General features: G+C 43.2%; 1 protein-coding gene and 1 non-coding gene across 2 annotated transcripts; one reads left to right on the top strand and one right to left on the bottom strand.

Annotated features, from left to right (window-relative positions):
* The first annotated feature begins 36,899 nt into the window (after positions 1–36,899).
* LOC123637401 (PR domain zinc finger protein 5-like) lies at positions 36,900–111,268 on the top strand. Its single transcript, XM_045550587.1, is given in 20 exon segments — positions 36,900–37,127; positions 44,990–45,073; positions 52,634–52,756; positions 58,726–58,894; positions 62,154–62,328; positions 64,252–64,344; positions 64,603–64,724; positions 68,111–68,190; positions 72,723–72,807; positions 74,033–74,190; positions 86,892–86,985; positions 90,518–90,678; positions 94,234–94,265; positions 94,267–94,316; positions 99,527–100,612; positions 100,713–100,803; positions 105,520–105,595; positions 106,531–106,726; positions 107,660–107,888; positions 111,190–111,268. Coding segments are annotated over 15 exon segments (1,551 nt in total). The 5' UTR covers positions 36,900–37,034; the 3' UTR covers positions 99,559–100,612; positions 100,713–100,803; positions 105,520–105,595; positions 106,531–106,726; positions 107,660–107,888; positions 111,190–111,268.
* LOC123637575 lies at positions 69,599–69,708 on the bottom strand. Its single transcript, XR_006734943.1, has one exon. It is a non-coding gene; the product is annotated as a U6 spliceosomal RNA (small nuclear RNA).
* Positions 111,269–141,932: the final 30,664 nt, after the last annotated feature.

The following is a 141,932-nucleotide window of genomic DNA, read 5'->3' as shown; positions in this document are numbered from 1 at the left end:
TGTGTGTGTATGTGTGGTGTGTGTGTGTCTGTGTGTGCTTGTAGTGTGTGTGTGTCTCTGTGTGCGTGTGGTGTGTGTGTGTTGTGTGTGGTGTGTGTGGTGTGTGTGGGTGTGGGTGTCAGTGTCTGTGTGGTGTGTGTGTCTGTGTGTGAGGTGTGTGTGGTGTGTGTGTGTCTGTGTGTGTGTGGTGTGTTTATGTGTGTGTGCCGTGTGTGTGCTGTGTGTGTGGTGTGTGTGTCTGTGTGTGGTGTCTGTGTGGTGTGTGTTTGTGTCTGTGTGTGTGTGTGGTGTGTGTGTGTGGTTTGTGTGGTGTGTGTGTGGTGTGTGTGTAGTTTGTGTGTGTTGTGTGTGTGTGTCTGTGTGTGTCTGTGTGTGGTGTGTGTGTGTGGTTTGTGGTGTGTTTCATGTGTGTGTATGGGTTTGTGTGTTGTGTGTGCTTTGTGTGATATGTGTGTGTGTCTGTGTGTGTGTGGTCTGTGTGTGTGGTGTGTGTGTGTGTCTGTGTGTGTCTGGTGTGTCTGTCTGTGTGTGTGTGCGTGTGTGTGGTGTGTGTGGTGTGTGCGTGGTGTGTGTGGTGTGTGTGTGGTGTGTGTGTGTGTAGGGTGTGTGTGGGTCCGTGTGGTGTATGCGAGTGGTGTGTGTGTGTGGTGTGTGGTGTTTGTACGGTGAGTTGTGTGCGGTGTGTGTGTGGTGTTTGTGGTGTGTGTGTTTCTGTGTGTGTGTTTATGTGTGTGTGTGGTGTGTGTGCTGTGTGTGGTGTGTGTGTGGTGTGTGTGGAGTGTGTTTGTGTGGTGTGTGTGTGTGTGTGGTGTCTGTGGTGTCTGTGAGTGTGGTGTATGTGTGTCTGTGTGTGTTTGTAGTGTCTGTGTCTCTGTGTGCGTGTGGTGTGTGTGTGTGTTGTGTGTGGTGTGTGTGGTGTGTGTGGGTCTGTGTGTGTCTGTGTCTGTGTGGTGTGTGTGTCCGTGTGTGTGGTGTGTGTCTTGTGTGTGTGTCTCTGTGTGTCTGTGTGTTTGTGGTGTGTTTGTGTGTGTGGTGTGTGTGTGGTTTGCGTGTGGTGTGTGCGGTTTGTGTGTGGTGTGTGTGGTTTGTGTGTGTGGTGTGTGTGGTGTGTGTGTGGTGTGTGTGTCTGTGTGTGGTGTCTGTGTGGTGTGTGTGTCTCTGTGTGTGTGTGGTGTGTGTGTGTGGTTTGTGTGGTGTGTGTGTGATGTGTGTGTGTCTGTGTGTCTGTGTGTGGTGTGTGTGTGTGGTTTGTGGTGTGCTTGGTGTGTGTGTGTTTGTGTTTGGTGTGTGCTTTGTGTGATATGTGTGTGTATTTGTGTGTGTGGTTTGTGTGGTGTGTGTGGTGTGTTTGTGTGTGTGGTGTGTGTTTCTGAGTCTGTGTGTGTGGTGTGTGTGTGAGGTGTGTGTGGTGTGAGTGCTGTGTGCGTGGTGTGTGTGCGTGGTGTGTGTGTGTGTGATGTGTGCGGTTTGTGTGGTCTGTGCGTGGTGTGTGTGGTGTGTGTGTGGTGTGTGTGTGTGTGTGGTGTGTGTGGATCCGTGTGTTGTGTGTGCATGATGTGTGTGTGTGGTGTGTGGTGTGTTGTGTGTGGTGTGTGTGGTGTGTCTGTGTGTGTGTTGTGTTGTGTGTGTTGTGTGTCTGTGTGTGTCTGTGTGTGTGTGGTGTGTTTGTGGTGGGTGTGTTGTGTGTGTGTGGTGTGTGTGTGTGGTGTGTGTGTGGTGTGTGCTGTGTGTGGTGTGTGTGTATGGTGTGTGGTGTGTTTGGTGTGTGTGTGTCAGTGTGTTTGTGGTGCCTGTTGTGTGTGCTGTGTGTTTGTGTGCTGTGTGTGTGAGGTGTGTTTGAGTGGTGTGAGTGGTGTGTCTGTGGTGTGTGTGGTGTGTGTGTGTGGTGTTTGTGGTGTGTGTCGTGTGTGTGGTGTGTCTGTGTATGTGGTATGTGTGGTGTGTGTGTGCTGTGTGTGTGCTGTGTGTGTGGTGTTTGTGGTGTGTGTGTGTGGTGTGTGTGCAGAGTGTGTTTTGTGTGTGTGGTGTGTGTGTGTGTGGTGTCTGTGTCGTGTGTGTGGTGTGTGAGGTGTGTGTGGTGTGTTGGTGTCTGTATGTTGTGTGTGTGTCTCTGTGTCAGTGTGGTGTGTGTGTGGTATGTGTGTGTGGTGTGTGTCTGTCTGTCTGTGTGTGTGGTGTGTGTTGTGGGTGTGTTGTGTGTGGGGGGGGTGTCTGTGGTGTGTGTCTGTGTGTCTGTGTGTGTGGTGTGTGTTTGTGTCTGTGTGTGTGTGGTGTGTGTGTGTCTGTGTGTGTTTGTGGTGTCTGTGTGTGTGGTGTGTGTGGTGTGTGTGGTGTGTGTGTGGAGTGTGTGGTTTTGTGTGGTGTGTCTGGTGTGTGTGGTGTGTCTGTCTGTGTAGGTGTTGCTTGTGGTGTGTGTGTGGTGTGTGTGGTGTGTGTGTGGTGTGTTTGTGTGTGTGTGGTGTGTGTGGTGTGTTTGTGTGTGTGTGGTGTGTGTGTGGTTTGTGTGTGGTGTGTGTGGTTTGTGTGTGGTGTGTGTGGTTTCTGTGTGTGGCGTGTGTGGTGTGTGTGTGGTGTGTGTGTCTGTGTGTGGTGTCTGTGTGGTGTGTGTGTGTCTTTGTGTGTGTGTGGTGTGTGTGTTTGGTTTGTGTAGTGTGTGTGTGGTGTGTGTGTAGTTTGTGTGTGGTGTGTGCTTTGTGTGATAGGTGTGTGTGTCTGTGTGTGTGGTGTGTGTGTGTGGTGTGTTTGTGTGTCTGTGTGTGTGTGGTGTGTGTGTCTGTGTCAGTGTGTGTGTGTGGTGTGTGTGTGAGCTGTGTGTGTGGTGTGTGTGGTGTGTGCGTGGTGTGTGTGTGTGATGTGTGTGGTTTGTGTGGTGTGTGCGTGGTGTGTGTGGTGTGTGTGTGGTGTGTGTGTGTGTCTGTGGTGTGTGTGGGTCCGTGTGTTTTGTGTGCGTGATGTGTCTGTGGTGTGTGGTGTGTGTGTGGTGTGTTGTGTGTGGTGTGTGTGGTGTGTCTGTGTGTGTGTGGTGTGTTGTGTGTGGTGTGTGTGGTGTGTCTGTGTATGTCTGTGTAGTTGTGTGTGTGTGGTGTGTGCTTGTGGTGGGTGTGTTGTGTGTGTGTGTGGTGTGTGTGTGTGGTGTGTGTGGTGTGTGTGTGGTGTGTGTGGTGTGTGTGTGTGTGTGTGGTGTGTGGGGTGTGTGCCATGTGTGTGTGGTGTGTGTGGTGTGTGTGGGTGTGTGTGTGGTGTGTGTGGTGTGTGGTGTGTGTGGGTCTGTGTGTGTGTTTTTGGTGTGTGTGGTTGTGTGGTGTGTGTGGGTCTGTGTGGTGTGTGTGGTGTGGTGTGTGTGTTGTGGTGTGTGTGTGGTGTGTGTTTTGTGTGTGGGTCTGTGTGGTGTGGTGTGGTGTGTGTGTGGTGTGTGTGTCTGTGTGTGGTGTCTGTGTGGTGTGTGTGTGTGTCTGTGTGTGTGTGGTGTGTGTGTGGTTTGTGTGCTGTGTGTGTGCCTGTGTGTGTCTGTGTGTGGTGTGTGTGTCGTTTGTGGTGTGTTTGGTGTGTGTGTGTCTTTGTGTGTGGTGTGTGCTTTGTGTGATATGTGTGTGTGTCTGTGTGTGTGTGGTGTGTGTGTGTGTGGTGTGTTTCTGTGTCTGTGGTGTGTGTGCTGTGTGTGTGTGTGCTGTGCGTGTGGTATTTGTGGTGTGTTTGTGTGGTGTGTGTGTTTCTGTGTGTGTGTGGTGTGTGTGCTGTGTGTGGTGTGTGTGTGGTGTGTGTGTGTGTGTGGTGTGCGTGTGTCTGTGTGTGTTTCTAGAGTGTGTGTGTCTCTGTGTGCGTGTGGTGTGTGTGTATTGTGTGTGGTGTGTGTGGTGTGTGTGGGTCTGTGTGTGTCTGCGTTTGTGTGGTGTGTGTGTCTCTGTGTGTGGTGTGTGTGGTGTGTGTGTGTCTGTGTGCGTGTGGTGTGTTTGTGTGTGTGCTGTGTGTGTGGTGTGTGTGTGGTGTGTCTGTGTCTGTGTGGTGTGTCTGGTGTATGTGTGTGGTGTGTGTGTGTGTCTGTGTGTGTGTGTGGTGTGTGTTTGCTGTGAGTCTGTGTGTCTGTGTGTGTGTGGTGTGTGTGGAGTGTGTGGAGTGTGTGTGTGGTGTGTGTGTGGTGTGTGTCTGTGTGTCTGTGTGTGTGGTGTGTGTGTGTGGTGTGTGTGTGTCTGTGTGTGTGTGGTGTGTGGTGTGTGTGTGTGTGTGGTGTGTCGGTGTGTGTGGTGTATTTGTGTGTGTGTGTGGTGTATTTGTCTGTGTGTGTGTGTGTCGTGTGTGTGCTGTGTGTGTGGCGTTTGTGGTGTTTGTGTGTGGTGTGTGTGTTTCTGTGTGTGTGGTGTGTGTGCTATGTGTGGTGTGTGTGTGGTGTGTGTGTGGTGTGTGTGCTATGTGTGGTGTGTGTGTGGTGTGTGTGTGGTGTGTGGAGTGTGTGTTTGTGCGTGTAGTGTGTGTGTGTTGTGTGTGGTGTGTGTGGTGTGTGTGGGTCTGTGTGTGTGTTTTTGTGCGTGTGTGGTGTGTGTGTGTGGTGTGTGTCTGTGTATCTGTGTGTTTGTGGTGTGTGTGGGTCCGTGTGTTGTGTGTGCGTGGTGTGTGTGTGTGGTGTATGGTGTGTGTTTGGATTGTTCCGTGTGTTGTGTGTGTGTCTGTGTGTGTCTGTGCGTGGTGTGTGTGTGTGGTTTGTGGTGTGTTTGGTGTGTGTGTGTGGTGTCTGTGTGTGGTGTGTGTGGTGTGTGTGGGTCTTTGTGGTGTGTGTGGTGTGTTGTGTGTGCTGTGGTGTGGTGTGTGTGTGGTGTGTGTGTGTGTGTCTGTGTGTGTGTGGTGTGTGTGGTTTTGTGTGCGGTGTGTGTGGTGTTTGTGGGGTGTGTGTGGTGTGTGTGGTGTGTGTGTGTCTGTGTGGTGTGTCTGGTGTGTGTGTGTGATGTGTGTGTTTATGGTGTGTGTGGTGTGAGTGTGGTGTGTGTGTGGTGTGTGGGTGTGTCTGTGTGTGTGTGGTGTGTGTGTGTGGTGTGTGTGTCTGTGTCTGTGTGTGTGTGTGGTGTGTGTGAGGTGTGTGTGAGTGGTGTGTGGTGTGTGTGTGGTGTGTGTGTCTGTGTGTGTGGTGTCTGTGTGGTGTGTGTGGTGTGTGTGTGCGGTGTGTGTGGTGTTTGTGGTGTGTGTGTGTTGTGTGTGTCTGTGTCTGTTTGTGTGTGTGGTGTGTGTGTGTCTGTGTGTGTCTGGGTGTGTGGTGTGTGTGCGTGGTGTGTGTGGTGTGTGTGGTGTGTGTTGTGTGTGTGGATCTGTGTGAGTGTGTGTGGTGTGTGTGGTGTGTGTGGTGTGTGTGTGGTGTGTGTGGTGTGTGTGTGTCTGTGTGGTGTGTCTGGTGTGTGTGTGTGATGTGTGTGTTTATGGTGTGTGTGGTGTGTGTGTGCTGTGCGTGTGGTGTCTTTGTGTGTCTGTGTGTGCGTGGTGTGTGTGTGGTGTGTGTGTCTGTGTGTGTGTGTGGTGTGTTTGTTGTGTGTGTGTCGTGTTTGTGGTGTGTGTGTGGGGTGTGTGGCGTGTGTGTGTGTGTGGTGTGTGTGGTGTGTGTGTCTGTGTGTGTGGTTCGTGTGGTGTCTGTGGAGTCTTTGTGTGTGTGTGGAGTTTGTGTGTGTGGTGTGTGTGTGGTGTGTGTGTCTGTGTGGTGTGTCTGGTGTCTGTGTGTGGTGTGTTTGTGTGTGTCTGTGTGTGTGTGTGGTGTGTGTGTGGTGTGTATTTGTGTGGTGTGTGTAGTGTGTGTGTTTGCGGTGTGTGTGTGTGGTGCGTGTGGTGTGTGTGTGGTGTCTGTGTGTGGTGTGTGTGTTTGGTGTGTGTGGTGTGTGTGGTGTCTGTGTGTGGTGTGTGTGTGTGTGTTTCCGTGTATGTGAGTGTGTGTGGTGTGTGTGTGTGTGGTGTGTGTGTGTGTGGTGTTTTTGTGTGTGGTGTGCGTGGTGTGTCTGTGTGTGTAGGGTGTAGGTGTGTGTCTCTGTGTGTGTGTGGTGTGTGTGTGGTATGGTTGGTGTGTGTGGTGTCTGTGTGTTTGTGTGGTGTTTGTGTGTGTGGTGTGTGTGTGGTGTGTGTGTGTGTGCTGTGTGTGGTGTTTGTGGTGTGTGTGTGTGGGGTGTGTGTTTCTGTGTGTGTGTGCTGTGTGTGCTGTGTGTGGTGTGTGTGTGGTGTGTGTGGTGTGTGTGTGGTGTGTGTGTATGTGTGGTGTGTGTGTGTGTCTGTGTGTGTTTGTAGTGTGTGTGTGTCTCTGTGTGCGTGTGGTGTGTGTGTGTTGTGTGTGGTGTGTGTGGTGTGTGTGGGTGTGGGTGTGAGTGTCTGTGTGGTGTGTGTGTCTGTGTGTGAGGTGTGTGTGGTGTGTGTGTGTCTGTGTGTGTGTGGTGTGTTTATGTGTGTGTGCTGTGTGTGGTGTGTGTGTGGTGTGTGTGTCTGTGTGTGGTGTCTGTGTGGTGTGTGTGTGTCTGTGTGTGTGTGGTGTGTGTGTGTGGTTTGTGTGGTGTGTGTGTGGTGTGTGTGTAGTTTGTGTGTGTTGTGTGTGTGTGTCTGTGTGTGGTGTGTGTGTGTGGTTTGTGGTGTGTTTCGTGTGCGTGTATCGGTTTGTGTGTTGTGTGTGCTTTGTGTGATATGTGTGTGTGTCTGTGTGTGTGGTGTGTGTGTGTGGTGTGTGTGGTGTGTGTGGGTCTTTGTGTTGTGTGTGGTGTGTTGTGTGTGCTGTGGTGTGGTGTGTGTGTGGTGTGTGTGTGTGTGTCTGTGTTGTGTGTGTGGTGTGTGTGGTTTTGTGTGCGGTGTGTGTGGTGTTTGTGGGGTGTGTGTGGTGTGTGTGGTGTGTGTGTGTCTGTGTGGTGTGTCTGGTGTGTGTGTGTGATGTGTGTGTTTATGGTGTGTGTGGTGTGAGTGTGGTGTGTGTGTGGTGTGTGGGTGTGTCTGTGTGTGTGTGGTGTGTGTGTGTGGTGTGTGTCTGTGTCTGTGTGTGTGTGTGGTGTCTGTGTGAGGTGTGTGTGAGTGGTGTGTGTGGTGTGTGTGTGGTGTGTGTGTCTGTGTGTGTGGTGTGTGTGTGGTGTGTGTGGTGTGTGTGTGCGGTGTGTGTGGTGTTTGTGGTGTGTGTGTGTGTTGTGTGTGTCTGTGTCTGTTTGTGTGTGTGGTGTGTGTGTGTCTGTGTGTGTCTGGGTGTGTGGTGTGTGTGCGTGGTGTTTGTGGTGTGTGTGGTGTGTGTTGTGTGTGTGGATCTGTGTGAGTATGTGTGGTGTGTGTGGTGTGTGTGGTGTGTGTGGTGTGTGTGTGGTGTGTGTGTGTCTGTGTGGTGTGTCTGGTGTGTGTGTGTGATGTGTGTGTTTATGGTGTGTGTGGTGTGTGTGTGCTGTGCGTGTGGTGTCTTTGTGTGTCTGTGTGTGTGTGGTGTGTGTGTCTGTGTGTGTGTGTGGTGTGTGTGTTGTGTGTGTGTGTCGTGTTTGTGGTGTGTGTGTGGGGTGTGTGGGGTGTGTGTGTGTGTGGTGTGTGTGGTGTGTGTGTCTGTGTGTGTGGTTCCTGTGGTGTCTGTGGAATCTTTGTGTGTGTGTGGAGTTTGTGTGTGTGGTGTGTGTGTGGTGTGTGTGTCTGTGTGGTGTGTCTGGTGTCTGTGTGTGGTGTGTTTGTGTGTGTCTCTGTGTGTGTGTGGTGTGTGTGTGGTGTGTATTTGTGTGGTGGGTGTAGTGTGTGTGTGTGCGGTGTGTGTGTGGTGCGAGTGGTGTGTGTGTGGTGTCTGTGTGTGGTGTGTGTGTTTGGTGTGTGTGCTGTGTGTGGTGTCTGTGTGGTGTGTGTGTGTGTGTGTGTGTTTCCGTGTATGTGAGTGTGTGTGTGTGTGGTGTGTGTGTGTGGTGTTTTTGTGTGTGGTGTGCGTGATGTGTCTGTGTGTGTAGGGTGTAGGTGTGTGTCTCTGTGTGTGTGTGGTGTGTGTATGGTATGGTTGGTGTGTGTGGTGTCTGTGTGTTTGTGTGGTGTTTGTGTGTGTGGTGTGTGTCTGTGCTGTGTGTGTGGTGTTTGTGGTGTGTGTGTGGTATGGTTGGTGTGTGTGGTGTCTGTGTGTTTGTGTGGTGTTTGTGTGTGTGGTGTGTGTGTGTGCTGTGTGTGTGGTGTTTGTGGTGTGTGTGTGTGGTGTGTGTGTTTCTGTGTGTGTGTGCTGTGTGTGCTGTGTGTGTGGTGTGTGTGTATGTGTGGTGTGTGTGTGTCTGTGTGTGCTTGTAGTGTGTGTGTGTCTCTGTGTGCGTGTGGTGTGTGTGTGTTGTGTGTGGTGTGTGTGGTGTGTGTGGGTGTGGGTGTCAGTGTCTGTGTGGTGTGTGTGTCTGTGTGTGAGGTGTGTGTGGTGTGTGTGTGTCTGTGTGTGTGTGGTGTGTTTATGTGTGTGTGCCGTGTGTGTGCTGTGTGTGTGGTGTGTGTGTCTGTGTGTGGTGTCTGTGTGGTGTGTGTTTGTGTCTGTGTGTGTGTGTGGTGTGTGTGTGTGGTTTGTGTGGTGTGTGTGTGGTGTGTGTGTAGTTTGTGTGTGTTGTGTGTGTGTGTCTGTGTGTGTCTGTGTGTGGTGTGTGTGTGTGGTTTGTGGTGTGTTTCATGTGTGTGTATGGGTTTGTGTGTTGTGTGTGCTTTGTGTGATATGTGTGTGTGTCTGTGTGTGTGTGGTCTGTGTGTGTGGTGTGTGTGTGTGTCTGTGTGTGTCTGGTGTGTCTGTCTGTGTGTGTGTGCGTGTGTGTGGTGTGTGTGGTGTGTGCGTGGTGTGTGTGGTGTGTGTGTGGTGTGTGTGTGTGTAGGGTGTGTGTGGGTCCGTGTGGTGTATGCGAGTGGTGTGTGTGTGTGGTGTGTGGTGTTTGTACGGTGAGTTGTGTGCGGTGTGTGTGTGGTGTTTGTGGTGTGTGTGTTTCTGTGTGTGTGTTTATGTGTGTGTGTGGTGTGTGTGCTGTGTGTGGTGTGTGTGTGGTGTGTGTGGAGTGTGTTTGTGTGGTGTGTGTGTGTGTGTGGTGTCTGTGGTGTCTGTGAGTGTGGTGTATGTGTGTCTGTGTGTGTTTGTAGTGTCTGTGTCTCTGTGTGCGTGTGGTGTGTGTGTGTGTTGTGTGTGGTGTGTGTGGTGTGTGTGGGTCTGTGTGTGTCTGTGTCTGTGTGGTGTGTGTGTCCGTGTGTGTGGTGTGTGTCTTGTGTGTGTGTCTCTGTGTGTCTGTGTGTTTGTGGTGTGTTTGTGTGTGTGGTGTGTGTGTGGTTTGCGTGTGGTGTGTGCGGTTTGTGTGTGGTGTGTGTGGTTTGTGTGTGTGGTGTGTGTGGTGTGTGTGTGGTGTGTGTGTCTGTGTGTGGTGTCTGTGTGGTGTGTGTGTCTCTGTGTGTGTGTGGTGTGTGTGTGTGGTTTGTGTGGTGTGTGTGTGATGTGTGTGTGTCTGTGTGTCTGTGTGTGGTGTGTGTGTGTGGTTTGTGGTGTGCTTGGTGTGTGTGTGTTTGTGTTTGGTGTGTGCTTTGTGTGATATGTGTGTGTATTTGTGTGTGTGGTTTGTGTGGTGTGTGTGGTGTGTTTGTGTGTGTGGTGTGTGTTTCTGAGTCTGTGTGTGTGGTGTGTGTGTGAGGTGTGTGTGGTGTGAGTGCTGTGTGCGTGGTGTGTGTGCGTGGTGTGTGTGTGTGTGATGTGTGCGGTTTGTGTGGTCTGTGCGTGGTGTGTGTGGTGTGTGTGTGGTGTGTGTGTGTGTGTGGTGTGTGTGGATCCGTGTGTTGTGTGTGCATGATGTGTGTGTGTGGTGTGTGGTGTGTTGTGTGTGGTGTGTGTGGTGTGTCTGTGTGTGTGTTGTGTTGTGTGTGTTGTGTGTCTGTGTGTGTCTGTGTGTGTGTGGTGTGTTTGTGGTGGGTGTGTTGTGTGTGTGTGGTGTGTGTGTGTGGTGTGTGTGTGGTGTGTGCTGTGTGTGGTGTGTGTGTGTGGTGTGTGGTGTGTTTGGTGTGTGTGTGTCAGTGTGTTTGTGGTGCCTGTTGTGTGTGCTGTGTGTTTGTGTGCTGTGTGTGTGAGGTGTGTTTGAGTGGTGTGAGTGGTGTGTCTGTGGTGTGTGTGGTGTGTGTGTGTGGTGTTTGTGGTGTGTGTCGTGTGTGTGGTGTGTCTGTGTATGTGGTATGTGTGGTGTGTGTGTGCTGTGTGTGTGCTGTGTGTGTGGTGTTTGTGGTGTGTGTGTGTGGTGTGTGTGCAGAGTGTGTTTTGTGTGTGTGGTGTGTGTGTGTGTGGTGTCTGTGTCGTGTGTGTGGTGTGTGAGGTGTGTGTGGTGTGTTGGTGTCTGTATGTTGTGTGTGTGTCTCTGTGTCAGTGTGGTGTGTGTGTGGTATGTGTGTGTGGTGTGTGTCTGTCTGTCTGTGTGTGTGGTGTGTGTTGTGGGTGTGTTGTGTGTGGGGGGGGTGTCTGTGGTGTGTGTCTGTGTGTCTGTGTGTGTGGTGTGTGTTTGTGTCTGTGTGTGTGTGGTGTGTGTGTGTCTGTGTGTGTTTGTGGTGTCTGTGTGTGTGGTGTGTGTGGTGTGTGTGGTGTGTGTGTGGAGTGTGTGGTTTTGTGTGGTGTGTCTGGTGTGTGTGGTGTGTCTGTCTGTGTAGGTGTTGCTTGTGGTGTGTGTGTGGTGTGTGTGGTGTGTGTGTGGTGTGTTTGTGTGTGTGTGGTGTGTGTGGTGTGTTTGTGTGTGTGTGGTGTGTGTGTGGTTTGTGTGTGGTGTGTGTGGTTTGTGTGTGGTGTGTGTGGTTTCTGTGTGTGGCGTGTGTGGTGTGTGTGTGGTGTGTGTGTCTGTGTGTGGTGTCTGTGTGGTGTGTGTGTGTCTTTGTGTGTGTGTGGTGTGTGTGTTTGGTTTGTGTAGTGTGTGTGTGGTGTGTGTGTAGTTTGTGTGTGGTGTGTGCTTTGTGTGATAGGTGTGTGTGTCTGTGTGTGTGGTGTGTGTGTGTGGTGTGTTTGTGTGTCTGTGTGTGTGTGGTGTGTGTGTCTGTGTCAGTGTGTGTGTGTGGTGTGTGTGTGAGCTGTGTGTGTGGTGTGTGTGGTGTGTGCGTGGTGTGTGTGTGTGATGTGTGTGGTTTGTGTGGTGTGTGCGTGGTGTGTGTGGTGTGTGTGTGGTGTGTGTGTGTGTCTGTGGTGTGTGTGGGTCCGTGTGTTTTGTGTGCGTGATGTGTCTGTGGTGTGTGGTGTGTGTGTGGTGTGTTGTGTGTGGTGTGTGTGGTGTGTCTGTGTGTGTGTGGTGTGTTGTGTGTGGTGTGTGTGGTGTGTCTGTGTATGTCTGTGTAGTTGTGTGTGTGTGGTGTGTGCTTGTGGTGGGTGTGTTGTGTGTGTGTGTGGTGTGTGTGTGTGGTGTGTGTGGTGTGTGTGTGGTGTGTGTGGTGTGTGTGTGTGTGTGTGGTGTGTGGGGTGTGTGCCATGTGTGTGTGGTGTGTGTGGTGTGTGTGGGTGTGTGTGTGGTGTGTGTGGTGTGTGGTGTGTGTGGGTCTGTGTGTGTGTTTTTGGTGTGTGTGGTTGTGTGGTGTGTGTGGGTCTGTGTGGTGTGTGTGGTGTGGTGTGTGTGTTGTGGTGTGTGTGTGGTGTGTGTTTTGTGTGTGGGTCTGTGTGGTGTGGTGTGGTGTGTGTGTGGTGTGTGTGTCTGTGTGTGGTGTCTGTGTGGTGTGTGTGTGTGTCTGTGTGTGTGTGGTGTGTGTGTGGTTTGTGTGCTGTGTGTGTGCCTGTGTGTGTCTGTGTGTGGTGTGTGTGTCGTTTGTGGTGTGTTTGGTGTGTGTGTGTCTTTGTGTGTGGTGTGTGCTTTGTGTGATATGTGTGTGTGTCTGTGTGTGTGTGGTGTGTGTGTGTGTGGTGTGTTTCTGTGTCTGTGGTGTGTGTGCTGTGTGTGTGTGTGCTGTGCGTGTGGTATTTGTGGTGTGTTTGTGTGGTGTGTGTGTTTCTGTGTGTGTGTGGTGTGTGTGCTGTGTGTGGTGTGTGTGTGGTGTGTGTGTGTGTGTGGTGTGCGTGTGTCTGTGTGTGTTTCTAGAGTGTGTGTGTCTCTGTGTGCGTGTGGTGTGTGTGTATTGTGTGTGGTGTGTGTGGTGTGTGTGGGTCTGTGTGTGTCTGCGTTTGTGTGGTGTGTGTGTCTCTGTGTGTGGTGTGTGTGGTGTGTGTGTGTCTGTGTGCGTGTGGTGTGTTTGTGTGTGTGCTGTGTGTGTGGTGTGTGTGTGGTGTGTCTGTGTCTGTGTGGTGTGTCTGGTGTATGTGTGTGGTGTGTGTGTGTGTCTGTGTGTGTGTGTGGTGTGTGTTTGCTGTGAGTCTGTGTGTCTGTGTGTGTGTGGTGTGTGTGGAGTGTGTGGAGTGTGTGTGTGGTGTGTGTGTGGTGTGTGTCTGTGTGTCTGTGTGTGTGTGGTGTGTGTGTGTGGTGTGTGTGTGTCTGTGTGTGTGTGGTGTGTGGTGTGTGTGTGTGTGTGGTGTGTCGGTGTGTGTGGTGTATTTGTGTGTGTGTGGTGTATTTGTCTGTGTGTGTGTGTGTCGTGTGTGTGCTGTGTGTGTGGCGTTTGTGGTGTTTGTGTGTGGTGTGTGTGTTTCTGTGTGTGTGGTGTGTGTGCTATGTGTGGTGTGTGTGTGGTGTGTGTGTGGTGTGTGTGCTATGTGTGGTGTGTGTGTGGTGTGTGTGTGGTGTGTGGAGTGTGTGTTTGTGCGTGTAGTGTGTGTGTGTTGTGTGTGGTGTGTGTGGTGTGTGTGGGTCTGTGTGTGTCTGTGTCTGTGTGGTGTGTGTGTCTGTGTGTGTGGTGTATTTGTGGTGTGTGTCTCTGTGTGTGGTGTCTGTGTGTTGTGTGTTTGTGGTTTGTTTGGTGTGTGTGTGGTGTGTGTTTAGTTTGTGTGTGTTGTGTGTGTGTCTGTGTGTGTCTGTGTGTGGTGTGTGTGTGTGGTTTGTGGTTTGTTTGGTGTGTGTGTGTTTCTGTGTGGTGTGTGCTTTGTGAGATGTGTGTGTGTGTGGTGTGTTTGTGTGTCTGTGTGTGTGTGGTGTGTGTGTCTGTGTCTGTGTGTGTGCGTGGTGTGTGTGGTGTGTGGGTGTGTGTGGTGTGTGGGTGTGTGTGTGGTATGTGTGGAGTGTGTGGTGTGTGTGGGTCCGTGTGGTGTGTGTGGGTCCGTGTGGTGTGTGTGCATGGTTTGTGTGTGTGGTGTGTGGTGTTTGTGTGGTGTGTTGTGGGTGGTGTGTGTGGTTTGTCTGTATGTGTGTGTGGTGTGTTGTGTGTGGTTTGTGTGGTGTGTCTCTGTGTGTCTGTGTGTCTGTGTGTGTGTGGTGTGTGTTTGTGGTGTGTGTGGTGTGTGTGTGTGTTTGGTGTGTGTGTGAGGTGTGCATGTGTGGTGTGTGTGTGGTGTATGTGTCTGGTGTGTTTGTGTGTGGTGTGTGTGGTGTGTGCTATGTGTGTGTCGTGTGTGTGGTGTGTGGGTGTGTGGTGTGTGTGGGTCTGTGTGTGTGTGTGGTGTGTGTGGTGTGTGTGGTGTGTGTGTCGTGTGTGTGGTGTGTCTGTGCATGTGGTGTGTGTGGTGTGCGTGTGGTGTGTGTGTGGTGTGTGTGTGTGGTGTGTGTGGTGTCTGTGTGTGGTGTGTGTGCAGAGTGTGTGGTGTGTGTGTGGTGTGTGTGTGTGGTGTCTGTGTGGTGTGTGTGGTGTGTGTGGTGTCTGTATGTGGTGTGTGTGTCTCTGCGTGTGCGTGTTGTGTGTGTGTGTGCTGTGTGTGTGGTTTGTGCCTGTGTGTCTGTGTGTGTGTGGTGTGTCTGTGTGGTGTGTGTGTGTGTGTGTGGTGTGTGTGTGTCGTGTCTGTGTCTGTGTGTGTTTGAGGTGTCTGTGTCTGTGTGGTGTGTGTGGTGTGTGTGTTGTGTGTGTGGAGTGTGTGGTTTTTGTGTGGTGTGTCTGGTGTGTGCGTGGTGTGTGTTGTCTGTGTGTGTGGTGTGTGTGGTGTGTGCTATGTGTGAGTCGTGTGTGTGGTGTGTGTGCGTGGTGTGTGTGGGTCTGTGTGTCGTGTGTGGTGTATGTGGTGTGTGGTGTGTGTGGGTCTCTGTGTGTGTGATGTGTGTGGTGTGTGTGGTGTGTGTGTCTGTGTGTGGTGTCTGTGTGGTGTGTGTGTCTCTGTGTGTGTGTGGTGTGTGTGTGTGGTTTGTGTGGTGTGTGTGTGATGTGTGTGTGTCTGTGTGTCTGTGTGTGGTGTGTGTGTGTGGTTTGTGGTGTGCTTGGTGTGTGTGTGTTTGTGTTTGGTGTGTGCTTTGTGTGATATGTGTGTGTATTTGTGTGTGTGGTTTGTGTGGTGTGTGTGGTGTGTTTGTGTGTGTGGTGTGTGTTTCTGAGTCTGTGTGTGTGTGGTGTGTGTGTGAGGTGTGTGTGGTGTGAGTGCTGTGTGCGTGGTGTGTGTGCGTGGTGTGTGTGTGTGTGATGTGTGCGGTTTGTGTGGTCTGTGCGTGGTGTGTGTGGTGTGTGTGTGGTGTGTGTGTGTGTGTGGTGTGTGTGGATCCGTGTGTTGTGTGTGCATGATGTGTGTGTGTGGTGTGTGGTGTGTTGTGTGTGGTGTGTGTGGTGTGTCTGTGTGTGTGTTGTGTTGTGTGTGTTGTGTGTCTGTGTGTGTCTGTGTGTGTGTGGTGTGTTTGTGGTGGGTGTGTTGTGTGTGTGTGGTGTGTGTGTGTGGTGTGTGTGTGGTGTGTGCTGTGTGTGGTGTGTGTGTGTGGTGTGTGGTGTGTTTGGTGTGTGTGTGTCAGTGTGTTTGTGGTGCCTGTTGTGTGTGCTGTGTGTTTGTGTGGTGTGTGTGTGAGGTGTGTTTGAGTGGTGTGAGTGGTGTGTCTGTGGTGTGTGTGGTGTGTGTGTGTGGTGTTTGTGGTGTGTGTCGTGTGTGTGGTGTGTCTGTGTATGTGGTATGTGTGGTGTGTGTGTGCTGTGTGTGTGCTGTGTGTGTGGTGTTTGTGGTGTGTGTGTGTGGTGTGTGTGCAGAGTGTGTTTTGTGTGTGTGGTGTGTGTGTGTGTGGTGTCTGTGTCGTGTGTGTGGTGTGTGAGGTGTGTGTGGTGTGTTGGTGTCTGTATGTTGTGTGTGTGTCTCTGTGTCAGTGTGGTGTGTGTGTGGTATGTGTGTGTGGTGTGTGTCTGTCTGTCTGTGTGTGTGGTGTGTGTTGTGGGTGTGTTGTGTGTGGGGGGGGTGTCTGTGGTGTGTGTCTGTGTGTCTGTGTGTGTGGTGTGTGTTTGTGTCTGTGTGTGTGTGGTGTGTGTGTGTCTGTGTGTGTTTGTGGTGTCTGTGTGTGTGGTGTGTGTGGTGTGTGTGGTGTGTGTGTGGAGTGTGTGGTTTTGTGTGGTGTGTCTGGTGTGTGTGGTGTGTCTGTCTGTGTAGGTGTTGCTTGTGGTGTGTGTGTGGTGTGTGTGGTGTGTGTGTGGTGTGTTTGTGTGTGTGTGGTGTGTGTGGTGTGTTTGTGTGTGTGTGGTGTGTGTGTGGTTTGTGTGTGGTGTGTGTGGTTTGTGTGTGGTGTGTGTGGTTTCTGTGTGTGGCGTGTGTGGTGTGTGTGTGGTGTGTGTGTCTGTGTGTGGTGTCTGTGTGGTGTGTGTGTGTCTTTGTGTGTGTGTGGTGTGTGTGTTTGGTTTGTGTAGTGTGTGTGTGGTGTGTGTGTAGTTTGTGTGTGGTGTGTGCTTTGTGTGATAGGTGTGTGTGTCTGTGTGTGTGGTGTGTGTGTGTGGTGTGTTTGTGTGTCTGTGTGTGTGTGGTGTGTGTGTCTGTGTCAGTGTGTGTGTGTGGTGTGTGTGTGAGCTGTGTGTGTGGTGTGTGTGGTGTGTGCGTGGTGTGTGTGTGTGATGTGTGTGGTTTGTGTGGTGTGTGCGTGGTGTGTGTGGTGTGTGTGTGGTGTGTGTGTGTGTCTGTGGTGTGTGTGGGTCCGTGTGTTTTGTGTGCGTGATGTGTCTGTGGTGTGTGGTGTGTGTGTGGTGTGTTGTGTGTGGTGTGTGTGGTGTGTCTGTGTGTGTGTGGTGTGTTGTGTGTGGTGTGTGTGGTGTGTCTGTGTATGTCTGTGTAGTTGTGTGTGTGTGGTGTGTGCTTGTGGTGGGTGTGTTGTGTGTGTGTGTGGTGTGTGTGTGTGGTGTGTGTGGTGTGTGTGTGGTGTGTGTGGTGTGTGTGTGTGTGTGTGGTGTGTGGGGTGTGTGCCATGTGTGTGTGGTGTGTGTGGTGTGTGTGGGTGTGTGTGTGGTGTGTGTGGTGTGTGGTGTGTGTGGGTCTGTGTGTGTGTTTTTGGTGTGTGTGGTTGTGTGGTGTGTGTGGGTCTGTGTGGTGTGTGTGGTGTGGTGTGTGTGTTGTGGTGTGTGTGTGGTGTGTGTTTTGTGTGTGGGTCTGTGTGGTGTGGTGTGGTGTGTGTGTGGTGTGTGTGTCTGTGTGTGGTGTCTGTGTGGTGTGTGTGTGTGTCTGTGTGTGTGTGGTGTGTGTGTGGTTTGTGTGCTGTGTGTGTGCCTGTGTGTGTCTGTGTGTGGTGTGTGTGTCGTTTGTGGTGTGTTTGGTGTGTGTGTGTCTTTGTGTGTGGTGTGTGCTTTGTGTGATATGTGTGTGTGTCTGTGTGTGTGTGGTGTGTGTGTGTGTGGTGTGTTTCTGTGTCTGTGGTGTGTGTGCTGTGTGTGTGTGTGCTGTGCGTGTGGTATTTGTGGTGTGTTTGTGTGGTGTGTGTGTTTCTGTGTGTGTGTGGTGTGTGTGCTGTGTGTGGTGTGTGTGTGGTGTGTGTGTGTGTGTGGTGTGCGTGTGTCTGTGTGTGTTTCTAGAGTGTGTGTGTCTCTGTGTGCGTGTGGTGTGTGTGTATTGTGTGTGGTGTGTGTGGTGTGTGTGGGTCTGTGTGTGTCTGCGTTTGTGTGGTGTGTGTGTCTCTGTGTGTGGTGTGTGTGGTGTGTGTGTGTCTGTGTGCGTGTGGTGTGTTTGTGTGTGTGCTGTGTGTGTGGTGTGTGTGTGGTGTGTCTGTGTCTGTGTGGTGTGTCTGGTGTATGTGTGTGGTGTGTGTGTGTGTCTGTGTGTGTGTGTGGTGTGTGTTTGCTGTGAGTCTGTGTGTCTGTGTGTGTGTGGTGTGTGTGGAGTGTGTGGAGTGTGTGTGTGGTGTGTGTGTGGTGTGTGTCTGTGTGTCTGTGTGTGTGTGGTGTGTGTGTGTGGTGTGTGTGTGTCTGTGTGTGTGTGGTGTGTGGTGTGTGTGTGTGTGTGGTGTGTCGGTGTGTGTGGTGTATTTGTGTGTGTGTGTGGTGTATTTGTCTGTGTGTGTGTGTGTCGTGTGTGTGCTGTGTGTGTGGCGTTTGTGGTGTTTGTGTGTGGTGTGTGTGTTTCTGTGTGTGTGGTGTGTGTGCTATGTGTGGTGTGTGTGTGGTGTGTGTGTGGTGTGTGTGCTATGTGTGGTGTGTGTGTGGTGTGTGTGTGGTGTGTGGAGTGTGTGTTTGTGCGTGTAGTGTGTGTGTGTTGTGTGTGGTGTGTGTGGTGTGTGTGGGTCTGTGTGTGTCTGTGTCTGTGTGGTGTGTGTGTCTGTGTGTGTGGTGTATTTGTGGTGTGTGTCTCTGTGTGTGGTGTCTGTGTGTTGTGTGTTTGTGGTTTGTTTGGTGTGTGTGTGGTGTGTGTTTAGTTTGTGTGTGTTGTGTGTGTGTCTGTGTGTGTCTGTGTGTGGTGTGTGTGTGTGGTTTGTGGTTTGTTTGGTGTGTGTGTGTTTCTGTGTGGTGTGTGCTTTGTGAGATGTGTGTGTGTGTGGTGTGTTTGTGTGTCTGTGTGTGTGTGGTGTGTGTGTCTGTGTCTGTGTGTGTGCGTGGTGTGTGTGGTGTGTGGGTGTGTGTGGTGTGTGGGTGTGTGTGTGGTATGTGTGGAGTGTGTGGTGTGTGTGGGTCCGTGTGGTGTGTGTGGGTCCGTGTGGTGTGTGTGCATGGTTTGTGTGTGTGGTGTGTGGTGTTTGTGTGGTGTGTTGTGGGTGGTGTGTGTGGTTTGTCTGTATGTGTGTGTGGTGTGTTGTGTGTGGTTTGTGTGGTGTGTCTCTGTGTGTCTGTGTGTCTGTGTGTGTGTGGTGTGTGTTTGTGGTGTGTGTGGTGTGTGTGTGTGTTTGGTGTGTGTGTGAGGTGTGCATGTGTGGTGTGTGTGTGGTGTATGTGTCTGGTGTGTTTGTGTGTGGTGTGTGTGTGGTGTGTGTGGTGTGTGCTATGTGTGTGTCGTGTGTGTGGTGTGTGGGTGTGTGGTGTGTGTGGGTCTGTGTGTGTGTGTGGTGTGTGTGGTGTGTGTGGTGTGTGTGTCGTGTGTGTGGTGTGTCTGTGCATGTGGTGTGTGTGGTGTGCGTGTGGTGTGTGTGTGGTGTGTGTGTGTGGTGTGTGTGGTGTCTGTGTGTGGTGTGTGTGCAGAGTGTGTGGTGTGTGTGTGGTGTGTGTGTGTGGTGTCTGTGTGGTGTGTGTGGTGTGTGTGGTGTCTGTATGTGGTGTGTGTGTCTCTGCGTGTGCGTGTTGTGTGTGTGTGTGCTGTGTGTGTGGTTTGTGCCTGTGTGTCTGTGTGTGTGTGGTGTGTCTGTGTGGTGTGTGTGTGTGTGTGTGGTGTGTGTGTGTCGTGTCTGTGTCTGTGTGTGTTTGAGGTGTCTGTGTCTGTGTGGTGTGTGTGGTGTGTGTGTTGTGTGTGTGGAGTGTGTGGTTTTTGTGTGGTGTGTCTGGTGTGTGCGTGGTGTGTGTTGTCTGTGTGTGTGGTGTGTGTGGTGTGTGCTATGTGTGAGTCGTGTGTGTGGTGTGTGTGCGTGGTGTGTGTGGGTCTGTGTGTCGTGTGTGGTGTATGTGGTGTGTGGTGTGTGTGGGTCTCTGTGTGTGTGATGTGTGTGGTGTGTGTGGTGTGTGTGTCTGTGTGTGGTGTCTGTGTGGTGTGTGTGTCTCTGTGTGTGTGTGGTGTGTGTGTGTGGTTTGTGTGGTGTGTGTGTGATGTGTGTGTGTCTGTGTGTCTGTGTGTGGTGTGTGTGTGTGGTTTGTGGTGTGCTTGGTGTGTGTGTGTTTGTGTTTGGTGTGTGCTTTGTGTGATATGTGTGTGTATTTGTGTGTGTGGTTTGTGTGGTGTGTGTGGTGTGTTTGTGTGTGTGGTGTGTGTTTCTGAGTCTGTGTGTGTGTGGTGTGTGTGTGAGGTGTGTGTGGTGTGAGTGCTGTGTGCGTGGTGTGTGTGCGTGGTGTGTGTGTGTGTGATGTGTGCGGTTTGTGTGGTCTGTGCGTGGTGTGTGTGGTGTGTGTGTGGTGTGTGTGTGTGTGTGGTGTGTGTGGATCCGTGTGTTGTGTGTGCATGATGTGTGTGTGTGGTGTGTGGTGTGTTGTGTGTGGTGTGTGTGGTGTGTCTGTGTGTGTGTTGTGTTGTGTGTGTTGTGTGTCTGTGTGTGTCTGTGTGTGTGTGGTGTGTTTGTGGTGGGTGTGTTGTGTGTGTGTGGTGTGTGTGTGTGGTGTGTGTGTGGTGTGTGCTGTGTGTGGTGTGTGTGTGTGGTGTGTGGTGTGTTTGGTGTGTGTGTGTCAGTGTGTTTGTGGTGCCTGTTGTGTGTGCTGTGTGTTTGTGTGGTGTGTGTGTGAGGTGTGTTTGAGTGGTGTGAGTGGTGTGTCTGTGGTGTGTGTGGTGTGTGTGTGTGGTGTTTGTGGTGTGTGTCGTGTGTGTGGTGTGTCTGTGTATGTGGTATGTGTGGTGTGTGTGTGCTGTGTGTGTGCTGTGTGTGTGGTGTTTGTGGTGTGTGTGTGTGGTGTGTGTGCAGAGTGTGTTTTGTGTGTGTGGTGTGTGTGTGTGTGGTGTCTGTGTCGTGTGTGTGGTGTGTGAGGTGTGTGTGGTGTGTTGGTGTCTGTATGTTGTGTGTGTGTCTCTGTGTCAGTGTGGTGTGTGTGTGGTATGTGTGTGTGGTGTGTGTCTGTCTGTCTGTGTGTGTGGTGTGTGTTGTGGGTGTGTTGTGTGTGGGGGGGGTGTCTGTGGTGTGTGTCTGTGTGTCTGTGTGTGTGGTGTGTGTTTGTGTCTGTGTGTGTGTGGTGTGTGTGTGTCTGTGTGTGTTTGTGGTGTCTGTGTGTGTGGTGTGTGTGGTGTGTGTGGTGTGTGTGTGGAGTGTGTGGTTTTGTGTGGTGTGTCTGGTGTGTGTGGTGTGTCTGTCTGTGTAGGTGTTGCTTGTGGTGTGTGTGTGGTGTGTGTGGTGTGTGTGTGGTGTGTTTGTGTGTGTGTGGTGTGTGTGGTGTGTTTGTGTGTGTGTGGTGTGTGTGTGGTTTGTGTGTGGTGTGTGTGGTTTGTGTGTGGTGTGTGTGGTTTCTGTGTGTGGCGTGTGTGGTGTGTGTGTGGTGTGTGTGTCTGTGTGTGGTGTCTGTGTGGTGTGTGTGTGTCTTTGTGTGTGTGTGGTGTGTGTGTTTGGTTTGTGTAGTGTGTGTGTGGTGTGTGTGTAGTTTGTGTGTGGTGTGTGCTTTGTGTGATAGGTGTGTGTGTCTGTGTGTGTGGTGTGTGTGTGTGGTGTGTTTGTGTGTCTGTGTGTGTGTGGTGTGTGTGTCTGTGTCAGTGTGTGTGTGTGGTGTGTGTGTGAGCTGTGTGTGTGGTGTGTGTGGTGTGTGCGTGGTGTGTGTGTGTGATGTGTGTGGTTTGTGTGGTGTGTGCGTGGTGTGTGTGGTGTGTGTGTGGTGTGTGTGTGTGTCTGTGGTGTGTGTGGGTCCGTGTGTTTTGTGTGCGTGATGTGTCTGTGGTGTGTGGTGTGTGTGTGGTGTGTTGTGTGTGGTGTGTGTGGTGTGTCTGTGTGTGTGTGGTGTGTTGTGTGTGGTGTGTGTGGTGTGTCTGTGTATGTCTGTGTAGTTGTGTGTGTGTGGTGTGTGCTTGTGGTGGGTGTGTTGTGTGTGTGTGTGGTGTGTGTGTGTGGTGTGTGTGGTGTGTGTGTGGTGTGTGTGGTGTGTGTGTGTGTGTGTGGTGTGTGGGGTGTGTGCCATGTGTGTGTGGTGTGTGTGGTGTGTGTGGGTGTGTGTGTGGTGTGTGTGGTGTGTGGTGTGTGTGGGTCTGTGTGTGTGTTTGTGGTGTGTGTGGTTGTGTGGTGTGTGTGGGTCTGTGTGGTGTGTGTGGTGTGGTGTGTGTGTTGTGGTGTGTGTGTGGTGTGTGTTTTGTGTGTGGGTCTGTGTGGTGTGGTGTGGTGTGTGTGTGGTGTGTGTGTCTGTGTGTGGTGTCTGTGTGGTGTGTGTGTGTGTCTGTGTGTGTGTGGTGTGTGTGTGGTTTGTGTGCTGTGTGTGTGCCTGTGTGTGTCTGTGTGTGGTGTGTGTGTCGTTTGTGGTGTGTTTGGTGTGTGTGTGTCTTTGTGTGTGGTGTGTGCTTTGTGTGATATGTGTGTGTGTCTGTGTGTGTGTGGTGTGTGTGTGTGTGGTGTGTTTCTGTGTCTGTGGTGTGTGTGCTGTGTGTGTGTGTGCTGTGCGTGTGGTATTTGTGGTGTGTTTGTGTGGTGTGTGTGTTTCTGTGTGTGTGTGGTGTGTGTGCTGTGTGTGGTGTGTGTGTGGTGTGTGTGTGTGTGTGGTGTGCGTGTGTCTGTGTGTGTTTCTAGAGTGTGTGTGTCTCTGTGTGCGTGTGGTGTGTGTGTATTGTGTGTGGTGTGTGTGGTGTGTGTGGGTCTGTGTGTGTCTGCGTTTGTGTGGTGTGTGTGTCTCTGTGTGTGGTGTGTGTGGTGTGTGTGTGTCTGTGTGCGTGTGGTGTGTTTGTGTGTGTGCTGTGTGTGTGGTGTGTGTGTGGTGTGTCTGTGTCTGTGTGGTGTGTCTGGTGTATGTGTGTGGTGTGTGTGTGTGTCTGTGTGTGTGTGTGGTGTGTGTTTGCTGTGAGTCTGTGTGTCTGTGTGTGTGTGGTGTGTGTGGAGTGTGTGGAGTGTGTGTGTGGTGTGTGTGTGGTGTGTGTCTGTGTGTCTGTGTGTGTGTGGTGTGTGTGTGTGGTGTGTGTGTGTCTGTGTGTGTGGTGTGTGGTGTGTGTGTGTGTGGTGTGTCGGTGTGTGTGGTGTATTTGTCTGTGTGTGTGTGTGGTGTATTTGTCTGTGTGTGTGTGTGTCGTGTGTGTGCTGTGTGTGTGGCGTTTGTGGTGTTTGTGTGTGGTGTGTGTGTTTCTGTGTGTGTGGTGTGTGTGCTATGTGTGGTGTGTGTGTGGTGTGTGTGTGGTGTGTGTGCTATGTGTGGTGTGTGTGTGGTGTGTGTGTGGTGTGTGGAGTGTGTGTTTGTGCGTGTAGTGTGTGTGTGTTGTGTGTGGTGTGTGTGGTGTGTGTGGGTCTGTGTGTGTCTGTGTCTGTGTGGTGTGTGTGTCTGTGTGTGTGGTGTATTTGTGGTGTGTGTCTCTGTGTGTGGTGTCTGTGTGTTGTGTGTTTGTGGTTTGTTTGGTGTGTGTGTGGTGTGTGTTTAGTTTGTGTGTGTTGTGTGTGTGTCTGTGTGTGTCTGTGTGTGGTGTGTGTGTGTGGTTTGTGGTTTGTTTGGTGTGTGTGTGTTTCTGTGTGGTGTGTGCTTTGTGAGATGTGTGTGTGTGTGGTGTGTTTGTGTGTCTGTGTGTGTGTGGTGTGTGTGTCTGTGTCTGTGTGTGTGCGTGGTGTGTGTGGTGTGTGGGTGTGTGTGGTGTGTGGGTGTGTGTGTGGTATGTGTGGAGTGTGTGGTGTGTGTGGGTCCGTGTGGTGTGTGTGGGTCCGTGTGGTGTGTGTGCATGGTTTGTGTGTGTGGTGTGTGGTGTTTGTGTCGTGTGTTGTGGGTGGTGTGTGTGGTTTGTCTGTATGTGTGTGTGGTGTGTTGTGTGTGGTTTGTGTGGTGTGTCTCTGTGTGTCTGTGTGTCTGTGTGTGTGTGGTGTGTGTTTGTGGTGTGTGTGGTGTGTGTGTGTGTTTGGTGTGTGTGTGAGGTGTGCATGTGTGGTGTGTGTGTGGTGTATGTGTCTGGTGTGTTTGTGTGTGGTGTGTGTGTGGTGTGTGTGGTGTGTGCTATGTGTGTGTCGTGTGTGTGGTGTGTGGGTGTGTGGTGTGTGTGGGTCTGTGTGTGTGTGTGGTGTGTGTGGTGTGTGTGGTGTGTGTGTCGTGTGTGTGGTGTGTCTGTGCATGTGGTGTGTGTGGTGTGCGTGTGGTGTGTGTGTGGTGTGTGTGTGTGGTGTGTGTGGTGTCTGTGTGTGGTGTGTGTGCAGAGTGTGTGGTGTGTGTGTGGTGTGTGTGTGTGGTGTCTGTGTGGTGTGTGTGGTGTGTGTGGTGTCTGTATGTGGTGTGTGTGTCTCTGCGTGTGCGTGTTGTGTGTGTGTGTGCTGTGTGTGTGGTTTGTGCCTGTGTGTCTGTGTGTGTGTGGTGTGTCTGTGTGGTGTGTGTGTGTGTGTGTGGTGTGTGTGTGTCGTGTCTGTGTCTGTGTGTGTTTGAGGTGTCTGTGTCTGTGTGGTGTGTGTGGTGTGTGTGTTGTGTGTGTGGAGTGTGTGGTTTTTGTGTGGTGTGTCTGGTGTGTGCGTGGTGTGTGTTGTCTGTGTGTGTGGTGTGTGTGGTGTGTGCTATGTGTGAGTCGTGTGTGTGGTGTGTGTGCGTGGTGTGTGTGGGTCTGTGTGTCGTGTGTGGTGTATGTGGTGTGTGGTGTGTGTGGGTCTCTGTGTGTGTGATGTGTGTGGTGTGTGTGGTGTGTGTCGTGTGTGTGTCGTGTGTGTGGTGTGTCTGTGTATGTGGTGTGTGTGGTGTGTGTGTGGTGTGTGTGTGGTGTGTGTGTGTGTGGTGTGTGGTGTGTGAGGTGTGTGTCGTGTGTGTGGTGTCTGTATGTGGTGTGTGTTTCTCTGCGTGTGTGTGTGGTGTGTGTGTGGTGTGTGTCTGTGTGTCTGTGTGTGTGTGGTGTTGTGTTGTGTGTGTGTGGTTGTGCTGTGTGTGTGTGTGCTGTGTGTGTCTGTTTGTGTTTGTGGTGTGTGTGTGTGTGGTGTGTGTGCGTGGTGTGTGCTGTGTGTGGTGTGTGTGTGTGCTGTGTGGTGTGTTTGGTGTGTGTGTGTCTGTGTGTTTGTGTGTGGTGTGTGCTTTGTCTGATATGTGTGTGTCTGTGTGTGTGGTGCCTGTTTGTGCTCTGTGTGTGTGTGGTGTGTGTGTGAGGTGTGTGTGAGTGGTGTGCGTGGTGTGTGTGTGCTGTGTGTGGTGTGTGTGTGTGCTGTGTGTGGTGTGTGTCGTGTGTGTCGTGTGTGTGTGGTGTGTCTGTGTATGTGGTATGTGTGGTGTGTATGTGGTGTGTGTTTGGTGTGTGTGTGGTGTGTGTGCTGTGTATGGTGTCTGTGTGTGGTGTGTGTGGGTCTGTGTGGTGTGTGTGCTGTAGTGTATGTGTTTTGGTGTGGTGTGTGTGTGGTGTGTGTGTGGTGTGTGTGTGTCTGTGTGTCTGTGTGTGTTTGTGGTGTGTGTGTGTGGTGTGTGTGTGGTCTGTGTGTTGTGTGTGGGTCCGTGTGTTGTGGTGTGGTGTGTGTGGTGTGTGTGGTGTGTGTGTGTGGTGTGTGTGGTGTCTGTGTGTGGCTTTGTGCAGAGTGTGTGGTGTGTGTGGTGTGTGTGTGTGCGGTATCAGTGTGGTGTGTGTGGTGTGTGTGGTGTGTGGTGTGTGTGGGTCTGTGTGGTGTGTGTGTGGTGTGTGTGGTGTGTGAGGTGTGTGTGCTGTGGTGTGTGTGTGTGGTGTCTGTGGTGTGTGTGTGGTTTGCGGTCTGTGTGTGGTCTCTGTGTGTGTCTGTGTGTGTTGTGTGTGTGTCTGTGTGTGTGTGGTGTTTGTGTTTGTGGTGTGTGTGTGTGTCTGTGTGTGTGTGTTTTGTGTGTGTGGTGTGTGTCTTTGTTGTGTGTGTGGTGTGTTTGTGTGTGTGGTGTGTGTGTGGTTTGTGTGTGGTGTGTGTGTGTGGTGTGTGTGCTGTGTGTGCTGTGTGTGTCTGTGAGTGGTGTGTGTGTGGTGTGTGTGTGTGGTTAGTGTGGTGTGTGTGTGGTGTGTGTGTACTTTGTGTGTGGTGTGTGTGTGTCTGTGTGTGTCTCTGTGTGTGTATGGTGTGTGGTGTGTGTGGTGTGTGGTGTGTGTGGGTCTGTGTTTGTGGTGTGTGGTGTGTGTGGGTCTGTGTGTGTGTGGTGTGTGTGGTGTGTGTGGTGTGTGTGGTGTGTGTGGGTCTGTGTTGTGTGTTTGGTGTGGTGTGTGTGTGGTGTGTGTGTGTGTCTGTGTGTCTGTGTGTGTTTGTGGTGTGTGTGTGGTGTGTGTGTTGTGTGTGGGTCTGTGTGCTGTGTTGTGTTGTGTGTGGTGTGTGTGTGGAGTGTGTGGTTTTTGTGTGGTGTGTCTGGTGAGTGTGTGCTGTATGTGTGTCTGTGTATGTGTTGTTTGTCGTGTGTGTGTGGTTTGTGTGTGGTGTGTGTGTGTGGTGTGTGTGTTTCTGTGTGTGTGTGGTGTGTGTGCTGTGTGTGGTGTGTGTGGGGTGTGTGTGGTGTGTGTGGAGTGTGTGTGTGTGTTGTGTGTGTGTGTGGTGTGTGTGTGTCTGTGTGTGTTTGTAGTGTGTGTGTCTCTGTGTGCGTGTGGTGTGTGTGTGTTGTGTGTGGTGTGTGTGGTGTGTGTGGGTCTGTGTGAATCTGTGTCTCTGTGGTGTGTGTGTCTGTGTGTGTGGTGTGTGGTGTGTGTGAGTCTGTGTGTGTGTGGTGTGTTTGTGTGTGTGTGCTGTGTGTGTGGTGTGTTTGTGTGTGTGTGCTGTCTGTGTGGTGTGTGTGTGTGTCTGTGTGTGTGGTGTGTGTGTGTGGTTTGTGTGGCGTGTGTGTGTCTGTGTGTGTCTGTGTATGGTATGTGTGTGTGGTTTGTGCTCTGTTTGGTGTGTGTGCGTGTGTGTTTGTGTGTGGTGTGTGCTCTGTGTGATATGTGTGTGTGTCTGTGTGTGTGTGGTGTGTTTGTATGTCTGTGTTTGTGTGGTGTTGTGTCTGTGTCTGTGTGTGCGTGCTGTGTGTGTTTTTGCGGTCTGTGTGGTGTGTGTGGTGTGTGCGTGGTGTGTGTGCTTGTGGTGTGTGTGTGTGTGTGTGTGTGTGGTTTCTGTGGTGTGTGTGTGGTGTGTGTGTAGATTCTGTGTGTTGTTTGTGTGTGTCTGTGTGTGGTGTGTGTGTGTGGTTTCTGGTGTGTTTGGTGTGTGTGTATGGGTTTATGTGTGGTGTGTGCTTTGTGTGATATGTGTGTGTGTCTGTGTGTGTGTGGTGTGTGTGTGTGGTGTGTTTGTGTGTCTGTGTGTGTGGTGTGTGTGTCTTTGTGTGTGTGCGTGGTGTGTGTATGTGGTGTGTGTGGTGTGTGTGGTGTGTGTGTGGTGTCTGTGTGGTGTGTCTGGAGTGTGTGTGTGTGTGTGTGGTGTGTGTGTGTCTGTGTGTGTTTGTAGTGTCTGTGTGTCTCTGTGTGCGTGTGGTGTGTGTGTGGTGTGTGTGGTGTGTGTGGTGTGTGTGGGTCTGTGTGTGTCTGTGTCTGTGTGGTGTGTGTGTCTGAGTGTGTTGTGTGTGTGGTGTGTGTGTGTCTCTGTGTGTCTGTGTGTGTGTGGTGTGTTTGTGTGTGTGTAGTGTGTGTGTGGTTTGTGTGTGGTGTGTGTGGTTTCTGTGTGGTGTGTGTGGTTTCTGTGTGTGGCGTGTGTGGTGTGTGTGTGGTGTGTGTGTCTGTGTGTGGTGTCTGTGTGGTGTGTGTGTGTCTGTGTGTGTGTGTGGTGTGTGTGTTTGGTTTGTGTAGTGTGTGTGTGGTGTGTGTGTAGTTTGTGTGTGGTGTGTGTGTCTGTGTGTCTGTGTGTGGTGTGTGTGTGTGGTTTGTGGTGTGTTTGGTGTGTGTGTGTTTGTGTGTGGTGTGTGCTTTGTGTGATAGGTGTGTGTGTCTGTGTGTGTGGTGTGTATGTGTGGTGTGTTTGTGTGTCTGTGTGTGTGGTGTTTGTGTCTGTGTCTGTGTGTGTGTGTGGTGTGTGTGTGAGCTGTGTGTGTGGTGTGTGTGGTGTGTGCGTTGTGTATGTGTGTGTGGTGTGTGTGTCTCTGTGTGTGTGTGGGTCTGTGTGGTGTGTGTGGTGTCTGTGGCTCTGTGTGTGTGGTGTGTGTGTGGTGTGTGTGTGTGTGGTGTGTGTGGTGTGTGTGTGTGGTCTGTGTGGTGTAGGTGTGTGTCTCTGTGTGTGTGTTGTGTGTGTGGTATGTGTGGTGTGTGTGGTGTCTGTGTGTTTGTGTGGTGTTTGTGTGTGTCTTGTGTGCGTGTGGTGTGTGTGTCTCTGTGGTGTGTCTGGTGTCTGGGTGTGCTGTGTGTGGTGTGTGTGTGGTGTGTGTGGTGTGTGTGTGGTGTGTGTGTGTGGTGTGTGTGTCGTGTGTTGCTGTGTGTGTGTGGTCGGTGTGGTGTGTGTGTGTGTGTTGTCTGTGTGTGGTGTGTGTTTGGTGTGTCTGTTGTGTGTTTGTGGTGGGTGTTTGGTGTGTGTGGTGTCTGTGTGGTGTGTGTGGGTCTGTGTGGTGTGTGTCTGTGTGTTTGTGTGGTGTGTGTGTGTGTAGTTTGTGTGTGTGTCTGTGTGTGTGTGGTGTGTGTGGTGTGTGTGTGGTGTGTGTGATTCTGTGTGGTGTGTGTGTCACTGTGTGTGTGGTGTATGTGGTGTGTGTGTCTCTGTGTGTGTCTGTGTGTGCGTGGTGTGTGTGGTGTGTGTGTGGTGTGTGTCTGTGTGTGTATGGTGTGTGTGTGGTGTGTGTGGTGTGTGTGTGTTTGTGTCGAGTGTGTGTCTCTCTGTGTGTGTGGTGTGTGTGTGTGGTGTGTGTGTGGTGTGTGTGAGTGTGTGTGGTGTGTGTGTTTCTCTCTGTGTGTGTGTGGTGTGTGTGTGTGTTGTGTTTGTGTGGTGTGTGTGGTGTGTGGTATGTCTGGTGTGTGGTGTGTGTGTGTGGTGTGTGTGGTGTGTGGTGTGTGTGGTGTTTGGTGTGTGTGGTGTCTGTGTGTGTGTGTGTGGAGTTTGTGTGTGTGGTGTGTGTGTGGTGTGTGTGTGTCGTGTGTGTGGTGTGTGTGGTGTGTGGTGTTTGTGGTGTGTGGTGTGTGTGGTGCGTGTGGTGTGTGTGCTGTGTGTGTTGTGTGTGTGTGGTGTGTGGTGTGTTTGGTGTGTGTGTTTCTGTGTGTTTGTGTGTGGTGTGCACTTTCTGTTATATGTGTGTGTGTCTGTGTGTGTGGTATGTGTGCGTGGTGCCTGTTGGGCGTGCTCTGTGTGTGTGGTGTGTGTGTGTGTGGTGTGTGTGTATGTCTCTGTGTGTGTGTGGTGTGTGTGTGAGGTGTGTGTGAGTGGTGTGTGTCGTGTGTGTGTGGTGTGTGTGTCTGTGTGTGTGGTGTGTGTGGGGTCTGTGTGGTGTGTGTGTGTGGTGTGTGTTGTGTGTGTGGTGTTTGTGGTGTGTGTGTGTGGTGTGTGTGTCTCTGTGTGTGTGTGGTGTGTCTGTGAGGTGTGTGTGATTGGTGTGTGTGGTGTGTGTGTGGTGTGTGTGTCTGTGTGTGTGGTGTGTGTGTGGTGTGTGTGGTGTGTGTGGTGTGTGTGGTGTGTGTGTCGTGTGTGTGTGGTGTTTGTGTGTGTGTGTGCTGTGTGTGTGACGTGTGTGTGAGTGGTGTGTGTGGTGTGTGTGCTGTGTGTGTGGTGTTTGTGGTGTGTGTGTGTGGTGTGTGTGGTGTGTGCTTTGTCTGATATGTGTGTGTGTCTGTGTGTGTGTGGTGCCTGTTGTGTGTGCTGTGTGTCTGTGAGGTGTGTGTGATTGGTGTGTGTGGTGTGTGTGTGGCGTGTGTGTCTGTGTGTGTGGTGTGTGTGTGGTGTGTGTGGTGTGTGTGGTGTGTGTGGTGTGTGTGTCGTGTGTGTGTGGTGTTTGTGTGTGTGTGTGCTGTGTGTGTGACGTGTGTGTGAGTGGTGTGTGTGCTGTGTGTGCTGTGTGTGTGGTGTTTGTGGTGTGTGTGTGTGGTGTGTGTGGTGTGTGCTTTGTCTGATATATGTGTGTTTCTGTGTGTGTGTGGTGCCTGTTGTGTGTGCTGTGTGTGTGTGTGGTGTTTGTGTGTGTGTTCTGTGTGTGTGACGTGTGTGTGAGTGGTGTGTGTGGTGTGTGTGTGGTGTGTGTGTCTGTGTGTGTTGTGTGTGTGTTGTGTGTGTGGTGTGTGTGGTGTGTGTGTGGTGTGTGTGTCTGTGTCGGTGTGTGTGTGTGGTGTGTGTGTGAGTTGTGTGTCAGTGGTGTCAGTGGTGTGTGTTCTGTGTGTTGTGTGTGTGTGGTGTGTGTTGGTCCGTGTGTGTGTGTGGTGTGTGTGGTGTGTGGTGTGTGGGGGTCTGTGTGTGTGCGTGTGGTGTGTGTGGTGTGTGTGGTGTGTGTGGGTCTGTGTGGTGTGTGTGGTGTGGTGTGTGTGTTGTGGTGTGGTGTGTGTGTGCTGTGTGTGTGGTGTGTGTGTGTCTGTGTGTCTGTGTGTGTTTGTGGTGTGGGTGTGTGGTGTGTGTGGTGTGTGTGGTGTGTGCGTCCTGTGTGTGGTGTGTGTGTGTGTAGCGTGTGTGGGTCCGTGTGGTGTGTGTGCGTGGTGTGTCTGTGTGGTGTGTGGTGTGTGTGGTGTGTCTGTGTGTGTGTGTGGTGTGTTGTGTGTGGTGTGTGTGGTGTGTCTGTGTGTCTGTGTGTGTGCGGTGTTTGTGGTGCGTGTGTGTGTGGTGTGTGTGTTGTGTGTGTGTGTGTCTGTGTGTGTGTGTGGTGTGTGTGTGAGGTGTGTGTGTGGTGTGTGTGTGGTGTGTGTGTGTGTGGTGTGTGTGTGGTGTGTGTGCGTGTGGTGTGTGTGGTGTTTGCTGTCTGTTGTTCTGTGTGTGTGTTTGGTGTGTGTGGGTCCCTGTGTTTGTGTGTGGTGTGTGTGGTGTGTGGTGTGTGTGGGTCTGTGTGTGTGTGTGGTGTGGTGTGTTTGTGTGTGTGTGGTGTGTGTGTGGTGTGTGTGTGTGGTGTGTGTGTGGTGTGTGTGTTTGTGTGTGTGTGTGGTGTGTGTGTGGTGTGTGTGGTGTGTGGTGTGTGTGGGTGTGTGTGTGTGGTGTGTGTGGTGTGTGTGGGTATGTGTGGTGTGTGTGGTGTGGTTTGTTTGTGTGTGTGTGTGTGGTGTGTGTGTGTGTGGTGTGTGTGTGAGGTGTGTGTGTGGTGTGTGTGTGGTGTGTGTGTGTGTGGTGTGTGTGTGGTGTGTGTGCGTGTGGTGTGTGTGGTGTTTGCTGTCTGTTGTTCTGTGTGTGTGTTTGGTGTGTGTGGGTCCCTGTGTTTGTGTGTGGTGTGTGTGGTGTGTGGTGTGTGTGGGTCTGTGTGTGTGTGTGGTGTGGTGTGTTTGTGTGTGTGTGGTGTGTGTGTGGTGTGTGTGTGTGGTGTGTGTGTGGTGTGTGTGTTTGTGTGTGTGTGTGTGGTGTGTGTGTGGTGTGTGTGGTGTGTGGTGTGTGTGGGTGTGTGTGTGTGGTGTGTGTGGTGTGTGTGGGTATGTGTCGTGTGTGTGGTGTGGTTTGTTTGTGTGTGTGTGTGTGGTGTGTGTGTGTGTGGTGTGTGTGGTGTCTGTGTGTGTGTGGTGTGTGTGTGTGTGGTGTGTGCGTCTGTGTGTTTGTAGTGTGTGTGTGTCTGTGTGTGCGTGTGGTGTGTGCGTGTGGTGTATAGTGTGCGTGGTGTGTGTGGGTCTGTGTGGTGTGTATGTGTTTGTGTGTGTGTGGTGTTTGGTGTGTGTGGTGTGTGTGTCTCTATGTGTCTGTGTCTGTGGTGTGTTTCTGTGTGTGTGGTGTGTGTGGTGTGTGTGGTTTGTGTGTGGTGTGTGTGGTGTGTGTGTGTGGTGTGTGTGGTGTGTGTGTGGTGTGTGTCTGTGTGTGGTGTCTGTGTGGTCTCTGTGTATGTGTGTGGTGTATGTGGTGTGTGTGAGGTGTGTGTGTGCGGTGTGTGTGTGTTGTGTGTGGTGAGTGTGTGTGGTGTCTGTGTGTGTTTGGTGTGTGTGTGTTTCTGTATCTGTGTGTGGGGTGTGTGTGTTGTGTGTGTGTGCTGTGTGTGGTGTGTCTGTGTGTGTGTGGTGTGTTGTGTGTGGTGTGTGTGGTGTGTCTGTGTGTGTGTGGTGTGTTGTGTGTGGTGTGTGTGGTGTGTCTGTGTGTGTCTGTGTAGTTGTGTGTGTGTGGTGTTTGCTTGTGGTGGGTGTGTTGTGTGTGTGTGTGGTGTGTGTGGTGTGTGTGGTGTGTGTGCTGTGTGTGGTGTTTGTGGTGTGTGTGTGTGGTGTGTGTGGTGTCTGTGTGTGGTGTATGTGCAGAGTGTGTGGTGTGTGTGGTGTGTGTGTGTGGTGTCTGTGTGGTGTGGGTGGTGTGCGTGGTGTGTGGTGTGTGTGGGTCTGTGTGGTGTGTGTGCGGTGTTTTGGGTGTGTGAGGTGTGTGTGGTGTGGTTTGTGTGTGTGGTGTCTGTGGTGTGTTTGTGGAGTGTGGTGTGGTGTGGTGTGTGTGTTGTGTTTTTGTGGTCTGTGTGGTGTGTGTGTGTGTGGTGTGTGTGTGGTGTGTGTGTGGTTTGTGGTGTGTGTGTGGTCTGGGTGTGTTGTGTGTGTGTGTTGTGTGTGTGTCTGTGTGTGTGTGGTGTTTGTGTTTGTGGTGTGTGTGTGTCTGTGTGTGTGTGTGGTGTGTGTGTGGTGTGTGTGTTTGTGGTGTGTGTGGTGTGTGTGTGTGTATGCTGTGTGTGTCGTGTGTGGGTGGTGTGTCTTGTATGTGTTGTTTGTGATGTGTGTGGTGTGTGTTTGGTGTGTGTGTGTGGTGTGAGCGCTGTGTGTGCTGTGTGTGTGGTGTTTGTGGTGTGTGTGTACGTGTGGTGTGTGTGTGTCTGTGTGTGTTTGTAGTGAGTGTGTGTCTCTGTGTGCATGTGGTGTGTGTGTGTTGTGTGTGGTGTGTGTGGTGTGTGTGGGTCTGTGTGAATCTGTGTCTCTGTGGAGTGTGTGTCTGTGTGTGTGGTGTGTGGTGTGTGTGTCTGTGTGTGTGGTGTGTTTGTGTGTGTGTGGTGTGTGTGTCTGTGTGTGTTGTCTGCGTGGTGTGTGTGTGTGTCTGTGTGTGTGTGGTGTGTGTGTGTGCTTTGTGTGGCGTGTTTGTGGCGTGTGTGTGTCTGTGTGTGTGGTTTGTGCTGTGTTTGGTGTGTGTGTGTGTGTGTTTGTGTGTGGTGTGTGCTCTGTGTGATATGTGTGTGTATCTGTGTGTGTGTGGTGTGTTTGTGTGTCTGTGTTTGTGTGGTGTTGTGTCTGTGTCTGTGTGTGCGTGCTGTGTGTGTTTTTGCGGTCTGTGTGGTGTGTGTGGTGTGTGCGTGGTGTGTGTGCTTACGTGGTGTGTGTGTGTCTGTGTGTGTGTGTGGTTTCTGGTGTGTTTGGTGTGTGTGTATGGGTTTGTGTGTGGTGTGTGCTTTGTGTGATATGTGTGTGATAGTTGTGTGTGTCTGTGTGTGTGGTGTGCGTGTGTGGTGTGTTTGTGTGTCTGTGTGTGTGTGGTGTGTGTGTCTGTGTCTGTGTGTGTGTGTGGTGTGTGTGTGAGCTGTGTGTGTGGTGTGTGTGGTGTGTGCGTGGTGTGTGTGAGATGTGTGTGGTTTGTGTGGTGTGTGCGTGGTGTGTGTGGTGTGTGTGTGGTGTGTGTGTGTCTGTGGTGTATGTGGGTCCATGTGTTTTGTGTGCGTGATGTGTCTGTGGTGTGTGGAGTGTGTGTGGTGTGTTGTGTGTGGTGTGTGTGGTGTGTCTGTGTGTGTGTGGTGTGTTGTGTGTGGTGTGTGTGGTGTGTCTGTGTGTGTCTGTGTAGTTGTGTGTGTGTGGTGTGTGCTTGTGGTGGGTGTGTTGTGTGTGTGTGTGTGGTGTGTCTTTGTGTGTGTGGTGTGTTGTGTGTGGTGTGTGTGGTGTGTCTGTGTGTGTCTGTGTAGTTGTGTGTGTGTGGTGTGTGCTTGTGGTGGGTGTGTTGTGTGTGCTGTGTGTGGTGTGTGTGGGTTTGTGTGTGTGTGTGTGTGTGTGGTGTGTGGTGTGTGTGCTCTTGTGTGTGTGTGTGGTGTGTGTGGTGTGTGTGGTGTGTGTGGGTCTGTGTGTGTGTGTGGTGTGTGGTGTGTGTGGTGTGTCTGGTGTGTGTGTGGTGTGTGTGGTGTGTGTGTGTGGTGTGTTTGTGTGTGTGGGTCTGTGTGTGTGTGTGGGTTGTGTGGTGTGTGTGGTGTGCTGTGTGTGTTGTGGTGTGGTGTGTGTGTGGTGTGTGTGTGGGGTGTGTGTGTGTGTCTGTGTGTCTGTGTGTGTTTGTGGTGTGTGTTTCTGTGTGTGTGTGGTGTGTGTGCTGTGTGTGGTGTGTGTGTGGTGTGTGTGGAGGGTGTGTGTGTGTGTGTGGTGTGTGTGTGTGGTGTGTGTGGGTCTGTGTGTGTCTGTGTCTTTGTTGTGTGTGTGTCTGTGTGTGTGGTGTGTGTGGTGTGTGTGTGTCTCTCTGTGTCTGTGTATGAGTGATGTGTTTTTGGTGTGTGTGGTTTGTGTGTGGTGTGTGTGGTTTGTGTGTGTGGTATGTGTGGTGCGTGGTGTGTGTGGGTCTGTGTGTGGTGTGTGTGGTGTGTTGTCTGTGTGGGTCTGTGTGTGGTGTGTGTGGTGTGTTGTCTGTGTGGGTCTGTGTGGTGTGTGTGGTGTGGTGTGTGTGTGTCTGTGTGTGTTTGTGGTGTGTGTGTGGTGTGTGTGTGGTGTGTGTGTTGTGTGTGAGTCTGTGTGGTGTGGTGTGGTGTGTGTGGTGTGTGTGGGTCTGTGTGTGTTTGTGTGTGTGTGGTGTGTGTGTGTTTGTGGTGTGTGTCTGTGTGTCTGTGTTTGTGTGTGTGGTGTGTGTGTGGTGTGTGTGGTGTGTGTGGGTCTGTGTGGTGTGTGTGGTGTGTGTGGTGTGTGTGGTGTGTGTGTGTGTCTGTGTGTGTTTGTCTGTGTGTGTGTCTGTGTGTGGTGTGTGTGTGAGGTGTGTGTGTGGTGTTTGTGGTGTGTGTGGTGTGTGTGTCGTGTGTGTGTGCTGTGTGTGTCGTGTTTGTGGTGTGTGTGTGTGGCGTGTGTGCAGAGTGTGTTTTGTCTGTGTGGTGTGTGTGGTGTGTCAGGTGTGTGTGGTGTGTTGGTGTCTGTATGTTGTGTGTGTGTCTCTGTGTCTGTGTGGTGTGTGTGTGTGTGTCTCTGTGTGTGGTATGTGTTGTGTCTGTGTTGTGTGTGTGTGTTGTGTTTGTGGTGTGTGTCTGTGTGTGTGTGTGTGGTATGTGTTGTGTGTGTTGTGTGTGGGGGGGGTGTCTGTGGTGTGTGTCTGTGTGTCTGTGTGTGTGTGGTGTGTGTGTGCGGTGTGTGTGTGTCTGTGTGTGTTTGTGGTGTCTGTGTGTGTGTGGTGTGTGTGGTGTGTGTGTGTGGTGTGTGTGTTTCCATGTGTGTGGTGTGTGTGTTGTGTGTGGTGTGTGTGTGGTGTGTGTGTGGTGTGTGTGGTGTGTCTGTGAGTGTGTGGTGTGTGTTGTGTGTGGTGTGTGTGGGTTTGTGTGTGTGTGGTGTGTGTGGTGTGTCTGGTGTGTGTATGGTGTGTGTGGTGTGTGTGGGTCTGTGTGGTGTGTGTGGTGTGGTGTGTGTGGTGTGGTGTGTGTGTTGTGGTGTGTGTGGTGTGTGTGTGTGGTGTGTGTTGTGTGTGGGTCTGTGTGGTGTGGTGTGGTGTGTGTGTGTGTGGGGGTGTGTGGTGTGTGTGGTGTGTGTGGGTCTGTGTGTGTGTTTTTGTGTGTGTGTGGTGTGTGTGTGTTTGGTGTGTGTGGGTCCGTGTGGTGTGTGTGCGTGGTGTGTGTGTGTGGTGTGTGGTGTGTGTTTGGAGTGTTGTGTGTGTTTTGTGTGTGTGTCTGTGTGTGTCTTCGGTGTGTGTGTGGGTTTGTGTGTGGTGTGTGCTTTGTGTGATATGTGTGTATGTCTGTGTGTGTGTGTGTGGTGTGTGTGTGGTGTGTGTAGTGTGTGTGGTGTGTGTGGGTCTGTGTGTGTGTGGTGTGTGTGGTGTGTGTGTGTGTGTGGTGTGTGTGGTGTGTGTCTGTGTGTGTGTGTGTGTGGTGTGTGTGTTTCTGTGTGTGTGTGTTGTGTGTGTGTGGTGTGTCAGTGGATCTGTGTCGTGTGTGTGTGTGTCTGTGTGTGTGTGGTGTGTGTGGTGTGTGTGGTGTGTGTGTGTGGTGTGTGTGGTGTGTGTGTGTGTGGTGTGTGTGGTGTGTGGTGTCTGTGTGTGTGTGGTGTGTGGTGTGTGGTCTGTGTGTGTGTGTGTGTGGTGTGTGTGTGGTGTGTGTGTGTGTGTGTGGTGTCTGTGGTGTTTGTCTGTGTGTGGTGTGTGTGGGTCTGTGTGGTGTGTGTGTGGTGTGTGTGGTGTGTGGTGTGTGTGTTGTGTGTCTGTGTGTGGTGTGTGTGGGTCTGTGTGGTGTGTGTAGTGTGAGGTGTGTGTGTGGTGTGTGTGGTGTGTGTGGTGTGTGTGTGTGTTGTGTGTGGTGTGTGTGTGTGTTGTGTGTGTGGGTCTGTGTGGTGTGTGTGTGTGGTGTGTGTGGGTCTGTTTGGTGTGTGTGTGGTGTGTGTGGTGTGTGGTGTGTGTGTGTGGGTCTGTGTGGTGTGTGTGGGTCTGTGTGGTGTGTGTGGTGTGTGTAGGTCTGTGTGGTGTGTGTGGTGTGTGTAGTGTGAGGTGTGTGTGTGGTGTGTGTGGTGTGTGTGGTGTGTGTGTGTGTTGTGTGTGGTGTATGTGTGTGTTGTGTGTGTGGGTCTGTGTGGTGTGTGTGTGGTGTGTGTGGTGTGTGGTGTGTGTGTGTGGGTCTGTGTGGTGTGTGTGGTGTGTGTGTGGTGTGTGTGGGTCTGTGTGGTGTGTGTGGTGTGTGTGTGTCTGTGTGGTGTGTGTGGTGTGTGTGGGTCTGTGTGGTGTGTGTGTGGTGTGTGTGTGTCTGTGTGGTGTGTGTGGTGTGTGTGGGTCTGTGTGGTGTGTGGTGTGTGTGTGTCTGTGTGGTGTGTGTGGTGTGTGTGGGTCTGTGTGGTGTGTGTGGTGTGTGTGGTGTGTGTGGGTCTGTGTGGTGTGTGTGTGGTGTGTGTGGTGTGTGGTGTGTGTGTGTGGGTCTGTGTGGTGTGTGTGGGTCTGTGTGGTGTGTGTGGTGTGTGTGTTGTGTGTGTGTGTCTGTGTGGTGTGTGTGGTGTGTGTGTGGTGTGTGTGGGTCTGTGTGGTGTGTGTGGTGTGTGTGGTGTGTGTGGTGTGTGTGGTGTGTGTGTGTCTGTGTGGTGTGTGTGGTGTGTGTGGGTGTGTGTGGTGTGTGTGTGTCTGTGTGGTGTGTGTGTGGTGTGTGTGGTGTGTGGTGTGTGTGTGTGGGTCTGTGTGGTGTGTGTGGTGTGTGTGTGGTGTGTGTGTGTGGGTCTGTGTGGTGTGTGTGGTGTGTGTGGGTCTGTGTGGTGTGTGTGGTGTGTGTGTGTCTGTGTGGTGTGTGTGTGGTCCACTGTGGCAGAACCAGCTGTATGTTTCTGACGGTTTGGGAACCCGCATTGGGAGCGTTAATGGGGTTCCGGGAACGACCCGGCCCGAGGACCATCCCTGTCCCTCCGGGGGAAACGGGCAGACGACGGCGCGACCTCCCGACATCACTAAAACCGCGTCTGTGGCGACAAGTGTCGCTCGGGCGCTCGCTCCCGCCTGGAGGTCTGCGGTCAGCGGGGGGGACGCGGGGACGGCCTAGGTGGGGCCGCGGAAAACTCGGCAGGGGTCACGTTACCGAACCCGACTAGTTTCCGGCGATCGGAGCGTGCGGTTATTGGCCGCCAGCGCCCGCGTGCGTCTCCCGCGGGCTCCGAGCCCCGAGTGCGGCCGTCTGGGGGAGGCTCCGCCGCGGCCCGGCGGTCGCCCCGCGTCTGGGGGGCGACGGGCGGAACTGCCCGCCGGGCGTCAGTCCTGGGAGGCGAGGCCCGAAACCCGGAGCGGACGCGGGCGGGACGCGCGCCGCCCTGCTCCGGGCTCCGCGCCGGGCGCTCCGGGCCGCGAGTCAGGCCAATCAGCGCGGCGGCGGCGGCGGCGGAGGCCGCTCCGGGCCGAGCCCGAGCCGGGCCGAGGAGGGGCCGAGCCGCGGGGGATCCTGGACTCGCAGGGAGGGGGACTCGGGGAGGAAACGCGCGTCCCCGGCCCCGCCGGCGGCTCCCTCCGCCCCGCACCCGCCTACGATGCGCCGCCGCGGCCGGGAACATGCTGGGCATGTACGTGACGGACAGGTTCTCCCTCCGGTCCTCCCGCGTGCAGGACGGGATGGGGCTCTACACGGCCCACGGCGTGAGAAAGGTGGGTGACCCGCGGGGCCGCCCTCGCCCGCCGTCCCTCCGGGGGCCGCACCACATAGGTGTCGCCGGCGCGGGCGGACGGGCCTCGTTGCGAGCGCAGGAAGTGCGCGCCGGGGAGCCCCCCTTTTCCGCGGGGACGGCTGCGAGACGCCGGGAGGCGCCGTGGCGGGGCCCTCGCGCTGCCGTGTCCCGTGGGCCGAGTGGGCGCGGCGACAGCCCCGGCTCTCCATGCGGGGGGGAGGGCAGCCCGGGGGCGGCTCAATGCGGGCTTGGAATTCGCCCGGACGCCCGCTCAGCTCCCTTCTAGAACGCGTGTGCCTTCTGGGAGGTGCCAGCTGGATCGTCTTTGCATCCCTGCATCTTCTTTCTCTGCTTTTTTGGATTTTTTCTGGCATCGGATTGCTCTCTCCTCCCAGAAAGTTAGTTCAAGGCACGTTATCAGAGGGAGCACGTTGCTGCTTCCATCCAGGAATGGCCTGGATACGTTGCCTGTGGAGAGCAAAGGCCTAGAATATTCTAAAGCTTTGGAGTCGGAGCCAATGACCTCATAACTTGTGGTTGTTTCACGGGACAGGGGAACTCCGGAGCCGCGAAGGCAGCGGAGAAGCCGTTAAATGAGCAGATACTTTGTGCCAGGGCCCATCTTGGAAGTTTCCCTCTCTTGGTAGCTTCTCTGGCACAAGCCTCCCCTGACATCAGTTTTAATCCTCATTTAGGGATGAAAAAGCAGAAATTCTGTAAAGTTGTGTTTTCTGCTGAGTTAGACTCCAAACCTAAGTCTCACTAAAGTTCTAAGTCACATTCTTTGCAGAACATTTGTTGACTCTTAAGGAACAATGGGTCTTATAAACCTCCAGCCCTGCCGTTTTCCTAGTCTGTCCACCCCCCCCCCCTTTGTTAGCAGGTATTTTGCAAAATGGAGGTTGGGCAAGAGCAGGCTTGTCCAGGTAAGAGACGCTAACAGGTTCAGAGGATGCATGGGGAGACGCCAGGTGCCCTTCATCTGAGCATGACTCTTCCCGCTGCCTCTCACCTTCACAGCAGGTGAACGGGGTGCACGGTGCTCCCAAATCTCCATAAACAGCTCCACTGACACCACGGTCCACAACATACTTCAGGGCAAAACTGGAAAAAATACATCGCGTATTTACTTTTTCAGATGGAGTTTGGGAGAACGCTCAAATGTGAAAAAAAGGAATTAGAGGTGTATTGAATAGAGGTTGCCAAATGGCCACATGGTAAATTCCACATTCTTCCAAAGCCAAATATAGCTGTCATCAGATGACTTCTGTACAGAGTTGAAATTCTTCTTTTAATTCATTCTCACAAAGATGCGAAAAATTCCCAAATGGACTTTTCTTGAAGGTCTTTGGCTTCAATGTAATTAAAAAATTAAACACAGTTGTTAAAAATAATTTTGTTTAATGAATAGTAATATACCAAACAATCCTAACAAAGATTAGAATTATTACACAATCCTTTTTTTTTTTAACCTTATATTAGTATTTAGGTTTTTATAAACAACTAGCCAATGTACTTTCTTTGGATTCTTTTTTTTATTAATTTCAATTTTTTTACGTATTTGATTATTTGGAAGTATTTTATTTTGCTTCATGGACTAAATGGCTTCTAGAATCATCATATGTTATTGCATCATTGTACTATTACAATGATAAGTAGATACTTAATCTTGTGCTGGCCAGTGTAACTTACTGATAAACTAGTGTAATTGGCCAGGAAAACGTATATAAAACACAGATTTTCATCCAGATCACATCTAGAATTCTTGCCTATATCTCAAAGTGAATATGCAGATGTTTGCAATAAATCTAAACTGTTATTGATATTTAATTATCCCAAGGTATTTAATCACAAGGTCATAGGTTCACTGATGCCAGAAATGACCTTAAAGCAAACTTCAGCTCCTTTGCCTTCCAGAGGCTGAGCGCAAAGCTGAACCTGAATAGTAGATTTTAGCCGAGTTATAAGGCTGCAGGGGAACAATAATGCACCCCTTACCTGTCTGTGTAGAGTCAATCTCTTAATTCTCAAGTATTTTCCAAGTCACCCTGTACTAGGCCTAACTCTGGCCATCAATTATGGGATCTGAGAAGAGAGGGTTAGCAGCAGCTATATTAAAGACCTTCCTTAAAAGTTTTCATGTTCTTTATTCTCAACAAATTTTGGAATATACCACTTTAGAGACGTGTTGGAAATTACAGATGTTTTGTCACATTTTTATAACACATATGCTTGTATAGTACTCCTGTTTTAAAAAACTGTTACAATTCAAAACATCTGTCGATTTCAAACTCAAGAGACTCTAAGCCAGACCCAGTTTGGGGAATCTTGCTAGCAACTCCACCCCTATTACCTTCCCCACATTGAGTTGGGGTGTCCTTGGCAACAGGACCCCCCTAATCCCTCTCTAGACTCACCCCTTTTTGTGCACAGTTTCCTAGAGTGGGGTGTCTGCAGCAGGATCACTTAATTCCCCAGCTCAACCTTAGTCCTGCTAGATTTCTCTTGCAGGCCTAGTGCTTCTAATGTTTTTATTTTTCATTATAAAATGTACACAGTGACAACATTAAGAAAAGTCAAAAGGAGTCTTGTGGAAAGCCCTTGAGTAGAAAAAGGAGGCCTGAGCTCATTCACACTTTTACACATTGTGATTTGCTAATAATAAGAAAAAATAACAAAATTGTCACGTTTTGCATGCCGTTTGCCAGACTCTGTTGTAAGTGCTTGTTGTGTCATCTCATGAGCAGTTTTGTGCTTCACTAAAGACGTGGAATTTTAGGTTGCAAAAAGTACTCTGCAGATTAAAACTAGTAATAGTTACTCAAAGCTAATACATTAAGTATACATACAATAATAAGTTAAAGTTAAGCCAACACCTCACTACGTTGCATTTTTTTGTATCACAATCATTTTTTTCCCTAGTTTATGTGAATAACCAGTGGGTGGTGGTTTCAACGTTAGGTTTGAACCTGCTAAGTGGAAAAGTAAAGCTTAAGGTTGCTTCAGACTCTCAGATTCTGCGATTTTGAGGAAGAGATTAAGATTAAGATTAATAGACCACCACCTGCCTCCATTCCCTTCCCATTTATTTTCAGCTGTAGGCTTTCCTTCCCTGACTTGTAATCATTTAGTCATCCGTATGTGGCAGGCACGATATTAGGCCCCGAGGATCTGCAGATGAGCAAAACAGGCAAGTCTGTCCGTGAGGAGCTTGTTTTCTTGTGTGGGGAGATGGCCAGTAAACAAGCAGAAAAAGAAAGATTACCGAGATAGTTGAAGCCTGTGTTAGATTAAATGAAGGCAATAAAGAGGTTGAAACGTCAGAGAGTAAATGAGGGGTGGGGTCTATTTGAGGCGTGCCCATGGGGAAGACTTCTCAGAGATGACACCGGACGGGAGACTGAAGGAGCTGAGCCAGCCGGGAGAGATCGGGAAGAGGGGTTCAGGGGGCTTGGACGGAGGTGGTCTGTGTGAGGTCTAAGGCCGGAGTCCACGGGAGGGGGGGGCGCAGCTGAAAGTCAAAGCACCCTCCCGGGTTTCGGCCCCAAATGTAAGGTTTCTTGGATTGGCCGGCGCCAGAGAAAGAAAGACAAGGGGTAAGCAACGAGGCTTTATTGGGGTGCTCCCAGGCGAGGTTCACGGGCCTCAAGAGAGAGACCCAGGAAGTCACATCGCCCAGAAGTTTTGAGTGGGCTTATATATGTAGGGCTGGGGGTAGGGGCTTCTTTGGCATGACGATTTATGGGGGGGAGAGCAAGGAATTTCCCATTGCAGTTTTCGGGCGGGTATTGAGAAACAGGAGGGGCTGGTGGTATGTGTGACTCCAGGAACCGAGACCCTTATCGGGGTGACCATCCAGGTGTGGCTATTCTTATAAACCGTATAGTACCTTTTTACTATTTTTTGTTTAGACCATCTTTTAGGGCAATTAAAACTGAGACAAATTGTTACTTACTTTGGTTTTTACCATATCAGGAGCTCTTCATTTCTTTGTTTTGAACTAAGTTTTTATCTATCGAAGACCTTCAGTTCACATGTCTCCTGTCACAGGTGTGCTGGCCGCGGATTTCCTGGGCTTGTTTGTCCTTTCACGGTGCCGCAGATGTGTGCGTGCTGTGTTGGTGCTTGGTAGGCTGATGGGGAGGGACGCGGGGAGGGGTGAGCGGGAGGCTGGGGTCGGAGGGTTCTCGGCTGTGTTCCGGCCTCATTCTTACACAGGCTTCATCTGCCTGGGCCTGGGCGTTGGGCCTTCTTAGTGTTCCTTCTTCCCTTCCCCATGGGAGCCAGATTTTGCCCCCGTCAGCGGGTGGTCTTCTGTGGGAGCTTCCCCAGGGGTAGGTAGGAGCCCTTTGGTGGCTGCGGTCTGAATTCCTGGGCCTGTGCGGTTGGCTGCCCTCCTCCCGGCAGGGTGTTCGCTGGGTCCTGGGCATGACATGGTTTGCTCTTTCTTGCAGTGGTGAAAGGCTTTCTCCTGATGTGAGAAAAAGGCCAGGATAAAAGGCCTTTAGCAAGTTGTTAAAATGTTAGATTTTCCACCTGCTTGTGTGGTGGCTGGAAGCTCTTCCTTCTGTGACCTGGCACAGGTCAGCCAGCGCTCCTCTCCAGAAAAGTCACGATTTTGTAGTTTATTGGCCTTTCTCGTGGTTAGGATGGGGGCGATACTCTTTCCAGCTTCTTGGTGGAAACTGAACTTTTAGATATAAAGTCTTAAAATTAAATGGGTATTTACTTCATATTCTTATTTTTTTATTTAACAAATTTCATGATTTAACACCAGTTTTGAAAGAAGTGTTTTAAAATCTCCCACTGTAGTTCTTGAATTTCTGATATTGTGCTGCAGGTTTCTCAGGGCTATATCCTCTTCATAAATAGTTATTATCGTCACATAATGCTCTTTATCCTGTTTAGTGCCTTTGGCCATTAATTTAACCTTATCTGTTATTGATACTCTTGCCCTTTGTTTTTATTTGTTGTCCAGCCATTTTAGTTCATTTGTAATCATTTTGTTTTATCCTTTCACAATCGTGTGTAGCTAGATTATGTTTTATAACGTATTATTGTCTTTCTCATTTAGTGGGAGAATTTTACTCCTTCATATTTAATGACTGATATAATTGATTTTATTCCTGCTGTCATTTTTAATGCTCATTATTTTATATTTTTGCAACTTTTTCTTATTTTTGCTGTCTGTTCAAGTTACTGTTTGTAACTTTCTCCCCTCGTACTGCTTTCTTAGCTGTACTCTTTTTTCACTCTTTCATTATCAGCTGCACATGATTTTATCATTTGATAGCTAGAATTCAGGTGTTTCTCCCACAAAACACACTTTTTTACCCCACAAGTTCTTCCATTTTCCTGTTACTTCCCTCTTCTCCTTTCTTCCTGCCTTCTCCCCTTGACAAAACTTTTAGAATGCTTTTATCTTACTGCCTGCCTTCCCCAACAATTTCTCTCGGTTTTCATGAATGCTGTGTTATTTAATAGAGTTTCTTTTAAAAGTATATCCTTGTTTCAAGAGTTGCTATTTAGCTTACATGTTTCACATATCATATCCATGTTATTGTTACATATTAGCCGTGTGTGTGTATATACACCAGTTAGACATCTTTATTGTACCCCAGTGGTTTGAGTTTATGCTAAAGAGTGACCATTCACTATTAATGGTGAAGGTTTAAAGTCAGCATTTTGATTCTTAGTTTGTGTTTTCAAAGCTTGAAGTCCTTTCATAATATTACTAGGCCTGCATCCAAGCAGGCTTCTTCCCTGACCCCACTGCATTTATTTGGGTTTGCATTCCTTTCTCTTGAGTCCTTCGAATATTGCTGAATTGATTGATTCAGTTTTTCTTTCCTCCAGATTTTTACTTCAGAGAGTAACTGGCTTGGGTAGATCAGTTACATTGGAAAGTGTGTGCTCAGATTATTGTCACCTTCTGCAGTAGTTGATCAAGGCCACAACAGTGTAGACTGAAAGTTGAACCATTTCCATTAATAGCAACTCCTCCAATTTATGACAAAAAAAAACCACACCTTACATTTTTGGTCTGTTTTCTAGATTAGTTTTCACATCAGTTCACTGAGTTTCTTCCATTCAACAGTCAGTGTGCTGAGGGTGTGCACTGAGCAAGGCACAGCCCGGGGAATCGCTAAATCGTGGTCAGTGGGAAGGTGGCACGAGGCTGCGGACACTGAGCCATCGGTGCCAGCGTTAGGACTCGGAGTGGTGGCTTGGTACAATGGTGAGTGCCTGGGCCTCCACTTGGAGTAGATCCTGTCTTTGATCATCTGGGTGACCGACCTCAAGCAAGTCATTGAGACTCTCTGAGCTTTGGTTTTCTCAGGTGTTCAGTGGGGAGTGTGGCACATAGTGGTTAAGTAAATATTAATCCCCCTCCCACATTCTTTCATTTCTTATGCAGCTTTTCTTAACTACCATCAAAGACTGGTTAGGCCCCCTCTCAAGGAGAGGAATGATTGCTTTGCAAAGAAACCGTCTTTGGGGTGTCGTGCTGTCTGAGACGTGTCGCTGAGAGCCCACGTTAGCAGAGAGGATTGCCACGCAGAGCCGGCTCCCACCTTCTCCTGAGTTTGCTCTCTCTATTAATACCCCTAATGTTATTATGAATACTCAGCAATCCCCCTGCTTCTCTGCTATGCCTGTGTTTAAGTTACTTGCAATTATAGTCTGAATCTGAGGGATCCCTGCAGGTCTTTCCTGCCCTGAAGTTAAAGAAACGGTCTTCCCGGCCCTGCCAGCATTGATGACGTCTCAGGACCTCTTTTCTCCATCTCTAAAATGGAGGGCCTGGCTTAGCTGGTTATAATTTCTTTCAGCTTTAAAATTTTATTATTCCCGGGAGTTGGGTTTTCTGTTGTTCATTAAGTAATTTATATTCCTTGAAACATTGCATTGGTGGTTCTTTTTCCCCTAACAATGTTCATCAGAAGTTCCCCTGGAGATTTTGTTGGTTTTTTTTTTTTTTTCCCTACTGCCTCTGTGTGAAGGGGCGGATTCTACGGAAAAATAGTCCTAGGCAGGTGTGAAGGCACGAGTGGGTCTGTGTCCTCTCCACACACGTGACTGCAGAGTGCCTGGTTGGACACACAGCCCCCCCCCCCCCCCGTCTCTGCAGTCCCTGCTTTGGTGGCTGCAGAGAGAAAGCGTGTTCCTGCCCTCGTGCATGTCCTCGTGAGTCCCCAGCCACTCGTAGCTCACACTCGCAGGGGCTGTGCCAGTGGCTCCCCACGCCCTGCTCCCAGAGTCTGACTTTTACAAAGCCTGGGGCTCCGTGTTTGGAAGCAGCAGGTGGGCTACAGAGCACCCACTTGGTGAAACCCGGGTTTAACGTGTGCCCACTTGGCTGATGGAAAGATTGACGGGTGAATTTAAAGTTTATTTATGAACAGTCTCCCTCTGAGAATGGCAAGCCTGCTTCCCTCACATTCACAATAGGGACGAATTTATAAATTTTATGGAAACCAGGTGATTTTCTGCCTGGTGGGCTTGTCTCTCAAGTCAAGCAAAACTCGGTGCTTTTTCAAGACCACTTGACAGGCTGTGAGGAAGATTGAAACCTGAAGCTCACAGTGCAGTTCCTTGCCAGGATTTGAAGGTTAAGCGATTTAACCCTTTTGTGTTGGCTCCTATGTTGTTAGATGCAGGGTCTGAGATTCAAGACAGATTAAGTTGGATTTTAAATATGTAAATGTTTTGTTATGCAAATTGGTTAATATTGGGCATAAAGGTTTAGAGGAAAAACAAAAATCCAGAAGAAAACAATGGTTTATTTTAGCAACCTGATTGTTGTACTAATCCTCTTTCAATATAATTCTTGCTACGCAGGGTGAAAAGTTTGGACCCTTTGCTGGAGAGAAGAGAATGCCTGAAGATCTGGATGAAAATATGGATTACAGGCTGATGTGGGAGGTGAGCGTGACTTACTTTTAATGTTAAAAATGTTCCTTTATATTATTTAATGCATTTATAAGGCTACATGAATCCATATTGATTCCAGTTAAGTATTTAAGTATTAAAATGTTTTAATTTTAAACAACATGAGTAACTTGAAAGTTTAGCATTTTTTTTAGAAAAAATAGACTGTTGAAATGTCTTACTAGACAATTCTTTTCAAAGTGAAGTTTATAGTTCATCACTGAAAAATAAGTTTTTCATGCCTAAGAGTATTTGGATTTCAAAATAGGCATGCATTCGATTTCTATAAATGAAAGTATACTTTTCCTTTAATTTTTATTTCCCTATTTCCTTCTAATTGTATAGAAGTAATTCTGAGTTTCATGTTGGCACAAAAATCCCACCTTAAAACGTATCTTACCTTTAAAAACATAATTAAAGAACTGCGACACTGTAGACAGTCCTTTGCAATCTAAGGTTTCCCTTATGCATGCGGAAATCTGTGTATGCCAGCGTGTGTCTTTGTATTCTGAGAGTTTTCATCTTTGTCATGCCCGTTACATTTGTTGCTGTTCTTTTCTAGCTATTAGAAGAAGGGTCTGAGGGACAAATAGGAAAGCAGAGGTGTAGAAACTATTAAAACAAAAATTTGGAAAACTCGGCCCCAAGAATTATACAATCATGTATTGCTTAACGAAAAGGATATGTTCTGAGAAATGCATTGTTAGGCAATTTGTCATTGTGTGAACATGATAGTGTATTCACACACACCTGGATGGTCTAGCCTACTGCACATCTGGGCAGTTGGTGTGGCCTAGTGCTCCTAGGTGTCCCTGTACTGAACACTGTGGGCATTTATAACACAATGGTGCATGTCTGGGTATCGAAATATATCTAAATATAGACCAGGTACAGTAAAAATGTGGTATTATAATCTCATGGGGCCACTGTTGTGCGTGTGGTCTGCTGTTGACTGTGTCACTGCCATGTGGGACAAGACTGTTGGGAGGTTTCTGTGAGGGGGCGAAGGCCTGAGATACCTGTGGGTGGGGCGGAGAGGGGTGGGACTCAGGAAATCGGGAAAAGTTGGAAAACTGGAGGAGAGAACTACACACAGAGTCTCTGCCTGTGTGTGTATCAGTCAGGGTCTTTAGAGGAATAGAACCAAAAATATTTTATATGTATCTTTGTCACACATGTGTGTATATATGTGTGTGTGTATACATACTTAAATAGACCTATTTCAAGGTGGTATTTCACACTTTCGTGGAGGAGACAAGTATGAAATCTTCAGGGCAGGCCCACAGGCTGGAATCTCTGCAGTTGTGAGGCAGGATTTCTTCTCCAGAATGCCTCAGTTCTTCCTTTTAATTAGGGCTAGGGACAATTAGACGAGGGCCACACAACTATGGAGGAGGATCTCGTTTACCTAAAGTCAGCTGATTGTAGATGAGGATTATCTTGAACTCTCTCATACATGACTTCTGGGTTTTTAAATTGGTCCAATCCTTTTGAAAACCATCTAGCATTATTAGTTTGAGCTGAATATAATAAGCCCATGATAGGACTCAGCAATTCCATGAGGCAAATAGTGAATAGAAGTGTGTATGTTACTAAAAGACTTGCACAAGAATTTTTATAGCAGCACTATCACAAGTTATCCCAAGCTAAAAATAACTCAAATTTCTGTCTACTAGTAAATAGACAAATGTATTTGGGAATATTCATATTGTATAACTGTTATGATAATGAATATATCACTACTATGCTTAGCGGTATGAATGAATCTCAGCAACAACCTTGAGGGAAAGAAGCTGGGGACAAAGGAATACAATTATGTGATTCTGTTTACCTAAAGTTCAAATGCAGGGTAAAGTTAATCTATAGAATGGTAAATCAGGACTGTAGTTACCTCATCGGGAGGGTAGTGATTAGGAGTGGGGACCTGGGAAGGTTGTGGGGTGCTGTTTCTTGATCTGTGTGTATGGGTGCGTTTACTTTGTGAGAGATCGTTGAGCTGTGTGCTTGAAGATTCTGCACTTCTCAGTGATGGTGTTACACTTCAATGAAAATTTACTTGAAATAATCGAACACCGGGATGAAAACCCCAGGCCATGGGGTCTGGGAGGGATTTGGTGGCCCTGGAGTTGGGCTTTCACGATGGAGTTGTGCAAAGTGGTCGGCTCGCCTTGTGTGTTGGAAGTGACACGCACCCGTGGAGCTTGCGGTTGGAGTGTGTGTTGAAAGAGAAGAGTCGGGAATGACTTTAAGCAATTGGCTTGAGCCACATGGGTGGAGTGGGAGGTGCGGCACATCCCAGGCAGGGCGGTTAGAGGGTACGAGTGGGAGGGTTGGCAGTGTGGGGTGGACTCTGTTGTAAACTTCTGAAGAAAGGGCATAGTCTTATTACTGCTTTAGTATTATCTTTATTCCCCAGGTCTTGGCTCACTGTCTAGAACATAACTGTAATTGAATAAAAGTTCATTTTCCATCCAACATTCAATAAATCATTCATATTCAATAAATATATTGAATAATCGTAAATTATTTTTACCATTGGCATTCTTAGAAAATATGTAACTTGAAAATTAAGAAACCAGAAACAACTTGTTGACTCCTTTAGTGTTTTACTTAGGTTTTGCCTACTTTGTAGACATTTTTCTTTTGTTTTTCATGAAGATGGTGATTTCACTGAAATACAGTTTTTAAAGGAGCCGATTGGTCAGATATGAGACTAGACATTTTGTTTATATGTTTTTCTCTTTGTCATTATTTTGTGATTACAGCTGTTATGTTGCTGAGAACTTGATTCAGTACCAGGTTTCCAATGTGTTTCAGTTTTTGGAAAAAATGTTTTCAATTGTTTAAAAGCTTTTATTTTTCTTTATTGTTTATGGGAGACCTTTTAGGTGTTTGGAACAAAGAAATCTCTCCACCAAATGTTTTTCTTTTGCAGATGATAACATTTTGTTTCAGGTTCCAAATGGAATCAATTAGCGTAGACATTGGTGGAAAAATACCACCTATGAAGCCTTATGGATGCTGGGCCTCCTAAAACAAAAGCCACAGTACATTTCTGCTGACACTAGCCCTCTAGTTGGGGTAAATGCAAAGCGACTGGATGTTTCATGTTTTCTGAAAGTTCTGTGTTGGTTTTGTGGCTCCTACCTAAGTCAGTCGGCCAACTTGTGGCTGTTGAGCCAAACTGGAGGTCTGATTAGAAGAATGCTAGGAGTTTGTGGCTAAGTAGTGTTATTAAGAAGAAAGAAAAAAAACAACTTCCGTATTGTTAGAGTACTTGCACCATCTTTGTGGTTCTGATCACTATTTATAGCACCACAGGAATTTTATGAAACAGATGCATTTGGTTGCAAATAACAGCAACTCCAACTTGCTTAAATAATGAGGACGGACGTTACGTCAAGTGAGAGAAGTCCAGTAGTCAAGCAGGCTTCACCCAAGTTCTTCCCACTGCTCTACATTTCGACCTTGGCCGTGGCTGAGTCCTCAAGCTGTTGGCAAGTGTCAGGCAGGTTTCAGACAAGATAGTGTCTGGAAGGAAAAAGGATATCTTTTCAAAAATCCTTCTCCCCTAGTAGATCTCCCGTAAAATGTCAGAGGTGGGTAACACGTCCATTCTTGTACTGGCAAAGGGAATAGGATTGCTCTTACTCAGTCAGGGATGACCTGGGGCTGGGGTAGGTCGTCATTTTCTCAGAGCGCACAGAAGGGTGGACATAGGAACAGATCTAGTGTCCTTTGAGGAAGGAGGATGGTCAGGGAGGATCTCGGAAGCACTGTCCCTGGAGTGACCACATTTGTTACTTGTTCATTTAACAAGTGTGTCATGAATGCTTGCTCGGTGTCAGATAGGAGGTGTTAGGTGCTGGGTTTGTTTGCTTAGATCAAAAGATACCTGGCAGAGAAGGTAAAACATAATGGCTGATAAGGAGTCTAATATTTATATCTTTCGTTATTTCCATGATGTGCAAATGTTTTGATTGGGAACATAGTACACTTGATGAAAGTGTTTTTGGTTACAAGAGCTGTTCAAAGAACAGTGCTTTTATGTAATTTTAGAGGTCGGAGGAAGTATTTCAAGTAGATAGAGTGTAAATAAGGGTAGGAAAAGTGTAAATTAAGGGGGATGCTCATATCAACCAGGTTATGATGTTTTCAAAACATTTATTTTTCATCACATGTCACCCATGATGTAAAAAATTAGAGCAATGCATATGAAGATAAAGTCCCACTTTATGTTTTTTCTGTGTATCCACTCTTGCTGATATTTTTATGTATATTTCTAAGCATATATAGGACCAACAATTGTGAGTTTCTTAAAGTAAATCTTATTTCAGCATATGCAGTAGTAACATTGCTTATCTGATACGTGGTCACTGAGAGCCTTGTTTTCTTCGCTAATAGTTTAGGCATGAATTCAGCAGGCATTTGTGAATTATTTTTAATAGAAGCTTTATTGAGACACAATTTACATGCCATAAAGTTTACCCTTTTAAATGTATAATTCGGTAGTTTTCAGTATATTCATAGAGTGTGCAACCATCACCAATCTAATTTTAGAATATTTTCATCTTCCCAGAAAGAAACCCTGTACCGTTTAGCAGTTATTTTTGACTATTTTATGTACCCATTAATATTTTGTGCAAAATTTCATTTGAAGAGTCATGTTTCTCTAAGAAATCTTCTAAACACATTAAATGCTTATATTAAAAATTCAGCTAACTTCTTAGGATCAGTTTCAGAGAATGTATTTCAGATCCTTGGAAAGAATTCCAGGAGATGGATGTGTGCATTTTTGGAAGTAAAACTGTTAGCAATGCAGGAAATGTTAATGGGTACTGGTATCAGTTTTAGTATTTATTGAATAAATAGAGTGTCATTAAATTAGTGGTAATCAGGATTCCTATGTTTTTAGATTTCTAATTGTGTGCTAGAAAAAGAAGACATTTGGCAAAAGAAAAGAAAACCAGCTTTAAGAAAGTACAGTGCAGCTGTGATTAGATTGATTTTTGTTACACTTTCGAACTCTGTCATACTTCATGGTTTTACTTTCTTTACATTGAGAGCTACAAAGTGAGGGGCAAAGGAGGAAATTTAAGGTATTTGCAGTCAAACCTTTTTTTCTAGAATAACACTTTACAAAACCTCATTTAACCTTAAGTGTACCAATGGCCACTGCCCAAGATGGCGGCCACTGGCTCCAAATGGGCGTTGAGCACTTGAAATCCGGCCAGTGCAACTATGGACCGAATTTTCGATTTTATTTTAGTTTTAATTAGTTTAAAAAACTGAGGCAGTATACAATATCTTTTCAATTAACAGCTTTATTCTTGGGTGGGGCTACATTTTACTTTTCTGTCACATTTTGTGAAATACTATCTTGTAGGGTGCCAGGCATGTGCATTGTTTTTAATATTACACAGAAACATATCACTGACTTAATGGACGTCAGTGGAATAATTCCAGTAATTTTTGAAAATCAATAAAATCATTTTCCTTACATGTTGATGTAACATATTTAAGATGTGTATTTAAATATTTTATGCAGACAGCATGATTTACAATAATACTTTTGTAGATTCTAATTCGCAATTATATAGAACTCTTGTTATCCGTGTATTTATATATATGTACTGTGTTTTGTGTGTATGTATTAGAAAAGGGATATTTTAATTACTGTATCATTACATAGCTTTATAGTATAAAAACTTTATGGGAAAAATTATATAAAGAAAGTGATTAAGTGGAGAATTAAATGGAAATATAGAAGCTAGTACCAGAACAATAAAGGACAAAGTGAATATAGAAGGTTTGCCACAAATTGCACAATAATGCCGTTTGTATTTTCTATGGTAAAGTAAAAGAAAAAGATTTTTTTGGATGAAATATAAATAAATAAAGGTAACAGTGTGAAAGATATTTTCAGCTATTTGCTGAAGTCAATTTGATAACAAGTTTCCTCTCAATATTCAAAAGAGAATCTATGAAATAGGTCTCCTGAAATCAGAATTAAATTCAATACGATAAAATTTTTTCAGTTATTTGTAATAGTATTTTTAAAAAAGGAAATGTTTTACAGAAGATATAGTGCATGAACTCACATTATACTGACAAACATTTAGCTCTATTAAGTGTAAATTTTAAGATGTCAGCCAGAAAAAGATGACTTTGCTTTTACTGAGCACTTACTTGTTAGAGCAGTGCATAATGTTCTTTCAAATAAAGGATCTTTTATAATTTCTTTTAAGCCCCTGCCACATGTTCTTGCAAAGCAATGAATTACACTTTTTTATAGTCGCTAGAGCAAAGAAACTGGTAAAAATACAGCATCTTCAGAGTTAAGAGTAGGAGGGAAGACTGGCTGAGTTTTCACTGTGCACCCTTTTATACTGTTAGAATTTTTCATCATGTGCTATATTACTTTTTCAAAAAATGTAACAAATTGTTGGGACAGTAAGGCAAAAAATAATTCCAGTTTAAGATCGATACCAAATTTCTGAACTGGATGCAATGCTGACTCTGCAACTTTAACGACAGTTCTGAGAGTTAGTCCATCACAGGAACCTGAACATAAACACATGTAGATTCGTCACAAAGGACAAATGTGCTGGTCACAATTATGGAGGATAAAAAAATAAGCTGCAGTATCTGCTTTCTAAGTAAGCTCGCAATATCTGTACCAAAAGTTTTTGTAAAATTGAAACAAGTTCACTAACAATATGATTGAAAAGAATGCTTCTGCACTACAAACAGAAGAAATGGGGTTCAAGGACAGCCCATCTGGGGACTTTATTCAGCCACCGGCAGAGGCCCATGAACATGAATCTCCATGCAGCATGGGGTGCTGGTGACATGCTGCCAGAGACATTCTGCTCCCGGGTTTGTGACAAGATGCAAACAGTGCAGTTTGCTGAGCTCACACATTGCCTCAAACCTGTGGTTGACAGACTGAGCCAGAAGCTGAGCAAATACCTGATTTTGTTAATTTTGAGACCATCCCTCCTGAGGATCTTACGGCCAGGGGCAGGATGCCAGCGCTGATGACTGTTGCATCTCCCGCTCTGTGAAAATGCGCTACTGTTGCCGAGGAATCTGCGTGCACCTCCCTTTATGCAGATAATGCCGTCAGCAGGTGAAGAGAGAAACCGAAGTGTTAATAATTCCTCCACCTCCACCCCCACGACTGAGAAACAAGCAGTACCAGCCTCTTCTATGGAGAAAAGGAGAAGGTTGCAATTATGATTTATCTTCCGAACCATTGCGATTGCAACACGTATATTAAAACATACGTACGGAGAGAAACCATTCAGGCTAGAGAGCAGCTGTGTTTCTGAGAGTGGGTTGCAATCGTGAGTCATCTGCATATTTGCCAGATGAAATGCGAGGCCCTATTTGTACGCATGTTTGAAGGCAGCGTGCATGCCAGTCCGGCATGGAACACCTGCCCATAGAAAAGGTATCCGCGTATGAAAACATACCACGTCCTACCGTTGATGTGTTCAACACGGCCTATCCTGCCTTCAGGGGTGAACGCAGGGGCCTTGTGTGTTGCAGGTGCGCGGGAGCAAGGGGGAGGTGCTGTACGTCCTGGACGCCACTGACCCGCGCCACTCCAACTGGCTCCGGCTCCTGCACGAGGCGCCCTCCCAGGAGCAGAAGAACTTGGCCGCCATTCAGGTGAGCTCGCCTGCTGCTCTGTGCACTGTTGGGGGGATGAACGAACATATGACTCCGCTCCCTGGTTTAGACTTATTTCCCCGTGACCTGCTGCAAATAACAGTAACTGCCTGGTAGGAGCAGTGGATGCCCCCCCTAGTCAGCGAGGGCAGGGGAGGGCGGGCCGGGTCACTGCGAGCCTCCGGGAATACTGAGGGAATGAATGAATCACGTCGTCTGACGTCGACCTTGGCAGATACTGTTTTCAAGCACTTTTATTTCATTCTGGGAATGTTTGTTGATACTACTTTTGGTTTGAAAGTTTATTTGGTTCTTAGTGCTATTCTCTGTGTTATGGTGTTAGGGGTTTTTGGAGAAATAGAACCAATAGGGGAGATACATATATGCATATGTGTATATGTGTGTGTATGTAACATATATGTAATAAGAGTATATATATATATATATATATATATAATATTTACGCAATAAGTATATAAAATCGGCTCCCATGATTATGGAGGCCAGCAAGGCCCGAATCGACTGGGCTGATGCACCAGTTGAAGTCCGCAGCCCTGAAGGGCAGGAAGAGCCAGGGTTCCAGGTCTAAGGCTGCCAGGCAGGGAGCCTCTCTGCCACTTGAAGGTGGGTTGGCCCTTTGTCCTATTCTGGCCTTTAATATACTGGGTGACACCCACCCACGTGACGGAGGGGGATGTAGTTTATTCCGTTCCCCAGACTTAGATGTTAATCTCATCCAAAAACACTGTCACAGAAATACCTGGAGTAACGTTAGACCCACTGTCTGGCACCCTGTGGCCCGGGCGGGGTGACCGGTGGGAGCCATGTTTTACCGAGTCCTGTTTGCCTGTGTCCTGGTGTCCTGCCGCACAGAACACCAGGCTCTGATACAGACCGTGGTTGAGCTGAGGTCCTTCAGTGGAACTTAAGAAGAGAAAAAGATCCAGTTTTCAGAGTGACCCATTAATTAAAATGCATTGATCAGATGACTAAGAGCATAAGGGAATGCTGAGTTCTGGCAAAGAGTTTACTGATCAAATGAGAAAGCTCAGCCTCTTGAATCCTAAATGGCAGAACAGGGAGTCAAGCTATGGTTGGCAGAAGCAAGAAGGGAAGTGAAAAGAGTGAGGAACTAACAGTGCTGGATTATCTACCATGGGTCCTGTTCTAGAAGCTTCATATGCATCTGGTCGTTTATTTGTAGAAATTCTTAGTTTTGATACTTTGTTGAGAATTATACTGATTTCATTCAATTCTGAGTATAAAATCAACAGTGGCACAAGGAACAATGCACAGAATTAAGTTTTAAAGTATTCAGAAAACACAATCATCTAGAATATTCCACTTCCTAATGTTGTCATCTAACCGATGTGTTTTCAGTACAGATAAGTATTAAATGATCAGTGGTTACTGTCTGTTTTTGTACCAATACAGGAGTGATGGCTTCTCTCAAACAGCTGGGGGGAGGGGGGGTGGAATAGAACCTTTGCAGCTATTCAAGCTATTTTTCAGATTTTTCATTATTATTTATCCAACCACATATCTAAGATATTTTTTTTTATATGTAGGCATTATTTCCAAATATTTTTGTATTTTTTCATGGCTTTCTGAGGCAAACTCGTCTCATGGGTTCTTTGGTTTATGTCATGATTTTAATTTACAGACTCTGTTTAATTGTCAGTATATTACTGTTACCAAAATTGCCTGTAGAACCATGAATTTATTTTAAGCGAACCCATTGTTTTGGTAGGTTTTCCATCATCATTTGCAAAGAGTGTTATTTAAAGGAGATTTCTTTTGTTTATGTTTAAATGATGATTTTAAGCTTTCCTCAAATTCCTCTAGTTTGAGAAACTTCTTCCTATTGCCTATTACTTGTGTAGAATCGGTATCTCTCTTCTTCTGCCTAAACTTTCAAGGTATTATGTGCTTAGCTTTGAGTTTTGCCTCAGACTCCGTCAGAGAATCTGTTTACGAGTCGCCTTCACTGTACATCTTGCTCATGACATGTTTAGTGAAGGAAAAGCTGTCGGTACAGTGACAAGTATTCATCTTGGTCTTCTGTCTGCATTTGCTGCTCCACTGTGCCCTGTATTCTACCACGTTGGAGGCACTTACACTTCTCTCATTTTTAGTGCTCACATTTCCTAAGGGCTTACAGAATTTTCATGTTCATTTGGTGCATCCAGTACAGTACTTTTCTTCTTTATTCCAACTGTTTTTTTTTTTTTCTTTGAAAGAGAATAGAAATCTACAGAAGATGTAAGTTGCCACTTTGGTGCTCTGAGACCTTCTCGATGGCTTAACAAGGAGGGAACAGTAGGGATGGAATTGGTAGGGATGGAATCAGAATAGGACTTACGTGACAAGCAGCTCTGTGAAATTCCACGCTTGAATTTAATTAGGATCTCAGTTTGTTCAGAGGCCCCTAGGAGAGGCTTTCGGTGCAGAAGCAATGACAGTGGCTTTAATTTCTTTTCTTTTTTACACTTTCTTAACGGTGGGGGTGGGAGGTTGAGCACGCTGTTAGTGGTAGGGATCTGTGCTGGCTCCCTGGAGGTGACACCTCTGGTATTTGAACAGTAGCTAGAGTTGCAGACTGCTGAGGGTTCACAGCCACATCTGAGCAAGGGCAGACAGCATAATAGTTGGGTCACATGGCTGAAAGAAATGTCAGCCTTCTATCGGGTGGAGTGGTCTCCTGAGGACTGCATTCCAGAAACACTGAGTCAGTAAGAGAAAATCATAGTGTTTCCTGCATAACATTATGAATCTCTGGCATTCCAAACTGCATCTGAAATTTGGGGTATTCAGGAAATTTTTTATTTGAGCCATACGCCCCAGGAGTGGAATAAATGAGAAACGTTTGTGGCCATGTGGCTCGCTTGGTGGAAAACATCGATACTTGGTCCAACTTTTCTGAACAAGGGATTACAAAGTTGAGCTCTGCTTTGGCAGAGTGTCGAAACTCCATGAAGACTTGATTACATTTCTAGTTTTGCAATTTTATTTGATTTTGTAAAATTTGCTTTGGAAATGATTTAAGTATCTGAACTGTTGAAGAAGGATCTAGTAAGCAAACAGTTTTTCCCACGTGCACACTTTTCAGAATAATCATTTGAACGGTACGTTCAGACTTCTGAAAAGTTTCCAGCTATGGCTGGAAAATTCTGAATGTGAAAGATATAGCTTAAAATGAACCCAAACATTCTTAAGCTCCAGAAGAAATGAGTGATTCTTATTAAATGTTAATTTTGTCACACTAAAAGAAAAAAAGTATATATAATATTTGAAAAAATATTTGAACTAATTAGTGTTTTGCAGGCTTTTAAAAATTTCTGATCTTTTGGGAGACAACTATTTGTTAAAATCAGTATTATGCTATTTAGAGTTGAAATTATGAATGACTTGAAAATTTCAGAGGTAAGAGTGTTACATCTCATGTTCTTAAGAACATTTTTCCAGACATGTCTTCCCTGGGACTGTTTGCCATATATTATCAACATAAGTGAAAAGGTGGTTTGATATTCTAAAAAAAAAAGAAGCCTCTGGGAAAATGTGTGGGCCCTGGTCAACATCATGAAGGATGAAGGGTGTGGGGACGTGGGGATGGTCCAAACGAGCAGGGAAGGGCTGGGCACTGAGGTGGTGAGCACAGCTCCGCTCCCGTTCTGCTGTCACTTTGATTCTCCGTTTCCAGCAGAGGTTTCATCACAGACAACTGGGTCTCCCATCTCCACCTCGCTTGGTGATGACGGTTGAAGTTGGTTTATTCTGGGGTCTTCTCTGGCAACACATGAAATTCCAGTATGAAAGAGCTAGAAGGTCTGACGTGGATCTCTAAAGAGAGAAGCAACTTTGACGTTTTTAAAGTACACATAGGATGTTTACATTGCACAGGCTTATCAGAGTGTTGATGCAGAGTTCTAATGGCAGCAGAACCAAGTAAGCAACCAAACCACCAACAAAAAGAAATATCAAAAAGATTTTATCACTTATACACAAAATTATAGTCTCTTCTAGTTCTCTATTTCTGTTTCTTCTTATCAGACTTATATAAATGGTATTTCCACAATATTTCCTAGAATCTACTGGTGCTTTCGTGAATTGCTGGTGGGAGCCGGCTGATTCCACAGAGCCAGCGACGCCTCGTTAGGCTGTTTATCTACTTTATCTACTCCTGCTAGTAGGGGGTGTAGCCACATCTGGCTGACTGAATGGACCCTCTCTGGCCAAGGGAATATCCTTAAACTAAACTGCCTGCCAGGAGGAGGGGGCTCAGACAGGCCTCATCATGCCCACTCCCTTCTTGGGGACATCTTTGTAACCCACTAACAGGCCTAAGGGGATGCAAGACAGACCTGCAGCTCCTCAGTTTATGCAACAAACGTATGTCCTGTGGCTTGTCTCTGACTGACAGCTCCTTATGTTAAAACATTCCAAGCCTTTAGACAAAGCTTCATGTCTTTAACCAATTACAAGTCAAAGAATCTTTAAACCCACCTGTAACCTATAAGCCCCCAGCTTCGAGATGTCCCCCCTTTTCGGGCCAAACCAATGTGTAATTCCCATATATTGATTTATGACTTCACCTGTAACCCCTGTCTCCCTGAAATGTAGGAAACCAAACTGTGACCCAGCCACAGCAAGTCCACTTGCTCAAAGCTTCTCAGGCGAGGCTCCGGGTCATGAGCCTCCGATTTGACTCAGAATAAATCTCTTTGAAATTATTTTGCAGACTTTGGCTTCTTTTCCATCGACAGTGATGACTGTGTCAACAATTTGATGCACACCTTTCCAGTTTCCACGTGCGTTCTGTGTGTACATGCATGCACACCTGTACGTCCGTGACACATGCCTCTTCCTCCCTCTCTGGCCTCCTCCCCTCTGCGCCCCTCCTCTGCAGCCCACGTCTGGGTCCTACCGGAGGAAAGACGACTTTGAGTTTCACTCACGGGAGGAGCATGTTTGCCCAACAGGAAGGTTCACTAAATCCAGGCTGCGGTTTGATTCCCTTTGTCCTCCACGGTCCAGCCAGGAAGGTTCCTGGAACAAACCCTCAGCGATGGAAGGAAAGCGAGGCTGGAGCTTTGTCCCGGCTGGCCAGCCTGGCAGCTTCAGCCCCGGCTTCCCTGGGGATTGGCCCCAGGCCACCGGGGCTTTTCTTGCCAGTTGATTCCAAGCGTGAAGTTCCTCTGGGGTTTCCTCTGAAAGGTGGGGTTCTTCCTCACAGCATTCCTCCTCCTGGTCTGTGGCTGGCTGAGGTTCCCTCTGCACTGGGCATCTATCATTTCAGCCATGTCTCTGTGATTTTCTAACAAGTTTTGATATGTAGGTGGTGGACCTGGTGTTTTTGGTTTTTTTCCCTTCTCTTCTCTCATTTCAGTGGTGTTTAGGAGGCCGGAGTTTAGGTGAGGTGCACATGACAGCTCAGTCAACACCTTGAACTCACCGGATGTCTACTCTTCTATTTCTGATTCAGCTTTTTGTACATTCTTTCAGGGACAGACTTCGTCTGCAATTCCTCTGAAACTTGACAATTTTTTTTTCTTTTAGTTTTGCATTTGATGTAAATCATAGCAAAATCATTGCTATCTCATTGCTTTCTGTCTGGATGTAGAAATGCCACCGTTGCCTGACAAACTGCATTTATAGGCCTCAGCAAGGGGTTATTTGCATAAGGCCAATTCATGATGCAAAATTTACTTAAAAATTTGACATAATTATCTGTATTTCTTATGTGTATATGTACAAATGCCACTGTCTTCTTAGAATATATATTTGTATTTTATTTGCCAGGTGACAATATTGTCACTCTCCTTTTTCAGCATCCACATCAATTGGAGATATAAAAAAAGTGTCATAGTGATTTTTCTTGGGCACATGGTCCTCAGTGTGTCTGAAAACGATTTCTTAGTCACTATCGGAAACGAGTGAATGGTTCAGCTTTCTAAAACATTGTGTTTCAGGAAGGGGAAAACATTTTCTATTTGGCAGTTGAAGACATAGAAACGGACACAGAACTCCTGATCGGCTACCTGGACAGCGACAGGGAGGCCGATGAGGAGGACCAGCGCATCATGCCGGCCCTCACGGAAGGGGAGGCCGAGGATTCTGAATCCGCCGCCGGCAGAAAAGGTACCGCAGCTTCCACGGGGGATCTGAGGGCGCAGGGTGCAGACGCAGCGTGGTTTGCGCTGGGCTTGGATTATAGTCGCTTTGTGATGTGGTCTCAGCGAGTTGCTGTAAAAACTACTCTCGGTGTTCCTGGCTGTGGGCTCGTCTTTCTCACAGCAGGAAAAGCACGCTGGGGACGGGGACAGATGTGCCCTGTGGGTCAGGGGTGCGGCACTGTTGGGGCAGCTCCTGGCTGTCCCTGCTCTCATGGGTACGTCAGGGTGACCAGCAGTGAGGAGTTCTGTCCTCTTGCCGTCGCTCTGCCACTTGCCCGTCTGGAAACACCGGGCCGGTCGCTCATTCCCCGAGACGTGACCTTCTCTTCTGCACGTGGGAACAGGTGAGGTCAGGTGCACGGGAAGGCCCTGCCGGGTCTGAGGGCGTTGATCCCTGGAGGTGGGATCTGGGTTGGTCTCTCGTTTGAGATCTTTGGGGAATCTGGGGCTTCCGGGCATCTCTTCCTATTCTTACCATAGGCCTGTGGGGTCGCTGGGTTTCCCTAGTGTGATGACCGAAACTAGTGACCGTAGTCAGAGCTCAGGAAATCAGTCCTGCAGCCCAGGAGATAGATGTCACTCGCTTGTCAGCTTCCAGGGAAGAAGGAATTAGTGGGCCTCATTTCTATGATGCTGTGTTTTACTCCTGAGGGAAGTTTGGGGGCATACGAACGATGATCTAGGTATTCACATTTGGTAACAGGCTGTATCTTAGTCCATTTGGGCGATTATCACAAAACACCTCAGGCTGAGTTCTTTGTAAGCAACAGAAATGTATCGCTGGTGGTCCTGGAGCCTGAGAAGGCCGAGATCAAGGTGCCAGCAGATCTGCTGTCTGGGGAGGGCCCGTCGCTCGTTAGGCGTCACTTTCTAGCTGTGGCCTCGTGGGAAAGAAGGGGCATACAAGGTCCCCCTTTTATAAGGGCTCCGATCCCACGCACGAGGGCAGAGCACTCGTAACCCAGCCCCTCCGAAAGGCCCAGCTCTTAATACTGTTCCACTGGAAATTAGGTTTCAGCATATGAATTCTGGGGCTACTTGAACTTTCAAACCATAGCAGGCTGGTACTTACTATATAGCATTTTTCCATTCTGTGTAGCAAAGCCACTTCAGAAGTGGCCCTGGTTTCATTAGTCACAGTGGTAGTAACGCTTTTCGTATGAGTTTTCTATTCTAACTGTAAGTCATCCGCTGAGTGTGAACTGAAATAAAATCTTAAGGCTCACCCCCCATGGACTTACTGAATGGACCCCCTCGTGGCCAAGGGAATATCTTTAAACTAAACTGCCTGCCAGGAGGAGGGAGATCAGACAGGCCTCGTCACGCCCCCTCCCTTCTTGGGGACATCTTTGTAACCCACTAACCAGTCCTAAGGGTATGCGTGACAGACCTGCAGGTCCTCAGTTCACATGACAAATGTGTGTCTGATAGCTTGTCTCTGACTGACAGCTCCTTATGTTAAAACATTCCAAGCCTTCAGACAAAGCTTCATGTCTTTAGCCAATTACAAGTCAAAGAATCTTTAAACTCACCCATAACCTGTAAGTGCCCCGCCACCTCCCCTCATTCGAGATGTCCCACCTTTTCGGGCCAAACCAATGTAGCCTCCCACATACTGATTTATGACTTTACCTGTAACCCCGTCTCCCTGCAATGTGTAAAACCAAACTGTGACCCAGCCACAGCGAGTCCACTTGCTCAAGGCCTCTTGGGTGTGGCTCTGGGTCATGGTCCTCAAGTTTGGCTCAGAATAAACCTCTTTAAATTGTTATACACAGTTTGGCTTTTTTTCCCGTTAGCATGAGAGAGTATGAACATTCTCTCCCCCTTGCCAGCTTATGCTTCTTTTTCTTTATTTTAGTTGAATTATTTGAGAGGAAGGTAAGGATGGGCTTATAGTGTGTGCTGGTTTTCAAGTGTGCATTATGCTGTTTGGAATATCAGATTCCGGGTGATGGGAATTACTTCTGTATTCTGTGTTTTCTTCATTTTAGCATTTATTTGTTTCTATGTTACCCTCAGGGCTAGTTGTTATTATGTCCATTATTTTGATTTAAAAATAAGTCTCCTACTTATCTATTACTGACCTACTTTCTGCTTTAGTTATCAAAATACCAGTTTTCGTTATCTTTATAAAAAAAATCAGAAACCGAAACAAATTTTTTTAAATGTATGAACCAAGTACTTACTTTGGTGCTGTTTTGATTTTAGAATTTTTAGTGTCTTGTTTAGAAAAGCAAAGAGACTAAACAAAAACTCAGCAAAAGGAGCAAAGGAGCCACCCAAGTGTCTAACAATGGAAAGTTTAGTTTAAATAAATTATGGCACTTTAAGTGTTCAAAAAAAAACCAAAAACCCAAAACATTTGACTTGAAAAGATGATAAATGAGAAAAAAAGAGCAACATGTAAAATTGCATATTAAGATGGCACTTTAAGTGTTAAAAAAAAAAAACAACCCAAAACATTTGACTTGAAAAGATGATGAGAAAAAAAGAGCAACATATAAAATTGCATAGTAAGTATGATCATAAATGTACCTGTTCCTAGACTGCATAAGATGTATATGCCCTGAAGATAAGTCAGGCTTGGAAATATATTATCGCACTTGTCTCTTCAAGATGGGATTAGTGGTGTTTTTAATTTTCTTAACATTTTCTGTATTTTCTAATTGTAATTTTATTTGATAATTAGAAAAAAATATGTGTAATTTACGCAGCATTCTGAGAAATTCAGGCAGGATTGCATCAGTCCACATGGGACGGTAGATTCTCACTCACTATACCTGTTGTGTAACCGATGTTGTTTTTATAATCCTGATTTTTTTTTTCACTTATACGTGGGTTTTTCCTTGATAATTCAACGCAGTATGGCTTGGTTGGATTTTTCTCCCTGTGAAGGGTAAGGTGAGCTACAAATGACCCACGGCAGGGAAAACTGTTTTTGTAATTTAACATTTGTGATAACTGGGAAGTTAACATCATAGAATAGGTTAAATATTGAATTTGATTTTGTATTCATTTGGTGAAACCACATATAACAATATTTAAACAATAATGTATTTCTAGTAACACTTCCCGTTTTCTGGACAGTACTATTAATATTCACCGAGATAGTAAGAATTTGCATATATGGTGCCATGAAGCACGTTAGTTTGGTTTTTAAAATGGGAGTGAAACTGAGCGGTTCCTGGCTGTGACCAGACGCCGTTCCCCACGACCTGCAGGTCGCGCTGGCCGGGGAGAGGACTGCGCCTGCCTGCACTGCGAGTCGAGCTTCGCCAGCGAGGACATCCTGGCCGAGCACCTGCAGACGCTGCACCAGAAGCCCACGGAGGAGAAGGAATTCAAGTGCAAAAACTGTGGGAAGAAATTCCCCGTTAAGCAGGCTTTGCAGAGACAGTGCGTATATTAAAGAACGTCTGTGAAGTTATAAGGTAACACTTTATTAAACTGCTTCATTTGGCTTGACTTAGAGTTTCGAACCCATCCATGTGTGTGCGCACGTGTGTGTGTGTGCACATGTGTTTGTGTGTTTGAGTGACAGAAATTAAGCCTTTTCCATTGTCATTGTCATTAACTCATGTATGTTGATATTGGAAATATTCTGGTCATCAGTTCTAACAAGTCCATATTGTTTATGCTAATTCATCTTTGTCCATTTAATAGCTTGCCATCCAATATCAAGCTTATTGGTTTAATCTGAAATTCAGATATACTTAATTCAGCTAATCCTTTTGGGGTGACAGATCAAGTTTTAGTTGTCTGTGTTTTCTATTCCCTCTGGAATCGGTTAAAGAAAAGTTTAAGAAATGGAGAGAGTTCAGAGTATAAAGCATTTGTGGACATTTTGGGAGGCACTGTGGTTGACAGCCGCTTTGGAGGAATAATTAAAGATGAGTAGGTACAGGATGTGACAACCCGTTGAGTTAATGATCCCAGGCATTGCTCTGTGCCTTTATTTTAACAATTTATAATTTATGACATAAAATTTATCCTTTTATTTAAATATTTTATAGGATCATGAATTATTAAATGTGAGAAAGTGGGTATATGTGTTTGTAAAAATGTTAATTTTATTTTACTAACTACAGGTTTTTTATTTTAATTAGATAATTGAATTTAAGTAACTTAAAATCATGTTTGCCTATTTAATGCCACTGTAGGCTATCATTTTTTTTGAAACCAATTACTTCCAATATGAAAGTCGTATAAATGACATGATCCCACACCATCAATATACATCTTTCTCTCCTCTCATGCATTCCCTTCCCTTCATTTACTTTCTTTCTCCAAACTTAACTTCTATCTTTAGAATGTCACTTTACATATGAGCAAGAAATCTTTAACATAGTTTTAATGTTACATTTTTTGTTTCATTAAAGTAAAATTTGAAATATGCTATATTTCATATTAAGATTATTTCCATATATTATATGCATCAGCTTTTACTTATAAAATTTGGGATGAAAAATTTCTGCTCAAAACTTCAGCTTAATGTTTAAAACATCAAAACTTTTTATAATAGCAAGAGATTACATATTTAGAGATTCTTTTACAGGTTCTTAAAAAAACAAGGGCTATATACATTTAGAGTCTTTAAATTCTAGTCAACTTTTGTTGTAGTTAGTATTATATATTTATACGAAAGTTACCCTTGCCAGGCTAGGACTTATAGTTAAATTAAGGTACTACTAAAACTTTTAAAAGGCAAAAAAGACAGAATGAATCTACGGCTCTGTGCAGAAATCTCAGACGGTGAGGACAATTTTCACTGTATCCCAAGCCCATAAAATTAGGAACTATTCCCCAGACCATTTTAACTAAAATCCTAGATTCCCAAGGCTGAGGAACTTAAATTGTACCCACTATATATCCCCCAGACACACTTCATGGTCAACAGATGCTTAAACAAATATTCCTGATTTACATCTATGTGAACATTTCTAATTGATTTAATGATATCTGAATATTTCTAACTGATTTAATAATATCTTATGTTGACTATTCTTAACATTGACCAGAATGAGATCCTATAAACTCAAACAATGTATGATCTATCTATGTTTCTAAATCTTTCCCTAATCCTAATTCTAATCTACCAAAATAGCAATTTCCCAAAACAATTCAAAATTAGCCAAAAATTTAATGTCAAGAATCTTTGAAAAATATTCTGTTAACTATAATATATTGGTCTTATAGTAAAAAAAAAAAAAAAGAAAAGGGGGATTATGAATGTGACTTTATTCAGAGTTGGCATATTCTTATACATTTTTGTCTCATATTTCCAGTTTTTGTTTCTCTTTTTTTCCTATTTCCCCTTAGTGTTCTTCAGTGCACAGCGAAAAGCAGTCTGAAGAATTCCTCGCGAGGTTTTCAGTGCTCTGTTTGCAATTCCTCCTTCAGCTCAGCATTGAGGTTTTGTGTCTGAGTTCTCAGATGACTGTCGTATGGCTGTGGGTCACTTTTTGCATGCGGCCTCCATGCTCGTTAGCAATTCAGTGTCCCATGGCTTCAGAACGTAAATGCTTTTCCTCTTACCCGCAGAGGTAATGCATGGAATGGTCCCGAGACTCCACAGGGAGCATGTGTTACCAAAGCTTGCTGTGACGTGTGACTTTCATTGGTACGTCTTCACCATTGCCTCTCCCTGTCCCCTTGCTGGTTGTCTTGTAGCTTTGAGCAGCATCAGGGAACGTGCCGGGGTGATGCCAGGTTCGTGTGCAAGGCCGGCAGCTGTGGGAAGAGGCTGAAGAGCAAGGATGCCCTGAAAAGGCACCAGGAAAATGTCCACACTGGTGAGGAGTCACTGGGGTGTCATTATTCAAGGGGCTTCCTTTTCCCGGGTCATAGTGACCTGTTTTTGATTCTCACTCCTGAGGAGAGAGCTGGCTTTTGCATTGTGCTTCACGCAGATGTGCGGCTCCTGCCGTGGGTTTTTTCTTTCGCTGAAAACTTTCTTTCTTAGGTTGATTTCAGCAGCATTTGTCATTTTCCCCATCTCTGAACCTAGTCATAACTATAGACCTTCACTCGAGTCTAGTGCTTGGTGTAGCTAGATAAGATACTCTGTGTCAGGTGCATTAAGAATTAACATTTTTTTGAACAACAATTTTAATGTTTTAGCATATGAAATTTATTTTATAAATTGTTAACATTAATGATTGTAGATATATTTTGAAACTATTAAGTGACACCCTTCTGCCTTAATATTTTTACACTAAAATCTGAGTTTTTAATGCTTAAAGTACTCCTATATTAAAGAAAATTCCTAATTACATTTTGACACAGAAATTGAATACATTTGGGTTAATAAAACAAACACTATATATGAATTCCTAAACGGTAAAACAAATATAAAATTTGACTGTCACTTGGATGTTACGTGCTCAGCACAGGGTAGACGGGCAGCGAATGTACCTGGGTTTACTGTCCACTGCCTCAGGCCTCCCGCAAGGAGGTTCACGGGACTCTGCATGTTCTTCTGTGCACATCCTTTTCTCATGTGTTCACTTTTGCACTTGGTTCTGGGAAGTGGATGACCTTCCCTATGATTGCAAAAGGCAAGCACAACGTTTTGATAGATTTGCCGTCATTTTTTTTTTTTTTTTAAATGCCGTTCTGGTTAAAATGCTATTCTTAATTTTCTTCATCTATGTCTGTAATATATTGTAACAGAACTTTCATGTCAGTTTTAAAGTTAACTTTGCTGCACTAAATAAAAAGCCAGCTGTATTCTGAAACTCTGGAAACTTCTGCATTCTTGCTACAGGGCATATGGTGTTCAGGCTGTGCTGTAAGAAAATTTCTTTGAGGCTTCTTGTAATTGGCCTTGGATATTATACTGTTACTCATTCTGGAAACTCAGAAATAATTGTAGGAAATAATTCATGAAAGGAAATTTCATTTTCTTATTTTTCATATGTTGTGGATCATCAAATGTGAAATCTTGCCGTATTTTGGCTAAAGGTCACTATGCCATATCTCTTGCTGGAACTGGGACATGGTTTCATTGTCTCATTCATAGTCCCCTTTCTTCCGTGAGGTACACAGATGTTTTGGGAAAGAATATTCCCTGTTAGGAATAGCAAGCAAAGCAGTACTCATATATGTGGTTGTAGAATGTTTTGTTTTGGAAAAAGGCAAAGATATTCAAGGAAAGAGAAGGTCTTGCAGCTTCCACTTGCGATGGCCAATGATTCTTGTTAGGTGACATGAACTGAAGATGCTGAGAGGAGAGAAGCTGATTTTTTTAAATGTGGACCACATTTTTCCATAGAAACCGTAATATGTGGTAGGTAGGTCCTCAGACCCGCTCCTAAAACCATACTTAACTCGCAGTGTGTTGAAACTCGAGTACTTAAATGAATATGTATTCGGCACAGTTGTGTTGGTTTCTTCCACCACCCTCTACTGCTGTAAGTCACGTCTTCCCGGGTCATTTGTAAGTTGAATCTGAGCTGGCTACAGTGGCTTTGTGAATGCTGTTGTCCTTGAACCTGTGGCAGCTGGGAGGGCCATGAGAATCCTCGCTTACCCAGCAGAGACAGGTAGAAGGGGGCTCAGCTCCTCAGCCTACTTCCCATCGTTCTGTTTTGCTCAGATTCTGTGGGTGCCAACAGAGAGACTTTGGACTTAGGGGAGATAATATCTACCTGCATCTTCAGGTGAATAAGCATAAGCTTTTCCTGTATTTCTTCTCAGGGGAACTGGGATTTGAGTTCTAGGATGAAGAAGAGAAGGTGTGAGGAGAAGAAAGGTGTTGAAGAGTGGGGGTGGGGGTTGGATGTGTTACCTTTGACCCTGCAGGACGAGGGGTGCTGGGGCACGGGGTTAAGCCAGAGGGCTGGCTGGTGGAGAAATCTGTTCCTTCCTCTACTCCCCTCCTATGACCCGCCCGGTGGCAGGACAGGGCCTAGTCTCAAGGAGCAGCTGCCCTGAGGGTTGGGGTGGGTGACAAGGCGTTGCTGGTGGAAGGTGGACAGTCCCAACCTGTGGGAGCTTGGAAGGAGGGAATGTTCTTTCTCAGTGGCCCTCGTGTGTGAAAGACACATATGGGGAATCGATTGCCAATACACGCTACCAGGTCCTCATTTTGCTTGAGAGAATTTTCCCCTTTGTAGCCCTTTGGTTGTCAATGGCTAAGAAAGTTTCTCTTGGCTGTAATATTTTAGCATACTGAAAACATTGAAATAGGTAGCTCAAATAATAGCACAAAAATTCATATTTTCTATTTTCTACAAATGTGTTTCTCTTTCATAAACATAGTCCTATAATAAAGTCAAATCACTTTGTAATGTTGGTTGTACTTGTTTGGGATTTGCTTTAGGATAATGGGGGTGGGGTAGTGCGTGAGTTCAGGTTGGGCCCGTCGAGGCCGTGGATTTGTCATTGTGGGCCAGTGACATGGACCTGGTGGTTCATTGTACTGTGTGCTTTTTCCTTTTTGTATACTTGAAATCAGCCAATTAAAAGTTGGTAAACCAATCTGAGGTTATTTACTGTGGTACAGGTGATACTGTTTTTACATCACTTTAAAAAGTTTTATTGACTCTTCATTTCTATAACCACTGTGAAATTTGAAATGTGAAATGAGCTACTATAAGCGTAATCGTTATGTGAGCAGATGAAATTGGGCTGTTTTGATTTGTGTATTAATATGAATTGTCAATATAATGTTTTACTGTCCTTGATTTTATTTCTTAACGTTAATTTGATGAAGCATCTGCTCATAGATTTTACAAGAGTCTGGTGTTGAAAAGCATAATCTATGAATTCCATCTTTAAAAACCTGATAAAATGCTACGGACATGTAAAAGAAGTTAGGAAAATCAATTTATGAACTGATAAATACAATTTTTTCTTTCATAAACACATTTGGTTAATTTTGATTTGAATTCTTTGTGGATATGTGCCTTTCTCTTTTAATACTAGACAGTAATTAGTACATGGAAAAGTGAAAGGCCTGTTTGTAAGTGTAGTCTATGAAATGGAAGATTTCTCAGATTTACAAAGAAAGGGTTTAAAATACAACTTTTTGAGTTTAATGGATGTGTCTACAACGCTGAATAGTTCAGAATTCTATGTTGTGAAGATTAAATTACATATCACCTAGAAAAACTGTATCTGTTGCTCCTCTTAATAGTCTCGTTCAAATCATGATGGTATTTTGTTTCTGTTTTAGGAGATCCTAAGAAAAAGCTCGTATGTTCTGTGTGCAGTAAAAGGTGTTCGTCAGCATCAAGCCTACAGGAACACAGAAAGGTCAGTAAGACAAATATTGACAGTCATCCCAGTGTAAGATCTTCTGGTCATTTATAGTGTTGGCCATGCAAATTTTTAGTTGATTGTTTTGTGTTGTCAAGACAGAGCTATGTCATTAACTTAAGCACAATAATATTCTAGAATGCACGGTCAACGTGCAGAAAAGTAAACTGCATAAGGATATTTTAAATTGTTTATTGTTCAGCGTTAGTGGAAATATTTCTTCACTGTGCAGTGTCTCAGCTAGATGAGTTCCTCATTTATAACACCCCACCTTGGTTTCCAGCTTTATCAGTTGCTACTTGCTCAGGAAATATAAATCTATGAGGAAACTATACATTTTTATGCATTTATAATGTGCAGGGCATGGCATTTGGCTACTAAAATGCATGCATATTCTAGTTTCATCTGCAGCAACAAAGCTGCAATAGTTTGACAAGCTAAAAATAAAAGTAAGATAATAATATGTTATAATAATGTAATGAGTTGCCAACATAATGTTTAGTGAACTTGATTTTACTTTCTGCCATTTTTTCCATTAAGGTGATTAAGCATGAACTCATAGATTTGTATGCCCAAGTGTTCACAGAAACAAATGGTTATATTAGGAGGAAATAAAATTAACATTTTTAATAAGTATACGTTACTGTTATTATTTTGATATGAAAAGTTAATCTGAAAAATGACAGTTATTAACTCTAACAACATTAGCAACTAGTTAGAATTTTCAATAAAATAGAATTGTAATAGAATTTAGATTTTTTGTTTGCATCATGACTGGGTCCAAATATTCATATTGTATTTTATTATTATAACAAAGATATAAAGGATTGTTTTCTAATGTCACATATTTTTTGGAATATCTAGGAGTCTGAAATGTTTTATTTTAGTGATTTTTATACCAAAGGAGAAGGGAGATGGTTCTAGTGAAAACAAAATTTTCCTTTTATGATTTGTAATATGAATTTTATCTCTTTGCTTATGTATAGCTGCGTTCCAAAGTGATTTGACAAGACTTAAAATTCATATGATTTTTTAATCCAGTTGCTACGATCATGTGCTGTGTATTTAACTTCTAACATGTATGGCAGTTAAACTATTGCATTATATCCTGTCTGTTGAGTGATTTTGATCCTTAGGGAGAAATAGTGGGACGAGTACTGGACTGGGAGTCAGGGCAGTGGGTCTCTTCTTTTTCTGTCACCAGCCCTCAATGTCACATTGGGCCTTTGTTTTCTCACTTATGACATGGGACGTTGAACTGATTGGTGTTATTTTGTTTGTTTTCCCTCTGAGTGCCATGGAACTACCTTTCTTTTTTTTCTTTTTTTTTTTCAGTTTCCAAGTGGTGATTTTATTAAATTGTATCAGATTTTAGCCAAAAGGCTGGGAAGTGATCAGCTTGTTTAAAAATATGAAATGCTTCATGAACTTGTGTGCCATCCTTGTACAGGGTGAATGCTAATCTTCTCTGTATTATTTTGATTTTAGTATATGTGTTGCCCAAGTGAGCAGCACCAAGATTGCTTTTAAAGAAGTTTTGCACAGAATGCCGGTCTGTTAGGGCTCTTTCTCCTGCCCCTCCTCCCTGTGGCTTCTGAAGCAGAGCCCTAGTCTGAGGCAGGGATTCAGTCTGCTGGAAAAAGGATATCACATCCTCTTTTATGATTCTATGATTTGTTTCTCTGATCTGTTTACATTTTAGAGGTTGATAATTTAAGATATTTTACCAATTGGAGTGCTCATCAAAGTTGGCTGTGGAGCATATTCTGAATGATGTTCCCCTTTTCATTTATTTTCTTCATGATAATAAGAACTTTTTTCCCCTGAAAGGAACATCTTGGCAGCAGGAAATCCCACTGGTGGTTGTGGAATTATAGGAGCTAGAGCTCGAGTTGTCCTTGCAGAATGTTATTCATAATATTAATGACTTACTAGGACGATGCAGTCCTTCCTCCATTATACCCTAGTCCGTCACTGCTCAGCCTTTCTGAATCCGTAGGCAGTTTTATTGGCTCCAGTTTTGGCTGTTCTTATAGTTGGGTATATCTAATGTCTAATAGAGTTTAGCTGTGCTGTTTCCCCTTGCCCAGTAGATAGTGCTTTATGACAATGCCAAATTATAACATAGTATAGTATCTTAAATTACTATATATTATCCTATATTACAATAAGGTATATTCTGATTCTTCTTGAAAATTACTTAATTTGGGACTTCAAATTCAAAAATATTACTCTATAAATCAATTTGGTAAACTAGAAATTTTATAAGATTTTTAAAAAATGTGGTTAACCAAGCATTAGGCATAAATAGTATTTACCTATCATTTTTGCTTTAAATCTGATTGTGTTATTAAGACTTTTAAGGAGTTTTGAAAATATCTTTGGGCTGAATTTTCCACTAGAAGTAAGATAATCAATGCAAAAATGCTTTTATGTATAGTAAATGTTCTTTCTTATGATGTTGGGAATATCAACTCAATTCAACCTTGAAAAATTTTTCATGTTTCAGAAACCATGAGAATTAAGAAGTGAATAAATATTGAGTATTTTGCAGTTACCATTTAATATGTGGATTAATAATTTTTAAAACTTTAGATACCAATAAAAATGAAAATAAACTAAATAAAAGTTTTCATTTATGTATTGCTCAGAATACATACCATTTTTAGCATGTGTTTGTCATTAGCAAATTACATATTATATATTATAGAAAGTAGTTTGAGAATGTAAGTCTGCTCTTACTGTCTTTAAATAAACATCACACATCATATCATTGCTCCTCAAACCTAGGTGAGCAGCTGAGGCCACTGGGAAGGTCTTTGACGATTGAAGAGGCTGCCTTTAACATGCCTCGGGCTGGAAGTTTCTCCTCTGTACTCTGTGGCACTAGCATTGCGAGCACCTGTGCGGGCAGGTGTGCAGACCCCCTGCCGCTTCCTAAAGGCACCCTGGTGCTCTTTGGACTCCGGATACCCCTTGGCCAAGATTAGATGCCACTGCGTCTAAGCAAGGGGGCATACGTCAGGCTCCAGTAGAATGACATCTTTTGGTTTCTGCCTTGTGTCTCTACTTTTCCTTTCCCTGCGACTCTCACTGAGCTTATGGACTCGGCAAGAGTCAGACCTGACAGACAGAGGCAGGTTGGCAGCCTTGGACCTGCCGTGTGCTTGGGCACAGAGCCCAGGTGGAAGCTGCAGACCCGGGACCTGCCAGCCTTGCCCCAGCCTCTGTGTCCTGGCCTTTCCCTGCCGCGTGGGCCAGGAGAACCGTCTGTCAGGAGCCAGCTAGTCCTCCGCTCACTGCCCCGGTGCTGTGCCAGCTCAGGGTCTTCTGCCTCAGCCTTTGTCCTGCTCCTGGTTACTCCGTGGGGTCACTGCCGTCTCGCCTTCTCGCAGGAAGAAGGGCCTTTGCTCCTCTGGGGTTTAGTGTTGTGAGCTGGACCTTTAATGAGGTAGAAGCGAAAACAGGACTTCACCAAAACCGTTTTTGAATATTCAGCAAAAGAATGTGACGGTCTTGTTCATTGAGATGCTCAACATTTCTAATACAAGGCATCACGGAATACATTCCTTTAACAGTTGAGTACGTCATTTCTGATAGTAAACTGGCTTCTACATTTCTTACTGCCTGTTCAGTCTCTCTGCTTTAGAATCTGGGAGGGAAAGAACTGATTTAATACCCAGTTGTAATATTTACGTTAGCTAATTATTTGCTAAAGTTATGTCTTCCCTTATTATGTTTCTAAAATAAATGGAATTGTGTATATTTAAGGTATGCAACATGATGTTATGAGATACGTATGTAGTAAAATGGTTATTATAGTGAAATATTAACATGTAGTTACCAATTATTTCCCTCCCTCCCCCCATGGCAAGAGTCGCTATAATCTACTCATTTAGCAAAAAACCTGGATACAATACACTGTTATTAACTATAATCCTCATGTTGTACATTAGATCTAAGCATTTATTCATTCTACATAACTGCTACTTTGTATCCTTTGACCTATATTTTCCCATTTTTTTTTATCAAGGTTCTATCATGTAAGTCTTTATTGTAAACTAGATGCTTTTCAGAGTCATGTATTTTCTGGTCTCTTGCTGTAATGTTTTGCTTTATACTATATACATTTAAGTTTAAAATACTATTGCCTACTGTGAAGAATTCTATTACCTGCAGGTGACATATTTATTTCCAAGTCTAAATTGGTGCATAACAATAGATTCAGAATTACTAGGTATAAATTTTTACAGAGTATAAATTTAATATGTATTATTTAGGTCAGCTATATTACATAACTAAGGACTGTGAATCTTGTGTTCTCTTTTAGTGATAAGTTCTTACTGGGCAACTTATGTTCATGGCATTATCAATTTATATAGGCTAGTATGAGTAAGTTAGGGCTGTGTTGTAATGTATAGTTTGGATATTACAGTAGCAACTGTCCACATGCTTAGATATTTGCTTGCACTATATGTAATTTATTAGGATTTGACAGTTGATTTAACTGTCAGTTTAACCTTTTGCAGATTCACGAGATATTTGATTGTCAAGAATGTATGAAGAAGTTTATTTCAGGCAATCAGCTGAAACGTCATATGATCACGCACTCAGGTAAACTACATGCTTTTGTCTATACTGAAATCACTAAAAATGAATTGCTTTGTCATTTTCAGGCATTCTTAGTGGTAATCAGGAGCCCTGGCTATAAGTTCTAGTTTGGACATTAACTAGTCATGTGCTTTTGAACAAGTGACTTAATTCTCTAGACCTAAGTTTATTTATAAAGCAGAGGTAGTTAGACTAAATGACATTGAAGATCTTCACAGTCACCATATGATGTGTCACCTAGTCCTCTTTGAGCCTCAGTTTCTTTATTCTTCCTGTGAAATGGGCACCTGTCTCTCAAAATAGCCACACAGGTTAGACAAGGTCATTGTATGCAGTCACAGCGCAGCGTCTGACGTTCAGTGGAGATTCAACAACTGCAGTTCCTGCATTTCTAGACACTTGTACATTCCACATAAGATGCTAATAAAGTTTTTAGTGAGAAATTTATAAATAGGTTTTGAGAATGCAAGTTTTTTAAGCCATAGTTTCATTTTAAGCAAGTTTGAGTAATAGGTCTGTGTTACTTATACAAATTTAAGAAAAAATCAGCTCTGAAAATAATTTTTGCTGTGTGGATTCCCTTTCTGAAGTGCCGTATATGATCCATAATTTGAGGCCATTGAAGTTATAATCTTTTTGAATGTCCACTTTGTTTGGAGATAGTTGTAGGTATTTTAGTAAATTAAAATCAGAGATCAAAAGAATCATTGGCTTTCAAGTATGCTTTATTTGATACACATTTTTATTTAGTCATCAACATTGTAAGAATATTACATAGATAGGGATTTTACATGCCTGAGTGTCTAGTTCCTGCGGCGCATTGGAAGCTCTGTCTCCGCGGGGCCCGGCCTCCCCATGGGACGCAGCTCCGGCCTCTCCCCCGTCACAGTCGGGTCACTCGGCAGTCGGGGCTGAGACCCTGATGTACTGGCACAGATCAGCCCATTTCATCTGGAAATAGGACTTCTTTCTCACATGTAAACTTCTTTATCTCTAAGCTACTTTGTACATTCAGTTTATAAACCGGCTGTGTAAGAGAACAAGCTCAGGCTTCATCTGGGAGTAGAGATGGACTTTCCCAACACAGGGGCACGGGGGGTGGGTCCCGCTTGGGTGCTGGGCCGTGCCTCAGTTGTTCAGCCGTGGGAAGCAGTCCAAGGTGAGCACGCTTCCTGTCTCGGCCTTCACCTTTGTTAGATATCAGACTGTCTCCACTCACTTTTCACAGAAAAACGGCCCTACCATTGCGAGATTTGTGACAAGTCTTTCAAGCGGCTGGACCAGGTGGGTGCCCACAAGGTGATACACAGCGAAGACAAACCTTACAAGTGCAAGCTCTGTGGAAAGGGCTTTGCCCACAGAAATGTTTACAAGAATCACAAGAAGGTAAACGCTCATTAATATTTTATTATTTTGTACTAATGTGCTGATCTCATTTCCAATTGTCTGTCTTTAAAGAAGTTTTTGTGTAGCTGGGGTGCACTGCACATCCTGGGACCACTGGGACCCTCTCGGCCGGGACCCCCGGCCTCCGTGCGTCTTCTGTGCTCTCTGGAAACGTCCCGACTCTCGGCCCGTCCGTCGCTGTGCAGTGTAGGCCATGGGGTTGTACTCATTGCGAAATATGTATTCTCTTCCTTCATTCCATAAAGTTTGACACTCTTGTTTGTGGGACCTTTCTGAAATCCTCTTCATCTTTGTGTGTTTGTAGTATAATCTGGTAGGTCTTCTACTCATGTCTCTGAACACTTCTGTGATTTCCCGTCCTCCCCAGGGGTCATCCTGGGTGCTTTGGCTGTGGCCTCTTCTGAGTTCTCTCTCCCTGAGAAATGTCAGCTCCATCCGTGACTTCTGCTACCAGCGCCATGCTGACGGATTCCAAATGATTGATCCTCTTTGGTTCCCAGCGTTAGACTCCCGTTTACAACTGCTCCCTCGATGCACAGCTGGGCGTCTTTTTGACAGGATGAACTCGGTAGCTCCAGGATGACTTTCTCATTCGCTTTGCCCCAGATAACTTCCCTTTTGGGGTTTCCCCTTTCTGTTAATGACAAAACTATATAATCATCCCAGTTTCTTTCTTCAGTCTTGGCCACCTTATGAAATTAGAAACCAAATCATAAAGACTCCATCCTCTACGTTATTTCTTCACCTTCACAGTTGTCCCGTCCTTGACCTTGACCATTCCATATCCTGATTATTCTCTTCTGGGTGGCGTCAGTCCTCTTCTGAAGGGGCTTTCTTGGGCCTTGTCACTTCTCATTGCAATCCATACTGCCAGGTAAATTGTCACAAAACATAACTCCGGTGTATCGCTCCCGACTCTAATGTTAGGATAGATTTGTGATGTGTACATGATAGTGTGTGCACATTCTGCCATCCACAGTTCTCTGCAGCGACCTCAGCCTGCTTGTCCAGCGGTAAGTTTTCTGTTCTCTGCACTAGAACATCTTGATAGTTGCCTTCTGTCTTCATGACCTAACTTCTCCTTTCTCTTCAGCTTAGAGTCTCTCAGTTTCTTCTGTTGATTTTTGTCTTCGTTTCTTACGCTTTACCATTGCTGAACTTCTTGCTTCAGAATGTATTAGTTTTATCTACTTTGTGTAAGTAAATAATGTTGGAATTGAATTTAGGAGGTTTGTCCAAAGATCTTCAACATCTTAGAAATGCATGTAAAAACATAATTGTGATGTGACAAATATTTGCTTGTTGATTTTGGTTGATATATTTTAGCATGCTATTAAATAACACGTATGTAATCTTTTAAAAAATAACTTGTTACTTTTTCACTTGTAATCCATGGAGATTATAGTCACTTCAATATTTATGGGGCACTTTCCAATGAAATCATTTTATCTCTCTTAAAATTATTAAAAAATTATTATATCCATTTCAGCTTTTGTCCAAGAAGAAAAAAGGCAAATTTATGAAAGAATAGAGTTGATTGATAGTGTCTCAAATCTTCTCTGCCTAATTTCTTTCTTTACCATCTTTATATTTACCTCAGTGATACGATCAGGGGCAGAACTGTGTTCATTGCTGCTACTTTAGAATTACATGACTGTAAAAAATTATCTGGCTAGTTTCCTCCTCAGTCTCTGGAACCCTCTAGCTCTTGTCTTTGATGAAACTGCCCACATTTATGAGCTTTTTACAGTTTGCCTTATGTTACAGTTTGCCAGATGGGAACTTGGCTCAGAATCTTTGCTCTGTGTCTCAGTTTCAGCCATAAATCCTATAGAAGTAATGATGATGTCTCAGGGAGGACAGAAACAACAATGCCTATAATTTGCAAAATAGAAAGCATGTTCAACCGTTCTGCTCGAGACAAACATGTTTCACCCTGTTACAGTACTTGCATATGTTTGGTATGGTTATGTGAAAATATCTGAAATATTCTCCAAGAATCATGTAAAAACAGCAGATCAGCCCTTCTATCATTATTCTTTAATGGCTAGTTAGGAAACTGAAAATAAGGATATACGCTGGAAGTCAGAATGAGTCAGCATGGTCTTCATCATGTAGCATGTCCAAGCGTTGGTATTTACATAAATTAATTCTACGTTTTTTTTTTTTGAGTATGTAACCTGTGCATTTTTATTATATTTATTTGAGTTATTTTGTCTTTTAACATTTAAATTTGCTTAAAAAAATAAATGTCATTTTTTGTTGTGATTATGATGATATAGAGTGAAATTCTGAAGGGGTGATTTCTTTTTTTAGAACCTCGTCATCTCGCCAGTTATTATGGTTCAAAGGTTAGTTTATCTTCTCCCCGCTCTTATGTGGTAATCATTTGATATAATTTATAATTGTATTTTAGGATCTAGCTAAAATAGAGATTATTTATCTGGATCCAACTTTGCCTTGATTCTTTAAATCCCAATTGGACAGACATTTCAGAAACAAGAAGACAGAAACTGGTCAGTTAGTCTTTGCTGTCCATTTTGCTCCCTTGCAGCCAGTGCAAAGTGCAGTTCGGGGGGGGGGGGGGCGGTGCACAGTGCTGCTCCCCTCCTGCTGCGGGGGGATGTCTGCATGGGCCAGACCACCCGGGTCCCGGGGCTGGTGGTACTTGCTTGGTGATGGAAGTGAGCCCTGCAGGGTTTCCCTGGTGCAGCCGTAAACCAGCTCCTTGGGGACAGGTGTGTGTCTGCTCCAATACAGGACCTTCTTTCCTGGCCCCTCACGCAGCCTGCCAGGGATAGAACTTCAGAAGCTTATGAGGAAATCTCGTCTCAGCTTCTCCTGTAAGAATCCCACTGGGCCTTGCATAGTGATGACTCTCAGCTGGGCATTTTCAGACTTCAGGCCATGACCACTTTGTGAGCTCTGAAATCAAGTTACTGGGTCATGAGTAGCCACTAAAAATAGGTCATTTTATGAAATAATACGTGTGTGTATGTGCACATGTATTAGATTTTTAAATAAAAAGTATTTCTTTAGTCACGGTCCTTCAGCTTTGGACCCGGTTCCTCTTCCTCAGTCCTGCCGTGGGTGAAGCAGTGCTCATTTGTGTAAGGTGTGGGATTGTACCAAGTCACCTGTCTTTGTGTGCTAGACGCACATTCACAGGGGGAAATGCCCGGATCGCGAGGGGCACGCGGAGTTTGAACCCGATGGGGGGTACCAGATGTGGGTCACTATCTGAAGCTTCTTTAGCTCATGGTCAATTGCTTACCCTACTTTAATTGTTGTTTTTTCAAGCATATGGCAAGATAGTAGTGTATAATTTATTTTAAAAATTATGTATATATTTCTTAAGGCACGATTGACAATATATTTATGGTATACAACGTGGTATTTTAATATATGCAGACATGGTGGAATGGACGCCACCTCATTAACACGCATCAGCTCACGTGGTTGTCTCTTTTGTCTGTGTGTGGTGAAAACATTCAAAGTCTACTCTCTCATCTTTTTCTGTGGTGAGAACACTTTAAGATGTGAGATAATGGGCATTTTCATTAGCTTGATTTAACCATTCCACAAGGTATACATGTATCAAAGCAAGCATGATATTGTAGACCATATGTATATGATTTTTGACAGTTGAAATGAATCAGAAAGATTAAAAAAGATCTATTCTCTTAGCAGCTTTCAAGTATATGTTACTATTGACTGTAGTCTCCATGCTGTGCTGTTACATTTCCAGAACGTATCCGTCCTGTCTGACCCAAACCTTGTATCCCCCAACCAACAGCTCTCCCCACCCCAGTCCCCAGCAACCACCATGCACTCTGTTTCTACATGTTCTACCTCTTTAGGTTTCACATGTAAGTAACATGATGCTGTATTTGTCTCATGCTGGTTTGATTTCACTTTGCTTCATGTCCTTAAGGTTGTGGACAATGACAGATTTTCTTTCTTTTTGAAGACAGAACCGTATTCCATCGTGTATATCCACCATGTTTTCTTTATCCATCCACCCACCTGTCGATGGGCTCTTGGGTTGATTCCATTTCTTGGTCGTTGTGAGCAGTGCTGCAGTGAACAGGGGCATGCGGGTGTCACTCTGACATACTGATTGCATTTCCCTTGCACACATTCCCAGGAGGAGGACTGCTGGATCATAGGGTAGTCCTGTTTTTAACTTTTTTGTAGGACTAGCCATACTATTTTCCATAATGCATATGCTAATTTGTCTTCCCACCAACAGTGTACATAAGGGTTCTGATTTCCAACACACGCACTTAGCCTATAAGCTTTGAGGAGAGATGCTGCACTTTAATTCATAGCACTTGCTGACCACAGTGTGCTCTGAATGTGGCAGGTATTTTCTGAGTAAGTAAAATTCATGAAAAATTATTTCAAATAAATAAGATTTAATGTTCCCTGTTACATAGCAGTTTTTATCATACCAGAACATGCCATAAACCTGAACCAGTGCAAACTAGAAATGCACAAATGGGAACTGTGTGTTGCACATGCCAGAGGGCAGTGTTTTTGGTATGAAACAGGCTTTGACCCTGATGCCTCATCTCAGATGTTCTATATTTAAAGTTAGAAGCTGACTGAAGTCTGATCTTCTGACATTAGTTGACACACCTGTATGATCTTGGACAAGCAGATCAGCTTGTTATATATGGTTTCCTTTAGAATATGTCCTCTAGCACTGGTGACACTTAGACAGTTGTGTGGTGACTTAAACACATATACACACGAGCACGTTTTAATATTTGACTTTATCTAACTGTCTTGCCTCATCCAATATTCACCAAACATTTGGAATCTTATCTTAGTAACAATTCTAGGTATTTATGTTATATAAAAAACTATTTCCTATTCAAGGACCGGCATTAATATTTAGAGAGTGTAATTTTTTGGTAGGACTAGATTGCCCTATTGTGGTTTGTACTTTAAGAATCTGCACTTGTTTGTTTATGGATGGTACATAAATCTCAATGAAAAGTTACACATTTAGCCATCCTGCCTAGGAAATAAGGTATCCACTAGAGCAGCTAGTGATGTTACTATGAATTGTTACATGTGAGTTATTACAATTAGGATACCTATTTTTATGCAGAAAGTTCTGCTCTACAATTACTGTGATTAGTGTGAAAACTGTCGCTTCCTGAGTGAAGCTACAGGTGTCTGTTACCTGGGGATAGTTCTGGGATGTGACGTGGTTGGTGTGTCCACATGTTTAAGGAGCTACATTGCAGAAGAATAAACGTGTTTTGTGTGGCTCCAAGTTATCTGTAATAAACGGGCAAGTGCGAAGAGGCCGAACTTTTCAGTTGCTGGTCAGATCAGCCAGCCTGGGAAGTCGTGTGTGCGTCCAAAGCAGCGCTTGTTAGAAGCTTTCTTGATGAGAGCTATGAGATTCGGTTTCTTCGCATTGTTGTACAGGGGAAGAATTCCTTAGTGAGAATCTCAGTTGCTGCTTTCTAAGGCTTCTCCTGAAAGTCCGTTTGTTTATTCTCTCGGCATGTTCCCTTTGCCCTGATCCGGGCATCCCTACGGATGTGAGGACCTTGTAGTTAGCTCCACGGGGTTCCGGCCTGGTACTCGCAGTGCTGTGACTCTCAAGCTTTGGAAAGGTTGCGTTTGGCTGTGCAAGGCAATAGTTCTGTAGGAAAATCACCTGAATTTTATGCTCTAAACTTCTCTGTGTGGAATGAACTAGCCATTTCTGTACTGAGCTTAAAGAGACTGAATTCTTCAGTATATTTCCAGTTTCAGTTTATTTTTGTGAGGAGGAGGCCTTTTAAAGAAGCCGGTTATAAACTTGACAGCAAAAATTTAATCCGCAGACCGTATAAACAGCCAGATGACGTGCGTTTTATGTAGGTTTAGGTTTATTATGTGGCCCAGTGGGACAGTAATATTCTTATGATATGCAGACTTGAGTCTTCAGTAACCAAACTCTTTTCTTTAAGTAATGGTTCTAACAAATATCCATGCGGGATATTTTCTCCAAATTCATTTTATCATTAGTTATTTCTTCTAATTTTTTGATAGTTTTCTTGCTTTGCACATAACCCAAATAAGAAATACCATTAGAAATACTATTATTTAATACTATGGAGCAATGTATGTTACTGAGAACCAAGTTTATAATTTTTAATTGTAAATGGCCCTAAGGAAAGTTTTACCCTGCTTTCTCTGCTTTCATGAAATTAATATTTGATATATGTGAATAGACATGTACTAATTTGAGAATTGATGTATACTATGCCAAAAACCTTCTGCAACATTTCTTTAAAATTTTAAAATATTAAGGGGGTACAAGTTTTTTTGTCACATGGGTAGCTTTTATAACGCTGAAGTCAGGGCTAGGAGTGTGCCCATCCCCCAAATAAAGTTCACGGTACCTATTATGTAAGTTTTTACCCCTCTTCTCCTCCCTCCTTCCCCCTTCTTGATTTCCAATTATTTTTCCTTCTTTCTGTGCCCATAAATTAGTTCCAAATTATTAGAGAGCATGTGTGGTGTTTGTTTTTCCATTCTTGAGAGATTACTTCACTCAGGATAATGGTCTCCAATTCCATCCAAATTGTTGCAAAAGGCCTTAATTCATCCTTCTCCATGGCTGAGTTGTACTCCATGGTTTACATATGCCACATTCTGTTAATCCACTCATGGATTGATGGGCACTTAGTTGTGCTACAATAAACATTCAAGTTCAGATGTCTTTTTGATAAAATGACTACTTTTCCTCTGGGTAGACGCCCAGTAGTGGCATTGCTGGATCAAATGGTAGGTCTACTTTTAGTTCTTTGAGAAATCTCCATACTGTTTTCCATAAAGGTTATACTAATGTGCAGTCCCAACCAACAGTGTATAAGTGTTCCTTTCTCTCTGCATTCATGCCAGCATCTATTGTTTTTGGACTTTATTAATAATAGCCATTCTGGCAGGAGTAAGGTGATATCCCACTGTGGCTTTAATTTACATTTCCTTGATGATTAGTGAGCATTTTCTCATGTTTCTTGGCCATTTGTCTATCTTTTTTTGAAAAACTTCTGTTCATGTCTTTTGCCCACTTTTTAATGGAGTTTGTTTTTTTTTCTTGCTGATTTGCTTGAGTTCTTTATAGATTCTGAATATTAGAGTTTTATCAGATATATAGTTTACAAATATTTTCTCCCATCCTGCAGGTTGTCTATTTGCTCTGTTATTTCCTTTGCTGTGCAGAAATTTTAATGAAGTCCCATTTATTTATTTTTGTTGTTGTTATAATTGCCTTTGGGGTCTTCATAGATTCATTGCCTAGGCTGGTATCTAGAGGAGTTTTTCCTACATTTTCTTCTAGAATTTTTATGATTTTATGCCTTACATTTAAGTACTTTATCCATCTTGAATTAATTTTTGTGAGTGGTGAGAGGAGGTAGATCCTGTTTCATTCTTCTGCACGTGGCTGCCCAGTTTTCCCAGCACCATTTATTGAATAGGGCTTCTTTTCCCCAGTGTATGTTGTTGAATACTTTGTCGAAGATTGGTTGGTTGTAGGTAGATAGTTCTATAACTGAATTCTCTGTTCTGTTCTATTGGTCTGTGCCTCTATTTTTGTACCAAATACCATGCTGTTTTGGTTACTATAACCTTCTATCACAGTTTGAAGTCTGGTAATGAGATGTGTCCAGATTTATTCTTTTGGCTTAAGATTGTTTTGGCTATTTGGGCTCTTTTTTGGTTCTACATGAAGCACAGAGGTATTTTTTTCTAGATCTGTGAAAATATGACACTGGTATTTCGATGGAAATTTCATTGAATCTGTAAATCACTTTGGGCAGCATGGACATTTTAACAATGTAGATTCTACCAATCCATGAGCATGATAAGTTTTTCCATTTGTTTGTGTCTTCTGTGATTTCTTTCATCAGTGTTTCATAGTTCTCCTTGTGTAGATATTTCACTGCCTTGATTAGGTATATTCCTAAGTATTTTATTTTTTGCAGCTATTGTGAATGGTATTGAGTTTTCGATTTGATTCTTGCTGGTATAGAAGGGCTACTGATTTGTGTACGTTGATTTTATAACCTGAGATTCTGCTGAATTTATTAACCAATTCCAGGAGTCTCTTGGCGGCATCTTTGGGATTTTTCTAGAACAAGATCATATTATCAGTGAAAAGCGATAGCTTGACCTCTGTTTTAGTAAGTGTTATAAATAGTGCAACAGATTTTCTTAATGTATTCTCTCCATCTGCAACAGTAATCAGACTTACTACATAAAAAAAATTGGTATATAAAAAGATATCATCCATAGTATTTGTTAACCGACTAGTTCGTTAGTTGCATTGGCAGTTGTTGGTATCATCTGCAGTGACTTGGCATTTAAACAAGTTATGCTCTGTAGAACATTATAGGTCTGTCAAGGATCATTCAATTAATAAATCAGTGAAAAGTTTGGCATTCTTTAGAGATGAACAATTGGATCATGACACCTTTAAAAAGCTTAATTTCATCTGGTACTTGTAAAATAAATTGTACCTTGGCAACAGAGGTTCTCTCTACACCATGCAAGCGTTTTACTACGCCCTACTTAAATGAGATGGTCCAGGGCTTCCTACAGATTGAATGTACACGTTATCTGCCATCTCAGCCCAGATGGTGGTGTTGGAATATTTTCAACATAAGTGTTTATTCACCTGGGTATACACTAACAGCTTACTACTTAAAATTTGCTTTTGACATTAGGCCAATATCTAGATGTTGTGGCTTTGGCTGAACACAGTTGAAATGCATTATGCCATCCCAGCTTCTTTCCTAATCAAGCCACTAAGTCATTTCCACAAGTTGTTTTGTCCTAGATTGGGAAAATGGAAAAGAATGAGTTAGCTTGGAATATAATATTTTTGGAAGGCCGAAGCAGTTTTTTGTTCTAATCTGGATGCTCTAAGAACAAAATAGATTCTTTCTTTTTATAATAATGCTGTCTACTCATTGTAGAAAATTCAAACAGCAAAGAAAGGTATAAAGAAGAAAGCAAACATTCTGTCAAATACCCCTTTCTACTGTCCTGTGAAAACCCCGCTCAATGGCTTATACAGCATCGTCCTAGATTCCATTCTGTGTGAGTTTATATGTATATGTGGCTTAAATGATATTCTGCACATGACACTGTGCATTCTGCTTTTGCTGCTCAAAATGTTATGGATGGTTTTGCATATCTAAGAAAATAAATATGTAATTATAATATCCACTATAATTTAGTCAACCAGGTTTGTATCTTGTCATGGGCATTTGAGAGTTTTCCTTCTTTTAAACACATTTGTACAAAAACTTGCTAGGTGTGTTTCTGTGAAGGGAATTCGCCAGTCTGGGGTGTGCACATTTGTCATGTTGGTGTGTAGAGCCACACTGCGCAGACAGTTTACATTCCTGAGCACAGTATGTGAGATTGCCTGTTCTCAGCCTTCAGTCAGCACTTGGTGATACCCATCTTCTTAATCCTTGGCAATCTGATGAATCAGATAGTATGTTTGTTTTTAATATTTCATTGTTTTATTCATGATATTAAACATTGACACCATATGTAGTTTGACATCTCCAAGTTTTATATTCCATAATCTAGACTTGAGATACCTAACTGCTTACTAGATATCCTTTCTTTCTTTCTTTCTTTTTTTTTTTTTTTTTGTTGAGACAGCCTCGCTTTGTTGCCCGGGCTAGAGTGCCGTGGCATCAGCCTCGCTCACAGCAACCTCAGACTCCTGGGCTCAAGCAATCCTCCTGCCTCAGCCTCCCGAGTAGCTGGGACTACAGGCATGCGCCACCATGCCCGGCTAATTTTTTCTATACGTTTTTAGTTGTTCAGCTAACTTCTTTCTATTTTTAGTAGAGACAGGGTCTGGCTCTTGCTCTGGCTGGTCTTGAACTTCTGAGCTCAAACAATCCACCCGCTTCAGCCTCCCAGAGTGCTAGGATGACAGGCGTGAGCCACTACGCCCGGCCTAGATATCTTTTAATAGTTATCTGAACTTGTTCAAAATTGAACCCCTCCTCTTTTACCCAAACTGTTTCTTGGCACTGTTTCATATATCTGTTGATGGTTAATCCATCCTTGCACTGGTCACAAATCGTGGAGTTACTCACGCTTCTTCCTTTCTGTGGCTCACGCTTTATATCCAAGTCCCTTTGCAAAACCTGTTCACTTTGGTAAGATGTACAGAATCCCACTACTTCGCCTCTGTGGCCACCACCCTGGGAGTGTTAGGGACAATAAGCCTTAATTATCTATTGCTTGGCGTATTGGTCTGTCTTCTCTGCTTTCCTTGTCACCTGCATCCTGTTGTCCTCATAGCTGATACAGCATCCTGTTAAATGTCAGGCAGATCATGACACTCGTCCCTTCAAAACGCCTTGGGGGATTCACGTCTCTTTCCAAGTAAAAGACAAAGTGCCTGCAATGGCCAACCAGGCCCTGCATGATTTGCTTCTCCCCCATCCTCTTCCATTCCTCCGCCCTTATCTCCCCACTTCTCCGCCTCCCATGTGGCCCCAGCCATGTGGGTCTCCTGGGTCACACAGCACCTGCCCCTGCTCCCTCGTGTCCACCAGGGCTTCTCTCCGGTGTCACCTCAGCTAGAACTTCCTTGGCGCCTATTTAAAATTGCTACCCCATCCTCTGAAACCTTTGCTGTCCTCTTTCTTGCTATATTTTTCTCCATAGCATGTATCCCTTTCTAATACAGTACATATTTTACTATTTTATTGTCTTTCTCTCTGCTAATGTAAAAGCTTCATGATAGCAGGGACTTTCTTTTTTGTTCACTGTTACATCCACAGCATCTAACATAAGACTTGTATATAAGAGGGTGAAGTGCATAGTCTAGATCAGGCACGAAATAAAATAATGAATGAAATTTGGGGAGTGCTGCTTGGGAGGGAGTCCTTTGCCCATTTTCTTTTGGAGTTTTTATCTTATTAATGTGCCATAACTCTTTATGTTACCAATATGAAACTTCATTTTATGTTGCACATGTTTTCTTTGTCACAGAAGTTTTTGCTTTGCAGTTTTAAATGTATTTCTCTCATCTAAATATCTGGTTTTCTGCCATGCAAGAAAGCCTTTTCCCACTAAAAGGTTATTTTAAAATTCACTCATATTTTCTTCTAGTACATTTAGGGTTTTATTCTTCACTTTTGAAATATACCTGAATTGATGTGAAATTTATTTTATTATAAGAGGTGAGTAATAGACCCAACTTTATTTTTTCCAAACAGTTGCTGCAAAAGCATTAACTAAATATTTTACTCTTCTCTCACCAATTTGAAAAGCCATATTTTTCTATACTAAATGTTCATATATTTTGCATAATGAAAGAAACCTTCTCTTTTTTCTGTTTTACTTATGTGTGTGTTTCCATGCAGTCATTTTAATTTCTGTGGCTAAATAGCACATTTGAATATGTATAATTTATGCTGGCTCTTAAATATCTGTTCCCTTCATCCTTTCTCTGTATTTCTCACAACTGAATACAAACATGGTAATCTCTTCCTCATCCACATTGTGTTAATGAGTAATACTTATATTTTGAATATTACTATGTCTATTAAGCTAAGAAAATATGTAAATCAATGTTCTGTGATAAGTGAATTCCTTTAAATTATTCCGTTTATTTTTATGTCACATGTATCATAAAAATCCAACTGTTATGTGATTTGTTTCATTGTATAATATTAAGAGAGCATAGTTCAATTTTTGATATTTTTTATGAGCCTTTTTATTTTGCCATCCATGGTAGAATAAGAAGTTATTTACTAATTTGTGCCAAATTGGTTTATACTGATGCAAAATGGATAACAAGAGGAGTGAACACACTTTTGCTGTTTTGGTTGCTTTATATTTTGTTTTTTGTTTTGAATTTTAGATTTAGCTGGTGACTTTTTGTTTCTTGTTTATCAGTTTATTTTTGTTTGTCATGTACTGCAGTGCTTAAGAGTGTTGATTGCATCTGTGCTTGTTGTGCCTTTTACAAGTTACCAGAACTCTCTGAGCCTTAGTTTCCTCATTTGTAAACTGGGGACAGTAATAGTGTTTTATTCATCAAGTTATTGTTGGAATCAAATGAAAAAAAAAAAGTAAAGTGTTTACCATGGTATTTCCCACAAATGAAATATTTAACAAATGTTACTTAGGGTTAATTCTACCATGAAGAAATGCTCTCATGGAATTTAGGGGGAAAGCAAGGCCTACGACTAAAAATTATTTGCAGTTATTCAGTGAAGTTGAAGGACAAGGGCGAAAAGAGTTTCCTTTGTCTATGTTGCAAATGTTGTACCAGCATAAAGCCCGGTCACTGGTAGAGAGAGAGGGGGTTAGGTTGTAGAGAAATCGCACACCAATTCACTCTGCAGAGCAGGTCCTGAGAAATCTGTGTGTATTCAGAAATTAGCAGTTTAAAATAATAGGAATGATTTCCTTTACTGTGTATCAAATTATTAATGTGAGAGATTGAAAATACAGTTATTTTTCCCTTGTAAACACAGCATATTTGTGTTTCCCATTTTATGGTGGAAGAATGTCCCCAGAAGAACCAGGGAACTTCTTTGCTCTTTCACAGCGTGAATCCCAGCTCTAATTACCGTAGTGGTGCATTGATTCTAGATCCTCCTGACTCGGTCTTCTCTCTGCAGACCCACTCTGAGGACAGACCATTCCAGTGCGAGGAGTGCAAGGCTTTGTTCCGGACCCCGTTTTCTTTGCAGGGACACCTACTGATACATAACAGTAAGTCTCAATGCAGGTAGTCGAGGACAGAAGGAATTATCTTGTGCTTTGTTCTTACAACCTTTCCCAGATGACATACTTGTGAGTAAGTATATAATCTGCTTTTCTTTTTTTTTTTTTTTTAAACACAGTCTCACTCTTTTGCTGGGCTAGAGTGCTGTGGCATCAGCCTAGCTCACAGCAACCTCAAACTCTTGGGCTCAAGTGATCCTCCTGCCTCAGCCTCCCGAGTAGCTGGGACTACAGACATGTGCCACCATGCCAGGCTAATTTTTTCTATATATATTTTTAGTTGTCCGGTTAATTTCTTTCTATTTTTTAGTAGAGACGGGGTCTCGCTCTTGCTCAGGCTGGTCTCGAACTCCTGAGCTCAAACAATCCTCCTGCCTCAGCCTCCCAGAGTGCTAGGATTACAGGCATCAGCCACTGCACCCGGCCTGTAATCTGCTTTTAAATATAAAAAGGAATGAAAATTCTGCATCCAGTTTACAGCTTCCAGAACTTACTAGCAAAACTTTCCATCTTCCTTAATAAATCACTACTTGTATGTTTAAGAAATAAAATTTGTTGTGCAATAGCAGGAATTTCCATCTTATTTCACTACCATTTTGATTTAAGAAAAATAACTGTTGTGAAATAAATGGATTTTAAAATAGGGATTCAGGTATGTGAACTTCAAGCTACTAAGAGTTATATGGCTAAGTTTGGCCTGATGCTCAGGAAATTTTTCTTTTGAAGTGTGAAATCTTATTTCTAATAACAGCAAGGAGTTTTTAACAGAAGGAATCTAATACTTTTGATTACAGCTTATTGGTTCTCATCAACTTGAGAAACAGGATTGAAGTGACTACTGCGTGTAGACTGAGCTGTGTGTTGTGTGTTTAACGTGCTGGTGCTCAGCACAGTAATCTCAGGCTTTATGAACCTGCGTCATGACATTGGCCAGGAAAGCCAGTTTGACAATTGAGTGAGTAAGCGCGTTACTGAAGGTAAAGTTAGACCATCAGTAAGTAAAAAGGAGGGGAAGACTAGAAATGGTTGAAATAGAGAGGACAAAATACTAGGTCTTGTCTGACATAATATGAAAATCAAAACCCATTTAACTTCAAAATACGAAGGCTGTTGTTAGAAACTTACATCAGCACTCTGGCTCAAAATATAAAGAATGCCTTGTCATAATTATTTTTGAAATTATTGCTATTTCCTAATATACTGCAAACCAAAGGGCAGGTTGCTGGCCAGCTTCTGGGTATTAAGACAGGGAAAATTATGGTGAATGTAAGAAAAGGAAATCTGAAAAAATCAGATGAAATCTCGTATTGGAATTTAATAATTCTGATAAATATAAGACAAAATTTGGACTTAAAATATGAAAAAAAAAAAAAAAAGCTGTTGTATATTCTTGGTATAGCCTGATGAGGTTTTTGCCCAGGGACCAACATTTTGATTCACTTGATAATTTAAGGAAAATTCTCTGATAAAAGCAATCTTCGAAGTTTTTTTTCAGAGAAAATCGCTTTCAGTGCCGAAATAGATTTCATATTGTTAACAGTAACTTTTATAATCCTATATCAGTTGATGTTTCCTTATACTCTCACTGGTTATACGTTTTATACAAATAAAATGTTTAAATAAATCCAAAACATATGTAAAGACAAAGGAGTTTGCAAGGACAGTACCTGCAATAACAATGCACAGAGGCAACAAACGGCTCTCAGAATCCACGCAGTGTGCACAGGGTTTGGATGTGACTTTGTTTTAAACATCAAATATTAACAGGACTCTAAGAAACTTGAAATTGGAGAGCTGTAATTCTATTTGAAAAGACAAAGGAAAAGTAATTTTTCTTTTCTTTTTCTTTTTGTTCCTCCCTGGCTCCTCCCTTTCTTCCATTTGGTATGAAAAATAATAGGATCTTCACATTTCTAAATTTAATGCTAGTTATAATGGAAGGAAGTTAGAAGAACTTGGCTGAACTTGAGGTCATCTCTTATTTAGGTACAGAAATTTAGTTATTTCTATATTTTGCCTCAAATTGATATGATACGGCAATCTATGCTAATATAATTGTTTTCTAAAAAAGGAAAATATATTCAAATACTAGTCTGTCTTATTCATATAAATCATGTGCTATATACATCTTATACCATCCTGGTATAAAGCACTGTCTTCTCATTGTGCACACGTGTTGCTAAAATGGTGTTACAATAGACTGCTAAACATTTTGCTGAGGTGTTAAGAAAAGCTACAAAGATAGCATTTTATGAGTTTACCTAAACCCTAGTTTCTGGAGTGGCTTTTCCCTTATGCCGAGGCCAAAGGAGAAGGTGAAAACTCTCAGGTCCCACCTGAGGGCTGCAGGGTGGGAACAGCAGCTGCCAGTCTTCGTGCCCATCCCAGTCTCTCTCTGGGTGGCCTCCCTGCCTGTCTCTGGCCTGGGAGGCTGGTTTGCAGCAGCCGAGGAGGCAGGGAGCCCCCAGTCTAGGTTCTTGGGATAGTGCCGAGGAAGTGGGGGGCTTGGGGCCCTCTCTGCTCTGGGGACGAGGGGGGGCTGCTCCGAGGCAAGTCCGCCTGCCCTCGGGGGCTTCCCTCCCCTCTCGGGGGCTTCCCTCCCTGGCTCTCCACCCACCGTGGGCTTCTGCCCAGGCCCTGCTCACTGGAGGACGTGGTGCAGCGGTGGGGTTTGAGGGGAGCTTAGGGGGGCACCAGAGGCAGCTCACCTTGCCTGAGACAGGCCTGTGTCACCTCAGGAGTCCATGCACCTCGAAACACATACTTCTCAAAAATCTTCATGGTACCTTTAGGAAATTAGATCATTCAATCTCTGAATTTTCCAGTTGAAGAGCCTGAAAAATTTAAGATTAAAGGACTGTCCCCTGGGCACACAGTGAATTAGCAAATATGGAACTGGAATTTGTTATAAAAATTATGTTAAATTCTCAAAGCTTTTTTTAAAAGTTTTTTATTTCAGCATGTTATGGGGGTACAAATGTTTAGGTTGTATATATTGCCTTTGCCCCACCCGAGTCAGAGCTTCAAGCATGTCCATCCCCCAGACGGTGCACACCACACCCATTAGGTGTGAATATACCAATCCCCTCCTCCCCCTCCCACCTGCCCGACACCTGATGAATGTTATTGCTATATGTGCACTTCAGTGTTATCAGTTAATACCAATTTGATGGTGAGTACATGTGGTGCTTGTTTTTCCATTCTTGGGATACTTCACTTAGTAGAATGGGCTCCAGCTCCATCCAGGATAATACAAGAGGTGCTAGATCACCATTGTTTGTTGTGGCTGAGTAGAACTCCATGGTGTACACAGACCACATTTTATTAATCCACTCATGTATTGATGGGCACTTGGGTTGTTTCCACATCTTTGCAGTTGTGAATTGTGCTGCTTACAACATTCAAGTGCAGATGAACTATTGGGAGAAAGCAGCACTAAGTCTGGCACACGTTAGGAGGAGCTAATAGGACCCTCCCATTGCATCTGATGTTTCTCTTATTTGACTTTTTTGTTTCTCAGGTGAGAGGACTTTCAAGTGTCATCACTGCGATGCTACCTTTAAAAGGAAGGATACGTTAAATGTTCACGTCCAAGTGGTCCACGAAAGACACAAGAAGTACAGGTGTGAGCTCTGTAATAAGGCGTTTGTCACACCGTCAGTGCTTAGAAGTCATAAGAAAGCAAGTGGACGCTTTCTGTTAATTTGAATGGATTATATATTTATGCAATATGGGCGTATATATTATCATGTAACAATTTTATATTAATTTAACAACTCAAAATGACAAATGCATTATTTACATCAGCACTTCAGAAAATGTTCACCTCCTTCATTTTTCAGCACAGACCTTTTTCCATGAAAGAGAACCTCAGGGTTAGATGCAGATTCTCCGTAACTCTTAGCTGTGCTACTAGGCGATTGGTACAAAGTACTCGGTGAGCGGCAGCTTATCAATTTTTATACATATTTGGATTAACATAGGCTTTTTCTTTTGAAGAAATATGGGTAGTGCCTTAATAATTTTGTTTTTGAAAGCTAATTCCTATGTTTATTGGCAAGTTATTAGCCTGAGCCCTTCTAGGACTGGAATAGTCCTTCATGGTGCATCTCTAGGGCGCAGGGAATTTCCCGGTGCAGAACAGGGACTTGGTAAGTGGTTGTTTAACTCAAATAAAATGATGTTCTCACTTACAGTGATTTGGGGATTCTATTTTTTTACATTATGCTAATTGGATAATTACCTGAAGCAGATCAACTGTTTGCTTTTTATTTGCGGAATAAATGTATCTGAAGTGTGTTTTTTTTTTTTTTTTTCACAGCAGTAGTTCATTATTTTTGTTGTTGTGTAGGGCATCATTGGAAAGAATGTACAATGAATTCATTAATACAGTTTTTGAAAGAGGTAATATTCATATGTAGATTTCAGTTATAGAGTTCTCAGAACTATAAAATAATTTGCTATAATATGTTTGCATGGGTTGGAGTATTATTGAAAATAAAGTAAAAAAAATGTAAAGGCACTATTAATGATGGTGAGCTAGTAACCTCTAAAAATATTTTTAAAATAACTTCTGTGTCCACATTAAGTGTATTTTTGAGGTAGCAAAATTTCTATGAAATGCAGTTAAAGGTGCTAATGTTAACTTTAGAAGTAACTGAAGTGTGGCCGTTTCCTGGCAGTCAGTGTGGTGCTAACTGAGTGTGGAGAGGTGACGTCACTTCAGTGTGACTTCTGCCGGAGTGCCTGTGCTGGATGCAGCTGTTTCGAAAGGACTGAATTTAGTAAATTTCCTTTCCTCTGTCTTTAATGCTCAGTAATGATGTTGTCTTCCTTTTTAAAATCTCTCAATATAATCGTCCTTCAACTTTCTTTGCTTGAATTACTTTTTTGCATAAATTTAACACTCTTTGGTTGTTTTTCAATAAATGAGGGAAAGTATAATGAGTTTTCAAGAGAGATTTTGTAATTTGTCTGCAATAATAATTGTCTCAGAGTATATTTTGTAGTGTTTTGTTTTCGTATCGTATATTTATCCAGCATTGTTCTTTTTAAGAAACAATTTTTTTTAATTTCACAATATTCAGGGGGTACAAATGTTGTACGTTACATGGATCACTTTTGTGAGGCTTGAGTCACAGCTGTGTGTGTGTCTGTCACTCAAATGGTGCTCACTGTACCCGTCAGGTGGGGTTTTGCCCCCCCCCCTGTGATTTCCACTGAGTTTTTCACACCCCCCCACCCATCCTTGTTCTTGCAGTGAGCTGACTCCCTGCTTTCTTACCGTGCTTAAGGTAGTTTCACATCATACCATTAATGTCTTAAAACCAGCTAACCGAATCCTGTACCTATCTTTCAGAAAGGAATATTTCAGTTTTTTTCATTGATATACCATTAACATCCTTTAGTTTAAAACTTCTACCACTGACAAGTGCCTTAGGTCATAGAAGTAAACAGTGTCACATTTAAGTAGCAGCAGAAGAAATCCTGTGATTGTTAGAAAGATATTACAAATAAATTGGTTGTTACCTGTTTGGAGTAATCCAGTAATAATAATATATATGTACATATAATTTCTACGAAAACCTTATACTGATCAAGAAAGATTTGCCATATTTCCTTCCCCCTTGTGTCAGGGAATGAGAAGATAGGTCTGTTATAAGTCAAAACGTTACACCTTTTCCTTTAAACTGAACCGTAACATGGACCGGGGGAGTAAAGGTTCTTACTGTGTGTAAAGATGTGTAAATCTTTTGTGTAGGAGCTTGTAGTGAAAATGGAAAGTTAGGTGCCTGCCAAATGCAGACTCCAGGAGATGCGTGTTGTGCAGTGTTGCTGGCTAGCGCGGCAGTTGATTAGACCACGTTTCTCAAACTTGAGTGTAACATGAATCCTTTCAAGGGGGAAAAAACTCTAAAAGACACAGATGTTGACTAAGGTATTAGTTTCTCATGCTTTTAAAAATCATAAATTCAGTGATACACATCCAAATGCAGATTACATAATTGCAAATTAAATACCAAGAAGGCTGTGAAACCAATGGCATTAAAATTAGCAATGAATCTAATACGGAGGATGATGATGTTTTGCTGTACTGGCTGTTCTTTGAAGCTGTCAGGTGATGAGGTCCCTGCCTCACCCCTTTTTCTCTGTCCCGGCCAGTTTGCCTTTCTGAGAACATGTCCTTTTTAAAAACCCTTTCCTGCCTTTTTTTTTCATTTGTCCATGGCAGTTCAAATAATAATACTTGCCAGTAATTTGCATAAGAGCAGATGCGGACACAGGCCCTGGGAGCTGTTTTGTGATTGCAATCCAGATGATGCACCATATGCTTTTATAAAATTTCAGATGATCATTGAAAAACATTCTGAAAGTCTCCTGGCGGCTGTTCAGATACCTGCAGGAATTGCCTCTTGCTCCCCGTTTTTCTCCTCCTCCTAAGTTTGAGAAGCGCAAGAGCTTTGAGAATTTGCTCAGCCTCTCATGTGTTGGAACGTTCTGTTTTGACGGAGGAAAACTCTCTTGATGAGATCGTGAGGCCAGTTTAAAATGCTCCATCTGCCGCCTCCTTTGGGGAAGGGCCACTCCTTTTTCCTTGAACTCTCCAACTTTTATTGAAACTTGCTTTTGATGGTACTCACTCACCTTTCCTCCCCTGTGATTGTTTTACGCCTAGATTAGAAGTGTGTTGAGGGCAGAAATGCTCTTTCACGTCCACTGCTCGGTTAATACCTGCCGATTTTAAAGGTCAAGTCAGATTTATATTCCCTTCTACTTTGCAGTAAAACCAGTCTAGTCAGACAGTACAATGAAAGTACCAGATGACTTTATTAAGATTAATTCTGTCCTCAAGAGTTAAATGCACACAAAGAATGTGAAAAATGCTTCAAAGGAAGTGTTTCTTGGCAGCCCTAGCCCCATTTTGAGCATGTGGTTTTGCCGGCATGTTCTGGGTTTTTGCATCACTTAATCGTTCTTAGATGGCCCTCCACACAGGCTTCAAAAGTCAACTACAGAATTATTTTCAAGTTAACACTAATGTCTGATTCTAAGGGTCTTTTTTTTTTTTTTTTTTGAGTCAGTGGGAATATCCATCATAAATTGTGCAAAATCTCATTGTGATATTAAATCATTTTAATGAAACCTAATCCTGGAAAATAAGGATTTGCTATTGTCAGAGGCACTTAATCATCTCTACCTAATTCTTCACATTCCTTTTTGTTCCTTTCCATTCAGACTCGTACGGGAGAAAAGGAGAAAGTCTGCCCAGAAGTTCGCCAGCAGTGGGACCCTGAGGGTCCATATCCGCAGCCACACAGGTAGGACGACGCCACCTGGTGAGAAAAACAAACGCAGAAACGTCAGGTGCTGCTGAGACAGGAAACATTGTAACAGCACAAAATACCTCCCGGATTAACAGTGAATCCTGCCTGTTTTCTCTCCCTCAAAGTATCATAAAACCCGGTTTCTTACTCTGGAGGAACTTTGAATAAGTGCACTAAGTCGTTAAATATGAAATGTCTGATTCCAAATCAAAAGTGTAGTTTATTATGTTGATATCTCAAACAAGAAGCAGTGCAGTTAACCAAAGTCTGTGCCTAAACTATCCACACAGTTTTGCCATCTTAATGGCAGCTTATTCATGTCAGCAGCAAAGAAGCCTGGAGAGGGAGTGGTGGTGAAATCGCAAAAGGCGTTTTCCACAGCTTGTTGAGAATGGAATATTTTTCCTTGCAAGGAGTGGTCCAAAGCCCGGAAGAAGTGGGAGTCAGTTGGTGCAAGGTCTGGTGAATACGGTGGATGGCAGAGAGTTTCCAAGTCCAGCTTCTGTGGTTTGAGCAGCGTTGTTTGTGTGACATGTGGTCGAGTGTTGTCTTGCAAGAGGATTAGCCTGTCTCCGTTGACCAGTCTCAGCTGCTTAATCACAAGCATCCTCATCATTTCATCCAATTGGTTGCAGTAGATATCGCTGTAATCAATTGACCAGGTTTCAAGAAGCTGTAGCAGATAATACCAGCGCTGGACCACCAAACAGACACCATCAGCTTTTTTTACTTGGTGAATATTCAGTTTTGGACTGTGTTTTATCGCTTCATCTTTATCCAGCCATTGTGCTGAATGCTTGCGATTGTCAAAATCCATCTTTCATCACATGTCACAATACACTGTGAAAACGGTTCACCTTTATGTCGTGAGAGCAAAGAAAGGCAAACGTCCAGGCGATTTCCCTTTTGACGCTCGTTTAATTCGTGTGGAACCCATCTATCCAGCTTCTTTACCTTGCCTATTTGCTTCAAATGGTCCAATATTATTTAAATAGTAATATCAAACCTTGCTGCTAATTCACGCGTAGGTTGAGATGGACTTGCTTCCACTACAGCTTTCAGCTCATCGTTGTCCACCTTGGTCTCAGGTCGCCCACATGGCTCATTGTCAAGATTAAAATCACCAGAACGGACCTTCTCAAACCATCTATGTACTGTGTGTTCTTAGCCATGTCCTTCCCAAATGCTCCGTTGATATTTCGAGCTGTCTGCACTGCAGTTGGTTCCACGACGGAACTCATGTTCAAACTTCTATCTATAGTTTCACAAAAATGGCTCTAAAAAATTTGAAAGATAATTACAAGCCAAAATGTGCATTTGAAAGACTGAGGATGTACCTTCACAATAAAAATAAAACAAGAAGTGTCAAAATGAAATGTCAGAGATATCAACTGTCAAACTTAGTACTTAAGGAAATCAGACATTTCATGCTTAATAGCCAGATACCTTTCCCCCCCAAATTAAGTGAAACATCTAAAGTGAACAGTAGGTTTTTAATGTTTGATTGTGATGTAACTGTGATTTATGTTATCTGTGATTTTAATGGATGGAATAGGGAGTAACAGTTTTGCTTTTTATGGAAGGTTAAGAGCTTCCTCTTACAGTCCCTCCTGTAGGTCCTGTCAGACGTGACCTTTTAAATCGAAAAAGTCCTTGCAATGTTGCTTGCAAGCTATAGGATTTTACCGGATACAAGGTTGGTGTGACTGTGATATCTTTTATGCCATGGATTTCTCCCTAACGGGGGTCCCCTATTTTCTTACCAGTTTCTGTGCAGTTTTTTCAGTGAAAAAGGGCCATGCCCTAGTCAGGGGCAAATGAACAACTAAACATTCTTGAAAGAACCTTTTCTGGATTTTATCTATCATGTAGATAAGTATTTAAAAAAGACTTGAAAGAATACTATTAATTTTGATAACCAGAGGATTTTACATTAGTCTGAAAACTGTTTTAGTAGCTGGACTCCAGTTATACGGTGAACTGTGTAATTGGATTGTGTAGCTGAAGCTTCCTGTTCGAGAGCCATGGTGTTAGGCTTGCTCTGTGTCACCGTGTCCCTGGCCCCGGGCACAGTGTCTAGCACAGCAGCTGTGTTGTGCATGAAGAAATGGTTTAAGCAGACCACGGAAACAATGCTGTGAATATTAGACGTAGGTGGAGGAAGGACAGCAGTGGAACATAGATTCTTATTTTGGAAATTTTCTGGCTGAAGCTAAAAGACAGTCAACTTGGTACTTGTTGTCTTAGAGTAGCCACTTAAATAGCTTCACATGAAACACATAACCCAGAGCAGCTGGCTGTGGAATAGTGGGTGCTCTAAAGAAGGAAAGGAAGGTCTGCTGAATCAGATGTCATCTAGAGGAAGCGAGGCTTTCGGGACAAAGTGTGGCAGAAGCGGAGAGTAGCAAAGAGAGAAGTAGAGAGAAGCACAAAGGCCTGAGCAGCAGAGCCGCGCCGAGGGAAGGTGTGCCGGGAGGGGTGCCGGGCAGGGGTGCCCGGAGGAGTGCTGAGGGCAGGGGTGCCTGGAGGAGGGCCGGGCAGGGGTGTCCTGGAGTGTGCTGGGCAGGTGTGCCTGGAGGAGTGCTGAGGGCAGAGGTGCCTGGAGGGGTGCCGGGCAGGTGTGCCCGGAGTGCCGATGGCTGCTGGCTCCGTTGCTGAGGGTGCAGAGGCAGCAAGTAATCGGTGAAGCAGGAACAGAGAGTTGCAAAGTTTGGAGCCAGCCCCTGCAATCTGGTGGTCTGCTCTGTGTCACGAGGCCGCCCTCTCCTAGGTGCACTTGGGGCTGAGGGGGGTTGGGGTGAGGTGAGGGCAAGAGTGGAGTCGACAGCTTTCCACTCGGCGTCAGTGATTCTTGGAAGATGTCTCTGTGCCATACTTGCAGATTTCATGTCTGCCTATGCGTGCTAGTGCGTGTGATTGTGGAGGGTGGAGGGCAGTTAGGGAAAAGGGCACGTGTGTTATATCCGCACATCAGATAATAAGTCTACGATAATGCCCCGAGACATGATGTAATTGCATTATGTTTGGTACAGGGTGTTTTTATAGCCAGGGACTTACATTGTTCAGGATGCTTGAAACACAGGTTCCAGCACAGAACAGACGAAACCAATTGAGTCAAGCACTTGATTAGTCCACATAATTCCATCCCTGAGAATTCTGTGTGCCTACATTTCATTGTACTCGTAAGGATGGGCAGTGAGGAAGAATAAAGCACTTAAACTAGTAATTGCTCCTAAAATTTTAATTATTGTCCGGGCTGGTGCTGGCATCTGGGTTTCCATGATGGTCCTGGCACAGATTTCTTCTCCTGCGTGAACAAATGATGCTTTTGCTTCTCTTTTATTTGCTTTGTCCTGTCCCCCAAAGGCTGCCCGTACGCTCACCCTCCCAGGCTGCAACCTGGCTCCATGACCACTCGGACATACGTGGTTATTTTGCTACTGTGACAGCAGCACTCATGACATTGAGTTCTGCAAATCCATTTGTCTCTCTCCTTGTGTTATTTTTCCTTATGGAGTCATGCGGTTTTATTAGTCCCCTTCCCAATGCTAGGCCCAGCGAGCTGATGGTTGTGTTATAGTGTGACATGGATCAGGGTCACGCCCTGTTCTGCCGGCAGTAGTTAGTTGTGTATTATTTAGGGAGGACACGATGAAGAGGTGGGGACAGCCAGGAGAGGACAGCTGATGCAGCCCCGGGATCAGTGGGCTCAGTCGTGGCCTCGTCACTCCACACCACTCGTAAGAACAACTGACGACTCCGGAAAGCTTTTGTTTGCATGGGTTATACTATAGCTGTTTACCATATTAGAGAATTTTAAAATATTTGCTAGTTTGTTAAAAATACCAATATCAATCCCACTACATGTTAACATAACATACTTTGATAACAAATAACTGCACTTTCCAAACCAGAAAGGATTTAGTGAGGAGGAAGACGTTATTTTACATTTCTGAAAACCACTGTGGTTTGAGAGGAGACGGCTGGATTCTCGTGTCTGTTTCTTCGTCCTGCTGCAGTAGGTTCTTTGATTGCAGAATGTGGAGACAGTCCGGCCCCGCACAGATACGCAGTTAGAAGGGAAGAGTATTTTAATAGTCTTTGTCAAAGCATTTTGGATATTATTAGTTATTACACTGAAACTCAAAGTGGTAGCTTTTTTTAAAGACTTGTTGCATGACCTGAAATTATCTCAGCGAAGTTTTTCTGTTACACTAAAATCGATTGTTCTGTGTTGCACTTTGGATGATTTATTTTTTTAAATGCGACGTGTATGTGTGTTTGCTTGCCGTAAAAAATCTTGGCTGTTCTCTGAATTATAACATCTAAGGGGGAGAGGTGCCAGTTGTATCAGAAAGTACGGACCAGTTGTTATCTAGTGTTCTAACCACCAAAGGTTCTGTTTAACACACATGAATTTTACGAAATTAGTCTGAAACTCATAATCCTGAGACAGATTCATTTATATGAAACTTAAAATATCAATGGACCAGGTAAATAAAGACCCCTGTAACAAGCAGTCTAGTGACAGAATAAATTGATTACTATAAAATATTTTTAACAGATTCTTTTTTTTTTTTTTTTTTGAGACAGAGTCTCGCTCTGTTGCCCAGGCTAGAGTGAGTGCCATGGCGTTAGCCTCGCTCACAGCAGCCTCAAACTCCTGGGCTCAAGCGATCCTCCTGCCTCAGCCTCCCGAGTAGCTGGGACTACAGGCATGCACCACCACGCCCAGCTAATTTTTTCTATATATATATTTTAGTTGGCCAGATAATTTCTTTCTATTTTTAGTAGAGACGAGGTGTCCCTCTTGCTCAGGCTGGTCTTAAACTCCTGAGCTCAAGCGATCCACCCGCCTCGGCCTCCCAGAGTGCTAGGATTATAGGCGTGAGCCACCGCGCCCGGCCGCAGATTCTTAAAATTTAGGAGACTTACTTTGGGCTCGAGTGTTAAGAGGAATGTGCAGCGAGTCTCCCACGGGGGAGCATGGTTTGCGCCCGAGCCCTGGACGTGCCGTGGGCCGGGTGTCCTCCCTGGGGGGACGCGGGTTTCGGGACATGGCTGTCCCGCCCAGCCCGCGGATGTGTCTGTCCGGCAGTGCCTGAGCCTCTTGCTGAAGCAGCCGGGGCCGTGCAGGGGCCGGGACCTGAGCGTGTGGCTGGTGGCCCGTGCTGACTCTGTGACTCTGTTTCCCTTCATTGTAGGCGAGTGTCCCTACCAGTGCCCCTACTGTTAAAAAGGGTTCAGTAAGAACGACGGGCTGAAGATGCACATCCGCACCCACACCAGGGTAAGGCTCTCGTTCATGCCGATCAGGTAAACCACACTTATCTCAAAAGAAATGTGTATTGAGCTTTCCATGAGACAATAAAGGTGATCTATCTGAAATTCTATGTTTATATTCATGGTGGACATTGGAGGATCTTTCTAAAGGCAAAACAATGGAAAAGAAACAGAAATTCAAATCCCAAGGGGTTCCCCATTCTTTGAATTGTGAATCAATTTTCAGGAATTATAAAGGACCAACTGCCCCCCATACCCATTTGGTTGTTTCTCATAACTTCTTTTCCTTTCCTGAAATTTTTAAGGTTTTCATTTGTTTCCAGACAATTCCTAATTGCTTATTGGCATGACCTCACTCAGTCTCATTGTAGCTGGGGCAGCGTAGAGGTTCAGTTGCCTGCTGGGCCCTGCTGACAACAGAAGTATGGGAAATGGAAGTGCTGATTAGCCTGGACTCTACTATCTTGTCAGTGTGTTGATTCTGGGTTGCAGTGGTGGCTCAGCTTCCTACTTGTCTCCAGTGACTCCAGGGTAGGGAAGGTGACACTCACCTTGCCTCTCAGTGTGTGGGACTCTTTCTTATTGAGTTGAGGTGGAGGCTCAGCTTCCTGCTGAACTCCAGTGCCATCAGGGCTGCAAAGATGACACTAGCTCTGCTTCACACTGTCTTGGTAAGTCTTTTGCATGCTGGGTGGGTGTGGGGGCTCAGGTTCCCTCTGGACCCCATTGATACTACATTGCCAAGGGAACTGTAAAATTATTTCCTTTTGTCAGGCAGGGGATGGAGAACAGCTTCCTACTTTGTCTGTTGCTACCACTCCAAAGTGAAAATCATAATGCCTACTTTTGCCAGATGGGAAATAGAAGATGAGCTCCTTCGTTGGTGCCAGTAATACCAGCAGGCAAGAACATCAGAGCACGGCTGCTTCTGTTCAGTGGATACGAAGTAGATAATCTGCTCCCCAATGGACTCCACTGAAACCATCCTGGTATTTCATTGCAGTTGGGTGGGTATTGCCAGCAAGGTTTTCTGCTGTTAGGCCATTCTTTTCCAATCCTTTGGTTGGGAGAGCAGGCTTCTTGTTTTGTTTTGTCTGTGCCACTTAGTGGTCCTGATTGGAGGCTTCCGCAGCACTCTCTCCAGAGCATATGCGAAGAAAATGAAGACCCAAGGAACTCATCATTGTGTTATTCCCCAGTAAGTGCACCTTCTTTTCACCTTTCAGATTCTTCCTATGCTTGCTTGTTGTTTTATATCCAGGGTCCAGGGTTTTAGTTGGAACAGGGCGGACATGGTAATGCTGAGGCTTCTCCAACTTGGCTAGAACCAGATTTTAATTGTCTTAAAGTTAGAATTTGTGTGTGTATGTGTGTGTGTGTGTGTGTGTGTGTGTGTGTGTATTAGATTGCTTTTTAAATTCTTGAATCTTCTGGTGATTAGGTTGGAGAGAATTAAGATGCCACCTGGGGAAAAAAAACCTGTCATTTCCACAAGAAAAACAATAGTCCTCCCATGTGACAACTTCATTTGATTATCCTAACAAGTAATGAACTGGAGGCACAGATATAATGAGTGTTAATAGGGTCTCATTTGTGATTATCAACATAGTAAAACTGTTTCACAGCCTATTAAAGTCCTACTATTCTTCTATAAGTAAATGGGAGTCTGTGGATAGAATTATGCTATATAATATAATGGCTTTAAAACTGAATCATGGTCAAAGGTTAACCCAACAAGTTTGGGGGAAAGATCTCAGGAACTAACTCCATCACTGTGGAGATGAGCACAATTTTCCAAATACGTTGATGCCTTTGAGAGAACCTGATGTCCCATGGCCCCAGTTCACTGAGTTCCCTGAGTGCCACCGACCAGACACGAATGGCCTAGTTCTAAAACTCATGAGGTCCTGCGCTAAAGATGTATGAAGACTAGTGTACTAGTTTTCTGTTGTTGCATAACAAACTACCACAAATTTAGGGGCTTAAAACAACACTCATTTATTAACAAAGAGCTCCCAGTTTGGGTGGATTCTCTGCTCAGGGTATCAGAAGACTGAAATCAAAGTGTTATCCAGGTGGGTTTTTTTTCTGCAGGCTCTATGGAGAAGTCTGCATCCAAGCTCATTCAGGTTGCTAGAATTCAGTTCCTCACAGTTTTAGGGATGGGGTCTATTTCTTTGCTGGGTGTTAGCCAAGGTCCAATCATGGCATCTTATAACTATCTGCACTCCATCTCATGGGTTTTCTTCTGTCTTCAAGCAAGCAGTGATGTGTCAGGTCTTCTTGTGCTTCAAATCTTTTTGACTTTCCCTTCTGTACCAGCCAGAGCAAGGTTTGTGTTTAGAATTCCTCCTCCCACAGCAAACCTTCATGAATCTTTTATCGGCAGAGTCTACATTCAGGTCCTTCTGGGAACTCTCAGAGGGACCTTCGTGGTGAGACGTTCTAGTCAGTCACCACATGGTGTTCACATCTTGATCCTTTTCCTCTTCGTGGGTCCAGCAGTGTCCTCCTGCTTGTGCACACTCACAGGTCCCATAATCCTCCTCAGGTCGCCACCACTTTCACCTGGTAAGGCTGAAAATTCCACCAGTGCCAAAGCAGGAGATTCTTTGAGGTGCTCCATGATGAGGGATGGGATGGGGAGAGACGGTCATCTTCTCATCTTTTGTTTACGTGCTTTAAAGTAATGTTAATATTTCAAAGCTTTTAGTGGTGCAGTGTTTTCTTTTGCTTTTTTACATATGATTCTTTGTCCCTTCCTCCATGGGTCTCAGGCATCAACCAACAGCCCTGGGCTAGGTGAAGAATCTAATGATCAACCACCAGCATCTCATCCAGACAAGATTTCTGCTAGGGTATCTAAGCTTTGGTCTCACTTTGACTCATGACCAGTAACGTCATGAAGGCATTCAGTGTTGCCCCCAAATTCTAACATGTTCTCTAGTCTGGTGATGCTCCCATGGTATATTTTTTTAAATATTTCACAGCTTTTCTTCCTGCAAACCTCCAAAACCTCCAGTGCTCTCTCTTTGGTCAAGGTCCTTTTTCCTGTTGAGACTGAGAAAACAGAAACAATCAGAAGGGATCTTCCATATTTCCTCCACACCTGTCCACCTGCATGCTGTGTGTGTCTATGCCCTGGCCTTCTCTCCTGATGCCATAGGCATGCTCACCGCCCATGCCCCTTTCACACCAAACCCTCCCCCTTGCACTAGAATCTCTCTACCATCTTCTCCACATGGATATACCTCTAGACATTGACCAATGCCCCCTCATGCACTGAGAATTTCTCCTCACTATTATTTTGTAATTTTTGCTTATTGAATATAAATATATAATACCTCTTTTTTTTTACCATATATTCTCCTCAAGCCACTCTATTTCTCTTTTCCAATTTATATCAATATTTACAGTTTTCAATTCTTCTCCTCCAATTCTATATAGAACTCATACAAGCCATCTTCCCCTTCTACCAACTTTCAAATGGTCAGTCATCATTGGCCTCTTCCTAGATCCAAAGTTTAATTCTTAGCCTTCATCTTAATTTAATATTGGAGTAATCATTGGCCTTGTTCATCCCCACTCTTGTCTAGTTCTAAAGCTGTCTTCATTTGGCTTTTAGAACACCACATTCTCTCATTTACCCTCCTACCTCAGGAACCATTCCTTTGCAGACTCCTTTGATAGTTTGTTTTCATTCTACTTTGTTTTTCTTTTCTAAACTTATTTCAGAGGGAAGTTATATAGTCTGATGACTTTAAATAACATCACTGTGCTGATGGCTCATGAGTTTATATATCCAGCCTGGACCCACACTCCTGATCTACAGTCTGGGATGTCCAGTTGCCTGTGGGGTCACTTAGCCTTTGTACCTGGGAGTCATTTGGAATCACTATTCTCCCATTCTTCTGCTTTGCAATCTTCTTCCTCTCCAATCTTTCTGTTTTTCAGTTAATGGCAACCACATCATACCAGTAGCTTAGGAAAGTGTTCTTGCTGTCATCCCTGCTGTCTCTCTTTCACTTAAACCCATATGTCATATATCCACCAGTGCTGGGGCCCTAAATTATACTTTTATCTGGTATCTGTGAGGCCTCACTGCCTCTCCACCACTGCTCTCACCCCAATAGCATCATCTTTTGCTGTAGTTTTTATTGTCCTTTTCTATCTCAGATGGCCTCTGCTGCCTTAGTCCTTGCCCATCCACATTTTATTCTCAGAAACCAGAAGAGGGTCTTGCCTTCAAGACAGTGCAAGCCACCCCACAGTTCAAACACCTAAGATGGTTTCAGGTGACACAGCAAAGCCCAGATTCTTCCCCAGGGCTAAGAGATCCCTCCTGCCACTCCCAGTGCTCCTCTCTGACCTCATCCCTGTCTTCTTTGCCTTGTTGGTTTTGCTGTTATGCTTTTCCCTGAACATGCCAGCGTCTTGCCTCAATTCCCCTCTATCTGCTGTTCACTCTGTCATCAGGGTTTTGTAGACATGGCCCAGGCTTGGCTTCCTCTTTGCTGGAGATACAATATGACAATGGTGTCAGAACTTCTCTGACCTCCCTATGAAAACAAAAACCCTACTGCTCTCCATACTTTGCCGAGTTTATTCTCCTCCATGCTTTATTTAAAAATATATTTTGAAATAATTTTAGATTTAAGGAAGAATTCCAGAGACTGCACAGAATTTCCACATGTCCCTTTCTTAACTTCCCCTAAGGTTTACATATTATTTAACTATAATACATTTAACAAAACTAAAAAAAAAATAAATAACATTGCTATGATACTATTAACTATATTGTATAATTCATTAGAATTTTACCATTTTTCCATTCCTATTTTTGTCTGTTCCAGGATCCAGTACTAGATACTGTGTTGTATTTAGTCATTATGATTCTGTAGTCTTCCCAAATCTTGACAGTTTCTCACTTTTTCCTCGTTTTTCATGACCTTGACACTTTTTATGAATACAGATTATATATTTATAGAATTCCCCTAGTTTATGCTTCTCTGTATAGTTTGGGGGTATGGATTTGTGGAGAGACTAACACAAAGGTGAAGCAACCTTTTCCTCACATCATACGGGGGCAAGATATCACTGCTGACATTAACCATGATCACCTGGTTAAGGTGGAGTCTGCCAGGTTTCTCCAATGTGAACTTACTATCTTTCCCTTTCCACACTGTGTACGTTATAATTGCATCAGACTAACCACAGCAGGTAGTAAATATGTGGTTAAATATATATTGAGGTTTTACAAATCTCTTGTTTTCAGGTTTCACCCAATAATATCGATCCGACTTTGGATCTTGCCTGCAGTGACTACTGCTGTGGTGTTCTAATAGTGATTTTCTATTTCCCCATGTTTTCTACATAAATTATTGGACACTCTTCCATAGGAAAGATGATTCCTCTCTCCCATTTATTTATCCATCATATTATTTTTATTAGTATGCCTCATGTATATTTATATTTCACTCTGAATTATAACCCCCCAATATAACACTATTTCTTGTTGTTGCTCAGATAGTGCTAGCTTTGGCAATTGGTAGCTTGCTCAGGTAAGCTCCATGCCTCTTTGACGTGCCCTCTCGTTTTGTTCTTGGACACATTTTAAAATTTGTTTTTGGCACCACAGGATGCTCCAGGATCATCTGATATTTTCATTGGCCTGGTCCTAGAATCAATCATTTCTCCAAAGACCTGATCCTTATAGTTGAAAATGTTATTTAGAATCCAAGAAATAAAAACAACTAATAAAATGAAAGATAAAAAAATAGAAACGAAGATTTATTTTCATTGCTTCTTGGCAGTCAGAACTAGAAAATCTGTGTGTGTATGAACCCATGGTTATATATCTATATAATCTGTATATTCATCTCTTTATATACTGATATCTCCAACCTTCATCCAGCACCACAGGATTTTTGCGCTTTCAATGTGATGAAGTTGAACACTATAAGTGAGAGATTGAAGAAAGCACAAGAAAGGTATTGTAGAAAAATTCAAACAAGTCAATCTATTTTTACAGGTTAGTTAAGTGTGAAATGCACTTACTTTATTTCACTGCACATTATATTTTTGATGTGTACATTGTGTGTGTTTCCTCTGTTTCCATTACAGCAATTGGATTTGTAGATTTCTAGAAGGAAGGTTGCCTCTGTTGCTCCCTTTAGCTTTTTTAGTTTCTGTCATCATTGTAACTAAATGGATCTTTGAGAAGGCTGATACTCCTTAGAGAATCATTTGATTATTTGGGCCAGTTAGCATAAAAGAAGACTATTAGGAAAAGAAAAAAATTGTGATTTAGAAATTGTACCATATTCTTGAATTGTATTTCTGTTAAATTGTTCAAATTTTAAAATTTTAAATTACACCTATTTTTCTTTGGACTATCAGATCACATAAGTAGTAATTGAGGAATGATTCAATTCTTTATAAGCCAGATGAAATTATCAATTTAGTTGACAATTGATGTTAAATGTTTTAAACCTCAGCTTCTTTTGTCACATATTTAAAATTGCTCTCTGAGGTTGGGTGTAGTGGCTCATGCCTCCCAGGGTGGTTGAGGTGGGAGGATCACTTGAGGCCAGGAGTTTGATACCAGCCTGGGCATCATAATGAGACCCGATCTCTACAAAAAGTAATAAAATGTGCCAGGCATGGTGGTGCACACCTGCAGTCCCAGCTACTCAGGAGGTAGAGGCAGGAGGATAGGTTGAGCTCAGGAATTTGAGGCTGCAGTGAACTATGATTGGGCCACTGCACTCCAATCTGGGTGACAGGAGACATTGTCTCGAAAATTTAAGATAAAATAAAATAAAATAAAATAAAATGGCTGTCTGATTGAAAAGTGAAGGAAACAAATATGCAAGAATTGTTCAGGTTGTCACTGCTAAAAATGTATCCTTTTAATTTGATTCAGGCACAAGCAGCATCTGAAGAATACAGAGAACTTCACTTAGAAGTCAGATGGAACTCAGAATGAAAGATCTTGAATCTGAAGTCTCCAACAGGAAAACTTCTTGAGAAGTCTTTCATTATATTGAATTGGGAAAATACAAGCACCTCTATCAATTAGAATTGGAAGCTAGAAAATACTTGTCAAACAAAATTAAAAAGTAAGTCAAAGTATGGAATAGAAAATAAATTTAGTTCATTAATTTGCCTTGAAAACATGCTTTTTAGTGAGACAGGTTTATGACATTAGTGGGACATGAAAGCTAAGTACATACTATAATTTTAATGGTAGTCCAGAACAGTTTATATCTCTCCATCTTTTTTGTTTTATTATGACTTTCTTTCCCCTTAATATTCTCATGTCATTAACCTGACCTAATAGGCTTTCAGCTAAGTATTTTTGAAGTCTTATAATTTAGACAATGATGCTGTTATAAAATTGCTTGTTACCAGTCCCTAAATAGAAATATTAATGAGTTTATCTACTTTTTGAAAGATTACAAAGTAAACCAAAAGAGTCAATTACTGCAGCTACTCTTGGTGGTTTCTGGCACTCAGTATATTAACTTCTTTATACTGCCTTACTAAATACAATAATTTCTACCTTTTCTTAGTGATAAGCATTTTACTGTATGTATCTAAGGAGTACAATGTTGTGTTTTGATCTACTTACACATAGTGAATGGCCATTATATTCAAGCTAATAACATATTTCCAATAGGTTAGTAATGTTTCACTTACTAACCCTTTAAATACAAGTATTTCTAATGACACCCTCAAGAATGTTATAAATAGATCCATTCCAGAAGGCAGCAAGTGTTACCTGTTAAGCCTCACATTATTGTCAGAGATTTCTCTCTACTCCTTACTTCATCTGAATTACTATTTTCAGACATTCCCCTAGGAATGCTTATACTTCTTTAGAACAATTGCAAAACTATAACTGCACAGAGTCGGCGTGCTGTGACACATTTTCCGAGTTAAAACACTATTTAGTGGGAAATTCCATTTACTCTCAAGGTCACTTTTTAAAAATATAATCACTGAGGAATCATTTAGGAAAAAAATGAACTACTAAACTTTGTCTTTTGCAGTCTTCACAGAACTACTGAGAGACTAGCAGCATTCAGTAGCAATCTTTTTGTGGAGACAGGAGACCAGAACTTTCTTTACCACTCATGGACAGTCCTATAGTCACGTCCTGGTGGCAATCTTAATAATGGTTTAGGTCTTCACAGAGAATTTACTTCAAAAGAATACTCAACGTTCTCTCTTTCCTGCCCATGGACTTCACATACCAGCATGAAGAACAACTTGAGTGAGGTTAGTTATATTATCTTCTTTCCTTTGGGTTTCCGAATTCTGATATAATACTTGTTTTTATTTGGTGAAATACTGAGTTTTTTAAAGGACCTATGCATGCTAAGCAAAGGTTATAATTTTCTGTGTTAATAAAGAGAGGAAAGAGAAATTTTTCCATTTTCTTAAAGTCCCTGCAGCTCTCATTTTTAAGAGATACCCATGTAGTAATATTAATGCTATTCAATATATGTAATGAAAATGACGCTTTTTAAATTTCTTTAAAAGCTGCATATAAGTTAAATTTTAGAGATTGAATCTTATTGGCTAATAACAGAAAGTATATTGAGAGGTGCTTTGGCTTCCTTCTAATTGCTTTTTGTTTGACTGTGGTTGTGATTCATAACACTTTTAAGGTTTTCCTCTACCATATCAAATTTTCCACCCTTAATCATAAGGGAATGATTGGCATGCAAACACTTAACCACATCTGGATGTTTATTATTTATAACAAGCCAAGATAAATAAGCTTTATGAATTAAATAAACTTGTAGAACTACAAAGATTAACTTCTCTTTTTAAATTAAAAGATTTGTCTTTTTCTTACACATAAGTAGTAATACATCTTTAATTCCCATGGTAATTATAGCATTTTTATCTCAATTCTGTAAAATGTGCCTGTTGATGGGCAATTGCACAGCACTTTTTAAATAGTTAAATCAAGCAAACATTTGAATTTTTAAAATGGCATTCACTTTTGTCTCTCTGTGTTGGTATGATTTGAATGATTGTGACTATGATTGCAAAGACCATCAAGAGTCTTTAAACAGCAATGATGACCAAACAGAATCAATTATATTCTTCCTACCCAGAACTCCATGGAATGCCAAACATGGTGCCCATGTCCCCTGAAGATGTAAGAAGAGCATCCCAATCCAAAATTTGATTTCACCAAAGAATCTATTTCTGGAAAATCTCAAAATGTATTCAACAATGAAAAGCTATGGTAATTGTAGAGCTGTTTAGGAAAAAAAGAAATAGTTCAAGTATACTTGACCCAGTTTAAGATATTTGTTCAATGTTTCACCATTTTTGACTAGGGGGAGAATTTTAAAGGCTTGGCATGGTAGTGCATACGGCAGTGCACACGGCAGTGCCAGCTACTTGGGAGGCTTAGGCAGGAGGATAGAGGGACAATATCTTTTATATAAAAGATTTAAATAAGAAACTTCTAGATGAGAACATTTACAATATAGTTTGAAATGTTTTCACACATTTCATAAACAAGTAGATAATTGCATCTATAAGTAGTCAGATGTTTCAGAAACTTGGTACTAATTTCTGAAAATAAATCAAAGTAACAATTAAAGAACCATATATTTTTTGCCTTATTCTAATTCTAGAAGATCATGAATCTAAGAAACTAGGTTTGAAAACTGGCTGTAATGCATATTTTTCCTTTTTTCAAGCAAATTTTATGAACTCTTTGTGTTCATATGAAAAAACGTTAGTCATAATACAGACAGCAAAATATTTTTACTTAATCTCTGTCACAATATTCACATGACATTATGATAGTGCCACTTTCCTCATGTGTGTATTTAAGATTTTGAGCTAAAAAGTTAGCAGCATAAAGCATATTTTAAAATTTTAATTTTCTAGAAGTGGACTATAGCAACTTAATTTTAAGGAAAAATCCATCAAAGTGAGAAGAACTCATCATACTTTTATATAAAAGGCAGGATTTTTCTAAGAATTACAAAGTAACACATTCATGCGAAAATCTTACTTGAATTCTGCACCCTTTGTACTAATAAGAGAAAATGCTACCCTTTTGAAATGATGTATATTCAATAGACCAATATTAATTGTGCTTTTTATTAGATGAATGTAAGTAGCATCACACATATATATTCTCTATTGTCTGCATGTAAATAAATAGGAATTTTATTTTATTTCTGTGATTATTTTTCTATTTAAGCACTTCTCAAGTGAAGTTTAGTCTTTGCAATCGTCTCATGAAAATATATCTGATTTACCTAAATATTATAAATAGTATTTGACTTATTTGAGATGCGGCAGGAATATTATGAAGAAATAACTATAGAACTGGAAGAAGGTATCCTGTCAAATTTTATGAATGAAATTGAGATTAACAAAATGATTTCTGAGATCAACTGTAAAAAACAAGTGGCTTTCCTCTCTATTGTTTGGTTAATAGATACTGCATTAAATATTTCCTCATCCACACATGTAATTAAAGATGTGAATACACTAGCATTCATACTGAAGAGTATACTTGTGCCTCGTGATTGCATCATCACGTTTCATAGCTTTTTACAAATCTCATGAAGTGTATGTAACTTTTTTTTTCTGGCTCTACACTTTATTTACTCCTGCCATCCTCATGAATCTGTCAGTGTGTCAGCCAGCACACTGGAACTATTCTCAGAAAACCAAGGCATCATCAACTTTCTACCTTTAGGTTAGCAACTTCAGGCCAAAAGACCCCAGATTCACTAGCAACATTTAGCCAAGCACTTGCAGTTCATATGCAGTCACCTGACGGGTGACATTGTAAATGAGTCATTCACTATATCATTGGTGTACTTTTGCCCTCAGAAAAAGTTCCATATTTCTTAGCATGGGAAAAAGCACCCATATTAATGTGGTTCTTGTTAGTTGATTCAGCCTTATCTCTTACCACGTACCTACTCTGCCCCTTTGCCGTAGCATCTCACTAAACTCCACTACTTAGAATTCTACAGCATTCCTCCTCACGTCCAGCACTTTGCATTTGCTGCTGCCCTCTATCTGGCACACATTTTCCTCGTCTCTCAGCTATCAACTTCCATATCACTGCATCACAAAGTTTATAGTGTTGGAGAGAAGACTTAGTCATATGGCCCTTCTGTGTGTTCCAATTGTGCCTTATTTTAAACTTGTTACAGTCTCTATGACTCTGCATGGAAATTGCCTATTTGTCTGTTTTGTTTTTCATAGTATACTATATGATTATCGAGGTCAATGATGTAGCTCTATCATCCTTACCTTGTATACCAGTGCTTGTCATAGTACCTTAGCACATGGTTGTTGAGTAAGTGAATGAAGACTCAGAAAAGCAGAAGCTCTGATACCTAACCACAATGACAATTAATTCAATGTGCAACTACAGGCAAATTATATTTAATAATTTATATTACATTTGTGCATACATATTTTTTGCTATTAACACGCTGATAAACTTCTTGACTGTTTTTTACTCACCTTCACTTAGTTCCAATGAAATCTGTTAGGTAAAGAATACTCTGTCTTTCCTTTCCAGGTGCTGCTGGATACTCTCCTGTGGAAGAGCTTCCTCTCTAGATTCACTGATGAGTCAAATCTAAATGAAGACATTCTTTAGAAAGCATCATGGAAATATGTGCCAATTTTTTAAAAAAATGTATACAATGTGAAAGACTTTTAAGTAGATCTTGCAAATGAAAGCCAGTTTTACATCCTTGGACTGCCAAAATGTCAGCTGTTTATAATTTTAATTTTAAGCACTGATTTATATGACTCTTTCTTCTTGGGGAAATAAAATTTGCCTAAGGCTTTTCACTTTTTCTGATCATTCATTCCTTCATTTGTTTATTTCTGATTAACTTTTGGAAACAGTCTTAAAGTTAGAGAGAAATTTCAAGTTCCAAATGCATACACAGAACATATCCAGGCTCAATCAGAAAGAAATAGGATTCCTGACCAGACCAATATCAAGCACAGAAATTGAAGCAGCAATTAAAAGTCTTCCACCACCAACAAAACAAAATGTCCCAGACCAGATGGATTCACATCTGAATTTTACCAAACTTACAAAGAAGAACTCATGCCTATACTGCAGAAATTATTCAACAACATTGAGAAGGATGATATCCTCCCCACCTCATTCTGTGAAGCCAATATCACCTTGATGCCAAAGCCAGGAAAAGATGTAGCAAAAAAAAAAGAAAACTACAGATGAAAATCTCTTGTGAATATAGATGCAAAAATCCTCCACAAAATTTTAGCAAGCCAAATCGAAGAGCATTTAAAAAGTAATTCACCACGACCAGAGGGTGGGGTCCCTTTATCCCAGGGATGCAGGGATGGTTCAACATATGCAAATCTATAAATGTAATTTACCACAGAAATAAAGCAAGAATAAAGACCATCTGATTCTCTCAATAGATGCAGAAAAAACATTTGATAAAATACAGTGCACTTTTATGATAAAAACCCTTAACAAAATAGGCATAGATGGAACATTCTTTAAAATTATTAAGGCCATATATGATAAACCCACAGCCAATATCATACTGAATGGAGAAAAATTGAAAGCATTCCCACTTAGCACTGGAACCAGACAAGTTTGCCCACTATCTCCACTTCTATTCAACATAGTGCTGGAAGTGCTTGCCATAGCAATCAGACAAGAGAAGGCAATTAAGCATGTCTGAATAGGGGCAGAAGAAGTCGAACTCTCACTCTTTGCTGATGATATGCTATTATACCTAGAAAATCTCAAAGATTCAAACAAGAGACCCCTGGAATTGATATATAAATTCAGTGAAGTCTCAGGATACAAACTAAATGCCTACAAATCAATGGTGTTCATATATGCCAATAGCAGTCAAGCCAAAAATCAAATAAAAAATGTAACACCTTTCACAATAGCATCAAAGAAAATTAAATATTTAGCAATATATATAACAAGGGAGGTGAGAGATATGTATAGGGTGAACCTATGAACACTGAGAAAGTGTAGAGGATGTGCACAGATGGAAATCCCTGCCGTGTTCATGGATTGGTGGAATCAATATTGTTAAAATGTCCATTCTACCTAAAGTGATCTATAGAATTAATGTAATCCATATCAAAATTCCACCATCATTCTTTACAGATTTAGGAAAAATAATTCTACACTGCTTCTGGAACCAGAGAAGACCTTGTAGAGCCAAAGCAATCTTAAGCAAAAAGAACAAATTGGGAGGCATCAGTCTGCCAGACTTCAATCTTTACTACAAGGCTATAGTAGCCAAAACAGTATAGTACTGGCACAAGAACAGAGATACAGACTTTTGGAATAGGACGGAGATCCCAGTTATAATACCATCCTCATATTGTCATCTAATCTTCGACAAAGCATACAAAAGCATACATTACGGAAGATAATCTCTATTCAATAAGTGGTGCTGGGAAAACTGGATATCCACACATAGAAGATTAAAATTAGATCCCCACTTCTCACAAAAACCAACTCACGTTGGATAAAAGACTTAAACCTAAGGTATAAAATCTTAAGAATTCTGGAAGAAGTGTTGGGAAGTCTCTTAGACATTGGCCTAGGTAAAGGATTTATGAAGAAGACCCCCAAAGCAATCACAGCAGCAATCAAAATAAACACATTGGATCTGCTCAAATTAAAAAGCTTTTGCACAGCCAAGGAAACTGTCATTAGAGTGAATAGACAGCCTACAAAATGGGAGAAAATATTTGCTTTCTATACATGCAATAAAGGGCTGATAACAAGAATCTATATAGAACTTAAGAAAATCAACAAGGGAAAATCAAACAGCCGCATCAATAAATGTGCAAAGGACATGAACAGAAACTTTTCAAAAGAAGACAGAATAATGACCAGCAAACATATAAAAAAGTGCTCAACATCTCTAATCATCAGGGAAATGCAAATCAAAACCACAATGAGATATCACTTAACTCCAGGGAGAATGGCGTTTATCAAAAAGTCCCAAAACAATAAATGTTGGTGTGGATGCAGATAGGAACACTCATACACTGCTGGTGGGACTGCAAATTAGTGCAATCTCTGTGGAATGCAATATGGAGATATCTCAAAGAGATCGAAATACAACTACCATTTGATCCAGCAATCCCATTACTGGGCATCTACCCAAAAGAACAAAAGACATTCTATAAAAAAAGACATCTACACTCGAATGTTTATAGCAGCACAATTCACAATTGCAAAGAGGTGGTAACAACCCAAGTGCACGTCAATACATGAGTGGGTTAATAAAATGTGGTATATGTATACCATGGAGTAGTACTCAGGTATAAGAAACAATGATGATAATAGCACCTCTTGTATTTTCCTGGATAGAGCTGGAACCCATTCTACTAAGTGAAGTATCCCAAGAATGGAAAAATAGGCACCACATGTACTCACCATCAAATTGATTTCACTGATCATCACCTAAGAGCAAGAGCACATTTGGGAATAACATTAATCGTGTGTCGGCCAGATGTGTGAGGGGAGGGTATGGGTGTATACATACATAATGAGTGCGATCCACACTGTCTAGGGGATGGACACGGTTGAAGTTGGACTCTGGGGGGGGCGGGGCGGTGGGCAAGGGCAATATACCTAACCTAAAGTTTTGTACCTCCATAATATGCTGAGATAAAAAAAGGGGAAAAAATAAAGGTAGTATTTAAGAAGCAACATAAATCTCTTTAAATAGTCCAAGGTATTTAATAATCAACTGTGGGTGCAACATGAAAAAACATGCTTCATTTGGAATAAGAAGGGGACCCTGAAAATTCCTTTCTCTAGGTGCACTTGAAACTAGAAAAAGTTTTGTGTTTGATTTAATGGTTGTTTCTGATAGCATTAGGTAAAGTATCATGTCCTGGGTCTAAGACAGAGTGAAAGAGAGAGACCAACTTATTCAGCATCTGCTGTGTGTCAATCAAGCTGATCATTGTGCTATGTATTTTACATACCTCAGTTATTTTGTCTCTCACCACCCAGCAAAGTGATCATCATCATACTTACAGATGAAAAAATTGACGCGCAAGTTCAGAAACTTATTCATGGTATCATGCTGGATCAGTAGTTCTTGTCTTAGCTGTGCAATTCACATAGTATCTCCGTGTCTCATTTTTCTCCTTTTTAAAATGAGTAAGTTGGACTAAGGCTTTTGTGTGTTCTGGAAGGAAAGTTCTGGATTCTAATATTCAAGCATTTTCTGTAGTTTGTGACATCTTTTCCAAGACGGATAAATTAGACCAGCTGAAGTGGTCCACAGAGCCTGCAAACCCACCTGGCAGAGCAGGTTCCGATGGTCCCCAGCATCCTGGAAAACCAATAGCGTTATCCGGAAGTTCTGTTAAAAACTGGGGGAATAGTGGCAAAGACTTGTCCTGCTCTGGTTGGAGAATCTGAGGGCTCAGATTACCATTGTTTCAAAAGTATTGAGTTAAGGAATTGCAAGTTACTTCGTGCAGAAAACATAAAAATGTGAGATTTGTGGTCAGCAACGGAAGTAACTTCTCTGTCACCTCTCTGATGCACCCACCTCCCTTTCCTACTTGCACAGAGTACCGCATCCTACTTTATTCAAGACTTTTTAAAAATAGCTTAACCTCACCTCTGCCTTTTCTTATTTCTTTCTAGCCTTCTCCCTAAAAATTCCTCTTACCTCTGGACTCACTTATTTTGCATAAGCCTCTTCTATAAATCCCAAGATTACTTTTCCCGTCTCTTAAGACTGTAAACTGAGTAATATGCTCTGAATGAAAGGCCATGGTGGGTTACTCTGTGTGAGACATAAAAGCAACATCATCTGGCATAACCCACTCCTGGAACTCCAGATCCTTGGGTTGTGAGTGAACATTGCAATTTGAAGCCCTGGAGTAAATTATTTTAAAGTACATTTTCTGCAAACACTATGGCTTTTATTTCTGGCATGCTCCTCTTACAATCTTCAGTTCAGAAGAAATACTGAACTCAGCTTTGAGCTTTTCTCTTACCCGATCCCTAATATGTTATCAAATAGCCCTGTCGCTTGTGTAATTAATCCTTTTTATTTTTCTTTAGCTCATGTGAGGATTTTCTCTTAAATTGGAAAAGTAATATATTTATAGATTAAGTCATTTGTGATTTTACTAATTTCTGGGTCAGGTTCTTCTATCTTTTATAATACACTGGTGATGCTAAGAACTTTCCAGCAATGTTTCAAAGGAAAAAAACCTATGATCTTAATTGCAAAGTACACATTGAAGACTTCTAACTAGATACTGTGTTGGGTGCCACACAGAACGCAGACAAGCATTGTTTATACGCTCAAGGAATTTATATTCTTGCAGGGAAATCCGCAAATTGCTGCTGTGAAAGGCATACTGACGTCGTGTTGCTGGAGTTCAGAGTTAAGGGGACTGCAGGTGTTGGAGTCCTGCGGAGGTGAGATCATTAGCTGCTTCCTCTCTCAGAGAGCTGCTGCCTGCAGGGACATTATGCTCTGTGGAGACTTGGGAATCTCTAAGTGTATCCATATTTTTCTTGCTCTTGCTATCGTAGAGGAAGAGTTCACGCTCTTATCAAAGTCTCCTGCCTTCAAAAGTTCAGCATCCAATCTCTTTATGCATTGAGTAGGAATAAATGAATTAGCAGCTTTATGGAGGTAAAATCGACTTTATGTTCACCTGTTATTTGGTTTCTCTGTAACACTGATGTGGTTAGCATTCTCTGCTCCTGGGTGAGTCTCCGGTCATCTTGCCTGCATGCATTAATCCTTGTGTGTGCCCCTTCCCCTTGGGCTGCCTTTCCTCTGTCCGCATTGAAGTTTCCTTTTCTTTCACCCAACCCTAATTTGGGGATTTCTAAAGACCAGGAACTCGGCCGGCCTCTTTTCTCTCCCATTTTTTTCCTTTCCCTAGGTAATTTAATCAATTTTAATAATTTTACATGCCACCTCATAATGATAGCTCCCAAACTTATCTCTCTAAGCTAGATCTTTCCTTTGGGCTTTCATCTTACTTATCCAATTGCCTGGTTACTATTTCCGTTTGTATATCTCACAGACACCTGAGACATAATCATCCAAAATGGAATGTTTGTTTTCCACCTCCCCCACCCCACTGTTGCTGATCTCAGTATTGGCTCTAACAACCAACCGCCCAGTTGCTCAAGTCAGAGGTTGAGGTCTTAACTGTGAGTCGTCCCCTTCCCACATATGATCATCAGTGATCTTGGTGGATCTGCCCAGTGAATGTCTTCAACCGGACCATTTCTCACCGTCTCTACTTACCATGCCCTTGGCTGTGGCGCCATCATGATCATCATCTAGATCAATGCAACTGCCCTCCCTTCTCATACCTCAATCCACGCTCCACAGAGCAGCAGTGATCCTAGCAGGTGAATCTCACAGTTCCATTTCACCCTACAAAAATCCTTTCCATGCCATTCTTTCTCCTGTATCCACCCCTCTGTATTAGCAAAAAAGAAAAACAAACTCTGTTTTTTGTCCCCTTTTTTCCCCATGTGCAGACACTTAACCATTCCTCTTTCTTGTTTGGGATTCTGCTGTTTCGATTTTCTTCCTATCTCATGAAGTTACTAAGGGGTTTTCCAAAACAAAGACAACTTTCTCTTTGAGGGAGATTTTGAATATTTTTTGAAAAATAAAGTGTTCATCTCATCAAAAATGGGAAGGAATTGTAAAGGTCCTTTAAAAGGTGGTGAGATTTTTTGGCAGACAGAGATGCTCAGGAATCCTGTCACATGGAGAGAGATTAACCAGGACTGACATTTGCAAGTGTAATGTTGGTTTGAGGAAGAATGAGAGGCTTTGCTTAGCTGGGAGAATAGCGTGCCTGTGGGGTACATGGAAGATCCCTGGAAGGGTAAATTGTGCCTTACTGTGGCATCCTCCCTGACTGAGAAATTTGAATCAGGTACAACACGAAAAGTTGGAAGCCGCTAAAGAGATTTTGACCTTAGATATGATACAGTGAATGTTGCACTTTAGAAATGCCAGGCTGGCATTATTGGCAGGGATGCATTGGGACAGATTGGGATGGGGAAGTCAGATGGTAGGGAATTCAATAAAGAGACTAGTCCACCTATGCAGGTGAGAAATACTGAAAGCCTAAGCTAGAATGGCAGCCGGAGTCACTTTATTTGCTTTAAATATTATTATGCTGAGCTAAGTATCTGTTTTCATTGATCCGCTTCTTCCGTCTGGTTTAATACTGATGTTACCAGCCCTTCAGATACTTGCTTTAGATTAAAAATTCCCAGATACTACAGCCTTTCTTCACATGCCCTCCCGTTTCCATCTGTCCCTCTGGAGGCCACCTGTTTGTCAATGTCCTGCCTAAATTGTAGGGCTCAGAATTAAGCCAATTCTTTACATGTGGTCTGCCTAGAATAGGCTCTCACAATTACTCTCTCCACATAAATCGTATTATGTCTCTGATCACCTCATCTGCTATGTGATATGGATATGTCTATATGGAAGCGATATTCTTGATAGACAACAGCTGCCCAGCAAGGGGGTAAGAATTATCTGCTTCTCAATCATTTGTCATGACAACTTAGCTAGTGTTTTCTCTGACTTTGCTTGTCTTTTCTACTTGCTGCAAACCATCCTGTCTTCTGTCTCTATTTTACACGTTTCAGTTTGGGGAGCATTAGCAGTGTTTGCCTTATGCAAAATCTAGTGTTTATAATAAATTCATTCAACAAGTTGTTATCAATTGCCTACCACATCCAGGTACTGTTCTTGCGGCCTGAGATACATCAAGAAACGTAATATTAAATGTTCCTGCCTTCCATTCACCACTGTTTCATGGGTCACTCCCTGGTTAACAAGTACCATCAGAGGAGCATTTATTCACTACAGTAATGATGTCAAAGCTACTGGTTCCAATGGAAGGTGTTTCAAGGGCACCAGATTCTGTAATATGAGTGAAAACTTTTTGCCTTTGGTTCAATTCTCCCTAATATTGTCCCTTTCCTTCACTTAAATTTCACCATTCTTGGGGTGGGGAGGAAGAAGAGGTGTTAGCCTGGCTCTCATATGGAAATTAATTGATGTTCTTCCTCACAGTGGGCTAGATAATTTAAAAATTAATATACTGTGCAGAGAGCAGTACCTAAAGGTTGCAGAGGCTGACTGGTGAGCTGCAGGCATTTGAGTCTGCCAAGCAGAATGAGAAATAGATAAAGCTAATTAGAGACCTAGTAAAAATGAATTAGTGGTGTTGCAAAAGCAAATTAAGATGCAGACAATCAATCTAATTTCAGGGTCTCTGGTGAGTGGTAAAGCTTAATCCTTCTTGTGTTTGATGAAGGCATGTATTAAAATATTTATATAGGCCAGGTGAGGTGGCTTATACCTGTAATCGTAGCACTCTGGAAGGCCGAGGCGGGCATATCATTTGAGCTCAGGAGTTCGCAACCCACCTGAGCAACAGCGAGACCCCATCTCTACTAAACATAGAAAGAAATTATATGGACAGCTCAAAATATATATAGAAAAATTAGCCGGGCATGGTGGCACATGCCAGCAGTCCTGGCTACTTGGGAGGCTGAGGCAGGAGGATTGCCTGAGCCCAGGAGTCTGAGGTTGCTGTGAGCAAGGCTGACACCACAGCACTCTAGCCCAGGCAACAGAGTGAGACTCGGTCTCAAAAAAGAAAAAAAAAAATTATATAAAAACAAGCCCTTATGAGGTCTTTATGACCAGAGGAACCAACTTCAATTGGTTTGACTCTCAGAAGATGGCCATGATTTTGCGGTGAAAGGTGAGACCTGCCTTCACACAGCTAAATTAGAGCCTATTTTCCTAAAATATATTTTGCCAGCGAGACAATGTTTGCTTCCCTTCCTTTCAGTTTTGTTTTCCTTTATTTTCTCTTCTGGCTTCCTGTGACCAATTCTAAACTATCCATCCTGCTTTCTTTCATTCCATGGTCCTTGGTGCAGAGGTGGTAGCTAAGCACCAAAGCAGAGAACAGAGCTGGGTTTTGGAAAGAAAAGAAGCCAAATGAGCAGAGAGGTCACGAGCTAGGAGAGGGGAAGAGGCACTTACAGTAGGAGGCAGAGACACCTAGTAAAAGCACAAAGAGGGAATAACGCAAGGATTTGGAGTCCTGTGAGTGTCAGCCACTGTGAAACTTCTAGGTCAATGAAAGAATGGGTTATCGTATAATAATTGACTATCTGTTAGCATTGTGCTTCTTTCTACCCAATATATTGGGTAAGAGGATTACTACACAGTAGGTTTCCCCTTTTCATGTCTCTCTCTCTTACCCAACTCTGACAGGGGCTCAGAGAATAACTCACCAGGGAGGCCACACGGAGCTGCATCCTGTCCACTGGCCCTTCTGGAGTTAAAGAAAGTCAAATAGTTTTGCAGCACTGGAATAAATGGAGCGCAAGAGGCCAGTCCTGCTGCTGTATCTCACTGCCCTACTTTACAGCAGAAATGGGATTGAGTCAGAGGCTGGAATCAAAGCAAATCTTCCTGGCCGGCTGCAAGTCTCGCTTGAGTCTAGCTGCTGCTAATATTATAATGGTGGCAGGAAGAATGGTTGATGGCAACATGTAGAGTTTTATTCTGTCAAACTCATTTTTTTAATTGAAAATGTTATACAACACACAGGAAAAAGTAAAAAAAGAACTTAAAAAAAAGTAGACATATAATGAAAAGCCAGTCTTCCCTTATTCTCTCAATGCAGGTTTCATTTCCACAGATGGAAGATGGTTCACAGAGGAGACAGAAGGGGAAATAAATAAGAAAAGTGACATGTAGCCCTGGGAAAACACTGAGCATCTGCGGTTCAGGGTGATCAGTGTGATAGGATGCAATCAAAGTGGAGGAGGCTTTCATATTCTCCTGGGAACAAAGGGCTGTCATTAGAGCAGGACAGAGTCCTGGCCTGGGTGGACCCTGATCTTATGGCAGAGGCCTGGCACGTTTCTGGTCACCACCTGTGGCAATGCTGTTAGGGAAAGGCCACCATTCGTGTCTGTCAGTTGTCTCTGTCTCTGTAGAAGTGTTGGACATACTTTACCAGGTCGCCTCCTCCTTGTTCTGTGCCCCAGGATTACAGGCAATGGAGGTTTCCTACTCTGTGAATTTGACACCTGAGCATTTTCAGTTTAGCACTTTATTTTATACTTAGTTTATGTAACAACAACTATGAACAAGCCAGCAATTATTTATTGAAAGCCTGTTGTTCCAAGCTTATGTATATGTGTGTTCTGGCCTATTTTATGTTTATACACACACACACACACACACACACACATATGTATATATATTCCTCCAAGGCAGAGTTAGGGGTCCCTGTATCATGTCCCAGAGAACTCTGTACTTCCCCTCTTGGCATTTATTATGCTGCATTTTAATTCTCTCTCTCTCCATGTATACGTGTGTGTGTGTGTGTGTGTGTGTGTGTGTGTGTGTGTATACAGTCTACATATAATACAAGTGTATGTTAACACACAGTGTAAATTAGCAGTCCCCAGCCTTTTTGGCACCAGGGACTGGTTTCAAGGAAGACAAGTTTTCCATGGACAGGGGGTAGGGGGGATGGTTGCAGGATGGTTCAAGCACATTACGTTTATTCTGTACTTTATTTCTATACTTACTACATTATAATATATAATGAAATAATCATACAAACGTCTCTGCTAATGATAATCTGTATTTGCAGCCGCTCCCACCGTTAGCATCACAGCCTGGGCTCCACCGCAGATCATAAGACATTAGATTCTCATAAGTGGCAGCAACCTAGATCCTTCACATGTACACTTTGCAGTAGGGTTCGAGCTCCTGTGAGAATCTAATGATGCTGCTGATCTGACAGGAGGTGGAGCTGAGGCGGTGATGTGAGCAGTGGGGAGAAGCTGTAAATACCTGCCACTCACCTCCTGCTGTGTGGCCCGGTTCCTAAGAAGCCACAGACAGGTACTGGTCTGCAGCCCGGAGGTTGGGGACCATAGATATATATCATACATACACACACACAAACACACACACACACACAGACACACACACAGACACACACACATACGTGTGTGTGTGTGTGTGTATATATATATATATATATATAATTAGCACCTCAAGTGCTTTTCATTTGTCCTCATGGGTCTGGGCGGATTATTTTCTTTGTCTCTCACAGCACTTAATTTACCTGGGAGAAAGGCTTATTCCCTGTGCAGGTCACAGCCCTTGTGTAGAGTCTGAAGATCTCAGGCTGCTTTGCCCACTTTGTGTCTGGAAGCTCCCTCTGAGACGGGAGCCAGTGCAGATGGACAGTGTGGGTAGAATAACCCTACAGATGAGCCACACTGCTGATGGACCACAGCACTATTTTTATATTTGTGTTACTTTTATGCCTCTTTATGTATGCATGTATGTAAATAATGCTACTGCTCTGGGTCAACTCTGAGATGTAAAGGTATCCGCCGGGAGATTGGCAGATGACTCAAGAACCTAAAACTTTTTTTATTTTGCAATTTCCCTGGGGCCTTCTACAGCTTTAGAGCAGAAGAGAAATACGGTTAATATCAATGCACAGGAAACATCCATCCTGAATTGCTATTTAAAATTTAGAGATGGCTGCAGCCTGTTTTCAGCATTGCCAAGTGTCTTGCAGTTTGCATTACTGCTGGAGGGGGGTTTATGTTCCCCAGCATTCTGCCCTTACATCCTGCTCTTTGCCGCTGTGATGACCTCATATATTTCTGTAGCTCTGCTGCTCGGGCCACCACGCCCCCTTCAGTCAGCTAAGTCTGATGATTCCGACAGAGAATTAACCAGCCTGAGGCAGCCAGTGAGTTTCCTTTGTTCCTCCAGATCCATTATTTCCCCTGCCTTTACCCTAGGAAGCTGACCTTGACAGATTACACAACCTCTGGATGCTGTTGCTCATTGGTTTCCTGTTGGGGCCACTAGAGATGTGAGATCTTTGGGTGGGAAGAGAGAGGCTGGGGTCACCACAGCCACAACAGGGCGGCCTCTCTCCTATGGTTCTCCCTAGCACCTGACAATGTTCCCTCTTGCCCCAGCCTCTCCAGTGGCTTCCCACTGCTGCTAAGCCTGGGGTGCTCCATTGACCCTGACTGGCTTCCTTCAACCAGGCCCCACGTCTGTGAATAGTCCTTTGATTAAACATCCTTTGTTGCTACAGCGAGTATCCATCTGTGTCCTGTCAAGGCCCTGAGTGATAATTACTCCTTAGGAAATTGACTATGTTGTGGCTTCCACGCAGCAGCCAACTCCAGACCAGAATGAATAAAATCCATAAAACAGTAGGAGGTCTTGTCCTCTGAAAAGTCCTGAACTAGGACCTCTGATGCCCTCCCATCTGGATTTATGATTGAGATTGTACACACACACACACACACACACACACACACACACACACACACACACACAGAGTTTTCTAAGTACAGTCAGTTCTGATTGACCTCTTCCTCTGCTCATTCTCTCTTGCATGTAATTATGTTTCCTTCTTGTAAGGCAAGCTCGGAAGCCCTGATATCATTTTGCTGTAAGATAATATCCAGGGGCTAGAGGGGTGGGGGAAAGGGAAGTTATTTTTTAATGGGTACAGAGTTTCAATTGGGGCAGATGGAAAAGTTACTGTGATGAATCATTTCACAACAATGTGAAGGTACTTAATGCTACTGCATTGGATATTTAAAAATAATTCCATGATTTAAAAATGATAAAATAACAAACGGCATTCAAAACCCAACTCACATTATAACCTGTGATACAGAGAGGGCTACTAACCCATCAAGAATTCCAGTAAAACCGCGGATTTGGTTTCTCATTGTGACTGCATTATCTTTATCAAGTGACTTTGCGGGAGCCATTTACCCTCTTTATGCCTCAGTTTTTCCACCTACAAAGTGAGACAAATCATTTTGGTGGACTGATTTTTCCTGGAGTGGTAGGAAAGTCATGCTGTGGCTTGGCTTTGTTACTGAGGCATGTGCTGTTATGCAGATGGCCACTGCAGGGTCCCAGTCCTCACCCACCATGGCTGGTTTACTCATTGACTCTTATTCCTCAATGCACCGATCATCAGAGGTCTGTTTCGTCCTATGACCATCAAATGGCACTGTAGGGACATGCTGTATTGGAGAATGTCAATCATTTGCAGTCTGTTGAGTCTTCCCAAGCTCACCCACCTGGTTTTCCTGCAGCAAGACTTCTTTAACATCAGGCACACAGAAAAGAAACCCATTTATTGGAGCAATAGACAAAAACAAACAAACAAAAGCAAAAAGGCAGAAATGATCTCTATTTCCAGAGCCTCATTTCCTGGTTCCCAGCTCCCTTGGGCAGGGTTTGGTTCACTCCAGAATGATGTGGCTTTCAGAGGAGGACAAGATAATGCTTCTCATAACCATGATTTGCATACATTGAGGGTCTCCATATTTTCCATCCCAGGGAGTGCTGGAGGAATAAGACAAGGTCCTTGGGCTAAGTGAAGAGATGGAGTTAATACCAAGTGCACCCAGCCGAATCTGTGTCTCGAGCTCAAAATTTTTACCACATTTCTTTTAACTGTTGTCAGTTGTCATCAAAGCAGATCTATTTAATAGCTTTTCACTGGTCTTTCTCTTTCATGGCTATTACATTGGCAGTTGGGAGGTAAACCTGTGTATGTGTATTTCCTTCTAAGACTTACAGAGTGGAGAGTGGAAGAGGCAGGAGAGAGCACTGATGACTATTGGCCCGAATGCCTCATGTTGCTTAGAAAGACAAGTTGAAGACACCATGTTATTTTGATTAAGCCCTATTGCCCCATACAAAGCTGTTTTGGGATTAAGGATTTTGAGAGAAAACTAAGTAAATTCTGAACATTAGATATTTCCTCTATTTCTCCTTTTCTTTTCTTCTTCTTTCTTCCATTTCCTCTTTTCACATTTTTCTTTTCCTCTTTCCTCTCACCCGTACTCCTTCGCCTCTTTTTCTTCTTGTGTATTTTCTTTTTAAAAGGGACCAAAAGCCGTGTGTAGTCAAAACATCTCAAAACACAGTTGAACTCTGCTTCACTTCTTTTTATCCCTAATCCCAATCGCCGAGGGTAGATAATCACAGGTAGACTTTCAGGAAATATCTGCTGCATGTTCTCACTCTCGAAGCTTTTCTGCTTTATTTGCCATATTGAGATATGTGCATTGCTGTCGTGTGCTCAAAATCATCCTAATGCACCAACCATTCAGCACAGGCACTGCTGGTGTTCATAGGCAGCAGTGGCTCATTGCTTCACATCATCTCCAGTAGAAATAAGTGTGGAGTTCAGTTTGAGTGAGTGCTAGCTTTAGCTTTAAGGACTGGATCAGTACTAAAACACAGACTAAGTATTGAGCAAGATTTGGTGTCTCTGAATAACTAAATACATTTCAGGTTAACTGGTAAACTCAACAAATGTTTGAATAACTATTACTATGTGTTAATTTAGTTTCTAAGGCTTTGGCTATAGCAATGAAGAAAATATAGTCTCCACCCACATAGAACTAAGAGCAGAACCTGTGTATCTTCTACTCAAGATATCTCATTATCGAAGATAAAAATACATCTGTCTGTTAATACATTAAAGGAAAAGATAAAATTAGTTAGCAATGGCCCTGTGGTGTTCTCTGAAGTGGTGTTTTTGCCCAGATGCCAGGTCTAATTCTCAGCTCCTCTTTTGATAGAGCAAACACAAAGGAGGTAGCAGGGTAGGAGTCAGCAAGACAGGGATGTTGAGATGCTTGATGTTTTCTGAAAAAGCCATTGGAACACTTGGGGATAGAGAGTTGGCAGGAAAGGGAAGATATAACCAAAACAAATGATCAAAATTGTATAGTGTATAGAAATTCATTCTCAGTGTCCCAATTTTTGCCTATCCAACAGAGGGTGATGCCAAGTTCAAAACTAAAGTTACAACAGGTTAAGTGACTTTTCCAAAGCCACAAGAATAATATGTGGCAGAAGTAGGTCAAGAACTCAAGAATCTCTGGGTCTAGCATGAGTCCCCTTTCCCTAACACCATAATACCTCTCCTTCAGCTGTTGACTTGAGAACCATCAAGAAAAGAAATAATAGGAACTGTTAAGCTTTGTGAGATTTCATTGAATTGACCAAGTAATCAATACAAATATTTTATATTGCCTTCCTGATCTATTAAGATTATGCAATCTATTAAATAGGTACAAAAAACTCATGACATCTCAATATGTACTGACAGGTCTACATGGACGTACTTAAATTTCTTAAAGAATTCAGTCTGGAAAAATTCTCCTAGTAGCAACAATTCAGCTCCAAAAATTTTTCTCATCAATAGGTTATAAACACAATTATACAAGAAGGCTAGCTACATGTGACCAAATATTAAATCTCAATTGACCAAGAAGTCCTTGAAATTGTCTGAGAAAACCCAGAAAATGACCATGTCAATTGTCTGATATCATGTGGAAATTATCACTCTTAATCAAGGGCAAGTTAATTTTAGTTTTCATACCTTTGGGTTTTGTGCACTATTGTGATTGGAAAAGTCATGTATAGTACATATTTGACATCACATGCCTTTACCCTGAAATAGATCATACGCACGTAGCAGACTAAGTACATCCATACCCTCTTGGCTTAGCTGGGAGGTCCCCGAGTTCCCTGATGTGTTAGCTGCTTTCTGTATCTCTCTATGCTTTAGCAGGTTCTCTGAGCATGAGTTGTCCTCTGTGCAGTGTGAGACAGATACGCTGGGGAGTTTACATCCCTGAGAGCATCCCTCAACAGAATCTATTGCATAAACACCGCCCATGTCTTTTCTATTTATGGTACAATTCTGAGGTCTAATCTCTCAAGAGTTCCCAATGGAATTGTGGCTCTGTTGCCTTCAGCAGTAACTCTCTTATGAAAAAAACCCATTATTAGCTTTTCCTCTTTCTCATGGAACTTATCCACTCTTCCTAAAAACACTTCACAGTAAACTGCTTGCACCCACATCCTTGTCTTAGAGTCTGTTTGCAGGACCCTAAACTAGGACAACCAAGTCCCAGTTAGTCCATCAGACTGTTAATCAGAGGTCCGATTGGGTCTTTTGAATGATCAGTATTAGACTGCTCTGAAGATTAAGAGGTACATCACATAGAAAAACTCAACACATTCATTGAGTAAAGCCTCAATAAATTCCAGAGAGAGACAGGAAATATGTACTCTTGTGTCTTCCATAGGAAAGATTTGTGGGATATATATATATAAGAAGAGGGTGTCTACAATCATAGTTGGAGAAGGAAAGTCACTAATTTTAGTTATAATGTCACAAAAGCACCACATATTTTGAATGACGAACAGGCTCTCAAAAGCCTTTTAGCATGTGCTTTATCTGTAGAAAAAATAAAACTGACTTATGATTTTCCTTAATGCTTTGATAGAATCTTTTTTGTGTTTCTAGCTAGCAAGCGATGATCAATGAAAATCAAATGGTCAGCACTTTTATTCATATCCTATTGCTACTATAACAAATTATCACAAATTTACTTGCTAAAACAACACAAATTTATCATCATAGATTCTGTAGTTCAAGAGTCTGACATGGGTCTCCTTAGGCTAAAATCAAGGTGTCAGCAGGGCTGTGTTCTTTTCTGAAGTCTCTAGGGAAGAATCTTTCCTCAACTTTTCCGGCTTCTAGAGGCTACCCGGATTCCTTAGGTAGTGACCTCTTCCTCCATCTTCAAAGTTAACAATGCTATGTCTCTGTGATATTTCCTTAGTCATACATCTCTGGCTCACTACATCCAGGAAATGTTCTCTGTTTTTATGAAATTATATGATAGATTACAACCATCTGGATAATCCAGAATAATCTCAAAATAACCTCAATTACCGTGTAAAGTCTCTTTAAATTTTTAACTAATTAATCAATTTAAATTGCAAATAAAATTTGTATATATTTATGGTGCACAATATGATGGGTTTTGATATATGTCCACATGGTGTAATGTCCAAATCAAGCTAATTAACATATGCATCACCTCACCATAGTTTTGTTTTCTTTTTTTTTCCTTTTGGTGTTGAGAAAACTTAAAATCTTCTCTTTTGGTAATTTCCAATTATATGATACATTGTTGTTAATTATAGTCACCATGTTGTACTTTAGATTTCTTGAACTTATTCCTCTTAACTGAAATTTTGTATCATTTGACCCATATCTTGCGAAGTCCCTTTTGCCATGTAAGGTAACATTCTCAGGGTCCAGGGATTTGGAAGATCATTATTCTGCCTACCACAGTACCTATTACTAGTAATTTAAAATTTGTAAAGAGTCGCAGAGGATCTCTTTAGTTTGTTGATTGCTCTTATTGTTTTCTTTTAAGGAATGTAGAAAATGTGTATGTTTATTTTTATTTTATTTTATTTTTGAGACAAGGTCTCACTCTGTGCCAAGCTAGAGTGCAGTGGCATCACCATAGTTCACTGTAACTCCGGGGTTTAAGCAATCCTCCTACATCAGCCTCCCAAGTAGCTGGGACTACAGGCACACATCACCATCCTGGCTCATTTTTCGGGTTTTTTTTTTTTTTTTTTTTTTTTTTTTATAGAGATGCGGGTCTTACTGTATTGCTCAGGCTGGTCTTGAACTTCTGGCCTCAAGTGACCCTCTTGCCTCAGCCTTCCAAAGTGCTGAGATTATAGGTATGAGCCATGTCACCCAGCTGAAATTGTGTGTGCTTTTTTAAAAAGGCTTTAATAGGTTCATTCTCAAGTTGAGCATCCCAACCCTTTTTTAAGCATTTTTTTATTGTACTCTAATTTACACTAAGTATACAGCTCAATGAATTTCCAAAAGGTGAACACAACTGGAAACTGCCACCCAGATGAAGAAATAGGACACGTCTAGCATCTTGAAGCCCTCCTCATTCCCTCCCCCACTCATGAGTCCCTAATCCCCCAAAGAAACCACTATCTTAATTTCTATCAGCATAGGTTACTTCTGCCTCATGATTTGATACAAACAGAATAGTTCAGTATGTATTCTTTAGTGTTTGACTTCTTTCACTCAATTGTTATGTTTGAGAGAGTTTTCCATTTTATAGTGGACAGCAGTAACTTGTTCATTCTCATTGTTATATAGTATTTCATTTTATGAACATGCCATAATTTATTCATCCATTCTATTGTGGACATTTGTGTTGTTTCCAGTTTTTAGCCATTAAAGCTGTTGCTATTGTGAATTTTCTAATATATCTTTTGACATCTATATATGTAGGTTTCTGTTGGGTACGGACCTAGAGGTGAAATCACTGGGACATAAGGTGTGCCTTGGTCCAACTTTGAAAAACACTGCTGAACAGTTTTCCAAGTGTTTGCACCAGTTTATACACCATACACCAATCATTAATGGGCATCCCAGTTCCACAGCGTCACTAACACTTGGCATGGTCAGTCTTTTAAAAAAGTTTTAACCAGTCTGGTGACTGCGTACTGCTATATCTCTCTGAGATTTGTTTGTTTGTTGCCGTTGTTAAGGTAGAATTTATATGCAGTGAAATGCACAAATCCTAAGGTACAATTCAATAATTTTTTTCAAACCTAAACTTGTTTGAGTTTTAAGGTTTTGAGTTGTTTGTGAATTTTTCTATCAAGAGGGTTTGGGGGAATTAAATCCCTTGTGGCGGAAGAGGGAAAACTGTATTTAGTTTGTGCTCCCAGCCCCTTCCTTCTGGTGACAGGAGTGACACACAGGCACTGGCAGGTTATGCAATCAGGGTCTCTGGACTGCCGATTGCCCCAGTTAGTATGTGTTACCTGCCTCAGAGGACACTTCCCTACTCACCTGAGGGGCAGTGATCCAGAAAGAGGAACGGCAGACCACTAGCTTTGAGTCTCAGAAACATTACATAGTAGCGCAGCCTCAGAGAGTCTGCCTGTTCTGCCCTGAGCTCTTGCTGCTGGTGCCACACAGCAAACATGTGACAAGAATGAACCCAAGAGTAGTCAGACTTCAGAGTAGCCTCTTTCCTGCTTCTCATTGCTCTTGTCACATTTCTGTATGAGTCATGCACAGTTAGGTGTTTATGCCATGGTTAAAACACATTCTCCTCCGTCCCCAGGCACACACAATTCCTGATGCTTTATACTTAGTTTCACCACAGGAAATGTACCAACCACTTGTAATTTATCTGCAAATAAAGAAGATGGGGGAAAAAGCCAGTTGGCTTGTACAAAGATAGTGGCTTAGATGTTCTTTGTCTAATGAAACATCCTCAACATTCGTTTCAGTAATATATGTCAGTCACTCACGGGGGCTAGGTGGTGTGGATAATTGGCTCTGCTAGGATTAGGCAAATTAACGTGAATCTTGTTTATCTCCACCTATAAAAGACAAAGCATATGGTGCAAAATTTTAGCAAGTCTGTTTCTTCTTCATCCAGGAATATTCTTACTAATGATGAAATGACATTCATGGAGCTACGAGGAAAGATTCAATGATCACAAGCTACAAGTCTGACTGATGTAAGGTCTCCCATTTAGAAGGCTCAAAGGACTGTGCCTCCCAATAACCCTGATACTTTCAGTATTTCTACCCAAGAAGACAGAAAGTGGCCTGGGCATTGGCAGGGACCACGCTACTCAATTAAAGTTCGATGTCCACACTGATGTGACCCAAGTGCTGCCATTCTCAGATCATAACTCCCAAGACCACTGTGGTCATCACCTTCTCCTTGGCCAAAGGAGAGAGAGCCTATGGAATGGTTATGGGACAAGTCAGGAAGTGGAACATTTTGCTTCATCCCAATCCCATTGGCTGGAACTCAGTCATGTGGCCACACTTACCATAAGGGAGGCTGGGAAATGTAGTCTAGCCCTGTGTCTGGGAAAGAGGAGAATACGGATTTTGATGACCCTTGTCAGTCTCATATATAGATGGCGCGTAGCTTGCCTCAGGGTAACCTTTTTCATGTTCATGGGATTTATAGTAGAAGCCATAGTAAGGCAGCAATGTAGGTAAAAATTAGAGGCTCTAAAAGAATGTTCATCAAGTGCTTTTAGTCCTGTTGCTTAAAATCAGTTTCTAGACATCTTGAATGCATAGACCCTGTGGTAGGCATTTATTCAGTCTCTTTCTCAATTTACTTGGCAATCTATCTGGACTCTTAAATGTGACTGGATCTTTTTACATTCCTGTTGGTCATGACCTGGTTTCAAAAGTCCAAGTGGTCCCCAAACACTTGAAGGGTGAACCCATCCTAGGGTGGCCTGACCCCAGAGTTAAATCTTGAGGTGGTTCTAGGGTCCTGGGAAGAATACATTTTCTAAGATTCCCAGGGCTTGTGGCTAAGCCCTTCTGATATTGACAATAACAGAGGTTCAGCAGTGTGGCCCATAAGAGGTGACAAGCATTGGGTCTGCTGGGGGACTGAATCTCTCTAGCCACAGCAATCTTAAATGTAACACACATAAATCAGCCCACAATTCATATGCAAAAAATGATTTTGTCTTCAAATTTAATTTTAATTTTGAAGACACGCCCCCGACATTGCCCCAGGTGCTTGAGATAATGTCAGTTCATTGGTCTAGTTACCAGGAGTCGTCATGAAATCAGGCTGCTCTGGGAACAGCAGGCTTCAAGAATGACAATGTCTGTGGTTATTGAGATTTGCTCCTAAGCATCTTCTCATTGTTCTCTCTTTCCCCTTTCAGCTGTAGGAGTTTTCTCTCTGCTTTTCCTGTGCCACATGGGAAGGCAAGGGATCATTCTGCCCTCTCCTTCTCAGGCTAGGAATAAGAGATCCCTATATGTCTGGCTACAGCCCATCCATCTAAACTCCCTCTGCAGCTGTTTCCCCTTGCCAGGGGGCCTCCCTCCTCTTAGTGGCACTGCCTGGGAAGCAGAGCAAGACCCTCCGCTGTGGCCCACCTGTGCCTCTGCTCATGACTTCTCTTCCAATTGCCCTCCTCGCCACCTGGAAGCTTTTCTTCTAGTTCCCCAGGAACATCCCTTTCTCCTAAAGCCTGCTGCTGTCACTCATGGGTGCCTCCATGTTCCTTCAAAGGCTTCACTTTTGGAAGACAAAGGTCCAAAGAGGTTAGTACTATTTTTTTTATTTCTCCGTATTCTACTCTGTAACTTCAAAATAAATATTTTTTCTTAAATTTCCAAACCCAGTAAGTGTGTTCAATGAGTAGAGCTAAGGGCAGGACTCACTTTGTAATTTGCAGACACAGTACAAATGAAAATGTGGACACTATGTTCCAACAAGAAACAGAACGTCATTAGCACCCCAGAACTTCCAGCCTGTCTCCTGCATTCCCAGCTTTCCGAAGGAGAGCTACTGTCCTGACTTCCAACAGCAGAGGTTAGCCTGGCCTCTTTTCAACTTTATATTAATGGAATCTTGCAGGATGTCTGGCTTCTTTTGTTCAATATGATTGTGAGACATTTCCATATTGTGTGGAATTTTAATTTGTTTATTCTTATTGTTAAATGTCATTCAATTTCTAAAATCTTAAAATTATTATTACTACTAGTATCATAGTAAGTTTCCTTTTTCTCAAATCACTCACAGACTCACACACACACACACACACACACACACACACACACACATTGTGATGAATTGAGTCCACTCTGAATACAGATGGGAAAGATAGGGTTGTATATTAACTGGGTTTTGACCTTTAACTAGGGTGTCAGTTGTCCAGTAACTGTGATGAGTTAAATTTCCAGAAGATATTGCTGACACACTTAATCATATCATATTCTTTTCCAAATGAATATTTTTTTTCTTTCAATGAGTGAAATAATGTACATAACTTTGGTTGGTGACATATCAAATCTGTATTCAACCTGTTTTTCCAGTTCTGGGAACCTGGCAACTTTCTCTAATTCCATTTCCAAGTGGTTGGTTTATAGTTCTTGTCATGTTAGTCTGCTGATGATAATCAAGATATCACACATACATAACATATGACAAAACTCACAGAAATAAACCACATGCAAGATGTGCATTAATTATACCTTAGCTTGTTTTGAGTGCAAAGATGTGTTATCAAACATTTGCTTGTAATGTTTTTGAGGTTTCTAAGACTATATTTTATTCTTTTTATTTTTTTTATAAAAGTGCATTATTGACACATAATTAATTCCCATTCCATACAATGCACTGAAAGTATATAACGCAATAGTATTTCGTGTATTCACAGAATTGTTCAACCATGACCCCTACCAATTTTGCAACATTTTTTTCACCCCAAAAGGAAATCCCATACCCTGTAGCAGCCACTCCCCATGTTTCTCAATCTCTCTTCCCCCCTACCACCCACTGCCCTCTCCTAGGCAACCACTAATCTACTTGATTTTCTATAGCTTTGTCTATTCGGGACATTTCATGTAAATAGAATCATACAATATGTGGATTTTTGTAAATGGCTTCTTTCACTTAACCTAATGTTTTTGAGGTTTTCCCACTTTGTAGTATGTGCTAGTACTTAATTCCTTTGTATGGCTGAGTAATACTCCATTGTACAGATATACCACTTGTTGTTACCATTTGTCAATTGATGGATGTGTGGATTGTTTCCCCATTTTGGTTAATATGAATAATGACAAAGTTTTATGTGAAAATAAGTTTTTATTGTCTTGGGTATACACCTAGGAATAGAAGGAACTCTATGCTTAACATTTTTAGGAACTTCCAGTTCCTAACATTTAGAAACAATTGTCCAAAGTGGCCACATTATTTTATGTTCCCACTTGGCAATGCATGAGAATTCCAATTTCTCCCCAACTTCAATCACACTTGTTATTACCTGACTTTTTTATTAAAGCCATCCTTGTGGGTATGAGGCAGTATCTCAGTATGATTTTGGTTTGCATTCCTTGGTTGGCTAATAATGTTCACCATCTTTTCATCTGCTTATTAGCCATTGGTACATCTTCTTTGGGGAAATGTTCATGCAGATCTTTTGGCCAGTTCTTAATTGGGTTATTTATTTTTATATTATTACATTGTAGAAGTTCTTTACATATTGTAGGTATTAGAATACATTGAAAATTCTACATGCCTGTCCCTTATGAGATATATAATTTGCAATTTTTTCCTCATTTTGTAGGTTGTACTTTCACTTTCTCAGTGGTATCCTTTGAAGCATAAAAGTCTTTAATTATGATGAAGTCCAATATATCTGTTTTTCTTATTTGTGCTTTTGGTGTCATTGAACTTTATTCTTAAATAACATAGCAAACATTTTTGAATTGTTAATGCTTAAAAAATTGTTGTATTTTTTTTCCTGGAACTTGTGTTTACTATCATCTTAGAAAAGGATTTTTGGTGGCAAACCAGTAGATTATTTTTTATACATTTTTGGAGGTTGGAATTCATACTTGTTGCCTAGGGCTGGTTTGAATAGAAACCCTTTTTAAAAGTAATTTTTTTTCCAAGAAGGGAATCAAGGGTACCCAGGAGATGAATGACCTTGGAATAAACCACAGGATAAGAATGTTTGGTGGCTGATTGACATCTGGTTATCTTGGCAGCCAAACCAAGACGATGCTGAGGCAATCAGTCTAATAATGTGTATTTACTAATTCTGGGTCGAAGGCTGGACTAAGCACTATGAGAGGCTGACAAGCAATACAGGACAAACTCTGTTTTGTTTCAGATCTTACAAGCTAGATAGAAGCAAAAGCACCCACCAGAAGCAATTCATGGAAGCACAGGATATTTCTAACCCCCAGAGCATCCAGTTTAATGCTCTTCAGTAAGTCCTCAATAGGTAACAGAAAGTTGGGTATTAAATTACGCAGCATAGACCGTAAGTAAGGTGTGACCTTAGGCTAGTCACTTCACCTTTTTGTAAATGGGAACAGTAAAAATCCTTAGCTCAAGGAGTTGTAAGGGAGGGAAAATGTGAGAGGCACTGCCGACAAGTGTGCATGTGACTGTCAAGGTTCACACCTGCAATGGATACAAGAACAGAGGCAGGGCAAGGAGGAGTGGTTCAGAACATGGGTTTAGAAATTCAACTGAACTGGATGAAAATTTAGTAGCTCTGTGCTCTTGAACAAGTCCTCATCTGTAAAACTGACTTTGCAGGACTGTGTATTATTTTAAGTGTGTGTATTATTTTTAATGAGTTAATACATGCAAAGACTTAACATGGGAGGATCATTTAGGTGAAAGAGGCAACAGGTGCAAAGCATAAAAGTATGCAGTTCTCCCAGGATGAGAGTGTGTCAGGAAGTAATAAAAACATAGGGCTGGGAACACGTTGGGGAAGAGAATGAAAAACAGAATCAGAGAACTTAAACTAGGCCTGATAGGAAATCACTGAAAGACTTTAATCAATATCTATTTTTTGGACACTTATTTAAGACCAGGGACAAGGCAATCTGCCATGTTGCAAAAAGCCTGGTGATGGTAACCCCTGGCCCTGGGTTTAGTTCTAGCTTGTCACCATTTGGCAGTGTGTCTTAGAGCAGTCATTTGATCTCCCCTGGGCCTTGTCACCAGATAAGTTTATTCTGAGAAATAGTAAACTCCAGATTGATAGATCTCGCTTTCCTAATGGTGCCATTACTGCTAAAGTTTAGAAAACAAAGAACGTTGTTCACCTTGGACTTGAGTTAATTTTCTAATATCCACAGACTTGGTGCTTTGGAACACCTGTGATGACTTACATGAAAAAAATATGTGAGCATAAGTAGACATCTAATTCCAACCAAGTGATGCTTGGCAAAATGTTCCAGGTTGTTCGTGTGTCTTCCTGCAGGGAGACTGATGTTCCTGTGAAATTCCTACAATGCATTTCTTGAACATTTGTTGACATATAACATACATAGAGAGAGTGCTCCAGTCTTCAGTGTCCTGCTCTTTTGGCTTCACAAACTAAACACACCCAGCAATCGGTTCCTAAGAAGCCAAAAATGACCAGGGTCCTAGAACTCTCTTGCTTCCTCTTCTCATTACTACCACCCACAAGGACAACCACTGGTTTCTAGTAGCGTGGAATAGTTTTAAAATATTGAAACACTCATTAAAAATAATGATTTCTGGGTCTTTATTTAAAGATCTTTAAATGACATTCAGAAGTCTAATTCTTTGCTTGTGCCTGGATAAGTAGGTACAAACACATTTGGAAAATAATTTGGTGATATGTCTCAACATCTGTTAACACACTTAATGCTATTCTGTTCTTGGAAATTGATCCAAAGAAAAATCAGCTCAACAACGAATCATTTTGCATTCATGAATATTTTCACTTCACAGTTATCTCTAATTACTAAACCAGAAAATAACCTATTCAACAGCAGGTGAATTAGTAAGTAGTGTATAGATACAAACCATAGAACATTAAGCAGCCATTTAGAGGGAAAGTACCCATAATGTTTTGTAAAAATTAAAAGTACAAAATTGCAATGTGCCAAAACCACATCTGTAAAACACAAATGCATAGGAGCAAAATCTGGAAAGTATTTATGAAGGGATGTTGGTTGCTTTCTATATCTGTTCTGTTATGAAAGTGTTAATGTAATAAAAATATGATGGGGAAAATAAGGATATGCAAACATTTATACTTAAAACAAAGAATCTTTAACAATAATCTATTGTGCATTTCAAAATGGCCAGAAGAGAATAATGTGAATGTTGCTAGCATAAAGAAAATGTAAATATTTAAGGTGATGGATATCCCAATTACTCTGATTTGATCTTTACACATTATACAAATATATCAAAATATCACAGGTACCCTGGAAATATGGACATCTATTATGTATCTGTAAAAATAAAAATAATAATATAAAGAATATTCTACAATACTATAGTTGGGACTTTCAGATTACAAAGCAATGAGGATTGCATAGCCTTTTTTTCAAATCTATAAGTCAACCAACTATTAGAATGACAAAAATGTTAAGTACAGCAACATCCAATATTGGTAACGACTCAAGGAAAAATGTACTTTTCTTCACTGATGGTGAGTGTATAAATTACTATAGCATTTAGAAAACAAACAAACGATAACTGGTAAAATAAAAATGCACGTGCCCTTTGACCCAACAAGCTTGCTTTGGGGAATCTATCCCATGTTAGTAACAGCACCAAGACTCAAAGGTATTTGTATTAACTTCACCAAGTTGTCATAGCATTGTTTGTAGTACAAAATGTAAACAGCCACGAAAAAGCAAACAAACAAACAAGGAGTACTACTCAGCTATAAGAAATAACGGCGATATAGAATCTCTTTTGTTCTCCTGGATAGAGTTGGAACCCATCTACTAAGTGAAGTATCCCAAGAATGGAAAAATAAGCACCACATGTACTCACCATCAAATTGGTTTCACTGATCATCACCTAAGACCACATTTAGGAATAACATTGATCGGGTGTCAGGCAGATGTGGGTGGGGGAGGGGATGCACGCATACATAAATAAAGAGTGCCATGTGCACTGTCTAGGGGATGGACACTCTTGAAGCTCTGACTCGGGGTGGGGGGGTGTGGGGAGGCAAGGGCAATATACGTAACCTAAACTTTTGTACCGCCACAGTATGCTGAAATAAGATGAAAAAGTATGCTGAAATAAAAAAAAAATGATAAAAAATAAATAAATAAATAAAAATAAAAGTTTTTGCTTTTACCTTGATAAAAAAAAATTACCTGGACACAGCCTGAATGTCTATCAGCTGTGCAGCGATTAGACAAACTGTGGTACAACCAGAGAATGAAATATTTTGCAGGTATGACAAATGACTTCAGAGCTCCAAGACTTGGAGGAATATTCATGAATGATTGCTAAGTGAGAAGAAAAGGTTAAAGGGTAATGTGAATAATACAAATTCATTCTGTAAAAATATTACAAAACGTCACAGGTATTTGTAGAGTTGTGGAGAAATATGTGAAATGAATCTCTGGTTACCTAGGAAACAAGGGGAATAAATATTAACTTTTTCTTAATGTATCTTTGCATCAGTGAGTTTGAGTAGGTGTTGTGTAATTTCTGAAAAGAAATTTAATGAAAAAGTTATAACTTCTAAAAAGTCAAAGATTTTCCCAAAGCAATTATACTTGAATACTGAACAAAAATTCTCTGACATAAATTGCTAAGTATAGAATTAGTCCTAATGAGGCTATTTAATCTAATACCGAACGGCATCCATGTAAGAGTCTACAAATGATTCCACTTTTGCAGTTTTATGAAGAATCTAAACACTTCTGAAATAAATGTAAACCAGTTAAGAATATTTATTTTTACAGAATGCTCATTTTTTGGCACACATGAAAACTATTTTTGTTTGATTTTTTTTTTTTTTTAGACTGAGTCTCGCTCTGTTGCCCGGGCTAGAGTGAGTGCCGTGGTGTCAGCTTAGCTCACAGCAACCTCAAACTCCTGGGCTTAAGCGATCCTACTGCCTCAAGTCTCCCGAGTAGCTGGGACTACAGGTATGCACCACCATGCCCGGCTAATTTTTTTTCTATATATATTTTTAGTTGACCAGATAATTTCTTTCTATTTTTAGTAGAGACGAGGTCTCGCTCTTGCTCAGGCTGGTCTCGAACTCCTGACCTCGAGCGATCCACCTGCCTTGGCCTCCCCGAGTGCTAGGATTACAGGAGTGAGCCACCGCGCCCGACCATTGTTTGATAATTTTTTTTAAAAAAAAGTAGAATTGTATAGCATCATTATTTTTTTTTTCCCTAAATGTAATATTTTCCTAAATGTAAGAACCTTCTCTTGATTTCAGACACTTACAAATGCCTGAGCCTCACTTTCAGGCAGTGAAATGCTGCCACCCCTTCCTCTGTTTACTACCCATGGGGCGGGACAGAAACTTGAACCAGCACCCAGAAGTGGCTGCTGGCATTCCCTAATTGTTAACCCTGTTCACAGTGGCCCAACTTGCTCCATGGAAGGGGCTGAGCTCCCGTCAGTCTCCTCCTTAGCAACACCTGTATCACAATGACAGATGAAATAAGAGTTCTTGGTTCTCCAGGAAGAACAGCATTGGAGCCATAAAGAGAACAGAGGAAATACTTCTTAGATACATGGAAATCAGAGGTCTGACTCTTGAGGTCTGTCACAGGTAAAGGTGCTAAGAGTCATATGTTCCTCTTGCCAAAAGATCACCTAAGAACCTCTTGCAGTCAGCCAAGGGGGTTGATGGAGCATCTTTGATGCACTGAAGAAATCAGCACCTATGAACACAAGCTAATTTATTATTATTTTTTTTTTATTGTGGCAAAAACCCTAAAACATGAAATTCGCCCTCTTAACAAAGTTTTTTTTTTTTACTTTTTTTTTTACTTTTTTTAAAATTTCAGCTTATTATGGGGGTACAAATTCAGGTTATATATATTGCCCATGCCCCCCCATCCCCCCGAGTCTGAGCTTCAAGCATGTCCATTGCCCAGTGAGCCTGGCACTCATCACGTAGGTATGCACCCATCCCCTCCCCCCACCCACATCCCCCAGTCAGAACTTCAAGCGTGTCCATTCCCCAGACAGTGTGCATCGCACTCATCAATTAGGTATACACCCATCGCCTCCCCCCAGCCCCCACCTCTGTCCGATACCCAATTGGTGTTATTCCCAAATGTGCACTTAGGTGATGATCAAGGAAACCAGTTTGCTGGTGAGTACATGTGGTGCTTATTTTTCCATTCTTGGGGTACTTCACTTAATAGAATGGGTTCCAACTCTCTCCAGGAGAATCAAAGAGATGCCATAAAGTTTTAAGTGTATGAGTTGGTTAACCTTTTTTTAATTTTCCACCTATATTTCTTTTTCAGTGTTTACTACTCAGGTGAGAAAGCTCTGGCATGATTTTCACCTCTCTGTCCTCCAAACCACAGAGCAAGGATGTATGGTGTGTGTTACACTGAATCATGATGGGCCTGGGTTACAGAAAAACAGGAGCTGCTGCCTTGAGTCTCAGGGCGCGTAGGACCTACAGCCCTTCCTCCCAACCATGCAAAACATCCTGTGCAGACTACCGTTAGCTATTAGAAGGCTTTGTTCCCAAAGATCGTTTATAAACTACTTTGCAGAGGGAGTCATTTTAAAGAAGCCCATTGAATGTTTAACTGATATTTTTTAAAAAAAGAAAAACAAGGGTAATTGTAATAAAAGAAATATTTTTGCATTGTAATATTATAATGACCTCTTATAATAATCCTACGAGGGACAAAAGGGCAGATATTTTTGTTCTTATTTTAGAATCTGAACATTTTATTCTTATTTTAGAATCTGAACATTGAGCCCAGAGAGGTTAAGCTACTTGCCCGGAATCCCACCCCATAGATAAAGGGGCACACGCAGTTTTATCTAGGAGTGGAAGCTTCAGTCTCCCCTAATTCGGCAGGGATGATACTTTTGAACACTAATTAGAGGCCTGGAGACTCCCTAGTATGGTAACTTCGCCCATGTCCTGAATTGAAGCCAGACGGTGTGGCATTCCACACCTAAACTCCCCTGTTTTTTCTTTGCGTGTACTGCCTGTTTGTAGTTTGTGTTGGAAACTGCCTGAGTAAATACATTCACTGTGGAACAAAATAAATAGGTATACAAATGTGGCACACAGTGCCCCAAACACGTACACATTTATTATAGCCACATAAAGGCAAACGCTCATCAGGGATGTAGTAAATGCATATTTATAATGTATATTCATAGAGGTGAGTCTTTAAAGTAAAATGTTTAAAGGGCAGCAGATATATTTTGACAGTGACACGCAGAATACATTACATGTCTTCTAGAACCTCTTTGGTGATGATTCAGTGAAGCAGAAATCACTGTACAATATGTTCATAATCCACTGACATTGCTCCACTCAAAGAAATTATTGTTCTCATCTTGACTAGTGCTTCCTGTGCTATCCACATATATTCCATAACATCATGTTGTAAATGTCAAAATGCACAAAATTATTTTTAAAAAGACATTTAGACCACTTCATCCAATGACCTTCATGGTGCGTTGGTTAGTGTTTTGGGCTGTTACTTATAATCTCCCAATGAGAAAAATTATATAATTGCATTAGGGAGCCAGTTCTGATTTGAGATGCTTATATTAATACTTACTGTGGGACAAGCTACATAGCTTTGGTGGCAGACCAACGTGGGATTAAATGTGAGATCTGACCTAGTATTTACAAACTCTGAGCCCTTACCCATTCTGAGACTCAATTTCCCCATCTATACAATATACAATACATATGATTCACGTATACAATACACATAGTTCATTCTATGATTTTCAGCTCTTCAGATACTCTGTAGATGGAAGACGTTTCCATTTATGGAAGTGATATTGATGTTGATGGGAAATAAAATATTGTCTTTAAAGAGAGGATACAAACCCCACAAAATGACTCAGTAACACTCTCGGAAACCAAGTGTGTTTAATCTTCCATAAACTACCAAGCAGGTCATGGAGGATAGACTGCAGAGGACCAAAGAGAAGCAGGAGTATTAATGATTAGTATGGAAGGAAAATGCCTGTGGTGATGCTGAGGGCTTAAAATTTCTGTCCACCACAGCCAGGTTGAAAAGTTCCAGATTGAGCAAAAAGAGGAGGAGCTCTTGACCTGTTGAATCCCCATCAGGCCTGCCAGGTTAGTGCTGCGTTTTGCTCCATGTGAATGAGGAAACTCTCGTCATGTGACAAATTATGTAATCTGGATGCAATACTGTGTCCTCAAAGTCTCTGTTTAGTGCCACTTTCATCATCAAGTTCACAGTTACTATTGTGTGGTCAGTTTTCCTTCTACTGGGATTGACCAATTACGAAGGCCCATCAGTATAGAAACAGAAACCTTAATCTGTCCCATCTCCTACCTGTTTATATGTGCCAGTTCTGGGAAAACTCAATCTTTTCATTTAGACTGCAGGAAGCAATCTCAATTTTGATGGTGTTGAACACTCCTTTTGCAGTTTGGGAAACTGACACCCAACAGTTGTGTGACTTGCACAAGCAACTGGCTAATGGTAGAGCTGGGGTAAGAACCCATTTCTCCTGACCCTAAGCCAATGCTATTTTCACAGAACCATCCCTGTTGTCCACAAAATGGAACTCTGATGTAAACACTCATCTATATTCCTAGAGGAAATATACATGTTGTGTATTCAGTAGCAACAGCTTTGGGAGAGGACCCGCTGTGGATGAACCTGTCAGGTTTCAGTCTGAAAATGTCAGTTCTTAGGGTGTTCATGGCTGAAGAATGGCCAGACATGCCAAAGTAAGGCAAGCACGGAAATGAGGTTTATTGGGGAAAGATAGGATTATAGAAG

Source organism: Lemur catta, chromosome 4, assembly GCF_020740605.2.
Source record: "Lemur catta isolate mLemCat1 chromosome 4, mLemCat1.pri, whole genome shotgun sequence".
NCBI classification, from domain to species: Eukaryota; Metazoa; Chordata; class Mammalia; order Primates; family Lemuridae; genus Lemur; species Lemur catta.
The sequence above is the reverse complement of the archived record's forward strand: the minus strand, read 5'-3'. Positions and strand labels throughout refer to the sequence as shown.